This window comes from Mugil cephalus, chromosome 6 (assembly GCF_022458985.1).
Source record: "Mugil cephalus isolate CIBA_MC_2020 chromosome 6, CIBA_Mcephalus_1.1, whole genome shotgun sequence".
Lineage (NCBI taxonomy): Eukaryota > Metazoa > Chordata > Actinopteri > Mugiliformes > Mugilidae > Mugil > Mugil cephalus.
The window spans coordinates 143,252-287,430 of record NC_061775.1 but is presented as its reverse complement, the minus strand read 5'-3'; the positions used below and the strand labels follow the sequence as shown (position 1 = coordinate 287,430).

At 40.6% G+C, this 144,179-nt stretch overlaps 1 protein-coding gene across 5 annotated transcripts; it reads left to right on the top strand.

Moving 5' to 3' along the window:
- Positions 1-65,138: 65,138 nt before the first annotated feature.
- tsc22d2 (TSC22 domain family 2) lies at positions 65,139-127,950 on the top strand. Of its 5 annotated transcripts, XM_047586393.1 has the most exons (3): positions 65,143-67,384; positions 122,395-122,446; positions 125,728-127,950. In XM_047586393.1, exons 1-3 carry the CDS (start codon positions 65,847-65,849, stop codon positions 126,028-126,030), a joined length of 1,893 nt encoding a protein of 630 aa, XP_047442349.1. In that variant the 5' UTR covers positions 65,143-65,846; the 3' UTR covers positions 126,031-127,950. The 5 variants fall into 5 exon arrangements, with proteins under 5 accessions (XP_047442350.1, XP_047442351.1, XP_047442353.1 ...); XM_047586394.1 differs by lacking the exons at positions 122,395-122,446; positions 125,728-127,950 and adding an exon at positions 67,844-68,376 and having other exon boundaries at positions 65,139-67,384; XM_047586395.1 differs by lacking the exons at positions 122,395-122,446; positions 125,728-127,950 and adding an exon at positions 87,016-87,073 and having other exon boundaries at positions 65,140-67,384.
- The last annotated feature ends 16,229 nt before the right edge of the window (positions 127,951-144,179 follow it).

Below are 144,179 nucleotides of genomic sequence, written 5' to 3'. Positions count from 1 at the left end.
CATAAACATAACTTACCTGAGATGAAGTACTCAGCACAGAGTCTGAAGTGTTCTGTGGGAGTCCAGTGATTCCTTTTAATTGCAGCGACCCACCTCTGTCTTCTCTGATTATTTTTGGGGATATTGTAAAACGTAAGTCCTGTATTTTTAGCCTTAGCTATATGGCAGCCGACCGCACAGCGGATAGACGGCATATTGAGAGCGTACTTCCAGTATCTGACGGTCCTAAAGATGGCGCCGTTGAGACGGTGTGACGTCGCATGAAACCCATGAATAGAGTAAAACAGAGTTGCGACACGCTTTGATGTCGCCGCTAGGGCTGTCACGTGGTTCATGTAAGCCTCAATAGTTCCAAACAAACCGCAAGCTGTCATAGCGGCCATTGTTTTGTATGGGACACAGTGAGCTATTGCAGGGTAAATACACACAACACACACGTTTTTTAACCGTTTTTGCACTATTGTATGTATGTCAATTATGCTTTTGAGGTGTGAGGTTTACGATTGAAAGTACTGCATTGATAATAAACTTTTGGAGGGAAAAGTTCGTGTTAGCTTGGCTAGGTTACCTACTTGAGTAATTCTAACTTTACAAGGTTGGTTGTTTTGTATTTGCACTTAAATAAACAAGTTACCACTTGGAGACTTCAAGATGGAGCCATGTATCAGATCTATCAAACAACCACTAATTATGTTTGAATATGATCAGTCAGGATCTAACTCTACAAGCAATTATTCACACTTGAAATTTATGTTAGCACTGTTGGACTGGAATAAGTATGCCCGGTACAAAAGTTGTTAAACAAGAGTTTTATTAAAAAAAATATTGAAACAAGAACAATTGTGTGTGTGTGTGTGTGTACAAGAAAAAAAATGAATAGGAATAATAATAAATAATATATATTATTATTACATACACAATATATTATGATATTATTATTATTAATAATAATAAAGAATAATAACAGCAAACTACAACAAGAACAGCAGTGTGTGTTAACAAACAAAAACCATTAACAGACAAACAAAGTGGGGCAATGAAACCATAAACACACACAGACGGCTCTGGAAATGTGGGAAAGAATGTCCTCACAGTCACCTCACCCAAGACTGCCTGGAAAAGGGCTCCTGCATGTGTCTTGGGATGAGGCTTAAAGCTGCTGGCATAAATGGACAGATTGTAAAGGTGAAGGCAGGGTCACAAGACCTTGCTTTGTTTAAGGGTCCTCAATGAAAACTTCAAACCAATACACAAGCAAACAAGACCTTTTATGACAGTTCCATTCACACCCCTCTCATGCTTTTCACTTGTATCCTGTAAAAAAGTAAACAGGGTCAGGGAGAATGGCATCATATTAGTGGGTGGAGATAGACTGCTAGATAAACAGATAGACAAATTACCCCCCACCACCCCCTGATTGAAATTATTGCTTAGAGTGAAGCCTGTGATCTTTGATATTGCCATGTGCCCGTCAGTCAGGGGCCACTCATCCAGGAACAAGTGTGCCAGGGGTCAGTCAGGACAGGGCCAGTGTGGAGGACCTGCTGAAGGAATTAAAAAAGGAAAGAAATATGAGGATAAAAGCAGAGAGGGCTCTAGCACGACAAAAAAGAATCAATTTGGCACTTATTAGGAGAAACAACAATAGCCACCAGGGACCTGCCATGGCCCAGCGCCACATGGGAGACAGTCTAGCCAAGAGGAACACAGAACCCAGGTACCTGCCTGAACTGTCCACCATAGGGCCACAGACCGCCAGCCCACGACACATCCAGCCGTGCAAGACCAGGCCCCCCAAGCCATGCTAAGGGATTGTGATAAGTAAGGAGTGTCCCTATTTCTGTTCTTCCTCAGTCCGTGTTTAGGAAGTATAGCCCTGCACCACAACCCTGTGACCCTAGGTTAGGTAAGGTGCACTAAGATTTGGTGAAAGGAGGAGTTTGGGTTGAGGTCAAAAGACTGCAGCCAACCCTGACATAGGGGCCCAGACCCATCCTGGGCAGTCCCCCAAGGTGTGGTGCCTTAAAAGCTTGTGTAACCCAGGGGATAAATCCCATTATAGCCCATAGATCAGAACACCGTGAGATTTCAGGAAATGATATGTCTCGCGACGTCATGCAGTCATGTGTGGTCAATCGCGGGCGCTTAATATAGCGCTGTAATTCGGTCTGAGTAGGAGCAGTTGGGAGGTTGAATGAGAGAGAGCTGTAGGTTGGTTTGGACTAATTTTTGGCACTTTTGTTACTTGAATAATGATCAAAATTAAGTCCTTTGTATGTTAACTTGTTGGAGCCTTTTACCACGCCCAAACCCGCGAACGTTGAGTTGTGGGTAGTAAGCAGAGTACTGGTGAGTCAAATGTTTGTATATGCTAAGGTTAGCTTAGCTGACTCCATTCACGTTAATAGACGTGGCTTGCCTGCTTGGTTGACCTACAATATGCCTGGTTCTCTAAAATGAAACTTATGATAAGCTTGAAGGTATTTGTTGATTGTACATAGGGATTATTCCTGCTAAATCCACCTACTACCTTTCAACGGTGTGCCAGCTCCAGGATCGTCTGGAAGTAAGAGACATTGTTTTATTCAGTAAGCAGAAAGAGAAAACTGCAGAGAAAGAGACAGCTCTCAGCGTCGACAGTGACAGCGACAGCCAAGACGGAGTGGAAGTAATTAACACACGATACAGCAAGAATCCGTTTGTGTAAGACATAACAGTGACTTTTGGAGCTAACGTGGCAGATGGTGGGTGCTGCGACTACAGCTGGAGTCCAACTAACCCCTTCGTAACTGGCATGGACCTAACACAGGCCGCTAACGGAGCAGCGGTCCCCACGTTACCACTGCAACTGGACACGGGATGGCTGCTCACTCCATCACCATCAGGATCTACACACCCCTTCAACCAAGCAGCGGTGCAGCAGATGGGAGGCCTTGGTGAGTCTGCAGCGTCTGCAGGTGTCAGCCATACCCCTGCTACACCATTACCCTCCAGTTTCCCCCCACATCACCGACCAAATTATCAACCCCTTCACCCAAATGGACAGTGACTGTTTTGCCACTAGTACCCCTGTTCCCCATGGCCAAGCACCTTTTCACCCACCCAGACTGTGTCAAAAATCACCTCTCATGTGCCCTCACATGTAACGCCAAGCCATGCAGCGCAGGGCCAGACTTATGACCACATTTGCACAAGAACTAAACCTCACTGAACTGAAAAAAAAGGCACACATCAGCGCCTGTTCTCAGTTACTCCCTTGACAGCGGCAAATTCTTCCTGGATACTGATGGAAGCGACTGGGGAATAGGAGCTGTCCTTTCCCAGCTGCAAGGGGGAGAGAAGAGAGTTCTGACATATGGTAGAAGAAGGCTGTCGTCACAGAACAAAACTACTGCACTATCAGACGTGAGCTCCCGGCAGTAGTACAGTTCACCTCTCACTTCAGACAGTATCTACTAGGACTACCATTCACTGTACGAACTGACCACAGCAGCCTGCGCTGGCTGACCAGGCTAAGGGAGCCGAAGGGGTAGCTGGCTTGTTGGTTGGAGAAACTGGCGGAGTATGACTTCCAGGTGTTACACCATCCTGGGAGACACCACCAGAACGCTGATGCACTGTCCAGGAGGCCATGTAGAGCTTCATGGCCCAGCAGTGAACGGTGTCATGACAAGGGAGTGCAGTGCAGCCTAACAGACACCCCAGCTGTGGAGGCCCCCAGAGCAACCTCTAGTGGGGGTAGTTGACACCCACAAAAGTGATGACCACAGCCACACCTCGTCTCATCCCAGTGTCCATAGGGTAAGTGAATCTCCGCAGGCCGATCTGTTCAGTGGGTGGACCCATGAGCAGATGAGAGCTGCACAAATGACTGATCCAGACCAGGTACCTGTGTGAAGGTGGGTTGAGGAAGGGGTTGGGCGACCTGTTTGGACTAACATAGCACACTGTAGCCCTGCCACCAAAGTTTATCGGACATCTCGGAAAATACCTTATCAAAGAGATGGAACTCTAATGAGAAAGTTCTATGGCAGTGAAGGAAAAGTGTTCTATCCCCACATCTTGCTGCCCCAGGCTTATCGCACTGCTGTGATGGAGCAAATGCATAATGGTGGCCATTTTGGGGTGGAGAGGACCCTTGCATGCCTCCATTTCTGGTACAACATGAAAGACAACGCCACTTTGTGGTGCCGCACCTGCACCAAATGTGCTCGCCTAAAGAAAACTCCTCGAGCAGCCATGGGCTCAGTTTTTCCACAAATGTTATCATCAATGTGGAGATGCTCTCCGACGCTTCCTCTATGTCGTGAATTCTTATGTTCTCCCGTCTTGCTCGTCCCTCTTGATCCGTTAGTTTATCTTCTAGCTTAGCCTGTAGCTTCAGCAGCTCCCTAGTAGCCTCCTCCAGCCCCTGCACTCTCTCCTCTATCCGAAGTTCGCATTTTGACTTCATCAATTCTGGTGTTAGTTGTCTTAATGTCCTCTCGTATTTCTCCGAGAGTTTGCACGTTTTTTATGCCAAAACTCTCTCAGCTCGAGCAGTATCTTCCGCAGGCTAACCATATCCACATCCATCTGTAGTGTAGTGTGTAGTATACTGTTTGAGGATGGGAGGCAATGGCAGAGAGTGTACTTGGACAGGAGGCGATGGCGAAAAGTGGGCGTTGACGTTTGGTGGAGAGTGGACATCAGTCAGCTTGGAGGAGGAGGGCTGGCCATAATATACATCTGCATGGATAATTGTTCTAATGTCCTTTTTGTTTTGTTTTTTGCATGCCTGTATTTGGCCCAATAAAATTCACAGTGGCGCTGTAAAATCTTCTATCACTCCATCTGGCTAAGACTCTCTTTCTCCTGGCCTCAAGACATCCAACCGTCCAATGGGGCTGTCATTCGCATCCAGAATGAGACATGTTTTGAAGATTTTGGCAGTGTAGCCATCTTCATAGGTATATAATAATTTATATTTGATGTAATATAACAGTATATGACACAAAATAATGTGATTCATCTTTCAAAACACGTCAAAAAACTGTTGCAAAACTAGATATTTGGTTAGATTGCAAGAATTTACTCTTGATTTTAGAAAACATCAAATGGATATTTAATTGTTTTACGTTGTTTTTAATGTTTAATTACACACATTTTACATTTTAAAACAATGAAATTACCCATAAAGATGGCAAAGTAACATTGTAATATGAATAATAATGTTTAAAGTTACAGAAATGTGCTCTTATTAGTTGGTTTTAATGGCATTATTTTATTTAAAAAGGCTGTATATGACTATATTAGATGTAATATAACAGTATACAACAATAAGTTGATCTTTTCAAAACATGTCCAAAAAAAATAGACCAAGCTGAACAAGAACAGCTACAATTTCCCATTTTTTGTATTTTTATTCAACTGTATCAGGTAACCATTATTACAGCAAAATTCAAAAGTCAATTCAATTAAAATTACTGGTTCTGGAACAAAAAAAAACTATTGAATTCAACTGAACTGGTAATGGAAAAAAAACGTAAAAAAAAAAAAAAAAAGAAGAAGAAGAAAAAAAAATAGTTGAGTTACCAATTTACATACAAGGCATCCATAACCTGGTCAAGTCACCATACATCCACAACACTGATTAGAAACTTCGTCAAACCTCACTGGAAATGAATCCATACTCTATCCAGACAGTTGACGGGGTGTGGTATCCATACTTGAACTACTTGTTGACCGTGGTGAAGTTGCATTTTCTGAGCTATAACCACCTGAGAAGACAGAAAACATTAGCTGTTATAACAGTTTATGAGGCAGGACCAGGATAAAGGTGCAAGAAGATTCAGCCTTTTCCAACACCATAGCAGTCACACGAGTCCCGTTATAGATGACACGGTTGCTTTGGGACAGACAAGCTTGCGAGATCTCAACATAACACACTACAAAGGGGAGCAAAGAAAACACACACCAGACTGACTATACATGGGAACTAAATGAACAACATATTTTTGTTGGGGGAACTATTGGTACTGCTGGATACAAAAGTCATTTTTTTTTCTGTACATTGTGATAAAAATATCCTGTGTTCATCCCATAATCCCATCCCATCATTAGTCATTTGTCATTTGTCATTTGCTACCGAATCAGAATCTAGAGCAGATAGACCCAACTGATGATAATGATTTATAAGCACACTGTCCATTCACTGCTGCTGATTGTACTATATTACACTAAGTTACAGGTAGATTATGTTATTTTTCAGCCCATCTAACCCAAAAGAGTAATTGTGTGCAACAGATGCATGTACTCACCAGAGAGGGGCATCTCATCAGACTGTGTTACTGGACTTGTACTGGTACTGGCTCTGCTCAACTGTCGGTTGCTCTGACTGTCCAAGACATGTTGTTGGCCTTATTAAAGGACAGATAGTAGTAATATTTAAACATAGACATCACACAGTTCAATCTGGGTATATTAATACCTAACATAATTCAATCCTCAGTAGCCAATCGATATATTTTTAAATGGTTCCTTTCTCAATATAATGCAGTACACCACCACCATGAAATCAGTGAAGAACAAGGTGTGGTGTATAGTCATCACCTTTTTCAAAACATCAACAAAAATGTAGAGAAGATTCTTTGATATATAATTCATAGTAGAACTGCTGTATTGGACTGCATTGATTAGAACAGGTGGACCTAATAAGTAGATTTTTACGTTTAACTTTGTGAACTGACTGACACAGGCGGAGAGAAAGAGGTACAACATTTGTTTAGAGCTGCAACAATGAACAATAATTATTATTAACCCTCTTCTACATTTTCACTAGTTTTTTTGGACATTTACTGTGTCACTTGAAATGGCATGATTTCTGGCTAGGATAGGAAGCTGGATTTTATGGAACGTGTCAAAATGTCAAAGTCTTCTTTCCACGCAGACTGCTCCTACTCCTCCACTTGCAGGTGTCGCTAGTGAGACATTTTAAGTGGATTTTCTTCCAAATCCAAAAAAGCGTTGAATAAGGTCAGCTGGACTTGTAGAAATTCTACAAGTCCAGCTGACCTTATTCAACGCTTTTTTGGATTACCATGACCTGGATGACTGAGAACCTTCACAGACACATTTTCATCCAAAGAAGAGAGAACAAATGTTTTATAAATGATACTGCGATTTGGTAATGGTTTATTTCAACTAGTTACTCTTTTTTAAAACAAATAGTTTGATCTTCCTCTTTCCTCTCACAAATATAGTAGGAGCGACCTACTCTTCCTTTTTCAAGGTTTTTCAAATTTTAATTTTGGTGCAACACTAGTCAGTGGTCAACATGAAATTCAAAACAATACTGAAAAAATGTAAAGGATAAGCTAATGATCATCTTCTAGTTTTATTGAAGGGAAATCTGCTAACACAGTTTAGGGCGACTATTTCACAACCAATTGCATTTATTTTGATTTTGGCAAATTTCATGATTCATAATTTTTTTTTCTTTCTCTCTGCAGATAAGTGGTGAGAGTTGATTTCATGGCATAAACTGGTGGTTAAGAACTCCACTCCTTTCCACAGTAGGAGAAACCTTAGTCAAAGAAACCAATGTTGAGCAGCTACCAAGGTGCAGTGGTAAGGCACTCAGTACGAAAAGGTACTCTTTCTGTGTTTAAACCAAGGTGAGGCACTTGAATTCAGACAGATTGAGCTCATGCTTGTGATGCAGGACCAGCATGTATACTTTATTGTTACACCTCATGATGTGTCCTATGTGCCAGCATTTGCATTATATGAAGTGAAACAAGCATGAAATGATGGAAGCCTGAGCAGAAACTAGATTATTACCATTTGCCTGTGTACAAGCTTTGTGGGACAAGAGTAATTTCACTTAAGCATAGCATTGTTGACTCAGAGTCATCTGGAGTTTGAAAGATTAAAATCTGACAGTAACAGTATTTTTCATCCCTTCTAGTCCTCCTAGTCATGGATGCAGAGAGTCCGCTTCTGTCTTTCATCAAATCAGTGCCTAAACTGAGAGACCCTGAGCCTTTGCTGGAGCATCTGCAATGTTTAGGAGTTGAGGACCTGAGCTACCTGCAGGAAAGTGACCTCCTTTCTGTCCTCAGACCAGTTGAAGCCAGGAAACGTCTGTCACTGCTCAAAAAGACAAGTATGTGTTTCAGTTTGTACAGAATACACTTTCACATTAAAAAAATGTGCATAGTTAAAATCTACTTATTATGTCCACCTGTACTAATCAATACAGTTCAATACAGCAGTTCTACTATGAATTATACTTCAAAGAATCTTCTCTACACTTTTGTTGATGTTTTGAAAAAGGTGATGACTATACACTACACCTTGTTCATCATTGATTTCATAGTCTGGGTCTTAGTGGTAGTGTACTGCATTATATTGAGAAAGGACCAGTTTAAAATATATCAATGGCTACTGAGGATAGAATTATGTAAGGTAATAATATACCCACATTGAGCTATGTTATGTCTGTGTTTAAATATTACTACTATCTGTCCTTTAATAAGGCCAACAACATGTGTTGGACAGTCCTCCAAGCAGCCAGAGCAACCAACAGTTGAGCAGAGCCAGTACCAGTACAAGTCCTGTAACACAGTCTGATGAGATGCCCCTCTCTGGTGAGGAGTACATGCATCTGTTGCACACAATTACTCTTTTGGGTTAGATGGGCTGAAAAATAACATAATCTACCTGTAACCTACTGTAATATAGTACAATCAGCAGCAGTGAATGGACAGTGTGCTTATAAATCATTATCATCAGTTGGGTCTATCTGCTCTAGATTCTGATTCGGTAGCAAATGACACACAACTAATGATGGGATGGGATTATGGGATGAACACAGGATACTTTATCACAATGTACAGAAAAAAATGACTTTTGTATCCAGCAGTAGCAATAGTTCCCCCAACAACAATATGTTGTTCATTTAGTTCCCATGTGTAGTCAGTCTGGTGTGTATTTTCTTTGTAGTGTGTTATGTTGAGATCTTGCAAGCTTGTCTGTCCCAAAGCAACGGTGTCATGTATAGTGGGACTCGTGTGACTGCTGTGGTGTTGGAAAAGGAAAACTTCTTGCACCTTTATCCTGGTCCTGCCTCTTTAACTGTTATTAGCTGTTACTATTTAATAACCGCTAATGTTTTCTGTCTTCTCTTCAGGTGGTTACAGCTCAGAAACTGCAACTTCACTACGATCAACAAGTAGTTCAAGTATGGACACCACACCTCGTCAACTGTATAGAGCAGGGGTTGGCAACCTGCAGCTCCGGAGCCGCATGCAGCTCTTTCGTTCCTCTATTGCAGCTCTCTGCAGCGAGCGGTGCGGAGCAAGGATGCTGATCAAAGCTGTTCACTTTTTCACGCTAACTAACTGCCTCAGAATAGCGGCAACTAGTCATTCATCAGTGAACGAGCGAGAGTCACAACAACTGAATGACACTGAATGCCACACCACACTCATGGTTGTAACATCAACCAAAAAACACTGAACTCCCACAGTTCATTGCAGCTCATTTACTAGTTGCTGTTGAGTATTTAATTCAAATGTATTTTTATTTTAGTGCATTAGTGCATATAATTCTAAATTTGAATTGATGGTGATCTTTTAACATTAAAATAAAATGTATTTAATTTTTTGTTGCACAAAATATACGCCACAATTGCCGACGTGCGACACCCGCCGGCAGGTCCAGTCTGCTATTTATTGAACTTTTCGACCCCAGATAAATCCCCGTTATGTATGCATAATGCAATTTTGGTTTTCTCTGTAGCAGTTGTTTCATTTCATAAATGCAACACACTATGGGCCTAGCATAGAGGTGAAAACGATATATGCAGTGTTATCTTCATTTTAGATGTCAAAGGGGTTTTGTGGCTCCCAGTGTATTCTTTCCAAATGGCTCTTTGAGTGTTGAGGGTTGCCGACCCCTGGTATAGAGTATGGATTCATTTCCAGTGACGTTTCACCAAGTTTCTAATCAGTGTTGTGGATGTATGGTGACTTGTATGTAAATTGGTAACTCAACTATTTTTTTTTTATTTTTATTTTTTTTCTTTCATTACCAGTTCAGTTGAATTTTGTTTTGGTTTTGGTTTTGTTTCAGAACCAGTCATTTTAATTGAATAGATTTTTGAGTATTGCTGTAATAATGGTTACCTGCTACAGTTGAATAAAAATACGGAGAATGGGAAATTGTAGCTGTTCTTTTAGTTTTGCAACAGTTTTTTTGACGTGTTTTGAAAGATTAATCACATTATTTTGTGTCATATACTGTTGTATTACATCAAATATAAATTATTATACAATCTCTTCCCATAAAATAATGTAATTAAAACCGACTAATAACAGCACATTTCTGTAAATTTAAGCATTATTGTTCGTAATACATTTATTTACCATATTTCTAGGTGATTTAATTGTTTTAAAATGTGAAAATATTTCTAATTTAACGTTAAAACCAAGAAAAAAGAACAGAAATATCGTGTTTCCAAACGTGTTTTCACAGTTATGGTGATTTCATGTTATTTTACAATCTGTAGAATAAACAGTAAAATTCTGTTATGTTACTTTTTGTTTTTACCATGGGTCACAGTTAACATGTCATATTTACGACGTCTGTTTCATACATGTCAAGAAACAGATAACTTGCTGACACTAATGAGAAGGGTGATACTGAGATCTGGATTTCAGTAAAGAGGCCAGGTCTGGTTTGAGGGCAGTGGTTGAAATGCGTAAAATGTCATGCAAGTGGGAGTCACTTAGTCTTGACCTCAATCGGTTCTTGTTTAAGTTCATGACAGAGAATGTCTTCTCACACAAATATGCAGAGCCGAATAAGCTCAGCATTTTCTTCGCAAATGTTCGCATTTCTGGAAACCTGTCTTTATCCAGCTTGCAGTAAAAGTCAACAAGAGAAAGCTGCTGGTGAATTATACAGTGAAGTTTAATGGCGTTACCTCCTTCTTCGCTGACTTTATTGCAGATCAGTGTGGACAATCCACTTCGCTCACCAGCCATGGCAGGCGCACCATCGGTAATGATCCCAGAAACTTTACTCCATAGTAGTTTCACATCATCAACAGCTTCACAAACAGAAACGAATAAATCCGATCCTCTGGTTTGGCCTTTCATGCTTTGGAGGTCCAGCAGCTCCTCTGTTATGTTCATGTTGTTGTCAACTCCTCTTAAAAAAATCAGTAGCTGTGCAGTGTCAGATGCATCTGTGCTTTCATCGCAGGCTAATGAGAAATAATCAAAAGCCTCTCCCCTGTCCCCCAGTTGTCTCTGAATATCCGACGATATATCCTCAACTCTCCGTGCCACAGTGTTACATGCCAGGCAAACATTAGCAAATTCTTGCTTCTTCTCAGGGCAAATGTTCTCCACCATTTTCATAACACTGTACCTTCAGTAAAAGGTTTGCCATGTTTAGCTATTAACATGGCCACTTCGTAGCTTGCTTTGGTGATATTTTCTTTTGACTCACAGGCCTGCGTGAAGAATCGCTGTTGTGATGCCAGTGCAGCTTGGAGCTGCTTCACTTTTTCAGCACGGTCACTCCCTGTTAGCTTGTTGTATGTGTTAGCATGTTTAGTCTGGTAGTGTCTCTTTACGTTGAAATCCTTAAACAAGGCAACCGTCTCTTTACAAATTAGACAAACACAATTGCCTTGATTTTCAGTGAAGAAGTATTGTAATTCCCATCTCTCTTGAAAGTGGCGACCCCTGCAGTGGCCATGGCAGAAATGAGCGGAGAGGGGTTCGCGGCACGGATGCAGAGACTGATAGTATTAAAGTGGTGCTGCCACCATTTGGTGAAAGGAGGAATTACAGTTTCAAGTTTTATGATTTATTTATTCTGTTTGACAGTGCAGGCGGGCCATAAATAATACATTATAAGACCAAAGCTGCGGGCCGTATGAAATCTGACCGCGGGCCGTGATTGGCCCCCGGGCCGGACTTTGGACATGCCTGCCCTAACCGCTCCACTCTTCGAGTCCAACTCCCGTCACTACGAGCACAGGGTAAACGGCGCAGGACATCAGGGCGCCGCTTAGGGCTGGGCAACATATCGATATAAAAAATATATCGATATATTTTTTAATGATATATGGAATTGGACCATATCGCATATATCGATATACGTAGATCAAATTTGCGCTGTGATTCTTGCTCCGGGCAAGCTGCTGAGCCGAAGCTCTCTGCACTGCTCCCCGCGCCTTCTCTTGCACGCACAGAGCAACTACCCATTTTCTGAGTGGTATGCAGACACACATGACAAGTGTCCTGCACAGACCCGATAACTGCCGCCAAATCTCTTTTCTTCGGATGCAGAGCGCTGCATGATCGTTAAAAAAGTGTGAGGGATCGCTATACAAGCTGCATAAAAACACAGTTGCAGTCGCCGTTCGCCTATGCGCTTCCATTAATGATCATGTAACAACACACTTGATTTGTTTGATTGACAAACAATGAACAAAAATCTCTGCCCTTCAGAGACCAAAACTTGTTTTTGAGCTGAAGCCTCTACAATAAGTATATTGTGAGAAGGGGGGATTTGACGGCAGATATCAGGCTCTGTGCAGGACACAGTGATTTATTCTATATTAGCAGCCATTTGAAGGAGCGGGGGTTTGACCGGCACTCACATTCCGACCCGGGACTTTTACCGATGTGAAAGAGAGAGACAGACACAGAGAGAGAGGTTTAATAGGCTTAAAAAAAACAGCAGGTGATCTACTATCAAAAACAAAAAATAAGTCCGGTTACATGTAGTGTCACCCAGCGTGCGCTGGTATTTTGCGTGGCAAGGGGGTGTGAAAAGAGCGGGGGGCGCCTAATCAGTAACGTGCCTCTGTTATTAATCATTTACACATGCACAAAAACTCTTAAATAAAGAAAATGCCTACTCTAAATTATTTTCCCCCCGTTGCTTTTGCGCCCCCTCTAGTGCAGTACCCCAGTGCACCGCATATAGTGCATACCCACTTTTTGCGCCACTGGTGCGGAGGAAGAATTGATTGATAAAAGATAAAGTACTGGCTAAGTAATATGGAGATGGTTCATGTTACAAAGGATCAGATGAGCAACAAAATGACGTTATATGTAGGGTCAAAAAAATATATAGTTGTCAAAATGTTGATGATTTTCTCATATAAATATATTTATTTCAGAAAATGATTAGCCTATTTTACTTTAAGGGCTATTCTTATTTAAGATATATTTTTCATTTAAATGTGCACTTAAATTTGCTTAATGTGTACTTTATGGAGCTTTGATTTCAAAAAAGCCATTTAAGTGGTGCATGGTGGAGCTGGATGGTGTGTGCCTGCTGTTGGACAGTGAAGCTTCCAGATTTCTGCTCAATGAGTCCATGGTCCGGTGGCCCTTTCCCAGACTGACGATCATGGCGGGCACGGATGATCTGTATGGCTAGGGCCACATTAAAATTGGCATGGTGGGTACTGCCTCCTTCTCTGTATGCTACGGCTCCAGACATCTCCCTGCATTCACCTTTCAGGTGCCATTATGCCAACCTCCTTGAGTTGGGCCTGTTCTGTGCCCTGGGCTTCTCCGTCACAGACAATATGGGTGCCACCATATTAATGGTGGCCACACCCTGGCTGCACCACTGGCCTTCACTGTTCATGCGGCTGGGCTGCCTCACTGCCTTCAACCACCAGCTACTCGACCTAGCTGTGTCCCCTGTCATCCAAACTCTGCGCCGGCTGCCCCTCACCCTACGCAACGATGTCACGGCCGAGCTGCAGAAACTGCTGGACACTGGCATCATTGAACAAGTCTCCGCCTCTCCATGGATCTCCAACCTGGTGGATGGCAAAGGCAAAGACGGGTGGCTTGCGCCCCTGCATTGACCTTAGACAAGAGAACAAGGCAGTGATCCCCGACAAGTACCGACTGCCCACGACGGAGGAGCTCTCCGCCAAGTTCTACGGCTCAACGATCGATCTTAGGTGATTCCGAAAAATTTGCAGTGCTATGACTGTGCACATCTGTAGTTGATTTCATTGATTAACTGGCATGGAAGATATATAAAGGAGTCCAATTTACTTCCAACGAAGTTGAGAGATGGCAGATCTAGCCTTGCTGGAAGATATCGCTGCACGTGCATTCAGGAGAGAGCGCATCTTCAGGAGCCGTCAAAACATGTTTGACGAAAGTGAAGAATGACTTATGAGCCCTTTCCGACTGCCAAGGCATGTTTTGCTGGAGCTGTGCAATACCCTTGAGCCGCATCTCCATCACCCAACACTCTCACCCTGTACCTCCTCATGTACAAGTCCTGTCCACCTCGGTTTCCTGACTACAAGTACATTCCAGAGGGAAATAGCGGATTGGGCTGGGATTTCACAACCCACTCTGAGCTGTGTCATCCCGAAATTGTCAAATGACATCGCAAAACAAATGCCAATCTTCTTAACATTCTCTTATGATAAACAAAGCAAGAGTGAAGTGAAGGGAGGGGGGGGGGGGGGGGGGGGGGGGGGGGTTCTGATTTACTAACATAAGCACAGTGGTGAGAACAAAATTGGCCGGTACGTGTCGTGAATCCGATGGTGATTTTATGCAAGTACATTTTGTGGAGAGTTAGAACATATCAGTGAATGAGGCCCATTGAGACAATGGTGAAGGATTGCACAGCTTGCATCATCAGTGGTAAGACCGGCCCAGTCCCAGGCCCTTGCAGCCCCTATCATATGATTGGCTACTTTCCAAAGCTAAGAATACACTTCAATAAGATGACCATATCTAAACCACATTCTTGTCACACAGAAATATGATGATGCTGAACACCTAGGCAATGTCTCCTGTTACGACTAAGCCATCTGTGTCCAGTAAATCCTTCAAGCAGGGGATAATAATAACTTTGTGCACAACAAGGAAAACAAAATGCAAACCATTCTTTCTTTGTATGAATTAATGATCATTTGTATCTTCACTTCCACACACCAGCACTACAGAACAATTTACTGCATTATAGAGCGACACCACGTGCCACGACAGGCAGTTCTCCAGGCCTCCTGATGCTGAGACGTGAACTGCAGCTTCCCCTGGATCGTCTACACCCTCCGACGGAAGACACTCCATCAGTGATGCCCTCCCCCAGTGGCAGAGTAGCGGAGCAGCAACTATCCCAATACAAAAATCCCTACAGCCAATTCTGAATTGTCGGAAATACTAGAGAATACAGGTAATTTGAGTGTTAAATAACAACAAAAAGAGGGGTGGTGAATACAAATTTATTTTTGATGGACTTTATTTCAAAGAAAATTCCTTTCTCTCAAATAACTGCACTATATCCTTGATTTTGTATTTTGATGATTTTGAGATCTGTAATTCGCTTGGTACATCAAGGAAGAAACATAAGGTTTGTGCTGTGTATTGGACATCAGGGAATCTAACCCTTGGGTACCAGTCCTCTTTATCATCAATATATCAGAATCAGATCAGAATCAGAAAAAACTTTTTTTATCCCTGAAAAGCCGAAGAGCGGTACATAAAATAAGAGCAGGAGAATAAAAAGAATAAAAATTGCAAAATTGGAAAAAAACAGCATATTATGTACAATGACAGGCCTGCTGCCAGTAACAGGAGAGAGACGAATTGTGGAAAATAATATCAAGACCAATATCTAAAAAAAAAAACATAAAACAGCAGATTAAGTATGACAAATAAATAAATAAAGTGAGGCGTGGTTAAAAAATTAAAATTAAAAGTGATATTGTAGTTAAAGTGACATAGTAGTATTGCACAAGAGGACATGTAATATTGCACTTTAGTGTAACACAGGAGGACTTAAGTTATTGTAACCGTCGTAGAGTTCTTAGAGTTCAGGAGGAGAATAACATTTAGAACAAAGGTTGCTCTCCTCCTCTGGGTCTTACAGGCCAGACAGCAGAACCTGCGACCAGATGGCAGCAGCTCAAATGCCGGGAACAGAGCATGGGTTGAGTCCTTGAGAATTTGACGAGCCAGGCCACTAGCCTGCTGCTCGTACACAGTGCTTAGATGGCTAGCAGGGAATCCAATAATCTTAGAACACACCTTGACAATGTAATGCAGGCAGTTCCTATCCTGAACAGTTATGGAGTGATACCAGCAGCATATGGAGAAAGCTAAAACACTTTCAATGAATGTGTAATAGAATGTCAGCAAGATGTTCTTACTGACAGAAAAAGAGCTCTGGTCCTAGAGGATGTTGAGGATGAGGATACTCAAGGGTCCCTGCAAATTAGAGTGTTAAGGTGCTTAGGACAGATGAGATGGATTTTGTCACCCTGGATCCAGTGAACAGCACTCCAGATCAGATCATGGATACAGTAAGGACATGGGATCTCAAAAGGAAGTTCGAAGCACCGAACACACAGAACCAACCAAGGAGGGTGGATCACCGACCTACTCCCAGAGGTCCCCCAACCAACACACCCAGCAGCAGACCATCAGACCAGAGTCCACCAAGGGGACAGCCAAGCAACTAGAAGACTAGATATCTGTCTCCAGAGGAATACAAACTCTGGAGCAGAAGGATGCTCTCCGAGCAGCCCACCAGTTGAGGGCCAATGGAGGGAAGAAGGAGTAATGGACATGACAGCTCGAGTCACCCTGGATCATGCTTACCATGCCATAGAAGGGGGAGTGCATCCACCAGTTCGTCAGTACTCCATGAACCCGGGTGCAGTAGAAGAGATGGACCTCATTGTCAGGGAGTTACTGGCACAAGGGGTGATTAGACAAGAGCCTAATTCAATCAGCAACAGCCTGATTCAGGCAGTGAAGAAGCCAGAGTCATCAGGAGGGGAATGGCAACTAGTTATCAATTTCAAAGCTTTGAACAGAAGGACTGTCAACAAACGAGCGAGTCTCATCAACCCAAAGGAAACTCTGGAAACTGTGAGGTTGACGCCCTATAAATCCTGTATAGACTAATGGATTTTTCTCTCTTTGACTAGCCCGGGGGTTGCAAGGGAAGACAACTTTCACCCACAAAGGAAGATACTACGTGTGGGAGAGACTTCCACAGGGATACAAGACTGTTTTTCAATCTGCTGTTATGGATGTACTTGAAGGACCATCTACATCAATAACGTGTCTGATACAGAGGAGTAGCACCTAGACAGACTGCAGAAGATAGTGGAAACACTCACAGCAGCAGGGCTTAAACTGAACTTGAAAAAGTGCCAGTTTGAGAGAAAGCGAGTGGATTATTTGTGGTTCCAAGTGTTTGACAATTCAGGATTTTCTGAGGAACATAAGAAGATCGAGCAAAGTGAACCTCCATCATCACTGGATGAACTGCAAAAAGTATTTGGACTGTGCAACTATGTGAAAGACCATGTTCCTGGGTGTCAGAGGTACGCTCAACACCTGTCTGCCAAGATGAAAAAGCAAGATGAAACTTCAGGGTGGACTTGGACTGCAGCCAACTAGAGCAACTTGGAAATCCTGAGAAAGGTGATCCAGGGTGCTCTACGGCTCGAACCAAGGAGTCATGCAGCCAGGTTGGTTGCATAAATAAATTATGAAGATGACGGTGGAAGTGTGCAACGAGGGCAGTGGACTGGTCACATTATGGAGCTATACGCTTTCTTCTGTAGAAATAAAGTACTGCTGGAGGAAAAGTGGCCATGCTGGCAAGGTACTGGAGTGCCTTGGAGGATTTAGCCCAGGGGAAGAAGGTCCCGGTCATCACCCAGAGCCAGGTATACCGCTAATAATAACAGTCACTATTGTACACAAATGCTGAATGAGGATCTAACCATCTGAGAAGAAAATGGATACAAGACTGCCAAAGGAAAGAAGGTAGCACATGAGGACTTATTGAAGAGTATTGTAGAATTATGACTGAACCTGGACCTAGAGGTGTTGCATCCAGAAGGAGCTCACTGGAGAGGAAACAAAAAGTTGACCATTTCGTCCAGATGAAGAAAATTGTCATTGACATAGAACGCCTAAGGGTAAAACTGTCCCAAGAGACTGTGTGGAGGGGGTGATGCGGGCAGTGCATGACGCACTTGGCCTTTCTCGACACGCAGGATTGGATTCCAGAGAGATTTGGCATGTTTCCTTCAGCTTAATATATGTATCTATGACAGAAGTTTGTTTATCTTTTTCTCCTATTCTTCTTTTCACTATATATTCTCTGTTTCTACACAGCTGGCCTTTGGTAGATGGGTCTCTCCATATGAGCTGGGTTCTGCTCAAGGTTACTTCGTGTTAAAAGGGAGTTTTTCTTTGCTACTGTCAACTGGCTTGCTCTGGAGGTTGCAGGCCGGTTTTTGTGAAGCGTCTTGAGACAATTTGTATTGTTATTGGTGCTATATAAATAAAACTGAATTGAATTGAACGTTCTCAAAGACTGTGTAGAGTGTGGTTGGGCAACGCAGGTCGGAGAGAGAGTGGATCGGAGGATTTACTATAAAGAGCACCATTCCATTGGGGTCAGTTTGCATGGACGTGGCCGGGCCCATGACAATACCAGGTACATGAGGAAAGAAATTTCTGTTGGTACTAGTGGACTCTATGTCAGGATATGTTGCTGTAAAACCTGTGCGTCAAGCTAACGGCAGTAGTGTTCTCAGTGCTTTGGACCAGGCATGTACCTTGGAGAACCTAAAGAACTAAGAATGGACAATAGGATGCACTTCCATAATTCCAAGGTTGATCAGTGGTGCCAGGAGAATGGGGTAATGAGAGTGTATTCACCACCTAACACACCACAGTCCTATGGTGTGGTGGAATGGACCATTGTATAACCCAGGTTACTAGGCCCTTATTAGTTGTCCAATTCACCAGTTAATTGATTAGATCAATAAATTAATAAATTCATATTTTTTTGTGTGACAGATAAATAAATAAATAGGGTTTGATTTAAATAATCTTACATAAAATGAATAAATAGGACTTATGATTAAAATCATAAATATGTCAATAAATAGATTAAAAAGATCAATATACACAAATCGTTTATCAGCTTAAAACGAGTACTTTGTTTTATTTCAGGTGTGGCGAATGTGCCTTTCTCAAAGTGTACAAGATTCGGGGGCATGAGGAGTTCATGTGATAGTAACGTAGCTTAACCAATCAGACGCCATTAGGGTGTACGTGCAGTCGTGCTGTTTTTCCTTCTTCCTCTCTCTGTTGGACCTTCGTCGAGGTGGCTGCATGATAACCTTTCGCTGCAGATATTACACTCTTGAGTAATGGAGCCAGATATTCCAACGTCGGTGTGACTTTTATCATCGGCGCAGAGCGAAACTCCCCTTTTTTTGTGCAATAGCAAACCGTGTGTTTGTGACGGAAACGGAGTAGAACATGAGTTGTGTTTATTAGCATCCCTGACGCTAGCTCAAGCCATTAGCCACATGTACTTCACTAAATTGTATTTGTGAGATTACGCATTGCTGAACTCCTGTGTCCCTGTCTCTTAAAAAGCGTTAACTGGACTGATAAGAGCCTTGTATTCAGCTTTGTACCTGGAGTGTGTGTGTGTGTGTATGATGCATGAGCCTAAACTTTATTGATAAAAGTCCGGTAAATGGAGTTGAAATGTGCATCTGCTAATTTTAATATGGATGAACAAGGTAGTAAATTCATGTATACTGTGTTTAAAAAAACGTTTTATATTACGGTTTCTACTTGCATTACCTTCACTCCATGTGTTTTCTTTGAGAGTGAGTGGTGGGGAAAAAAAGAAAAGAGGTGAATGGAAAGAAATCTTCAGCTATATGCATTTTGTCTCATGTTAACACTGAGAAATGTGTTCAGTTATTTTAAGTAAAGACCTGTCCTCTAATATCTTATCATTTTATTTTCTATCTCTTATAATTTACTAACCACTGTGTCTTACTCTCTCCCCTCCGCTCCCCTCCCCCTCCATCATCTTGTGAGGGTCTCTGGTCTGGAGTGCTGAATATCTGACCTGTGGAGTTCTAAGCTACATCTGCTGCCGTGGCCTCATCAACCAGCCCAGTCTTCATGGTCTGGAGTGCTGTGTATCAGACCTGTGGAGCTCCATAAACTACATCTGTCCCAGTCATCATGGCCTCCTCCAGTTGTCCACTCCTACCTAGATGAACAATTCACCAACCTGCCCATAATTCCTGTTATACTCACAAACTGTCACAGATCATCAGCTATGTGTTATATTACTAGACCCTACATGTTTCCTTCCGCTTGATGTATGTATCTATGAAAGAAGTTTGTTTATCTTGTTTCTCCTGCTCTTCTTTTCTCTCTATCTTCTCTGTTTCTACCCGGCTGGCCTTCGGCAGATGGGTCCCTCCATATGAGCTTGGTTCTGCTCAAGGTTTCTTCCTGTTAAAAGGGAGTTTTTCCTTGCCACCGTCGCCCTCAGGCTTGCTCTGGACTTTGCAGGCTGGTTTTTGTGAAGCGTCTTGAGACGATTTGTATTGTTATTGGCGCTATATAAATAAAACTGAATTGAATTGAATTGAATTGAACTAGTTAAAATGATTGTTATGAAACAAACTTACAATGTGCATGAATAAATATGTTTGTTTACATGCATTTATTTACATTTAGAAGTATACTTTGTTTATATGAATGTTACAGTAACCCTCTTTTTGACTTCCGGATTCCTGGGTTGAGATCTGCATGAAGACTTCTTCTTCTTCTTCTTCTTCTGTTGGGATTCCTCCCATGCTGTATAGGTAGAAGGGAGCCTAGTAAGCAAGTGTGGATTAAAGCACAGAATCATTCAGCAGGAGCATCAGTGAAAACTAAATAAAACAAGACTGACATAGTGACTGGGATTTCAGACCGGAATACAGTCTAGTTGAGGAGCTAAAACCATGGCCAGTAGCATACCTTGCCTACCATCCTTTGTCAGACTGGCCGCTGTTAAGGGGGTGGTTACCATGAGACGCAGTACCACTTAGCTCTGGGAAGGCAGAGCTCTCAATATTGGACTATGCAAAGAAGGGAATTTCCACTGGAGAAAAGGAAATGCGGGTTGGAAACCCACCACTCTAGGTGTTCAATGGGAAGTTTCTGGAAACGTGTTACCTTCTTACCTTTGGCAGTGAAAGAGTGGATTATCAAGAGTGCACGTGCCAGTGGGATGGTGAGAGAGTATATCCTTGATGCGATTGTACATTGCAGCAGAGGAGTGGACGACTGCAATCTGTGGTGCAATTGGTATGGGAAGAAGGACAAGGGGGTAGCGGGAGTAATCTGTTTACCTCCCCTGACCCCGGCTTGCCAGAAATGGAGGGCCCCTCACCACCAGCGCCCACTGTGGGAGTCTGCTAAGTCTCTAAGTCCCCAGACCTGAGGATGCTGTGAAAAGAAAGGATTCAAAGGAGTTGGCCATACCACCCAACCCAAACCCCACCACGAGTGTACAGGAATCCCGATTGCCCAGGATACACCTCAGCTGCCAGGGACCTGAGAGGTTCGGGGGGAGATGGCGGAGATCCAGGGCTGGACTGGAAGAAGAACATGTGAGGATTAACTGGATGTGTGCGAGTTTACTGTCAGAGAATCAAGATAAGGACTCTGTGCTTCTCTATATGTCTTAGTATGTTTTTATTCGTGCTTTCACTGCTACTAGCGTTTGTGGACAGCCTTAATGGAGGCAAATAAGACTTCAACTCGATGAAAACTCTCTCAGCTTAGAGAACTGCGGCAGGCTTCCCTCACTGCCTACCATCCCGCTCACAGTCAATTATGAGCAAAGTGGACGAACTGGAAGCCTGGGATAAATGCAAACGAGGGATCAGTGAAACATGTCTCCTAGTGTTCAGTGAAATGTGGCTCTGTGACACCGACCGAGATGAGGAGTTGGCGATAAGCAGGTTTGGGAGCCCTCTTCGGCTTGACAGGTTGTCTGTGATCATGGGGAAGTGCCGAAGAGGAGGCGTATGCCCCTACATCAACCAAAGGTACTGTAAGACATGTGTTGTGTGAGAGAGGATATGCACACCCTATATCGAACTGTTGTCGGTCTCTCTTTGACTGTTTTATCTGCCTTAGGAATTTCAACAACTCTTCTTCACGATTGTTTACATTCACCCGAGAGCCAACATTGTCAAGGTGACAGCTTATTGGTGACGTCACTCACAGGCTTGACTCAATCTGTGCAGAGGCACCTAAATTTATTATTGGGGATTTGGCTCAGTAGGTAGAGCGGATTGTCCATGAACCGAAGGGTTAGCGGTTTGATCCCCCGAGTGTGCCGTATGCCGAAGTGCCCTTGAGCAAGACACTGAACCCCCAATTGCTCCCAGTGCAACTGGCGCTGGTGTGTGAATGTGTGTGTGCTTGTGTGAGTGAATGGGTGGATGTGTCTCCGACTGTAAAAGCGCTTTGAGTACCTTTGAGTAGGTAGAAAAGCGCTATATAAGAGCAAGACCATTTACCATTTAACCATTGTTCTTTGAAGAACAAGGGGTGGAAGGGCTGTAGCAGTGTATGCCTCCTTGACATTTTCATACAGCAGATCAAGAGTCTTATTCTCCCTTGTTGGTACGTCCACATATTGTACAAAGCCGGTGAGTGGTGAGGTCAACATGGTTAAAGTCCCCTGAGACCACAATGAATGCATCGGAGTGCTGAGTGTGTATCCTCACGATAGTCTCGTGGATGGCGTGACATGTGACTTCGCTCACAGCATGCAGTTGGATGTAAATAACAATGGCGAAGTTGTGTGAAAACTCCTTCGGTAAGTAAAACGGTCTCAGTCCAACTGCAAGCAATTCAATATCTGGACAGCATAGCTTCTCTTTCACTGTAACATGTCCTGGGTTGCGCCATCTATTATTTACAAGCAGAATGAGTCCCTCTACTTTGTTCTTTCCACTCATTGCCGCATCTCTGTCCCCTCATACAGTACTGAAGCAGGGTAGATCCGCATGTTGTTGTTCAGCCTGGTCTCTTTTAAACACATAAGGCTGGACGGTACAGCTGCTACGTCTTCACGAAGGCCTATAACTCATCACCTTTGTTAGTCAGTGAGTTTACATTTCCCATGAGGAGCGAAGACACAAAAGGCTCCTTTTCTCCTAGCCTTTAGCTTAGCACCCGCTCTGCATCCACGCTGAGTCTTCTGGAGCACACGGAGGTCCACCCTCATATACACAAACTTGTCCAGACATACTAATATTTACTGAAGAAGATAGTAAAGACAATTTACACCTACAGATATATAAATGCTATAAACAGACGCGTAACATGGAGTGTAAAACAGAGATACTTGGACATGTGGCCGCTGAGGTTGGACTTCTGTCTGTACTGTAATGGGCATGATTGCACCGTTGCAGAACTGTATGGAAAAACGATGCTGGAAGGTGTTGTGGAAGTACCCATGGAGATCCTGGAGAACATTGATAACAGAGCATTAGCCCTGTGGGCAGAAATTTGGGAGATCATTAAAAAGATTCTGCCACATGCCCTAATTGGAGTAGAAGTAGTGCTACTAGCGCCGCTTCTAGGAGGAATGATGAAGTTCGGAGTCAAGGGGCTCTGTAGAAGGGGGTGGAGAAAGGAGACTACACCTTTGACCAAGGACGAGCAGGAATTCCTCCTACTAGAGGGGTTCTGTTTGGCAAAACAGACTCATAATTGAACTTGTCTTCTGAACAAGGTGAACGAAGGGACAGCAAAAAAAACTAGAGATGACGACTTCTGATACAAGAAATTGGACAGAATTTACACCAACATCACCCATCTGGATTAAGAAGGTAGTAGAGACATGATAGAGTTTGTTGCATTGGAGGCCATATGGTTCATCTTCTGCTCAACGGGGCTCTGGACTGTGAATCAAGGGCTTAGAGTCCGAAGTTTGAAGTGATCGTATGAGTGCTGATCGTGAATGTATGGAGAGGTGAGACCAGTTACACCACTTCCTGATTCGTCCCTTTCCTCCTGGGCTGACTTAAGATTGACAATTCCAAAAGAGGAATTGTGAGGGTAATCATTTTAGTCATCTGTCTGGTAATGGATTTGGCTTCGCTGTGATCCAAAGTCTTGTTCTGGGTGAACTTGGGTTAAGAAGGATTGGTGGTTGTGGGTAGTGGGAGCAACCTAGCTCCAATTTGGGCACTCAAGTTGCTTCGTCTCTGCACTTGGGGATTTGGTTAGTGCCTCTAAGGATAGATCACCAACTTGCCCCTGATTATTCGTGTTTTATGGATATCTGTTCCCTCAACCGGCTCGGAAGGAGTCAGGCAACAACCCTCCTGGAGGCAAGAGAGCGAGGACAGATGATACCTGCCGATGGACTAGGGGAGTGGAACACATCTACGAGGATTTTCCACTAAAAATCGTCCAGTTGTTTTCCAATTTGGAAGATTGTCCTATGTTACCATGTATGGACAAGGAGGAGGAGTAGGTGGAGCAACCCGCTCATTAAGGGAGGTAACTAACTAAGTATAAGAGGAAGTTAATCAGTTCGAGCTTGGGGGACAACAATGCAAGAACCATGTAGCAGTAACCTCCACTTCAGCAATGATTATGGGAGTGAGTACAATTCCAGCATACATCCAGAACTGCTCTGAGACTTGGAAACTTTTCTGAGTATTCGAGTGCGTATGGCTTGCGTTCTGGTGCACTGGGGAGTGGTCCAAGAAGCGGCCCTTAAAGATTATACCCGTAATCATCAGCATTGTTAAGGCTTTGCTTGAGATCAGTGGCCGAGGAAGGATGTGAATCACTCTGTCTTGGTTCCTTATCCATCTGCTGGGGTGAACGATATTGACACCACCATGAAAGGAGTATGGCAAACGTTCAAAGGAGCTTAAGATTGAAGTAATGCCAAAATAACATCATTGTTATGTAATGACTGTGGTAATTTTAGAAGGCTGCCACGTGTGCTGCATGTGTCCTGTATTTTTCTTTTTTGTTTGAATCTCATAGACTGGGGCATAACAGTTATTTTGCTGAAATTTGACATCATTCAGTATTACACAGGGTGAGATGCTACAATGCCTTGTGCCAAGATCTGAGGCACATTTAGAAGCTTAGAAGTCCAGTCCAACAGAAAAACCGACCAGCAGGCTAGCGGTCAGCTACCAACTAGCATACATACAAGCCACAACATACCATACGGCTGCACCACTTAAGCAGCGTGGGACACCAAGCCTTCTCTTGATGAATTAATAATCTTTTGAAGTTTCTCCACCTTTGACAGAGGAACCTCATACACTGTCAGTGGTCACATTAGCCTGGGCAATAAACCAAACTGCAAATACCATAACCTTAACTTTCCTGGGAGCCCTGACCCGTCTTTGCTCGAAATGCCTTGAATCATTTCTACTTCAGTCCTTTGAACTGCGCTTTATCACTAAGACTCGCATCATACCACCTTCCCAAACTCTTCACTGACTTGTCTAGTAGTGTGAGAAAACCACCTCCTCATTTATATAAATCTGTTATATACTACCTTTCCTTTAACAGCTGTAATATTCCTAAATTTACTCTGCTTCACTTTCATTCTAGCCCACTGAAGGTTATCCAGCAGTCTGCTAGTACATGGAGCAGTTGACGTTGCACGTTCCACCTACCACCCATTTTGAGGCCCTAATAATCACCTCCATTGCCACTGTAAAAGCTAATGGAGAGATTGTACATCCTGCCATGATACCTACCTCCAGCTGCTGCCATGCTGTAATGTACTCTGCTGTGGTAAAGCAGAGGTGTTTATCTGAAAAATAGGCTTTGACAAGACCTTTGATACTACCTGGGATTCTAAAGAAATCAAAAGCTTCACAGAGCAGACTGTGTGATACTGATACAAATGTATTAACCAGGTCTACAAATATAACATGCAGGACTTTCTTCTCTTTGCTAACTGAATTTGGTACCAGATCATGCCGGTGTGCTCTAAGCATCCAGAAAACCCAGGGATTCCAGACGTATAAATCAATCCATTTTTCTCACTTTTTTAATGATCATGGCAATGCTCTGCATATGAGGAAAAGAGGAGATTTGGTGGCAGATATCAGGCACTGTGCAGGACAGTGATTAATTCTAATATCAGCAGCCTTTTGAAACAGCAGGGGTTTGACCTGTCCATTCTTCAGGTCATCAACAAACTGCAATTTTATAATAATGTACACAATGACATATGAAGGATGAATACAGACAATACAAAAAAAAATACAGCACACAAGCGAGGGGTCCAACCCGTAACTTTTGCCAATGTGAAAGTGCACCAAAAGCGAGTCGACCCGGGTCTGAAAATGCTGGGTCGACCCGGCATTTCGGGATTTTTGATGTGAAAGTGGTATAGGTCTATTGATCTCCTGGTGATGTCTAGACTACCTTTCTTTCTGGTTTCTTCCATATCTCAGTCGTGCCAAATCTTTCTTTACCATAATCGTAAGGTCTACAATTTTACTTACTCTCTGCCTTTCCTTTTAGCTCAATCTTCTCAATCTAAAAAAAGATTTACCAAATCAGGGTGAGAGGTGGGGGATGGCGCTCTCTCTCGCGAGACCGTGTGTACACGCAATATGGCGGTCTGCCGCTGGACACCTGCGATACACCTGAGCATACACAAACTTTTCATTTATTTCATCTTCTTTTCTTTTTTTTCATTTCTCACTCAACACACTGGATTACACCGCAGACCTGGAAAACCTCAAGGCATACATTGACCATTGTTATAACCGATTCTGCAACATGGGACGCTCTCAAAAAGCCAAAAAACCACGGACATCCGACTCACCAGCTTCACCTGTCTCTACTTCATCACCTTCATCACCAACACAACCGTGCTACACCGAGGTTAAAGACATGCTAATATCTATTGTCAATAAACTCATCGGAACAACAACAGATCAACACACTCGCACATGAAAATAAATCACTTCAACAAGCTGCAACAACGATGTCTTCCCAACTTTCCTCCGTCACCTCCCAACTCGCTACAGTCACCACAGACAATAAAATCATGAAAGAAACCATCCTGGACTTGCAGATGCACAGCATGAGGGACAAATTGATTTTTACTGGCAATCCAGAACCACACACAGACGAACCCGAAAAAAGAATCAAGGACTTCATGATCAAAACCCACTAAAAATCACAAAAATAATTAGAGCTCAAGTAGGACAAGTTAAATGTGCTAAGGGTTTAGGAGATGGAAACTTGGTAATTGGATGTAACGCAGAAACTCTAGTAAAAAAAGCTCAGAAAATGATGAGGGTGGGAAAAATTAAGTTTACAAAAACAGTGAAAGTTGGTGAGCAGAGGAATATTGGATGTAAGGGAGTGATAACAGGGGTTCCCCTTGGTAATCAGCATGAAAGGGCTAGTGGGAAACCTGAAAATGAGAAATAACAAAGTATTTATGCTGAAAGAATGACAAGAGGACCTGAGAAAAAAGTATCAGAGACAGTAGTGGTAGAGTTTGATGTTAAAAATATCCCAAGAGAACTTTATTGTGGATTTGTAAAGTATAATGTGAGAGAGTTTGTTCCAAAGCCAATGAGGTGCTTCAATTGTCAGTAATATGGACATATTGCTAAACGGTGCAAAGGCAAAAGTAGGTGCGCAAGGTGTGGAGGGGATCATGAATATGGGAAATGTGGGATGGGTGTGAAGCCAAAATGTTGTAACTGTGGAGGAGAGCATAGTGTAGCGTATTGGAGATGTGAGGCTATGAAGAGGTGACATTTACAGCAGGAGTTATAAATCTAATCTTTACAGCAGATGTTAAATCTAAAACAGAAAGAATACAGATTATAGTCAACGCAGCAGTTCATCATATGGATATGAGAGAGATAAGATGGGAAGAAGTAAAAGATGAGTTGAGTGTTCAGGCCAGTCAAGAATCATCATGTATTGGGTAGTATTAATAATAATGATAATCCTCCAGTGCAATGCAAGAAGCTTAATTGCTAATGGTCAGGAGTTTAAGCAATTCATATATAATCAACAGAAAAAAACAGACATACTGTGCATCCAGGAATCCTGGTCAAAACCAAACTTAGTCTTTATTACTAAAGGATACGTGTCGGTTAAAAGAGACAGGGAAGTAGGGACAGGAGGTGGATGCGTCACGTTTGTAAAAGAGGGCACTCCCTACAGGGTTATCAATATTGAAGTTGAGATGGAGAGTATTATAATAGAAATATGGATAGGAAAGAGGAAACTGGTGATAATAAACGTTTATAACCCAAGCAGAAAATTGGACATTAAGAAACTGGAAGCCTACCATTTGTAAGCAAGAGCAATGTGGTGTGGAGATTTTAATGCTCATAATACACTATGGGGGAGTGAGAAGAATGATTGTAATGGGGAGATAGTGGATGAGTTGTTAAATGGGCAGAATTTGGTTTGTGTGAATGATGGGAGAGGGACAAGAATAGATGTAAATACTGGAAAAGAGTCAGCTTTGGATCTGACAATAGTGACTAATGCAATTACATCTTTATGTGAATGGAGAGTGTGGCAAAAAGGGTCTATAGGAAGTGATCACTATCCTATATATAATAAAAAAATATATAGCAACAGTACAGTCCATGGAAAGAATAGGGGGAAGGGTTATCCTAGGAAAAGCTAATTGAGTAGAATTCACAAAGGAATGTGACAAAAATCTGGGGAAAAAAATATGGAAGTGGAAATGATGGAGAGGGAAATAAAGCAAGGGATCATATCAGCAGCAAACAGGTATATACCTAAAAGTACAGGCAGGAAAGAAAGCAAGGTAGTACCATGGTGGGATGAAAAGTGCAAGCAAGCAGTTAAAAGTAGAAACAAAGCATTTAAATTAGTTAAAAGATATCATAAGTTTCAACACCTGATTCAATATAAGCAAGCGCAAGCAGTAGTAAGGAAAACAATAAGACAAGCAAAAAGATGGTACTGGATGAAGTCCTTTGGATCGATTGGGAGTAATACTAAGATCGGAGAAGTATGGGGAATGTTGAAAAAAATGGGCGGAGATAGAAAGGACTGGAATTACCCAGGGAATGAAATAGCTGTAACCAATAAAGAAAAGGCAGAGTTAAAGGTTAAAACGTTTGTTGTGGTACACAGTAGAGGGCTGCATTGGGATTGGGTCCCGACTCAAATCTCGCAGGAGTGGCGGCTAAAAGAAAACACTGCGGGATCGGGACGTAGCCTAGCGATAGGATGTCAACAAATGATGTCGAAAGGAAGCTAAAAGAAGGTATTTACAGCACTAAGACATAGCAAGACAAGTCTGACATTTGGAGAAACTTCTCATTTGTCTGTGACAAAGATGGAAACGAACTGGACTTTGTTAGTTGTAACAAATGTCCAAAAATACTTACTCAGTCTACAACGGACACCTCTGGGTTGAGGTGACACACCTGCTCTATTCTCAAGGAAAACCCCATGAATCTCTTTATTAATAGCCTATAAAATTACGTGTTTTCTCCTGCGGGACGGGACAACACACAAAATCAAGGCATTTCTATTATTGTGCAGGCATAAATACTAACACAACACACGTTGCGGGTGGTAATGGTCAGAAATTCAGCGGCAGCGGGCGGGAGCGAGATGAAGAAAACAGTCCCGCGCAGAGCTCTAGTGCACAACTCAAATAATTTAACTGAGGAGGGAAAACAGGGTAGAGAGAAAACGAGGTAAGGATAGAATATGCTATACTATGATCAAAATAATATCATTATTCAATAAAGCATGGAAAGAGGGTAAAGTACCACGAAGCTGGAAGGAGGCAATAATTATCCCAATCAGGAAGCCTGGAAAAGATTCAATTAAACTAGTAAACTACAGACCCATAGCTCTGACGTCACATATATGGAAAATAATGGAGAGAATGATTAATGAGAGGCTCATGCACTATATAAAGAAGAGGGGACTGGTGACTAAATATCAAAGTGGATTCAGAAGAGGTAGGAGCACAATGGATCCAGTCTTGTGTTTAGAGGATGAAATCAGAAAAGCGCAGGTAAATAAAGAAACGGTGGCTGCAGTGTACTTTGATGTTGAAAAAGGTATGACCTGTTGTGGAGAGAGGGCTTGCTAATTAAGATGAATCAAATGGGAATTGAGGGAAATTTATATAACTGGGTTATGGATTTTCTGAGAGAAAGGGTCATTCAGGTTAAAATTGGGTCAGAAGTATCAGAAAGGCATATTGTAGAGAGTGGGGGAGTGTGATAAATCTGACACTATTTACAATAATGATAAATGATATATATGATAACATACCAGAGGGAATGGGAAGATCTTTGTTTGCAGATGATGGAGCACTATGGAAGAGGGGGAGGAATATAGATCATATATTTAAGAAGGTGCAGGAAGGGACAGACAAAGTGGAAAAATGGGGGTTAGAGTGGGAATTTAAATTTTCAGTGGAAAAAAGTAAAGTAATGTTCTTTTCAAAAATGAAAATCGGTGAAAATAAAAAGTTAAGATATAGAACTATGGGAAGAAATTAGAGAGAGTCAACAGTTTTTGATTCTTGGGAATGACTTTTGACTCCAGGTTAACATGGAGAGAACATGTAAAAGGTATAGTAGGAAAAAGTAAGGGAGTTTTGAATATTATCAGATGTTTGGCTGGATTAAAATGGGGGGCTGATTTTACGTCATTAAAATATATATATGTAGCATTAATTAGATCAAGAATAGAATATGGTTGTGTGGGATGTGGATCGGCAGCAAAGTCAGTTCTCTCACAGCTTGATGTTATTCACCTCGAGCACTAAGAACTTGTACAGGAGAAATGAAAATGGCTCCAGTCTGCTCCCTCCAGGTAGAATCAGGAGAAATGCCATTATGTCTTAGAAGGAAGCAGCTGGTGGCAAATTACTGAATAAACTTAAAAGGGCGCAATGAAGAGCATCTGGCAAAGAGAGTTCTGGAGATGTGTTGGGAAAAGGGGAATGATCAAAAATCAAGTTTGGGATGGGTCTGTGAGCGAATGACTGAACAGCTAAAAATACAACAAATAGAATTCAGCACAACAGTGTTGTGGTCAGCAATACCAGAATGGATGATGCATGAAACAAGTGTAGATATAGAGCTATGGAACATCAAAAGAGGAAATAAAACAGCAGATTTAGTGCAAGAAGTTTATAACTAACAGGAGCAACAGGTGCAGCAGTGGTGGTTCCCAGGTATCATTTCACGACATCAAAAAGAACATCAGATCATTTAAGTGTATATGCAGTGGAGATATGTGCAATACTACTAGCAATAGAATGGGTGGAGGACAGGAGGGACAGGAAGGTAGCAACATGTAGTGATTCAGTGTCAGCACTGTTAAGCATTAAAAACAGGAGAGCAGAAACACATCAGGAATTACTATATGAAATACTGTTAAAAACATCCAGACTAGTACATCAGGGGAGTTAAATAACGTTCATGTGGGTTCCAGCTCATTTATGAATGCAAGGAAATGAAAAAGCAGATAAAATCGCTATGGAGGCAGTAAAGAAGGAGGAGGTAGAAATGAAAGTAAAAGAAAAAAGAAAGAAAGGGAAACATTTATATAAATTACAAAGTGTAGTAGGAGAGGTGGGATATTGTGGAGAGTTACATGCTGTCATTAAGACATACTGCCAATCTGACATTCTACTATTCAGACATGTCACTATTCCGACATACGGACGTCGGACAAAGTTTCGTCCAGGCATTCCGACACGGTTTTAGTTTCCATAGGGAAACGTGCATACTTCCGAGTGTGTGTGTGTGTGTGTGTGTGTGCGCGTGTGTGTGTCTGTGTGTCTTTGTCTGTGTGTCTGTGTCTGTGTGTGTGTGTGTGTGTTCTTTTTTCATGTTTTAAGACATGTGTACAGATGTGATACAGTCAGTGGAAGCAATAAAGAATAAATAAACAAACACAAAGTCTCGTGACAGCTGTCATGGAGGTGTGTCGGATACAGATCCTGACAATGTCATTAGTGGGGTCGTGTTGATTTTCATTCCAAAAGCAAATTAATTATATTCAAATTGTTTATTGCACAAAAGAAGCGATAAACATAGACAAACAGAAGACAGAGAGATGCACACTTATCATTGATTAAAGATTTGATTTGAAGTTATTTTATAATAGCATACCGTATTTCCTCAAATAATAGCCGGTATTCAATTGTTTCCACGAACAAACAAAGGCCGGCCCCAAATACAAGCCGGGTCAAAAAAAAAAAAAAGAAAAACAAGGTAAAGCCGACCTCATCCTCTGCTTCAGAGAGGGATAGCCCACTGTCGGACCTGGGTCTCTGCTCCGTGCCTGGAGCCAGGTTGGGGCCGGAGCATGTATGTATTATAACAGTGTAACAACCTGTTACTGTTATGAGTTAAGGTGATGTTAATGTGTTAATTACATGTGTATGAGCAGGTAGGGGGCGGAGTGCGAACATGAGAGGAGGGTGTGTGTGCGCATGCATGTGTGAGCATGTGGGTGTCTGAGGAGGCTGCAAGCGGGAGCTGGAAAGATACAGAGGTCGGTTGAATGCTGTTTGGTGGTCACGGCCTACAGTGACCAGTTCCGTTTTATTAATAAACAAGTTTGAGCAATAACATTGTCTGCTGCTTATACGTCCTGCCAGGACGTTACAATAGATTCATGGACCAGAGACGGACTGCGGCACATGCTGGGAAAATGCTCTGATTGACGGGAGTGAAACGCTACGGCGCAACGGAGACAGACACCCAGGTCCGACAGCGCAGCACGTGAGGAGGATGAAGATGAGCTACTGAACGATGAGGAGAGATTTAGAAATAAAAGTCTTCCTCAGATAGACGCTTGCCTCCAATAAAGACCGTCGGCCGTAGCCTACGTCACACCGAGCTGTCAGATGCAGCCTGACTCCATCCATACTATGCCAGATGCACAAGCATAGATCTATGTATTATGTTAGATAAACATAAGTCAGACAAACTGAGTTTAAATTCAGATTCCGCACCCCACGCACCCCTAGTTCTGACGTCTATGGCTGTCTGTCATTAATGTCTGATCATAACCTAACAGTTTTAGAAAAGGCCAGGGAGGAGATCGCTCGTCAGTGGTGGTGATCGTAATGTTGTTATGAGATTCTGGCTTTTTGGCTAATGGAGCGGGCATCATGTCAGTTTCTGCATGTTAATTGTTATAATTAATGTTGCATATGATGCCAGCGTAAAGGCCCTCAAAACATTTGTCGGAATGATGGGACGTTTGATTGAAGGGTGGATGTGTTGCCAGTCTGACAATTTGGGCCTAATGTCGGAATTGCCGTTGCCACCTGTTGTGGAGGTAGCAGAGCAGAGCAAGTGATCATGAGCAGATTAAGAATAGGGCACAGTAGAAAGAATTGACGGAGGACCAGAATTGAGAAACACTGGTGTACAGGCAGGTGTGAAGGAGCGGTTGGCAGCATTAAGAAGGGTGGAGAACATTAGGAAAAATAGGATAAGGAAAGAGCAGGCTAGAGTAGCATTCTATAGTTATCCACGAAACAGGAAACCAACTAGCTTAAAGTATGATCATGAAAAACAAACGGGATCAGAATCATGACAGTGAATTTACACAAATCAAAAGTGTTCAAGTGATGTTTATATTAGCCATATCTGGAAAACAAAAAGTGAATTCATAAACCACTTTAAATCTTGCTAATTAATAGATCTATCTATAGATTAATAGATAATCTAAACAATATATTTTTCCTTAAAAATATATTGCTTAGATAGATTGCTTACCAATTTTCCTGGATTGTATAGACACCTGCCTGAGGTTTGACTATCTAAAATGCAAGTATGTTGTTTTGATATGAATGATGTGGTCACCTGTGATGTGTGCTTTGGTGTTTCTGTACAGCACCATCAAGAAGTCACTAGTTTGTCAGCCAAACTTTGTGTTGCTTTCCAATGATTTACGTTTTCAGTTTCTGTAGGTAGTACTGTTCTCTTTGTCTTTAACTGCTTGTTTCATCAAAAATTTATCTAAAACAACCTGAAAATGTGAATCGCAGCACAGTTTCCAGGGAAGATTTACTGTTTATCTGATGCTCAACAAAAGCAAAGTTTAAATGTTAAGTGTGGTTTATGCCTCTGCAGGACGTAGACAGTGTAACCTATACTTGTAGACTATGCTGGTGAGAGCAATTTATTTATTGATTTATTTTGTTCCCTCATCAATCCGGCCTGCTCTGAAAAAATGCCACTCAAACACTAATCAGCCCTTGTTCTTTTTTACCAGGCAGGTTAACTTCTGCTTAAACTTCCTCCTTCGCTTTTTACCCCTTGCTTCTTTGTCAGTGATAGCGACCAAAACTTTGGTCAAGTCATGCAAATGTTTCTACCTCCTCAGTTAACCTTTTCTTGATGTGTTTCATTGTCATTAAACGAAGGCAATCAATTTAAAAATTGCATCGATGGAGAAGCAGCTGGAAATACCAATATACTGCCAAGCTGACTAATCACAGTCCTTGCGGTCTGCATCGCCGCAAAGCATAGTTGCATTTTTGGGGAGGTGCATGTCAGGCTAAGACGTTAGGGTCTCCGTAGGGTCAAATGAATCTGTAATGTTTTAGTCATGTGAAGAACATTCTGAAGCTGTGCTTGGTTGTATATCTCTAAAAGGAAGTTAAGTTACCTTTAAAGCTAATACATCCACATTTTTTGTTTTATACCAACTTTCAAGCTATTCGAAGGTACATAAATTTCAAATTTTGCACAGTAACTTTTAAAGTTGAGTCTGCTACATTTTTATCTATGTAATTTAACATTCCGATGTTGAAAAAAAATTGAATGCGCCAAACTTGACACTTACACCTTTAACCTCCTACATCTTCACAAACATCACTGAACTCACTGGCACAGCTGGAAAAAAAATGGCACAGACTGCAATCATGTACTGTTGAATTTACTGAGCCCAGTGAAAAATGTGATCTTCTGATTTCTGTCAGTGACCTTTAGAGCAGCTCTTAAATGGATTTTCAACGAGATAGAAAACAAAAGATGTCAATTTTTGTGAGCAAAAATCCTGCAAACCAAAACTGTGGTGTCAATGCAGCATGCATTGCACAGCATTGCTTATGCATAAATGCCTCCAATCATTTGCATAAGGTGAAGAAGAAGGTGAGGCTGTTCTTGTTTTGTTTTGTTTTTTTGTTTGTTTTTTTTTTTTTTTGTCTCTATTGCCGCTGTACCCAGAAGCAGTGAGTCAACTTTTCAACCCCCTAGTTAGTCCTTTTACCACCACACCTACTCATATGGATATGTGTACACAGGTCATACATGGAACAGCTACAGTTAAACGTGACTGTGTGCCCACATGCCAACTACCACTCACAGCTACAAACATACACCTCTCACAACCACTGTGAAAGTCTTCATAAAAAACGGCTGTCATTTGCAATTCAAATGAAAAATAAAGAATAGAAGTGTATTTGTGTATGTTTGTTTGACAATGTAGATTTTCTTCTGCTGTGTGTTTTTTCATTTTTGTTTTTATGATGCCGGAAATATGAACCGACTTCTGAACTTTTTATTACAGTGAACTGCTAAAATACATACAGTATTTTCATATGAAGCAGTTATTTCTTTTCATTAATGAATCATCACACGTTTGTTAATATATTTTATCATAGTATTCTATTCACTAATATTCATGCCAGTGGTTGTTTCATATACGTAGTACATAAATAAATACAGAAAGGCGGCATATAGTCAGCATTTTAGCGGAGTATGGTATCTGCAGTGCTGTTTCACTGCTCAGTGATGACACCTTGTGGCCGCGACTGCTTTCGACAGCTTGGATTTATGAGCAGTAGAGACACAGAGAGGAGTCATGACTCAGATGGAGCTCTGCAGCCGCTGGTAAGAAACACTTGGCTAATCAGAACAAGAAAGCTCTAGGCAAGCGATATAAACTCTCAATGCCAGATTGTTTTATGACAGTTTTTTTTAACCATGGCTAGTCATTCAGTTTGTAAGATACACACATTTTCCCATGTGTATATGCAAATATCTAAGCTGCGTCTTTTATACTTTTGGAGACACAGCGCTTTTGAACAGATGACCATATCTCGAATATATACCTCTTACAGCTTCAGTATTAATATTGTATGAATCCATACAATCGTGTGAACATTTTAATAATATGTCAAAATACTCAGTTTGCAGTGCACACTATTAACATAGATTAAAAATTAATGATATTTAATCCTGATGAATCGTATTTCTCAATGTGGAAGTCAAACGGTTAATCTAACAAACTTCAGGAACTGACTTTCATTTAAAGTGGTGTCAATCAGTCTGTCTTCCTATACACACTGATCACACTGGAATAGCCCCAGTTTAAGTTAGGAGGAGTCATGGAGTCAGCTCTGCTCTACTTCTCTTAATGTCTGAAGGGGTCATAATATATTCGCACAGTGTGTAAGGCTCCTCTGTGCGTGTGGCTGCTTGTCAAGGTTCTGTTGCCCTATCTACCGGGTCCAACAGCTGCTGCCTGCACACAGCCTGTACAGGTAAGGGGTAGGTACAAATAGTGTACCCTAGGTTTTGCCCTCCCAACGACTGATTATATCTCGACAATGAACACATTGCGACTGACAGCCAAGGGTCCTCTTCGATTTAATGTTTGTTCCACACAAGTTCTGTCAAAACTGTGGCCGCTGTGACGAGAGAGAGAAGAGCATGCACTCAGATTTCCCGCAAAAATGGGAGCCAACTTTCACATACAGTATACAAGAATGGGAAAAGGTTCGAAAAGTGCTCGACGCACTCCTCGCTCAGCTGAGCCTGGAGTCCAAACCGTAGGACCTACAGGAGTCAGACCCACACCATCTGAAAGGCAACAAAAATCCCCACATTTTTATGCAGTTTTATTTCCATACCATGGCCACCAGAGAACTTCTAACACTTTTTTTGCGAAAATTGAAGAAAGTCTGAAGTTATCTGAAGTAATTTTTCTACTTCAAACATGGAAAGATTTCTCAGCCATGCTTTGTTGTCTCACTTTTTAAAATTCAAAACTGAAAACTCCACTCATACAAAATTTATTATGGAAATATACAACATATATGATGGACCTTGAACATATTTGAGCTTTTGTTTACTATGGGATACATGCCTCAACTTCTGAAAGAATCTGACATACAGTATAAACCAACTGACAGGCTAAAGCTATTCTAAAGGTAGACATGGCAAAATCAGCATGTCAGCATATACAGACATTACAAAGCACAGGAAATAGATACATTCATGCATGCAACTGGATAAAGGTTGCAACCCGTTCTTATTCCCAAGGCGTAATATACCGTTGATTTGTCACGCCCCTAGACGTCCGATACTGATGCAAAAGGTACCCTTCAAAGTCTGTATGAGACGCTCTGGGTTCTCAATTGATGCTTGCGGCGGTAAGAGACGCTTAGACCAGAGGGGGCAGCCCTCCATTCACTACAATAATAACCCATTTGCGGCGAAATATGACGCTGCGAGCTTCAATCTGATTGGAGAATCGAGGACAATGTGCCCGGAAGTGTTTTTCTCACTATTTTAAGCATGTCCTTTAATGAGATCGTCAACATTTCTCAACACAAACACATCCGAGTATCACTGCTAATTCAACAATAAAGTAGCTTCATATTGTGGCCATCACTTTTAATTTTTCCTTACTCGATTCTGAGAAATAAACTTTTATTCGGATGTTTTTGATATCGAAAAAAAGCCTACACTACCCATAATCCTCGATCACAGAAGATTTGTCATGCCCCTAGACATCTAATACTGACGCAAAGGGTATCCCTCCACGTCTGTATGAGACGTTCTCAGTTGAGGTTAATGTAAACCCACTCACGGCGGTAAGAGACGCTTAGAGCAGAGGCTGCAGCCCTCCATTCACTACGATAACTGACATGTGATGCTGCGAGCTTTAATCTGATTGGAGAATCGAGGACACTCTGCCCGGAAGTGTTTTTCTCAGTATTTTAAGGATTTATTCCAATGACAGAAAACGGAATGGAGAGACCCTCTTAAAAGAAGAAGAAGAAGAAATTGATTGATTGGTTGATTGATTGATTGATTGATTGATTGTAATGCAGGTATGTCAAAAATAGATGACTACTTTGAGAAAGTGACAAATGTTTTAGAAAGACAGATAAGCTTGATTCATTGTTTTTTTTTTCAGAAAAGCTTCATGATTTTGGAAGCAGTTTAAGACCTTTAAAAATGGCTGCTGTGTCCTTCAGCATGGTTGTTAGATAGAGTATAGTAACGACTACACGCAGCTACTGCAGCATTAGCTATTTAATCCACTAATGTGGATTAAATCTATTACAAACATTAAAGGAGTTGTATGTTGCAAAATAGCCAAACAGCCCAAACATTGTTATCATCAATGTTGTTATGCCATGTGGATTGCTTTCATTATGTGTTTGTTTGTGTCACTGAGTTCTGTCAAAATGTTTTTCCTTTTTAGTTTGAAAGATGAGTGATTCAGTGGATCTTGAGTTGAAGGAAGTTGGAGGATAATCTTTGCTTTAATCACGGACTGTATTTAATCATGGACTGCATTTTAAGTGTTGCATTTTTTTCTTGTTAATTGTTTAGAATGAGGCACAGGATGAACCTCAGCCAAGACCAGTGCACTGGAAAAAATGCAACAGACGGGAGATATTATTCCTCAAAGGCCGTCATCCAGCTGAAGTACTAGTGACTTGGCGCATGGTCAGTATTCATGCTCACAACTTTTATTCACCAAAGATTTTCAGTAAGTAAATATTCAATCTCTTTTTTTTCAGTGTCAACTGATCAGCATCAATATCCAGGTGAAGGACCTAATTGTGATGTTGCCAGTGTCGACCCAACAAAAGGTACTTTACCTAATTTGGTATGTTGTAATTTCATTTTTTAAGTTTAGGGTTTCTTTATTTCTTTATTTTTTCTCTTAGTGCTTCGTCAGGAGCTCAGTTGTTGGAGGATGGAGAAGAGGATGCAGCAGTGACTTGTGAGACGTCGTCTGAGTTGGCTGCTACTGACTGTGGGATCAGAAACACGGAGTCCTGCTAAAGTGGAAAGAGGCCAGGCCTTCTCTTATTGACAATATGTTGGCTACTCTGGATCCACAGAGTCTGTGATATTACAGTTCACAGACACTTTGTCCTGCACAACAGAGAGGCAGTAACAGGAGTCACACTATTTTGATAGTGTGACTAATCTTTGGAATGAGCCACTTATGTACATGTCATTACATCAAATGCTTTCCAAAACATACATTTGATTAATAACAATAAGTCAGTCTTGTAGTGTTTGCAGTCATTACTGTGCCAACTATAGGAAGTCGTTTGTCATAGCATTTACATCAGGTATGTGTAAAAATGGCCATAACAAGAACCACAATGTGGCATCCATCAAGGATGAAACCATTATCATGGTTTGTACAGATTTCTATATGACATTAAACTGGAAATTTTTGAAGGTTCTGTGGTACACATGAAAAATCATAGTAATCCTCATATATTTCTGTGTGCATAACGAAAATGCCAACCTCACTACAACAGTGTGAAGTTCATTGAACAAATGGACTGCATTCATACTGCTATTACATAAAAGGTATACTGTAACTATATTTTATAACCAACTATAAATGCATGGGCAGCATGCACAGGCTGTTCAGTCATTGAATCACAAAGCTTTGTCTATATTTTGAATATATTCAGAAATTGTCATTTTTGATGCTCCAGTTTCCAGTTATCTACCATTGTTTGTATGGCTGCATATTTTGGTTGTGCACCTGTTTGATCAAATAAAATAATTGTGAGCAAGGAAAGCGTGTGACCTTCATTGCCTTCATGCTGACCCTGAGCCAGTGGCAAAGAGACATTTTTTCTTTCTGCTGTGGTCTCAATCAAGACAAAATGCCACCTGATTTGACTGTTGTCATGCCATTGGAAGGGTGTAATCCTGATGCATTTAGCCCTTCTATTCTTGATCATCAAAGATAATCCTTTAAGACAGGGGGAGGGGTTAAAGAGTTTTTTAATGGTCATATTATGTAAATGGTAAATATGACCTGTGAAACATGAATTGGTTTATGGGGAAAATTAGCTCTGAAATGGTCCTAATTTATAAGTATGACTATGTATAAGACAAAAATTAATATCATGAATAAATTTGATCACTAAATATCCCCTAAGATATGTTTGATTTCATCCAGCTTGGCCCAGAAAGAGGTCTTTGGATGTACACCTGAGACAGCCATGGCTGAGAGCCAGATGAAAATTAAACTTTGTCGTAGGACAACAGTGATGACATCGTTTGAAAGGTCTTGACCTGAGGAGTAACATATGTCAGTATGGAGAATACGCATATACTTCTGATGCAGGTAAGATCTGCGCTATCCCTCAGACGGCTCCGTTTCTCTTCTTCTTCTTCTTCTTCTTCTATGCCCGGCTTTCTTGGACGTGTTTGTTCCGGGTTCACACGCCAGCGCAGCGGTGGTGGAGCATGCGCACACGCATTGTCCAATGAAAACTCTGATTCCAATCGCATTATCTGGGTGTCTCAATTGGACAATGAGAACTCCAATTTTAATCGGAGTAACGTGTTTACATGTTACTCAAGTTACATTCTACTGTTATAGTCTGATTATAACGCACTGACTGAGCTCACTCGCTACCTGTGGTTGTTGTTCTGTTAGCAAGGTAGAGTGTTAGTGTAACCAGTCTGCGTTGTGATGTGTCGAATGAAGGAAGGAGGGAAGGACTACTGTTCTCGATTCAGCCAGGAGGGGGAAATTTAATTTTGCATACAGCAATATGTTCGTTAGGACAGCACACTGCTTCTCGGTCTCACACATCTCTAGAGAATAGCAACCGCATGAGAACCTAGCTTAAACTCACGACGGTCACTCCGAGTGCTGCGCTGAAAACACTCACACTGCACACATACCACATACCCGAAAACAGAAAAACCATCACATAAAACCCGTATGGTTGAAACACAAAGAAAGCATACATTTTACACTCTTTAGAAATATTTTACACGAAAGCGCGTTCTAGCCCTACCTGCTCTCATCAGCCAACTTTGCAGACTGAGAGAAACAGGCGCCAAGTGTACAGGATGTTGCCGTGAAGCAGGGGCTGCCCTACCAAAATAAAACTAACAAAATAAAAGCTCCCATGTCTGAATATTAAAGAAAAATATGTATTAATACGTACAGTGATTTTTGGTGAAATTAAATAAAAAACAACCCATCGGTTACATCCTCCCCTCGTAGATTTCACCAAAATCCATACAATACCTCTGAATAAACCAAAATAAAACACTGGGACACCTAAACCATAATGTGAAAACCCGGCCAGGACTCACTGAAAGTTTCTCAGCTTTAACATTGGCCATATGAGCCACCTACTAACATAAGTCCAAAGAAAACATAAGGGTGATCAAGCCTTAGTACCTCTTAGATTAATATGATGCCTTATACACCATACAACTACCTGCCTTTATCAAACACATTACATATTAAATATTGCACTTGTCTCAGTGTCCCTTAAATCAATCTTCATAAATTAAAAAATAATAAAAACATGTCTGTCCCCTTAAAACAATGTGAGGAGTGACTGAGACTTTCTACTGACTGAACCTGCCAAGTCTCTGAAATGAAAAGGTTTCTGAACCATGGACTCAATGAGCCGGTTGACTCTCTTACTAACCCGACCCACCCGTGTCCTGACAACATTGTCCGTGTTTGTTATAGAATGCAACTGTGTGTCAGTATTGTGTCTCGGGTCTGTTGAATGTGACTTGGTCTCTGTGTTAGCGTGTGAGTCTTCTGGATGTGACTTGGTCTCTGTGTCTGGGTGTCCTGAAGACGCATCTGACAGGATTGGAGAATCTGAGTCAGGTTCTACTATCAAACTGTCTATGTCACTGTCTCTGGTAGAGTGGTGGATTTGGTTATCTTCAGATGGCTCATCAGAGTCCAGCTCTGGAGTCTCTTGACTTGACTGGTCTATTTCAGTCCATCCTTCACTCCTAGCCTTCTGGCTCTGAATGTCCTCTGATCCATTCATTATCCAATCACTTGTTCTGTCTCCTGTATCCTCCTCCTCCACGTCCTCAGATTCATTGTCACTCAGTCCTTCATTTGTCACCACAGGCAGGAAGCTGATGTCCAAAACCAAGTTGCGGTGTACTATTTTTGTGTTGCCTCCACTGTCCTCCAGTTTGTATGTGTGAGTTTGCAGATTTATGTCTTTAACTGTGTACACTGTTGCACTCCATTTGTCAGCTAGTTTTTTCCTCCCTCTGTCAGTCTTGTTTGCAATAAGTGCTTTGTCTTCTATGTTTAGGTGAGTGCCTTTTAGTTTTCTGTTGTAGCTCCTCACCTGTTTGTCTTGTTCTCTCACTGCATGTGTTTGTGCAACTCTGACTGCCTCGTGGAGATATGACATTAGGGTGTTGACATAGCTCGCGTAATCAACAACCACTGGATCCTGAAGCACTTGTTTGAACATCACATGCACCGGGAGCCTTGGGATACGGCCAAACATGAGCTGAAACGGCACATATCCGGTGGTCTCATGTACTGTTGCATTATATGCAAATGTCAAGGTTTGTATTTGACTCTGCATAGGATACCGTTTTGAACCCTGAGTCTCTCCCACTGTTTAACAAACACCATCGCTTTCCCGTCTAGTTTTGCTCTGTCACGTCTAGAGGGCCGCCTTTTGTGGATGACAAATGACATGATGCTTGAGATGGTGGGATCAAGCTCTTGACTGTGCTGCAGTTCCTCCAACGTAAACACAGGAAGGGCATCCTGCCCAGGTGGCAACAGGCCCTGGACTGACTGAATCAACTCCACCGCTCTTGTCTCACTAGCAGCCCCCCAAAGGTCATGTGTGTCTAACAAAGATTTAACAGCTCCAGCATCACAGTTAGACTTGAAAAGATCATGCTGAGACCTGGCAAAACCACAAGCTGTTCTTGTTACCAGGTGAGACTGGACCTTTAGTCGGAAGACATCCTGGATGCCATCCTAACTGATAGCTTCAGCTTCAGTGAGAAGGTGGCTGTAATGTTCAGTGATGAGCCTGTGACTGACTGTTTTTGTGAAGGGGTCTCTACTGAGAGCATCAGCGTCTGTGTTCTTGGTGCCAGGTATGTGTCTCAGATCAAAGGTGTAAGGGGCAAGCTTGGACACCCAGCGTTGTTCACAGGCGTCCAACTTCGGTTTTGTCATAATGTAAGTGAGAGGATTGTTGTCAGTCCATACTGTGAATGGATGCCCCCTCAACCAATGACTAAACTTCTCACACACGCTCCATTTCAAGGCTAGGAATTTCAGCCTATGGGCTGGATATTTCTTCTGAGAGCTGCTCAAAGTTTTACTGGCGAAAGCAATGGGGCGGGCTTTCACTTCACCAGCTGGAATTTGTGACAGTACAGCCCCCAGTCCGTCCAGTGAAGCATCGATGGATAGGATGAGAGGACGTGAGAAATCTCTGTGTGAGAGGACAACACAGTTCAAAAGGCTCTCTTTCAAGTCACACAGGGCCACATCACATTCATTTGTCCAATCAGAAGGTTTGAGTTTTCTGTAAGAGCCAGCGTTGGAGTGGAATCTGACTTTACCGCGTCTCTTCTGTCCAGCAGTGAGCGCAAGAAGTGGCTTGGCCAAAGAGGAACAATTGGGGATAAAATGTTGGTAATAAAAAAACATCCCTAAAAAAGATTTTATCCTCTGTACTGATGGTGTGCAGCCATCTTCCTCCATGAGATCCACTTTTGACATCTTGGAGATGACCTCAATTTTTGATGGATCCACCGCCACATCTATAATGTGGCCCAAGAACTTGACTGATGACCGCATTAAGTGGCATTTTTTGGGGCTCAGTTTGAGGTTGTGCAGCCTGAGCCGCTGGAACACAGTCTCCAATCTCTCCAAAGCTTCCTCTTCTGTTGAAGCAAAAACAAGTAAATCATCAAGGTAACACAACAAACTGCTGAAATTCAGATCCCCAAATATGCTCAGCATCATCCTCATGAATGAGGCAGGACTATTACAGAGACCCTGCGGTATTCTATTGTACTCGTACAGTCCCATGGGGGTCATGAATGCAGTGTATTTCTTGTCTTCCTCTGCCATGGGAATGTTGTAGAAATCTGACGTCAGGTCCATTGTGCTGAAATAGGTGTTTCCACCCAGGGCGGCCAGACAGTCTGATTGGTGTGGCAGTGGGTGTGCATCCTTGAGAGTTCTTGTGTTAAGCCACCTGAAGTCAGTGCAGAGTCTCAAATTGCCATCTTTTTTCCACACTAGAATGAGTGGGGATGCAAACTCACCCACTGATTTCCTTATCATCTCTTGTTCTTCCATTTCAGATAGAACCTGTCGCAGCTTCTGGTAGTGGGCTGGTGGTACTTGTCGATAAGGGAGGTGGAATGGTCTTTCGTCAGTGAGCCTTATGCGATGTACAAACCCTTTAGCCTCACCACAGTCCAGTGCACGTTTTGAAAAGATGTCATTGTACTTGATGAGCAGCTCAGCTAACTTTTCTTTTCCCTTGGGACCAGCGTGGCATTAATCAATATTAATTTCAGTGAGCCCAACTTGTTGTAGTCGCTGCTTAGGGTCCACTGTTTTGCCCTCATCATGTGTTTTCTCTTGTTTGACTTCTTCAGGTTGACTTGTGCCCTGGAAAACCTCAAAATCTTCTACAGCTAGACAGGGAGACACATCTGCCAGTTTACTGTTTCTCTTCAATGTGAGGGGTTTGTCTGACATGTTAGTGACTTTCATGGGAACCCACCTATCACCCCACAAAGATGTGATTACACGACCAATCATGATGTTACGGGGGAGGGACTTGGATGAGGTGGGCTCCACAATTACTGTGCTGCCTGGTGACATGGGCACATTATTTAGCAATTTACCCCAGACTAAGTGTTCTTGTCTCGCCAACAGGGTGACTGATTGCGGGAGTTTGACAGTCCCTATCTTGTCTGGAAGCTCTTCACCTCTCCACCGGGAAGAATTTGCCATGATGTCCAGGAACTGCTCACACTCAGGAAGAAGACTGCCACTAGAGACAAGACGCCAATAGTCACTGGTTACTTTCAGTTGATGCATAAGAAACTTGATGACATTTTTGCCGATGATTAAATCATCACGTTGGCCAGGCACAACAAGAACAGGCACAATGCAGGTCTCTCCATACAGTTTCATCTCAACCTCATACATACACTTGGGTTTTGTTAATGTTCCTCCACACCCCACCAGTACAACCTCTTGAGTTAAGACAGTAGGTTCTGAAAGCACATTTTCACTCAACATCTTCTGCTCTGCTTGTTCACTTAGTGTACAGGCCATGGAGCCTGAATATAACATCCCCTGCACCTGAAATGTGTTGTTTATTGTAACAGGGGTGTAGAACAGTTCATCATAAGGGCCCAGTCTTTGTATGCTTTGAACTATTACTTTGGCACCAACTGGTGCTGCTGCACATGCTTTTATGTAGTGCGTGCAACACCACTGTTGTGGGTTTCTCCTTCCTTACCTGCATATCCCCTCGCCAGATGCAGGTCTGCTAGTTTAAAGGCTGAGTGTTTTGTGCTAGAGGGGTACTCCGAGGTTGGTTAGACTGACGGTTGGGGCAGTTCTTCCTGATGTGATTAGGCTGAAAACATGCCAGGCATTGGCGTTTCTGCCTGCAGTGTACAAGGGTGGAGTGCTCTGCAGACTTACAGACACGGCAGGAGCTATGCTGGAACTGGTCAGAGGAGACTGGTTGGTGGGCAGCTTTACTCTTCTGTGAAAGTGCATTTTCAAAAAGGCTAACTAACACCTGGAGACATTTCTCATTACAAGGGGAATTTGATGATGCAGCGCTCTCATTCTGCAGAGGTGACTCTCCTGAATGACTGCTTTTCCCGGGATCATCAAGTGCTGGAAACCTGAACTGTCACTGGCTTAAAGTGCTTTGATTTGGAGAGAGTGTGTTCTTTCATTTCAAGTTGGTGGCAATCAATGTGCAACTCAAAACGTGTTAGCAAGTTAAAGTTTAACAGCCGGAGTCATCAAGATATAGCACTGGACTGGACTAGAGTTGTTCCGATTCCAATACCTATCATTAGCTTTGTTCGCTCTGTTGGCTCCGTCAGTGCAGCTACAGTCGAACTGGAGCTCATGAGCATTACTAAAAATAAGCATATACTGTGCATGTGTGTCTTTGATGTTAAAGTTTAGTGTTACTTTAGAGCCTCTTTTTGACAATCGGGAGTCATGTAAACATGACACACTGCTCGTGTTGTATGTCTACGCTCTGGCAGTGACGCGGTTTGGAGGGTCTTATATGCTGAACATTTTTTGAGTGTAAACTTTGTTATCTATTTGTTTATTTTGTCAAGTAACTGGACTTTCATTTCTTGTTACAGTTGTCCTATGAGATACAAATTTTGTGATTTCACCTACACAAACCAAGAGAGTCTCTTCAAGCACTATCTTCGGAGGCACTACTAAGCTCAGGATTGTTATTACAGTGCTTTTGAACTGTGTTGTGGTTTGGACTCTTTTAACATGTCCACACCAGTCTACATCTTTTTGTTTGTGTGCAGTCTACAGTACTTGCAGTACTGGTAGATACTAAGAGATTTCATCCTCCTGCATATTTACTGGAATGTTGTATTTAATGTTTAAATAAACATGTTTTACTGAACTAGTATTATTTGTATTTGCATCATATATGGTAGGCTCAATAGAACAGTTTTAGTTGCCATAACTTCTCATGTTTGACAGTATTCATAAGTACCAATCAGAGCGTGCGAGGTGCAGTGTAGCATTCCCGGCTGTATGATGGTTGTACTCTTTAAGTGATAGTTTATATTGCTTTATTTATGTATTTATTTATTTATGTTAACGTATTCAATACACATTAGAACTATGAAAGAGAACAAAACAAAAGTACAGTTACACTTCCTTATGGTAGTAAACTTATCATAGCCTTACGAGATCCTGCAATAAATCATTTTTATTGAAATATTATCCACCATTCACTCTATTGTCCAGTTCCTCCGGTGTTACTTCCATGTGTCACATCTCCTTCTTTTCATATTCCCTTCTCTCTTTCTCTTCTGCTACACCCCAGTCTTCAAAATCATCAAATTCACCAAATAGGTCAATGTTAACTATAAAATCACTAATTTTTTGTCAACTGTATTGTTGTTGTGATAAATAAACTGAAATAACGTATGTTCTGTGTTTCTGTTGCCACGATTACCAAAACGTTTGAGCCAGCGCAATGATTTAGAACTGTCATAAGGTAATGGACCGGAACATCTTTGTGCACGGTAACTAGCTTTAGCTCCCATAATCTAAACCAATAGGCTCGGCTAATGCTGACTGGTGCTCCCGCTAATCAAAGCATGTTCCTACTGATATATCAAAGAATCAACGGCATCTAAATTTGAGACAGTAAATAACAACAAATATTGCGGAAAAACCTTGTGCTATTGAATCATTCTTCCTTACTTTGGTCAGACACTTTTAACATTGCAGACGCGTTTTTTCACTGAAGGCAAAGTCTGGATGTTTTGGTTCAGCGAGACGCTTTCAAAATAAAAGCCTAAATTTAACATCTGTTATAATATAATACAAAAAATAGCAACATGTTCACAAATAAATAAAGGAACATGAAAACAATATTTTTATAAAATTATTATGCTCATATTAAAAGGTCATTTATATGCAGGACCATCCATGTGCAGGACAAGATGGCTAAAATTTGCCCGTATAGCTGCTGAGAGAAGCAGCACATTTGATCGAGCAAGCTCTGAGCAGAACTCCAGTGGCTCAGCCACAGCAGATACCTGCTGCTCCATCATGTACACCTGTAATTTCATGTTAGCCGGTGTACTACTAATCCATGACTCACGTTTGCTAATCGGCTAAGTATTGTTAGCTAGCAGTAACATATGCCAGTCCGACCGCCCAAAAGTTTGACTGCCCACTTCTCTGACTATCCATTAATTCGAGTTATTCCAGTGGGTTATAGTTAGGTTTGGGCTACCAGAGAAGCGAGAGAGTATTTCTTCTAAATTTGCTTTCACTCTGTCGTCAATATCTTGGTTGGGAAGTTTGGAAATAAGTCCAACAGCTTCAATAAATTCCTCAACTTTATTTGATACATGCTCTGGGTTGGCGGGCTCCGCTTCCACATCCTCTCTATCTCTAACCGACTCCCTCGAAAGGCCCTCCATGTCTTTCTCCAGGCATGCTACTTCAGACCAAAGCAATGGATCAGACTAGATCAGCGTTAGACCCGGGTTTTTCTCTCTAACGCTGAGATATCTGCCTGTTACATTCTGACTCGACGACCTGACAGACTGTATCATTGTGAAAGCTTCAGCTCAAAAACAAGTTTTGGTCTTCTCCTATAAAGATTGATCTATCTCTCTAGTCCAGGGCCCTTATGCGCTGCATATAGTGCATACCCACTTTTTGCGCCACTGCTGTCGTGGCCTCATCAGCCAGCCCAGTCTTCATGGCCTGAAGTGCTGTTGAGCTCCATAAACCACATCTGCCCCAGTCGTCATGGCTTGCAGTTGTCCACTCCTACCTAGATGAACAATTCACCAACCTGCCCATGGTTCCTGTTATACTCACAAACTGTCACATAAGAATCAGAATCAGAATCAGAAAAAAAAATTTTTATCCCCGAAGCGCAATTAGGAGGGCGAAGAGCAGGACATACTGCTGTAAAACAGCAGATAAGGTATGACAAATAAATAAATAGAATAAATAAAGTGAGGCGTGGTTAAAAAAAAGAAAAATTAAAGTGACATTGTAGTTGAAGTGTCAAAGTAGTATTGCACAAGAGGTAGTATTGCACATCAGCTATGTGTTATATTATTAGATTCTACGTGTTTCCTTCAGCTTGATATATGTACCTATGACAGAGGTTTGTTTATCTGTTTCTCCTGTAACTGAAATCTACAAAATCTAAACTTAACAACAAAACCTAAAAAATCTAAACTAAATAAATAAACATAATGTGAATGTTTTTTTTTTCAACTTTATTTCACATCACAATTTTTTCGTACATTTCAATTTGAAACATCAATTTTGGGGGGAGGAAAATTGCTTGCATTTTATGAAAACATTACAAGCTTAGAACACATCAATAAAATAAAATAAATACAGGGGTTCACTTTCAACAGTGCTTGATAAAAGATTGCATCCTAAAAGACAAGAAACCTTGACATTTTTCATACAATTCAGTTATAGACTGGTTATCTTCCGCTAATATCTTCAGTGATATTATATCATTTTTAATTTCATTTTTTATGTTGGGTTTGCTGTTCTTCCCTTTATTCTTTTGTGATATGATACTTTCCCATAATAAGAATTATGTTCACCATCCTGGATATCCCTTTTGGCAGACCATCCATATAAATCATCACTTGAAATTTGTTAAACAAAGGATTGTTAATCCCAACATTCAACCATCTTTCTAAAAACAGCACTGTGACTAAGCAAGAGAAGAATAATTGTTCAATTGTTTCATGTTCTGTCATACAGAAAACACATGGACTTACTTCAAAATTAAACCTTTTCCTTAGGGTTTCAGCAGCAGGATAAATATTGTTTATTAATTTGAACTGCATTTCTTTTACCTTGGGTAAAATTGGCCATTTAAGATAATTACAATAAGGCTTCTTTAGTGTCACTTCATTATCTGTTATCTTTATTTTAGTTGACTTTTTGATATCATGGAACAGTTTTTCTTTAAACACACTTCCAAGTACTTTGTCGTTACATTTTCTCCCATTTTTATATAAGGCAGTTTAACAGACACATTTGAGTTTGTGAGGATATTTTTAACAATGTATTTTAGGGGAAGTGGAATAGCTCTACTGATTTGATTAAATTCTCTATGGGAGCATTTTAAATTAAATTTTCCTACAAATGAATTACACTGCAATAAGTTGCCATTTTCATTCATTGAGTCAGTTATATACAGAACGTTTTTATCATACCATTCTTGTTTAAATAAAGTCTTCCTGTTAATTGATATGGTTCTATTATTCCACAAGGTGAAACTATGCGGTGTGAAGTTGTGAGTGAACATCATCAGCAGCATTTGTTTATGGAAGTCAGACAATTTCATTGGTAGTTTAGCTATTTCAAAGTCACACCAAAATTCTAATCCTCCAGCATTTTGGAAAAGATGTTTTGGTATGTGGAACCATATGGAATCAGGTTGTGCCAAATAAGCTTTTATCCAGTTCAACTTAAATAGACCAATCATGCATTCAAAATCACCAGCTTTTAACCCACCATGTTTATAGTCTTTAAGGTAGTGTGTCTTATTTTTCCATATGAAATTAAAGATGATGGAATTTACTTTTTTAATCATTTGGGGATGAACATAAAGAGACTGACAAGGATATACTAGTTTTGATAAACCTTGTGGTTTTTTCAATAATATTCTGCCAAGAATAGAGAGATCTCTCATAAGCCAATGGTTGAGAGATTTTTTTCATAGTATCTATTTTCCTTTCAATGTTTAGTTGTTCTCTCTTATTTTTATCTTTAGATATCACTAAACCTATAGGTAGCTCTGAAGCTCTTGAAAAGATTGACATTATGTCCAAGGCTTTTTTAATTAAAGACTTATTCTTTAGAAAGATTACTGTGTCATCTGCGAATTGACTTATTTGATATTCATAATCGAATATGTCAATTCCTTCAATTTGAGGGTGCTTTACAATTAGATATGCTGGCATTTGTGTACATAAATTAAATAATTTGGGCAAAATAGGACAACCTTGTCTAATTCCACATAAAATCTTAATTTTTGGTGTCATTCCCGGGTTGAGGGAGATGTGACTGTAAATATCATTATAAAACATGTTTATGATCTTGCAGAACCAAATCCAAGTTTTTTGAGCACTGTAAACATAAAATCATGTTCTACAGTGTCGAATGCTTAGAAAAGATCTATGAATAGACTTAGACTTGGACTTGGACTAACTTTATTGTCATTTTGTATACACAGGGTGTATACAGAACCAAATTCTGTTGCATACGGCTCACGACAATGTAATATAATTACAAATCTAATAAGATAAAAGTACAATATAAAGTGCAGCAGCAATAGGAATGTATCATAATGCAAGAAGAAGAAACTGTTTTAAAAAAAAACTGTTCAAAAACTGTTCAACAGTGCAAAATAACAGTGCAAAATGGCAGTAAAGTAGTATGTTCAGTTATGTACATGTGTGAAGCGGAGTCCAGCTAAGAGTTCAACAGTTCAACAATCTGATGGCAAGGGAGAAAAAGCTTTTGCAGAACTTGGTGGACCTGCACCGGATGCTGCGGAGCCTCTTTCCAGAGCAGGGAGAACAGTCCATGGTGGGGCTGTGAGGGGTCACTGACAATGTTACGGGCATGGGACATGCAGCGCTGTGATGTGATGTCCTGAATGGAGGGAAGAGGGGCCCCGATGATCCTCTCCACACGTTCTTCCAGTCGGAGGCGCTGCAGACTTCACACCACACAGAGAGGCAGCTGTTCAGAATGCTCTCTATGGTGCTTCTGTAGAGCGTCTTGAGGATGGGTGGGGGCTTGTCCACGTTCAGGATCAGGCTGTTGTCTCTGCACCAGCCCACCAGCTGCTCCACCTCCTCTCTGTACTCCAGGTCGTTGTTGTCTCTGATGAGGCCCACCACCGATGTAATTGGTAGCGAACCTGTGGACGCAGTCAATTAATGTTTGGTAGTCAATCATATCCAGAATCAGTCGAATACGGTTGTGAATATATTTTCCCTTTATAAAAGCTGATTGATATTCTTCTACATTTTTCCAATTACATGCTTTAAGTGATTTGCATAAACTAGAGCAAGTAGTTTATAATCATCACACAGTAAGGTTATTGGTCTTCAGTTGTCTAACATCAACAAATCTTTTTTGGGGTTTTGGTAATAAGGTTATCAAACCTGTTTTCATAATAGGGGACAAACATCCTTTCTACATACATTCCAAAAAAGCGTTATATAGTAACTTTTTGATATCCAAAAATGTTTGAGGAATTCAGACCATCAATCCCTGGTGATTTACCAATTTTCATTTGTTTTAATGCGTTTTCAATTTCTATTACAGTTAGGTCTTCTTCAAGTATATGTTTGTCTTCTACATCCAGTTTTTTATGTCCTCATCGATTTCTTAAAACAATATGTCACAACTTGATTTATTAATTTTGATTGGTATAAATTACAAAAAAGAGACAGATTTCATCCTGGACTAATTTTTTATCTTCAATTATAATATCATTTGTCATAAGCATACTTATTTTTTTCTTAGTCTTTGTTTTTCAAGTCCAAAGAAATATGTTGAACTTTTTTCACCCTTTCCATCCATCTAGATCTTGATCGAATATAAAGCTCCATTTGCCTTAGCATTATACATGTCATCTAATTGAGATTGCAATGACTTTAATTCGGTAATGTTGTCTAAGGATAGTTGTGAATTAGTTGTTAGTGAATTGATTTTATCAATTAGATCCTTTTCCTTTTGTTTCCTTATATGTGACAGTTGTGACCTGTGTCAATCACTATTTGTTTGGTCTTAAAGTTAAACAATGCCTCCAACAACACACGCAGACTCTACAACATAATTGACTTCTCCTCCAAGCACCATGTACAAACCATCATTACCACACTAGATGCAGAAAAGGCCTTTGACAGGGTTAACTGGTCATTTCTCATATCAACTAAATTTGGCTTTGGGGAATCATTTATTAACTGGATAAAAATTCTATATACAGCACCTTCAGCCACTGTTATCACCAATGGACTAACTTCATAACCTTTCACACTTCACAGGGGACTAGGCAAGGATGCCCACTCTCTCCCGTCCTGCAATATTCATTGAACCCTTAGCCACAGCCATACACTAAAATTCCAACATCAAGGGAATTCAGTCGCAGAACATACACCACAAAATCAGCCTTTATGCAGATGATATCTTACTTTTCTTACAAAACCCCCACACATCCCTTCAAGAGACAATTAAAACCATTGAATCATTTTCTAACATCTCCGAATACTCTCTTAACTGGCAAAAATCCACAGTTCTCCCACTATACAGCAACAGCGGGGGTATGGCAACCCAGACACTTCCCATTCCTATATGCACAAATCACATCACATATCTGGGTATTAACATTTTCCCCCAGGCTGTCAGAGTTGCTTAGTCTAAATTACACACTATTACTGACATCAGTATCCTCAAATTCTCAGCTGGATGAACTTACCACTTTCATTATTAGGCCGTATGGCACTGATTAAAATGACAATACTTCCTAAAATAACCTATCTATTCACAATGATTCCATCTCAGCCCAGTACATCATGGTTTAAATCATCGAATCAGATTCGATTCTAACAAAATTCTACTGGAAAAATAAAATGCCAAGAATCAAACTCACAACTTTACAGAAACCAAAAACACATGGAGGACTTACCGCACCAAACCTTTATAATTACTACATGGCAAACCAACTACAATACATCCTAAAATGGATCAACCTTCATCAGTCAGACAGCACTTGGTTAGACATAGAACAGGCAACTTGCAACAACATCACTATCTCAAATCTCCTATTCCTCAGCCAGACGATCAAACAACATCAGTGTTTTAGAATGTTAACAATTTCAGCAACTCTGACAGCCTGGTGAAAATTCCATAAAATCACAAACTCATCATTGGCACCTTCCAAATTACACCATTCTGGAACAATCCCGACCTCCTCTGTAATAAAAAAAAAACACTCCACCTTCCCATATGGTCACAAAAAGGCATAACACAATTAAAACACATAATCCATAACAACACACTGGTCCTGTTTACTCACTTGGTCCAGGAGTACAGCATCAGGAGCAACCAGTTTCTAGAATATCTTCAACTCAAATCATCAAATTAAGCAAAATACAATATCAAAACCATTAACTTAGATTCACCCCCACCAATTTTGAACCTGATTAACATTCACACAAAAAAGAAAGTTCTTTCAAGAATATATCAAATCTTTTTACAATCTGACACAACTCTATCCATACCTACATCAAAATGGGAAAAAGATCTGGCAATTGCTCCTGATGCTGACTTCTGGAACCACATCTGCAGAAACATTTACTCCATGTCTAGAAATGCAAATCTACAACTTATACAATATAAAATACTTCACAGGGTTCACTACACAGGACAGAAACTGGCAAAAATGGGATCCACATCAGAAATCTGCACAAACTGCATGCAAAATGAACCAGACACTTACCTTCACTCATTCTGGCACTGCACACCTGTCAAACAATTCTGGAGCGAGGTCGCCGAATCACTTTCTGTTTTCTTGGGTTACCATATCCCCCTGTCTCCCTCCCTCTGCTTACTTGGTGACACCTCTGCGTCAAACCTGACAAACCCAAACAATAAACTGGTGGCCTTAACCATCGCCAAGAAAACTATCCTCATGAACTGGAAGTCCAAACACAACATAAACGTAACTCACTGGAAAAATCTCTTATCCAACTACATCTCAATGGAAGACTTCAATCAACAGCTTGCAAAGCTCTATCTATTTGGTCACCACTCATTTTCTCTTCACATAACAGTCCCTCATGATGCCTGAGAGCCAATTCCACTAGAAGCATCAATGTCATTACATCAAGTGTCTGCATCTTACTACAAAACATACCTGTAGCTCCACAGTTACTGTACTATATTGTTTTATGTAGATAGTATCTTCACTAATTAATTATAGTATAGCAGTGTTCCTCTCCATTTTTTTCTTTCTTTTTTTCTCCTTCCACTGCCCCTCTCCAATAATTTCTTGCTGTTGTTATTGATAATGCTATTTCCATTATTATTGTTATTATCAATATCCCAATATCAAATGAGGGGGAGGAGGAATGACATATACTGTAAATATGATGGTTACTATTACTATGACTATATTTGCGACTTGCTAATATTAAGGCCTCGGGTCCCTGTGGGGCTGCACCCGGTGGACCTTCGCCTGGGGTCTCTTCGCCCTTCCCGGCCTCTGGCCCTTCCCCTTTCTGCCCGAGACGACTCACATGCAAACAGCAAACATGGCAACCTCCATCTTGTTTTTAATGCATCACACATGCCCTGCTTTTAATGCACTACATTCATTCACAAATACAAACATACAACAACAGCAACTACAAAAAACAAAAAAAAACAAAACACGAGCCCCGGTGGGAGGGAGGCGGGGGACAGGGGCTGGAGGGTGCGGGGACCCTCAGGCCCACTGGGTCAGCAGGGGCCCGAGACACCACAGTAAAATGAATAAAAATAGACTGAATAAACAGTCTAAACATTCTAAACAGAATGTATTATTGTATTAACTGCTAAACATACAAATTATGATATGATGCACACACATCGGCGTGCGCGTGCGTGCACACACACACACACACACACACACACACACACACACACACACAAATACACATTGTTCAGATATTTTTTGTTGTTCATATCTGTATTGTGTGTACTGTATTTAAAAAATAAATTAATTAATTTAAAAAAAAAAGTTAAACCATTCCCATTTACTTGTATTACTCATGTCTAACTTTTCAACCTCCAAGATAAGAAACTTCACCTGATCAGAAAATCACTTCCAAATATTTGTAGAATTCAGAAGTTGCTTGGATGTTAATACATTTAGACTAGTCATGCAGTGGTCTGTGAGTGGAGAGGCTGATATATTACAATCTGAAATATCATTATATAACTCACATGAGATCAGTCAGTAATCTAGTATTGAACATAGACCGTTTCTTGCAGAGTTATACCATGTATATTGAACTAATGTTGGATTCGATGTTCTCCAACAATCTATTACATTTGATGTTGTACATAAAGACAGTACAGTGTACACAGGTTGAGAATTCCTATCACTTTATCTGAAATATATGTTGTTTTCCATTAATTTATAAGTTGACTTAATGTTGCATACAAGTTTGTAATAATTGCTTGGTTGTTAAAACCATAAACACATATTAAAATGTAAGGTTTGTTGTTTATCTCCACTACCACCATTAACCAGTGGCCTTCAGTATCTTTTTTATGATCAATTATGCTGCCTGGTAATCTATTGAATAGTACCATGACTCCTGCTGAGTGTGAATGTTCCATGTGTTCCATGTGATGTTCCATAAGATCATCAGCTATATGCTATATTACTAGATCCTACATGTTTCCTTCAGTTTGATGTATGTATCTATGACAGAAGTTTGTTTATCTTGTTTCTCCTGTTCTTCTTTTCTCTCTATCTTCCCTGTTTCTACTTGACTGGCCTTTGGTAGATGGGTCCCTCCATATGAGCTGGGTTCTGCTCAAGGTTTCTTCCTGTTAAAAGGGAGTTTTTCCTTGCCACAGTCGCCCTCAGGCTCCTCTGGAGGTTGCAGACTGGTTTTTGTGAAGCGTCTTGAGACAATTTGTATTGTTATTGGCGCTATATAAATAAGATTGAATTGAACTGAATTTCATCTGGCTTCTTGCACTTTGGGCCACAGCTTAGCACGAGCCTCACGATAATCCTTTGAGAAGTCCCCCTTGAACTGAATGTTCATCTCTCTGCATACTCTCGCCTCTCTTGATCTCTTCCATACTTCATTTTGAACAGTTTGCAAGGCAAACTGGATGATTACAAGTCTGGGCATCTTGTTGGTAGCTGCATCGTTCTTCTTTCCCAGGTGGTGCACTGTGTCTACTGACTCAAATAGTTTCTCCACTGACAGCGGGATTATTCTTGTAAGGATGCCGATCACAGTCTCTCTTGTATTCTCTTTGTCTTTTTCTGGGAGGCCCATCAGTCGAAGATCCCACCTTCTCTTATATCTAGCGTGCTCGAAACAAATCTGCTTCAGTGAGGCATTTTCTTATTACAGCATAATTCATTTCTTCTTTCATTTTGCTTATGTCTTTTTTATTTTCTCTCACTGCTTGTGTGTTAGCTTCCATTCGACTTTGAAAGTTTTTCAGGCTGTCATCTTGTTCATCAAATCTCTTTATCAGAGCTTGAATTGCATTTAAGATGGTTTCATTTGTAATGTCATCCGGCTGGTTTCTCTCGTTTTGCTTCCTTGGTTTCATTTTTTTTTGTGATTTGGGCTGGGCAGTGGTGTGTGGCCATGAAGCATTTTCCGGTTTCTTCAAGTTCCTTTTCTTCACATGCCTCTCACAGGGCCATCAGGTCATAGTCGTGGTCTGGTAGCATTGGAGTGTTACTCGCTTTGCTAACGTTCAACGGCCATCTCTTTATATGTTGTAGAAAGAGCAAAAGTGGTCAGCCTCGAAAAAGACAAAAAACGATTTTAAAACTTTAATGACAGAGCCTGCAAAATGCTGCCGCTCATTCCGGCATCTTAAATTCTGGTGAATTTTGATTAGCACATATATGCTCTGGCTGCCTCGTGTCCTGCTAGCAAGCGCTAGTGCTAGCTACAGTAAGTAGCGCCTATCTTGTTAACAAGCTAGCAGCTACAGCCACAGTAGTCATGGTTGTTGTGAAATATATCTGAGACAAAGCAAGGAAAATACACAATTTTTTTGGCGATTTTAGATTTTTTTAAATTCTACTGCTGAAAATGTGCCTTGCAAGACCAAATGCATGGCCATTGCGAGGTAATAAAGGAAGCCTGGCTCAAGTTATACAGTTGGCGGAACCTTACTGGAATCCTCAGATTATGTGATGAAAATTATTATGTGATATGAAGCTGCAGTAATGGTTGAGTACTTTCATGTAACTCGTGTTTCCTATATTTGTTTCCTGGGATAGATGAAGTGAAAAATGTCAAGTCCCGTCCACCTGAGAATTGTTTTTGGTGGAGATGATGACAAATCCAAGGGTCTGACACCACATAAAAAATCTCCCACCTCTGATCATTTTTTATATTAAAAATCAACCGTTTTCAGTCATTTTGTTTTCCAAAAAAAGTTTATCTGATATACTTTTAGAGCAGTTGTTTATAGAGGACATTTATGTCCCTAAGGGCCTAAGAGGGTGTAAAATTGAAAAACTGAAACTAACAAAAACTAAAAATGCATCAAAATCACCTTTGTTAGTAATCTTTGATACATCCAAGGGTCTGATACCACGTAAAAAGTCTCCCACCTCCAGTAATTTTTTATATTGAAATCAGCCATTTTCTGTCATTTTTTTTTCAAAAATCCAGTGAACGCTTCATTAAATTGCCAATAAAGGTATTAAAAACCAAAGAGAAAATACAAAATTTAATATTTTTGAAAAGACCTAAGGATATCTGTAAGATCTGTGCAAAAAATATGAAAAAAATGTCTATCTGATTTATTTTTAGAGCGGTTGTTTATAGATGTCCCTAAGGTCCTAGGAGGGTAGTTTTTTGAAAGGGTACCAGAGGGTTAAACTATTAAATTATTATTCTGCTCCTCTCTTCACTTCTCTCTGCTTCTGTCCTCACTCCTCTCTTTGCTCCTTCTCTCTTCACTCCACCCTCTGCTCTTCTGGACACACAGAGCAGCTAATGAACGTAGCTAATGCTACTTAGCAGCTAAAAACATACTGTTAACGTTAGCTTGAGAAGCTGTAGCATTTATTAACTGACAAACTCAGACTTCCTGCTAATCTTTCTGTACGCTGCTGTATGAATATAAGGAAAACACTGAGATGGTTACAAACAATGTCTTAAATTGGAAATATTTAATATTCCTTCTTTTGCAGAGGGACAATTTTGAGCTGATGAGAGACTGTGTCATTAAAGGTCTGTGTGTCTACTTCAATGAGAACAGCATCACACTGGTCAAGGAATACTTGGTTAGTAATAACATTTTATTGTAAGCTTTCAGTATTTATTTTGCAAAGTTTTCTTTATTTTATAGTTTATTTCATTTCATATTTTTTCACCATTAGAACATCAACGCTGAAGAAGCTAAGAGAGAGGTTGCACAGACCACCATGGGGATTTATTTGATTCGCCCAGAATGTGCCGAGGAAGAGGACGAGCCAGAGGATGTTGGAGACAAAGAAGTCCATGAGGAGAGAAACAAAAAAGCAAAATAAAGATTTGCAAAAAAAATGGTGTCTGTATTTCTGTCATGTTTAAAGTTTCCTTAGCTAGTCGGTTTGGAAAAACTCATATGTTTACATGTAATGTTCTTAAAAGTTTTAAGGTGTTCAATTTTTTTGTTTGTTTCTACATTTGAATTTTTTAATTGTTTTATTGGGGAGTATTCTTTGGCCCCAATTTGGTGCTTATTGTTAATAAAGAAACTTTTTCATCTTGTTGCTTGTGTATGAGATGCTTGAATTATCAGGTTTATGTAAAACTTTGCTTTAACTTTATGTGTAATATTGAATAAACTCAAGGTTTATGTAAAAGTTCACTTAAAGTTTATATGTAGTAAGTAAATGTACACATTAAGGTTATGTAGACATATGCATTAATATTATTTAATTTATATTTTAAATGAAGAAAAACATTGCTTTTAATATGACCTTTTACGTTCAACTTATATAACAAAATTGCATGGAAAATTTACATGTAATTACATTACATAAAACCAACGTTTTTGGTTTAATTATTTTATTGAGTTCTGCTCAAGGTTTATTCCTGTTAAAAGGGAGTTTTCCTTGCCACTGTTGCCCTACGGCTTGCTCTGGAGGTTGGAGACTGTTTTTTGTAAAGCGCCTTGAGACAATTTGTATTGTTATTGGTGCTATATAAATAAAATTGAATTGAATTGAATTGAATTGAATTGAATTGAATTGAATTGAATTGAATTGAATTGAATTGATAATGCTCATGAGGATATGGTACCTCAGTGTTTTCCAACACTATTTTTTACGCAGAGTGGGTAGGAAGTATGCAAGACAAGATGAGACACCTGTATGAACAGGTAGCACCAACTTTCAAGACTTGAAACATCTTTTAGTTGTTAACTTTCACCATTTACCTTTGTACAATTTCAATTTATTCATATTCATTAGGGTGTAGTGTAATTTTAAAGTCTGTGATGTGCTAAAAAGAAGATGAATGAATAAGATGCATGCTGAATGACTTTGATGTCATGTTTGATTATAAGGTTATGATTGAATTACAATGATATGTCTGATCAGAATGTCATTAGCTTGATTACAACATTAAGTTTGATATGATGCCTTCACCAGACATATGCTACTAGAACACAAAGGGAGAGCACTGTAACCAAAAATGTATCTACTGTATTCCTCACAAGAGCACGTATCTATGTAGAAGATAGTTGCACTTATTACACTTGGTAAAATTTAGCTTGTTTGCAATAAACTTGATTGTTTTAAAGAAATTGAGCTAAAGAGTGGACTGGAAGATAAGGATGTAAAATGAACGGGAGTAACAGTGTAAAACTGGGAGCCTAGGGAAGTTCCAAAACTTCTGACGCAAATGCAGGTGTTTGAACCTGAGGAAAAAAAATAGAAAAGGGATTTGGAGTAGATCACGATGCTCCAGAGCTATGTGGCATACCTGGCATCCCAGGCCATGCGGCACATCTGGCATCCAATGCCACATGGCTCACTTCGCATCCCAGGCCATGTGGCACACTTGGCATCCCAGGCCATGTGGCTTATCAACAGTGATGAAGACAATTTCTAAGGGTATGACTGGTTAAAATAAGGGGCTGGTGAGGGTTTGCCCCATGTAGGGGATGGACAAGGGTGTGACTTGTGACATCCCAAAGGTATAAAGATGAGGACAGTAGCCCTCGCACCTCAGAGTGGGGTTGTGGTGACCATTTTTTGTCCTGTAATGCTGCTCTTCTTTTTTGCTGGCAATAAAGATCACTGTGGTGCCTTAGACCACTTAGACTCCTGATGATTTTTTGAGACTCCAAAGAGAAGTTATCTCCAGGGTGAACTGAACATCTTTCAAGGACTAAGTTTTACAAGGGTCTCCTATTTCGGAATAATTTGACACAACAAGGGACACGGGGCAATGCCCGAGTCACTGGCCTCTACAGCAGTATATATCAAAACGTGTGGTTTGATCGGGATCAGTATGCTATTACTTTTCTTTATGAAATATGAATTTTCGGGGAAAACTGCAGAAAATTTCCCATTGAAATTAATGGGACAGCCAGAAAAAAAGAAGCAAAAAAGAGAGTTTTTCAAAGGTGTTACGGTCTGCGCGGTCTTGCATTTATGTTGCGCTTTTCCAGATGCTCAAAGCGCTTACAATTGTATTGTGTGCATTATTCATTTGCTCAAAAAGTCATACCCTGGTGGTGAATGGAAACGTGGCGGCCAGTTTGCGCCTACAGCCTCCGCCCACCACCTACATCACTTACTTGCAATTGTACACCAGGGAGCATACGCCTGGGGGCAAGGTGGGTTAAGTTTCTTGCCTGAGGACACAACTAAGGGAACTAAGGACAGATTAGGGATAGGGCGAACCGCCAACCTTAACCTTTTGGTTACTGTACGACTGCTCTACCTTCTGAGCTACTGCTGCCTACTGACAAGTTACACTTTTCCATTTTGTGGGTTAACTGTGCTAAATGTGGATCAACTGTATTAAATGTATGCTAACTATGCTAACTGTAAGCTAACTGTGCTAAATGTGGGTTAAGTGTGCTAACTGTGGGTTAACTGTGCTAATTGTGCTAACCGTAGGCTAATTGTGCTAAATGTAGGCTAAGTGTGCTAATTCCCATGTTGACAGAGAAGGTACTGCCTGCAGTAGTCCCCCGTGGCCCTTTCAAAAATTTCCCAGAGGGAATTTTCTAGTTGGACTGCTCAATAATTTCAATAAAAAAATGGAAAAGTATAACTTGTCTTTTTGTATGAAGAGTGAATAGATGTTACTCAATCTGCTACATGTGACTAATCAATGATGTGTCTGGCTTAAGAGAAAACCAATGATCTTCAAAAATATGTCACACTGTAGCTCATTTGGACAGAGCTACACCTTTAAAAACATACTTATGATGGCAATTTAACTTTGTTTAACACTTTTACTAACAGTCAGACATGGGGAAATAAATGGCGTGGGTCAAGACTAACACGCCTAAGTGTATTTCTGTGGAAATAGAGCCCAGTAAATCTGAAACTATGCACAAGGGTCATGTGCATATTTCAGTATTTCAGTTTCAAGATGGTCACGTTGCCCTGAACCAACACATTGTGCCCTTTTCTCTGGGGAAACTTTTTTTTAGCAAGGGCTGAGTGCTGTTTGGGTCAACCTGTTTGTTGGCCATACACTCTCAGACCCCACAATGCTTTGCTAAAAGCCAGAGGTCTCTCAGGTTGAGCTGCTGGAAGTGACCACTGACCAGGCCCCAAAATACAGATGACACAACACCTGTCTTGTTATCGTGGTGGCACACTGAAAGTGGACCCAGCATGTTGGACTGTGATACACTGCAAGCACAGTCTAGTAGTCTTCGCCCTCAGACCAGAGTAAATAAACACAACCAGCTACACAAACACATTGACTGGAGCTGGGAAAGCCCATGCACAGCCTGCCACTAAAGGAAGGCATATAAGTAGAGAGGGCTTGTTGGAGCTAATGTTGCAATATTGCTTTTTACAAGGAGTTGTTTTTAGGTCCATTAAATGAGAAGTAAAAAGCAATGTTTGCTGATTAAAACATATAAAATGCTGAAACAAATTAAAGACTGCTGCTGTAAGGGCTGCAAATGAAAATCCAATTCAACCTACTACCTTTACAGTTATCCAGTTGTTTTTTAGACTTAGACAGGCTTTAATGATACACGAGGGTTTGTGCTACACGTCCATCAACTGTCATGATTGTCTGTCTGTATCATGTTTTGAGTTTCCTGTTTTATTTTGTTAAGTTTCTTGATTTCCTGTCTGTGTTTCGTCACGTGTACCTTGATTGCTTATTGGTTTCTCCCTGTGAGATTGCCCTGATTTGTCTCACCTCTCTCGTCATCCCTCTGCCTGTGTGTATTTATAGCCATGCCTTCCCTTTGTTCTCTGTCGCATCGTTGATGTTGTCCATGATTTTGCCATGCCATGTTTTTTTTTCTCCAAGCCACGTTCATATTCTAGTTTTGCTTTTTGCCTTTTTGCCATCATGCCACCACTGCAGCACCCTTTGTTGGTTTTCTGCTTATCATTAAATACCCCTTTCCCTGGTTCCCTGCCTCATCGCCTTTTTTTGCCTGCATTTGGTTCTCACCTCTCTTACCTCCTCACTTCGTGACACAAACTGAATACATGTTTGAATCTTAGTAGCAATCTTATTTCTACTCATGTGTTTACATAACTTAAAATGACATTTTATCAGTCTGCCTACCCCTGACAAATTTCAGCCGAATAATAATCTAATTGTGTAAGACTGCGTGGAATTGTTTTTGTCAGACAAGGCCTAGTGAGTTTGCACTTGGACATTATGTAATAGTAATAGTTAGTCAGTTGGAACAGGGGAATAATATAGCAAAGCTATTTAAACCTCTTCGTTTTTGATGCATGTAATGAACCTTCCTTTGAAAAATATGTTATGTTTCTAATCCACCCACAGTAAAGTGACATGAGGTTTGCTGTGTAAGGTCTGAAGTGTCCTGGTATTGCATTCAAAACTTGACAGCAATGAACACTGTAAATTGTAACTGTCAACTTTCTTTAAACAAAGAATAGCAGATGTTATTTTGAACACTGGTGGAAAGTTACTCACTCAATTAATTGATGTACTAGTATACAACTTTGAAATACTTGTACTTCACTTGAGCATCCAATTAATTCTGTAATGAGTTATTTTGATTATACACCGATCAGGCATAACAATACTGTGTAGGTCTCCCTTGTGCCTCCAAAACAGGTGTGACATTATCACATCAGATAATGGACATGGGCCTTTTGATGATGTCCTGGGGTGTCTGGCAACAGAGTGTTATTAGTGGGGGGCCTTGAGGGGAAAAGCCTCTGTGGATCAGACTTGCTCCAGTGCATCCCTCAGATACCAGATCAGTTTGGGATCTAGTGAATTAGGAAGCCAGGTCAACACCTTGACCTGATCTGCTCTAGGTGGATGGTACCATTTTAAGTAACATCTAGGTCCAAAAATTTCCAAAAGTTTCCGAGCAGAACACTGTATTGTCAGAAGTTGGTCAATGTTTTTCACTTCTCTTGTCAGTGGTCATAATGTTGTGCATGTCTTTTGTTTAATAGTGCCTCCCAGTTGCTGTTTTACTATTTTCATTTGAATAAAAAGACAAAGATTTCTGTCACAAATGTCTTCACTCCTTCTTATTTTGCTGCTGAGGCCAAATCTTTAAAGCATCAAGGTCAGACATAAAATCGATAAAAAAAAAAAAAAAAAAATGGATGGATAACATGCAAGTAGGAGATTACTTCTATACCAGAATAGTCATTTTAATGATAGAAACATATCTTTGTCTGTTTGTAAACAAATGAACACACTGATGTTTATTTAGCTATAAGAACAGTAAATAGTAAAAATGTTTGGACAAATGTCTGAAAATGTACATTTTTTGGCACTGCCGTCTTAACCACGATCACAGTCCATACCACTTGCACATTGGTCAACATTGTGACACATTACTTTTTCTTTGTCATGTGTCGTTCTTACATACAAAACATGTCTTCATATCTATAAAGTTTGATCAATTACAGTAAATTACAATTTACTGACGTGGTGGAGTCCATATCATTTAAACCTATGTGTCATTCATACCTTGAATGACACACCCTCACATATGGGCTGCTTAAGTCAAATTAGGGTGTGATTTGTGAAATCACCTACATGTGTTTGGAGTGCCACACAAGGCATAGGATATGTCACATGTCACAACCCTGACCCAGTGGGACCGGTTGGTCCAGATAAAGCTGTGTATTAGTGCGTGTGCAATGCAGTCTGTGCATAACCTACGTTGTAAAAGTGGAAGTTAAAACTCTACTTCACCCCAAAACTAACATTTGTCATCGGCTTCTTTACCTTTTTTCTCTCACTACCGGGTTTTGACGTTATCCGGAAGTGACGATGTCAAAACTATTTTTTTTTAGCCACGGAAAATTAATTTAGCAATTTTTAAATTCTTGTCATCCTTGACAAAACAGCCGGTAATGAAGTTAAATATTTCTGGTGCATCTGATAATTTAATTAAAATAAAAGAAACTAGTTTGACCTCCGTACCCATGATGCATTTCGCCCTTGCCATCTTGTCTAGTGGTTGGTTAGTAAAACGGCAGCCAGCTAGGAGTTAGCTGTCTGTTAGCTTACTGCCGCCGTGGTATAGTGGTTATCTGTCAGCTAGCTGCTAGTAGTAGCTGCCAAAGGTGAGCTGTCCACACGGCGAGAGTCTGACTTTGCCGATTTTGAGACGTCTGCCCTGTACGCGGCTGGATTATACATTGTCTTGAAATTTGTTTACATCATGATGTTGTACATGCTGTTACCGAGGTAAGAAAAACCAGCGAACACGCTAACTTGGCTAATTGGTGAGCCATACATAATTAGGAGAGAGGAACGGACTTAGAGACCGGGCCCACCTCAGGCGAAAGTACTGGTGGCAACTGGTGAACAAAAACTTTGACAAAGGTCTGTTCGCAACTCCGCCGGCGGGGCACAGCGAAGGCCGGGTGTTGGAGAGGCCGGAGGAGGAGACAGTCTTTCATCTCCGTGCTGTCAGCTGACAACGCGGGACATTTCGGAAGTTTCGCATGGTCCGGCCTTGGTTGTGACATTTCTGGACAAGAGAGAGAGAAAGTGGAGCAGGATGGAAATGTCCTGTCACGGTACGTGCCTGTATAACATCCTTAAACTGTGAATTACTTTGCAAGACATTAGAGCAGCACTTCGTTTCACCTGGGAGCTGACAGACTTGACTCAGATCGTTAACATGTCAAAAATGCCAGCAAAGAAAAAAAGTTGTTTCCAGATCACAAGTGTCACACAGGCTCAGGTGGCAGCCAACAACATCCCAGATGACACAGAGAGCTTGGAGGATCCGGACGAGTCCCGGACAGAGGACATGTCATCGGAAATATTTGACGTTTCTCGGGCAGATCTTGGATTGTGTGACAGGAGTTCATCCGATGAGGAAACCTTAAACAATGGAGACGAGTCCTCAGAGGTGCAGCCTCACATGGATCCTGTTAATGGAGGACTTCCTTATAAAGGTACAGGCAGTGACTGTGTCACCCCACATAACGCAGGAGGAAGGGTGTCCGTGCCTGCTACCGCTCATTCTTTTGTTCCAAGCCCAACTAGCAACGCAGTTCCTACTGCCATTGTATCTTCAAATGTGGCTTACACAGCTCCTGTGGGTACCAGTTGCAGTTCCCGTTTCAGGGTCATTAAACTTGACCATGGTACCGGAGAACCCTTCAGACGGGGAAGGTGGACATGCACTGAGTTCTATGACAAAGATTCAGATTCAAATGTCAGTCGGACTGTGGATAGCATAAAGCCAACTTCATCCATTGATCGTAGTCTTGACAGGGACAGTGGATTAGGGGCCACGAGCAATTGTCTCATTAGCAGCAGCACTTTTTCTGCACAGGCTTTGGAGAACATGGATAGTGGCTACCCTGTAGATAGTGGACACCCCTCCCACTCTTACCCCTCAGAGTCTCTGCAGCAAGGCTACAACTTGTCTCCTCAGATAGGGAGCGGAGCAAGTGCCTTCAAGCCCACAGGGTATACAACGTTATCATCACAGCTACCACAGGCTCAGGTTAATATGCAGCCTGTTGCTCCTCAGACCTTCCTCTCTAACAGCCTCAATGGTGTACACCAGGGTGCCATGCAACAGAAGTCTCCCATTATACCACCCACCACGCAGGCTCAGCCGTTTGCGTATTCTACTCATCCTGACTATCAGCTCCATTTCGGCTCAAACACTCAGAACCTTCCTATGACTTCCCTTGCTGCAGGGCCTCCAGCCTACCAGGTACCCTTACCTCTTCCCCCTGCTGGTCCAGGAGCACAGGGGCTGAGTGGAGAGGCAGCCATGGCCTTCCTTCCAGGAAGTGGACAACAGCAGCCAGTCAGCGAGACTCAGCCTTCAGGAGGGTTAGACATTGCTCCTGCACCTTCCGTCACCAATGCCACTTCCCACAGTGGTGGTCAGAATGTGCCTGCCACAGTGCCCAGTTCAACCAACCACCCTCCAGCTGTTCCAGGTCAGTTGCTTGGTACAGGAGGACATGTCCAGTTCCAGGGGGCTCATGGAGGAACTGCAACAGGCTTTTCTCTTGACTTTGTCAAGACTGATGATAGTAGGCAAAAGACTGATGCTCTACCTCAGCACACTGTCCGCATCCTGCCTGGGAAAGATGGTGTAAAGCCTCTGATCGGCGAAGGCCTCAACTTGCCAACACCTACTGTCAACAGCCTGTTTGGCATCAGTATTACCATGGATGTGGATGATGACAGGTAAGAGGACATAAAATATGGGATATTAATATTGTTTACTGTTATTCAAACTTTTAGCAATCAGTAAGGCAAAAATACAGAATACAAGATATATATATATATACACACACACATACATATTATTTGTTGTCTGAGATCATGAATCATGAGGGGAAGCAAAACTAAAGGGTCTCTACTGGAGCAGCAGTTAGTTGTTAAGTTAAAAACATGTCTAGTTGCACCTTTGCCTTGATACTATGCACACTTGTGTGTTCATACTCAACACACCTTTCCTTTTACCAGTGTCCAAATAAAACAGTTATAATTAAAAGTGTTTGGTTTCACTCAGAATAATAACACAAAACACAATTTTTTTGTTGTGTTATTTTTTGTGTTATGTGGATAAGAAGGAATGTGAGGATGGAAGGCAAATGTAAAGTGGTAGAGAATGGAGGAATTTTATGTCTTTGTCATTAATAGGCAACCTACAAAATGCTGGACTGGGATTTGTCTCTTTAGACACCTGCAGCCTCCTCCCTCAAGCTTCCATTCAGCCATAGAAAGTATTACTCTATGGGCTTCTTAAAAAGCCCTTGGATAACTTATAACACACAGCTCCCCAAATGTAAGCATTTGATCTTCATTATTTACTCTGTTTAGGAGAAGTAGTAGATTATTGTGACCAAAATTATAACTGTTATCATTATTATCACAGTATTGTTGAAATGTGCTCAAAATGTTCACAAATTTTATATATATATGTATATGTGTATATGTGTATATATATATAGACACACACACACTGAAATCATATAACTAAATTTATGCTGCACACCCACACTGTAAATAAATGAAAGGCAAATTTATTGTTATTATTATCTAACTGAGACACACACACATTAAGGTTACTCCTGTAAAAACAAAACACGTTTCAACTTTTCTTTTAGGATTTGTTTTTAACGCAGAAAGTTTTCTTCTCAAAATTTGCCGCATCTATGTTGGGCTTACTCTTTATTTGTTGTTTATTTTAAGGATCCCCATTTGAAGCATATTCGAATACTCATATTCGAAGCGAACCAGAACTACTGCAGTGGAAACAGACCAAACATGCACAAATAATTCGTACACAGCGGACACACGTGTTGCTCTGCTTCTGTATGTGTTATATCAATAATATGTAATTTTAAAGGACATTTTAAAACTGCAGTTTCCTTTATTACAAACTATAGGAAAGTTTGACTATGACATTCTCCACTATTCCCAAGTCCCTACATCATGTACTAACTAACTAACATGCAAGTTAACTAAGTTAACTTACCTTGCACTCGCTGTGTAGTGAGGGTGGTGTTCATGGAGATGGAAGTGTTACCTGTGCCGTGCAGGTGCCTTCCACCATGTTTTCAGAGCAAACTGCGTGTGCTCACCGGCGTCTGAGGGAGTTGAGTGCTGCTGCCGGCCGTATCACCGTGAATTATTATATACTAACGTCAAGGATTGTACCGCGGTTTGTCATGAAAATAAATAAAATAAAAAAAAAATACACACACACACATATATATATATATGAAAACTAAGCTATATATATGGTTAATAAACACAAAGAACCGCAAGAAAGAAGGAAAAATATATTTCTGTTCTAAGGTGAATCAAGCATCTCTGGAATTTCAAAGCTAACATACATGCTAAAATCAAATGTACCTTTAAGTTTAACCAAAAAAAAACCACCTTGGATATCATAATGTAGAGGGAACAAACTTGTCCCATATGCAAGATTTGCAAAAAAGCCCATGGCTAAAGATGGCAACACCATAAATTTATTCCACCACCTGAAGTACAACCACAAGCCAGGGTAAGACAACATCCAGCTAATAAGTCAGCAGAAAGCAGTCCCATCCTCTGGTCATCCTCAGACGTCCCTGATTTCTGGGGACAGTCCTCGTTTGGTGCTGACCCAACCAAAACGTACTGTGAAGGAATCACACCTTGGGGGCCATAATTAGGCGGCTTGTGGCCCGGGGCCTGCCTATTGAAGGCACACATGCACACATGGTAGAGATGGCTGACATGATGGCCTCTTTCTGTCCATGTTGCACTAACCTCGTTTTTCCACTTATGTTGTTTGACGTTTATTATCAGAGGTAGCATATTCATATTTCTGATCAATAGGGATGTGGCCCATCTATTGTATCTATGGCAGTATTATGGCAGTTGCAGTTATAGTTCTGATTGAAAAGGGATATGATACAAAAATATTCTGGCAAACCAGACAACTTCTTAGTTTTTAATTCCGTGCTTTCATTTAAACTTTGATTACTAAAGAACAATACTACTTAAAGTAATTCTGACTATTGTGATAGAAACTTAAGAAACTTGGCTTTCAAAAGAGACCAAGAGATGAGCTCCAAAATGTTCATGAATAGCTCTCATTTTACTTTGGGTATGTCCTAAATAGGTGTTTTTTGTAAAAAGGCTGAAATGATAAGAGGTTAATAGCTTACTGGTTAAACTTTCACATAATCATCGAACTTCATCTTCACTATATTAGGTGTAGTGTGACAAACATATCATTTAGAAATTCTGAACAAGTTCATATGATGGAAGACCTGTTTATTTTTATCTCTCTATCTCTTGTTTGACTCTGCATGGAAATATTTATTCTATTTATATTGTTACAGTACAGCACTTGACCCAAGCATGAAACTGGCCTAGAATATACAATATGTTTTAACCTTTTTTTCATTTCTGAAAACTTCATTATAGAAGGTTTCATAGTGACATTTTCTGTTTTCCCAAAAAAGTTTTCTAATCTCCAATATGCACCACACTTGCTACACTGCATCCTGGAGAATGCAACAGCTCTTTGAACAAATCTGTCAGCAAATGAATCACATAATTCCTGTACTAGTGGAATGTTTGAATCTTTCAAGTTCTCTAATGAATGTACAAGTACTACAAATCTCAACTTTAAACTACTTTAAGTTTATTCGTTGCTGCTAGTTGCTGTATTGTTTTTTTGCAACTTTTGCCTTTTATGAAAAACTTTATATATGCACATATATACACGTACATATTGAAATTTGGTAAACCTCAAACATTTGTGAGTGAGGTTGTGGGGCCTAGAAGCAAGTTGGCAGTCATATGCATAATTTTAACTATAATCAGTTGTTATTAAAATGCCTTGTTAACTCAACATTCTTGTAAATCTCTGTCAGGAGAGAGAGAGAAAAAAAACTTATTTCTAAGGACACACCCCAGTATGATGGGATGCAGGGTTTTTAAGCCTTTTCCTCTTGGCAATGGTGCATTGTTTTGCATACGAACTTGGTCTTGGGATTCTGTTCCAAGTATCATTGTTATGTTTTGAATTAGTGTGCTTCACAAAAGTGAAACAAAGCATTGTGGGGGTGGAGTTATGAGATGACAGTGATTTCCCCTCAGCTTGGATTGGTGGGTAGCCATGCTCAACATACTGCAGCTTTGACAAATAAAGTAATGAAGCTTCCCCTGGGATGAAGTGGCTCCAGTAGGAGCACCCTATGTACTCTCCCACCACTGTTTATGACACACTCTTGCTTTCGATTGGCTCTTCTCTGTCAGTTTGACCCTCCACTGCCCTCTCCTCTCAGCAAAACCATTGCTTACTTCTTTCTTTTGAGGCATTCCTTAGAGGCCGAGTCATTTTGGGAATCTCTTTAGATTTTAAAAGTGTGGGCTAAAAATGCAGGTTTACTTCAGATGAAGCCTCAGAAGTTGAGTTACTGAAAGATTAACTAACTGTAACTTTTGACACAGTCCGTAATATTGCAGCCATAGAATGTCTTGCATAGGCGGTGAGAAGGTAGATTGTATGGCCCTAGGTTAAGCACCTGCAAGACTTAAAGAAACAAAATGGTCCCACCTCATACGGTAGGGCTGGGTGCTATGACCAAAAATCTATATCATGGTATTTTTCAAAATTCTGACGGTATCATGGTATTTTTTGTCATGAACAATTACAAGTTCACAACATGTTCTAAGATGAAATACAGGGACATTTACAGCTTTGAGATAAAAAACAAACAAAAAAAAAAGAAAAAGAATTAAATGTTATCAAGATGAACTAAAGAAACAAAGACAATTATGTTTTCATTTTAGCATATTTATTCATATTTAAACCAGGGCTCTCAAGTTTTGAATTTAGTTTGGAGTGAGTTGAGTTTTTACTGGATGTGGGAGGAGGCTGTTTAAAGACAACCAACCATAATAATAATAATAATAATAATAATAATAAATTAAGTGATGACGTGATTACCAGATTCTTGAGTGCACATTTTCACGCATGTCTGTAATGTCAATAGCAACGCGACTGGCTACTGTAATAACTATCGCTGTAGTCTGTGCGCAGCGTTTGATTTTTCTCATTCACAAAACTTGTAGTCACCCTAAAAAACCCACAGAACTAGCAGGGTACCTTTTTTGGAACAAGTTCTTCCGTGTCTCCATGGTCTTCTTGTTCTACCGCAAAATATACTTCTTCACCACCAGACCGATCTCTGAAGGGCAGAGATTTTTGTTAATTTTTTTTTTTTTTTTTAAATCAAACTAATCAAATGTGTTGTTACACGATCGTTTATGGAATGATCTTTTGTGTTGAATTCTGCTGTCGATACCATTGGGCGATACCCACAACATGCAGGGAACATGAAATTTTCTGATAATACTGGCACTACACAAATAAAACACAACACAATTGTGGTCAAACACAATGCCAGTCTGAAACATAAAATATGCAGGGTCATGTGCTCTGAAAGTGCAGCTTCACTTCCAGTTGCATTTAGAAGACAACAGGTGCTACGTGCTTTTGAAACATAAGAGACAATTATTGTCTCCTGTGTTTAGTTTGTGTCAAAACGGTTGCACAATAAAACATGAATTTAAAACATTATAGTTTCTGAATTTATTATCAAAGTAGTTATCAGTAATAAAGTGAAAATCAGAGGAAATGTGAATATTTACTTTGCAAATCGATTTACTGTGTGCCCACTAAATTTTCTGCTTGCGCCCCTAAACTTTTAAGGTGAGGGTCACTGTGCCCCTAGTAAAAAAAATTTAGACTGGAGCTCTGTCTATTCATCATTTAACCTTAAGTCTGGGCCAAATGTTGGTGTTTCTTTCAGTTTGTTTCCTCATTGTCCCTTTTCCTGTTGACTATTTTCCTCAGTCTTAAGAAGACTGTTAAAGCTTTTATCGCTGATTTATGGATATTTACTTTGCAGTATGTTAGAAACATTTGCCCTTTGTGTGAATGTTATTTGTTAACTTGGACATTTATTAGTGTTGACTCCAGCAAGAGTTTTGGCCCAGTGTTGCTCATGAGCTTGAAACGGACAGCAAATTGTCACATGACTTTTGTTGGTTTGAGAATAATGAAAATTAGATCAAGAAATACCTTTATATTTATAAAACTCACCTCTATTGTTGGTCTATGTTGTAGCACCTCCTTCTATTTTTACGTCTTTGCATTTGTTAAAGTTTTGACACAAACGGGGAGGGAGTGAAGACAGACGGGCAGGGATGAGAGTGTCAAGTTTGTGATGAGTCACGTGTTTGTGTATTGGTTGTAGTTTGGTTGCCTCAGCCCCTGGAAACAAAGCAGAGATAGCTGACCTGCTTGAACTTCCAGGCGACATATTCCCAGAGGCCTGAATGACTGATTGTAGGCTCATCCACTGACTTGCCCTCCTGTCTCTCCCCATCAAATGCGACTGCTCTGTCTCTCCATAACATCTGCTAAATGACATCACTACTAATCTTTTCTGGTTTAATTAACAGGGAGAGCTGTACTTTTGTTAGAGGGCCCAGGTTATACTCGTGGAGCTATTACTGGTTTTCCACTAATTTGATAATTTTGCCAGCATCAATACAAACTTCAAACTTTATTTATATAGCATTTTTCATACTAAGAAGCATCCCAAAGTGCTTTACATAAATAAAAACATAATTACAACAAGAAACAAAATCAAGAAAACACCATCACATATGTACACATAGACACATAACAAACCCGCTCACACATACACACACGCACAGAGACTGCACATACACAGGCACACGCATGTCCACACTCACACCTATACACACACTAAACATTGTCAGCAAGACATGGGAGGACACCGAGGCTTGAGGCAAGGAATATGCTACCTTATGGTGTGTGTGTGGGGGAGGGGGTTATAAAAGTAGGTAAATGAAACATGTAAAAGTAAGCCACATAAAACCCAAATAAGATCCTAAAAATCCAAAGTGATAAAAAAAGACTCTTTTTAAAAGTACCAACAGTCTCTGCGGCCCTGAGGTTCTCCAGTAGGCTGTTCCACAGTCGGGGGTCATAATAACTGAATGCTGCCTCCCCGTGTGTCTTAGATTTAACTTGTGGTAATGTTAAAAGGCCACTGCCAGAAGACCTCAGGGTTTTTGAGGTGTGATACAGTAAAAGTAGGTCAGACAAATACGAAGGCCGAAGACTGTTAAGACATTTAAAAACTACTAAAAGAACCTTAAAATTATTCCTGAAGCACACAGGGAGCCAATGCAGCAATTTTAAAACTGGTGTAATGTGTTGCCGCTCTCTGGTCCTCGTCAGCACACGAGCAGCTGAATTTTGTAAAAGTTGTAAATTGTAAATGCTCTTTTTAGGAAGACCAGAGAGCAGAGCATTACAATAATCCAGACGACAGGAGATAAAAACATGCATCAGCACCTCCGTGCTAGACTGAGACAGAAACGGGCAGACTCTGGCTATATTCTTAAGATAGTAAAAACCTATCTTTGTAATATTTTTGATATGTGGAATAAAACTAAGCTCAGAGTCAAAAATCACACCGAGATTTTTTACAGATTGTGATATCTTAAAATCCTGTCATTTTGGTAAAAGTTTCTGTCTCTGGTGTTCAGGACCAATGACTGAAACCTCAGTTTTGTCCTGTTTGAGCTGTAGGAAATTCTCTGCCATCCATGACTTAATATCTAAAATACAGTCTAAAAGGGCATCAGTAGGCCCTGTGTCATCAGGTGACATGGCCTGATGGAAGTAGTTATGCCCCAGGGGAAGCATGTATGAGTTAAAGAGAGTTGGGCCAAGAATTGACCCCTTTGGGAACCCCACACTCAATCCCATGGGTTACTGATTAACAGGTATCCAGACTTACAAAGAAGCTTCTATCAGAGAGGTATGAGATGAACCAGTTAAGAGCAGTGCCAGAGAGGCCGACCAGGTGCCTCAGTCTGTTTGTTAAGATACGATGGTCTACTGTATTGAAGGCGGCGGTTAGATCCAGCAGAACCAAGACTGTGCGTTTATGGTTATCTAAATTACACCTGATGTCATTTAAAATCTTTAAAGGGCTGTCTCTGTACTGTGGTTCATCCTAAAACCAGATTGATGCTTCTCTAAGACGTTGCTTTTACTCAACAAATCATTTACCTGAATAAAAACTTTTTTTTTTCTAAAATGTTGCTTAAAATGGTAAGTTGGATACTGGCCGACAATTATTAAAATTGTTTGGGTCCAAATTGCTCTTCTTCTTAAAGGAGGCGGGGAAAACACCTGTCTGAAGGGAGCAATTCACCATATATAGCAGCTTTTCCTCAAAGAGTCCATAAAATGTTTTAAAAAAAACTTGGGTCTAAAATTTGGGTTTAAAAGGCAGGTTGGGTACTTGGGAGAAAACTCAACCAAGTGCCCTTGCATCAACCAGGGCAAAACTCTCCAGTGTTTTCTTGTGTAAAATCAATGACTCAGGTGCGTCAACAGTTAAAATCTGTTGAGGTAAAAAACTCGACCTAATTGATTTTACTTCTGAAGTGATCTGCAAAGTCCTCACAAAGGTCATTATTAGATATTTTGGAGGATCTGTTAAAATTTGTGTTTGTTATATGGTCTATTCTGAAGAAGAGGAATTTGGGGTTTTTGTGGTCTGTAATTAATTTATGGAAGTGGGAATTTCTTGCCTGTTTTCTGCATCTCCTCTCAGCACTCCTGCAGTGTCATTCCAAATGTTTAATTTCTCCGTTTCGCCACAGTGGTGCAGGTCTTATTTTTAAAGTTCTTCACCAGTGGAGCCACTGAGTCTAGCAGTAACTTCAGTTCAGACACAGCCAGATCCACTACGGAGGACACACCCACGGACAGGCCATAGGATATGACCTGGTCCAGGGTGTGCTCCCTGCCGTGGGTCGGCTGTGTCTGAGTAAAATCAAGGCAATGTAAAATGTTTAAAAGTTCTCTGGACATAGAGTCCGAAGAGAAATTAAAGTTATTAAAATTCTGTTAAATGATGTGTGGATGACTGATAACAGATCGCTTTATTTTCTTTCTCTGAAGCCAGTTGAGTTTCCTTGGCTCTTTGTTTGGGATCATTGTCTTGCTGAAATGTCCACCCTCGTTTCATCTTCCTCATTCTGGTAGATGCAAGCACATTTTTCTGAAAGAATATCTCGGTACATTTTTCCATTCATCCTCCTTTAAATTATATGAAGGTGTCCTCCAAACATGGTGTGTGTTATGGCATTCAAAGAGCTCAATTTTGCTCTCATCTGACTAGACTATGTTCTCCCAGTATTTTACAGGCTTGTCCAAATGTTGTGCAGCAAACTTTAAACGAGCTTCAACATGTTTTTTCTTCAGAAATGGAGCCTTGCCTGGTGAATGTGCATACAGGCCATGGCCATTGAGTGCATTGCTTATTGTTTTCTTTGAAACAATTGTACCTGCTAATTCCAGGCCTTTCTGAAGCTCTCCACAAGTGGTCCTTAGCTCTTTGACAACTCCTCTTTTCACTCCTGTTTAAAAGTTCTCTGGACATAGAGTCCGAAGAGAAATTAAAGTTATTAAAATTCTGTTATATGATGTGTGGATGACTGATAACAGATCTCAGATAAAAGAGGGGGAATAACAGGGTGGTCTGTAGACTGTGAAACAGGATAGGTGGGCTGCTAAAAACAAAGGCATGATACTCAAATGATGTATATCTGTTAAAAAGAGTTTCAGTTGAGAACATGTTTTCTTTTTGTAATTGATGCAGTCCCTCCTCCTCTTTTGCCCCCTCTGGTGGAAAATAAAAAGTTAAAATTTGATGGGGAAGCCTCAGTGAGAACAGCAGGTGCATTGGTGCCAAGTCATGTTTCTGTAAGAAGGCAGTCCAGGTTATTGTCCAATCATGAATGGTAAATGATTTGTGTGCTCATCATGTTGTTTTAGCAGAATGTTAAAAACACTATTTGGTCTAAAAACAATCCTGGGTTTAGTTTGTGTGTGTGCAATAATTGTTGGGATTGTGTGGACATTGTCTGGTGCTTCTGGGGACAGTAAGGAGGGGTTGTGTATAGTGTGCATGGATTGAGTGGGGGAAGGCGTGTCTGTGTAGGTAAGTTAGGAGGTGGAGTGGATGGTCAGGTCGATGTCAATAGATAAAAGCCATGAACCCTCCTGGTTTGGGTGGAGCCTGTTCTATTTAAAAAGGCTGGGCCTGTTTAAAAACCTAGTAAAACTGTCCACAAAGGGTATACTTTTAATCAGGCCATAGACCTTCAGCCAGGTGTGGAGCTGATGTACCCGGCTGGTGGTGACGTCACCATAACGAGGTGGGGGAAGCGGGCCAGAGATAATTAGCTGCTTCCCCGTATCAAGCAGATGGTCAATCAGTTTGATGAAGTCTTGTTTGAGGACCTCCCGCTGCTGAGGTCTCCTGATGCCAGCCTCAATGACCACCGAGGAGGCTACCGATGCAACCTCCTTCTCGCAGGCACCAGGATGGCAGAAGGTCCGACCGTGATGGACTGCCACGTGACGGACCATGGAGGTCCCAACCACCAGCACGGAGGGGGCCTGCTGCTCCTGAGTGCGGGCCTTTCGCTCCCTGGAAGTGCTGGGGGGAAGCAGGACGGAGCCGGACGGTGTCAGGACACTGCTGTTGGGGATGAGGACAAGTACTGCCAGACTCGGTGCGGTCCAGAGACATTAGGGGAGCGGGACCACACATCATTCGGAGATGCCCATTCCCAGAATTGGAAGCAGCCCCAGCCCGGGCAAGATGGAACAGGTGCACTCGGAGGTCTTTGAGGTCAGCAGTTTTCTTGTTTGCTTTCCTAAGCAGGATATCTGGGGGCAGGTGGCTGATATGTATTTAATACTTTGTACAAAAGTCTTTGTAGTTAATGCCAGCTTCAAGACTTCTCCTGTATGGAGAAACTAGTCGCATCCATTGCTCAGGTGTTATTTTGGCCCTTTCTTCCACACAAACAGTCTTTAAATCTTGAGGGTTCTGTGTGCCTCTTCTATGAACTCTTTTTAGTTCTTTCCATAGATTTTCAATTGGATTCAAGTCAGGTGATTGGCTGGGCCATTCTAGCAGCTTTATTTTCTTTCTCTGAAGCCAGTTGAGTTTCCTTGGCTCTTTGTTTGGGATCATTGTCTTGCTGAAATGTCCACCCTCGTTTCATCTTCCTCATTCTGGTAGATGCAAGCACATTTTTCTGAAAGAATATCTCGGTACATTTTTCCATTCATCCTCCTTTAAATTATATGAAGGTGTCCTCCAAACATGGTGTGTGTTATGGCATTCAAAGAGCTCAATTTTGCTCTCATCTGACTAGACTATGTTCTCCCAGTATTTTACAGGCTTGTCCAAATGTTGTGCAGCAAACTTTAAACGAGCTTCAACATGTTTTTTCTTCAGAAATGGAGCCTTGCCTGGTGAATGTGCATACAGGCCATGGCCATTGAGTGCATTGCTTATTGTTTTCTTTGAAACAATTGTACCTGCTAATTCCAGGCCTTTCTGAAGCTCTCCACAAGTGGTCCTTAGCTCTTTGACAACTCCTCTTTTCACTCCTCTGTCAGAAACCTTGCGAGGAGCACCTGGTTGTGGTCAGTTTATGGTCGAATGATGTTCTTTCTACTTCAGGATTATGGTCCTAACAGTGCTCACTAGAACATTCAAAAGTTTAGAAAACCTTCTGTAACCAATGCCATGTTTTGCAACAATAGGGTTGCAAAGATCATCATCAGATGTTCCTTGTGTGACACCTTGGTCAGTTATTCCAGCTGCTTTACCTTATTACACATAACTTAATTTCTGAACTTATTAGTTTTGGTTTCTTTTGGTTCTGTGTATGGATTGCTTGGGTTGTTGCCAACACCTGGTGAAAATTTCATGTCAATAGCACCTTTAGAAACATGTTTACTATGAAAAATTGTTTTTCTTATTTTACCCGCTGTAGCTGATTGGATTGAAAGATGACGCTTCCTCAATCTGGCTTGATATTGAGAAATGCTCATCCAATTGTCCTCTAAAAAATCTACTTTTTATTGATAAGCTGAAATGTATTAAAAAAGCAGCAACCCAGTTACAATTAATAATGTTAGAGCATAGAGGATCCCACGGCGCATGGAAAGCAGGTCAGGGTTCACGTACTTTTTGACCCTGATCGCTGATAACCCTGACTTTTTCCCAGAAACCTTGGACAGGGCTTTTAAACCTTGAACAGTTAAAGGAATATCTTCACTGGGTGGTCTTTTTGATGGCCTGTTCTTATGACTTTCAATCAAGTTATGGGATAATATGGCATATCAAGAAATTATCTTTTTTGTTTTTTCTAATCAGTGATTTTATTTTAACACAGATAGAGAATCGAGTACTTCTTTCTCAAGGCAATGCTTCCATTAAAACCTTTTATGTCCGTCTGAGGGATTGCAAGGTACTGCATAGAGCATATGTTGGTTAAAACCGTCTCTCCAAGTACAGAAAGGATGTCATTTTGCTTAAATGTAAGACGGTTGGTGATCTGACTCACTGTTTTGGTCCTGTGTAAAAATACAAAAATATTGGAGTGGTCTCAGGTGTGAAATGCAAAAGGATCTGAGGAAGGAGCTTGAACTAGACCCGGTTTCCCTTCTTCTAGGTCTTCCCAGTGACCGTGTAACTGATATATATGCAAAAGGTTCTGAGGAAGGAGCTTGAACTAGACCTGGTTTCCCCTCTTCTGGGTCTTCCCAGTGGCCGTGTAACTGATATCAGAATAAGCTGTATAATGTGATTACATTTGCTGCCAGGAAAAATATTCTTCAGCACTGGATCTCAGATAAGCACCCCTCAGTGGTGGGATGGCATTAATGTAAACAGTTCTGCTACACTGACAAGAGCATTTGTATAAATCTGTTTTAATTATTCTGTTTTTTTTTTTTTCCTCTTTCCCTCTTTAGCTCGCACTGTTTGTCTGGTCCTGTCTTCTGTATGTTTGTTTATAAAAAAATATATATATATTTTTTTTTAAAAACGTCACTGTTTTTGGACAAAGTTTGTATGTTTTCCATTCTTTAAGCAACGGTAGGGCACCAATCTCTATTCTTAGGTCTGTGCACCAAAACTATTTTTATATCTGGCGTCCCTGGTTGAGAAATGCGCAGGTTTTGAAATAACCTCATGTTCCTCCAATGCTTTGATGTCTGCTTTCAAATGATGTCCAATACTTCCTCTCTCAACTTCTTTCCCTTCTTCTCTTGGGTCAGACTTGTTTTGAGTGTTTCCCTTCATCACCATTGAACCACATTCTGCCCTGTCCTTGTTCAAATTGTTACACTGAGCAGAGTTTTACAAAGAACAGTTTGTTCACTCATTCAAAATGGTGGTGTAGAATTGCTGGCACTCAACTCATCAGTTAATCTGGTTAGGTCTGTAACAAGTGGTTAATCACAGTTTTTCAGTTTTTTCAATCAGTGTGACCATCCAAATAAAAAAAAAAAAACAAAAAAAAAAAAACACACAAATTCCAAAAAAATAACTTAAATATATTTAGGCCAGTGTGTAACTTTATTTATAACCAGTAATTCTTTCATAATGCTGTGTCCCGCTCTGCGGGTAGTGGGGTGAAATATTGGTGCAGTGGGTGGGTGATGTCTTGTGCTATGTTGTTTGCTAAATGGATGAGGGAATTTCTGTTTAGATCTGTGAGGTTGGGTGGAGGAGACCGATAATTTGAACAGCTATGTTTGTAATGCGTGTGAGTTTGGCCTGGTTGCTGACAGAAAGTATGGTGAAGAAACATGTGGAACAGTACAGAAGGATGAATTGAATGATTCTTTGATAGAGTAACAACAAAAGGTGAGGTGCAATGTGAAGTCCTTTGAGTTTGCGAATGGCTGACAGTCAGACAGGAGAAGATGCAGCAGGCAGGCCACAGCATCCTCGGTGCCCCTTGGAGGGGGTCCAGATGTGGGGTGACAAGTGGAAGAATGCTGTTCAGCAGCAGTCTTTCCAGGCATTTCATTACTATGGATGTTAAGGCTATGGTACGGTAGTGATTAGGTTCTGTGGGTCTGGGTTTTTTTGGTACTGGGAATGTGGTAGTAGTTTTCCATAGTGTGGATATTGTGACAGAAAAGTGAGTGCAGTATTGGAGAGAGTTCCATGGCACAGGTCTTAAGCACCCTGGCTGGGATGCCATCAGGCCCTGGAGCTTTCGCAGGCTTGCAGCAGTTCAGCCGGCGGCGTACCTCCTCTACTGTGAAAGGGGCCGCTTCTTCAGGGTGTGGTTGTGGGAGGACTCTCAACAAGACCTGACACTTGGATGAGAAGTCCTGGTTGTCATAACGGGTGCACAACGTGTTCAGATCTTTGGTGAAAGTTTCTGGATCACTGACTGTGCATGTGGATTTGGGTTCACACCCTGTCAGGATTTTCATCTTATGGAAAGCTTGCTTAGTGTTCATATTACTAAATTCTGTTTCAAGTTTGTTTTTGTAGTCTAGTTTGGCTCGAAAGACCTTGTTTCTTATGTTCCTGTTTATTGCCTTGAGACTGGCCCAGTCCTTGTGCCTAAAGGATTTGTGTTTTTCCTGCAGGCTCTGTTTAATTTGTACGGTAGTCCATGGTTTAGAGTTGGGATAAATCTTTACTGTTTTCGATGGAATTGTGGTGCCAATGCAGAATTTGATGTAATCTGTAATGACAGAAACCCTGCCATTCAGATCCCCATCAAAGATGTCCCAATCGGTGCAGGCCAGGGAACCTTGTAGTTGGGCAATGGCGTCCTCTGACCACTGAGGGGCGCTGTAGCTCTGTGGTTTATGACGTTTTAGTTCCTGTCTGTACCGCAGAAGTAAACAGATGATGTTGTGATCGGTGAGTCCAAGTGGTGGGAATGAACGGGCACGGAAAGCATCCGTGATATTCCCGTAACATAAGTCCAAGATATTTCCTCTTTTTGTTGGAATATCCACATATTGTTGGAGTGAAGGTAGTCTGCAGCTATTGAAGTCCCCCACAATGAACAGGGGGGCGCCGGGGTACTTGGCTAGCATGGCATTAGCATCCTCGTTGATGTTAGCGCTGGGGGCAACATAGACGCAGCTGATCACAACAGTGAGGAATTCACGGGGGAGATAGAAGGGACGGAGGGACAGGGTCACCAGCTCCAGGTTAGGTGCACACACTTTGCTGTGCACTTTGATGTTGTTGCACCACCTGTCATTGATTTAGAGACAGACCCCACCACCTCGCGTTTTCCCTGAGTGCCTCGTTCTGTCGGACCTGATGATGGTGAAATTATCCAGGGTCACCTCGGAGTCGGATACTGACTCCTCCAGCCAGGTCTTGGTAAGAGCAATGATGCAGATGTCCCTGAAGGTCCTTTCAAATCGGCACCTTAAATTAGGGGTCTTTGTTAAAAATTAAGGTCTTTGTCCTTGTGTGCATTTGCAAACTGTAATCTGTTTTTTTTTTATGTTTCTTTTGGAGTAATGGCTTCTTCCCGGGAGAGTGGCCTTTCAGCCCATGTGGGTACAGGACTCGTTTGACTGTTGATAATGACACATTCTTACCAGTTTCAGCGAGCATCTTCACAAGGTCTTTCGCTTTTATTCTTGGGTTGATATGAACATTTCGGACCATTGCACGTTCATCCCTGGGACACAGAACCTGTGTCCTTCCTGGGCGGTATGATGGCATTCCCATGCTGTTTATACTTGCGTATAATTGTTTGAACAGATGAACGTCGCACCTTCAGGCATCTGGAAATTGCACCCAAGGATGAACCAAACTTGTGCAAGTCCACACTTCTCTTCCTGATATCTTGGCTGATTTTTTTCTGATTTTCCCATGATGTTACACAAAGAAGCAGTGTGTTTCAGGTGTGCCAAAATACATCCACAGGTGTAACTCAAATGTTGTCAATAAACCAGAGGCTTCCAAGGACATGACATTATCATCTGGGCTTTCCCAAATGGTTTAAAGGCATAGTAATCTTAGTGTATGTAAACTTCTGACTTTGAAGAAAGTATAAAAATTGTCTAAAATAATCCTTTTCTTATTATTCTGGCATTTAGTAAATAGAAAGAGAGATGCCCCTGAGACAGTACAGCACATAGTACCAGTATATATGGAGAGGCACAACCAAGGGGCTGGGATAGCGTACAAGAACATCTGTACCTAGTACAATGGAATAGAAGTACCCAAGTCCCAATGGGCCACTGCGCAGAAGGTGGTCAAGAACAACAGGGCCAACGTTCTTTGGGACTTAAGCTTCCAGACTGACAGACAGGTCCCGGCTAACCAAGCAGACATAGTGGTGGTAGACAAAGAGCAGAAGTGGGTGGTGGTGATACATGTGGCGATACCAGCTGACCCCAACATCAGGAAGAAGGAACACGAAAAGACTGAAAAGTACCAAGGGTTGGAAGAGCAGCTAGAACAGATGTGGAAGGTTGAGGCGAGTGTTGAGGAGCACTTAGGGCAGTGACCCCCAGACTGGGAGAGTGGCTTAAACAGATCCCAGGAACAACACCTGAAGCCTATATGTATATGTGTGTATATATATATTTTTTTCTTCTGCTGTAAAGTTTACCTCAGGGCACACAGTATAATTGCCCACAAGACACACCCAGACTATGGTATGTAAAAGGAGTTGGTTTCTATCTGCTACTGCTTACCTCTCCCATGAGATTGATCATCTGCAGCTCCATGAGCTTTAGCAGTTATGCTGATAATACACAGAGAAACTTTTACCAAAACCACAAGCCATCAAAATCTGTTAAAAATCACAGCATGATTTTTGACTCTGAGCTTAGTTTTATTTCCCAAATCAAACCCATAACAAAGAGTTTTTCACCATCTTAAGAATATACAGCGGGGCAAAAAAGTATTTAGTCAGCCACCAATTGTGCAAGTTCTCCCGCTAAAAAATATGAGAGAGGCCTAATTTTCATCATAGGTATACCTCAACTATGAGACAGAATGGGGAATCCAGGACACCACATTGTAGGATTTTTAAAGAATTTATTTGCAAATTGTGGTGGAAAATAAGTATTTGGTCAATAACAAAAGTTCATATCAATACTTTATTATATACCCCTTGTTGGCAATGACAGAGGTCAAACGTTTTCTGTAAGTCTTCACATAGTTTTCACACACTGTTGCTAGTATTTTGGTCCATTCATCCATGCAGATCTCCCTAGAGCAGTGATGTTTTGGGGCTGTCACCGGGCATCACAGACTTTCAACTCCGTCCAAAGATTTTCTATGAGGTTGAGATCTGGAGACTGGCTAGGCCACTCCAGGACCTTGACATGCTTCTTACGAAGCCACTCCTTCATTGCCCGGGCGGTGTGTTTGGGATCATTGTCACGTTTCATCTTCAATGCCCTTGTTGATGGAAGGAGGTTTTTACTCAAAATCTCACGATACATGGTCCCATTCATTCTTATTTTACACGGATTAGTCATCCTGGTCCCTTTGCATAAAAACAGCCCCAAAGCATGATGTTTCCACCCACATGCTTCACAGTAGGTATGGTGTTCTTTGGATGCAACTCAGCATTCTTTCTCCTCCAAACACGACAAGTTGAGTTTTTACCAAAAAGTTTTATTTTGGTTTTATCTGACCATATGACATTCTCCCAATCATCTTCTGGATCATCCAAATGCTCTCTAGCAAACCAGAGGACGGGCCTGGACATGTACTGGTTTAAGCAGGGGGACACGTCTGGCACTGCAGGATATGAGTCCCTGGCGGCGTACTGTGTTACTGATGGTAACCTTTGTTACTTTGGTCCCTGCTCTCCGCAGGTCATTCACTAGGTTCCCCCGTGTGCTTCTGGGATTTTTGCTCACCGTTCTTGTGATCATTTTGACCCCACGGGGTGAGATCTTGCGTGAAGCCCCAGATCGAGGGAGATTATCAGTGGTCTTGTATGTCTTCCATTTTCTGATAATTGCTCCCACAGTTGATTTCTTCACACCAAGCTGCTTACCTATTGCAGATTCAGTCTTCCCAGCCTGGTGCATGTCCACAATTTTGTTTCTGGTGTCCTTTGACAGCTCTTTGGTCTTGGCCATAGTAGAGTTTGGAGTGTGACTGTTTGAGGTTGTGGACAGGTGTCTTTTATAATGATAACAAGTTCAAACAGGTGCCATTAATACAGGTAACGAGTGGAGGACAGAGGAGCCTTGTAAAGAAGAAGTTACAGGTCTGAGAGCCAGAAATCTTGCTTGTTTGTAGGTGACCAAATACATATTTTACAGAGGAATTTACCAATTAATTCATTAAAAATCCTACAATGTGATTTCCTGGACCCCCCCCCATTCTGTCTCTCATAGTTGAAGTGTACCTATGATGAAAATTACAGGCCTCTCTCATCTTTTTAAGTGGGAGAACTTGCACAATTGGTGGCTGTCTAAATACTTTTTTGCCCCACTGTAGCCAGAGTGCACCCATTTCTCTCTCAGGCTAACACAGAGGTTTTTGATGCATATCTCCTGCCATCTGGATCTGCTCTGCTGTCTGGTTTTACCAGAAAGACCATTTCTAATTACAACTATTACAAAATTCAGCCGCTCATGTGCTGATGAGGACCAGAAGGCAGGAGCACATTACACCAGTTTTAAAATCACTCCATTGGCTCCTTTTCACGTTTCAGGATCGATTTTAAGGTAAAGTGTCTTAACGGTCTTGGGCCATCTTACTTCCGTCCGACCCACTTTTAACATAAGAGGGGCGCTGTCCCTTAGGTCCTCTTTGCCTGGGTGGTTGGATGCTGCGCACGTAGGTGTGGGGTCCACCTCTCGGCCTGGGTCAGGGCGATATCTGTGGTGGCGCCCTTATGATCAAGGGGCTGGGACCCCCCTTGGCGTGGACTAGCCCCCTCAAAGGTTGTGTCCTCCTTTACTCAAGCCTCAGTGTCCCACCGTGTCTCGTTAACAACTTTTAGTGTGTATATGGGCATGAGTGTGGATGTGTACGTGTGCATGTGTCTGAATGTGTATGTTCAGGGTGGCTGGGAGTTCTTGATTTTGTTTCTTGTAATGTTTTATGTTTTTGTTTGTATGCTGCCCTTTGGGTTGTTTTTTTTAGGGAAAGTGCTATACAAATGAAGTTTGATTTGATATGCATAGTGATTTGAGTGCACAGGCAACTGGTTATCCATCAACTGTGGAGGCCTTGGATAAAAGACCTTGGAAAGTGTTGTACTGTCAAGTTGCACTTGAAGTAAGGCTTCTTGGTGTGTGGTAGTGTTAGGTTTGTGGATATGAATTATGAATATAAAGATATTTGTACTCCTCAAATGTGCAGAAATAAACATCCCATTCACATACTTACAATGCTGTGGCCTGAGAAGCTAGAGAACAAAGAATTATTTGGTAATAATTTAGTTTTACTTCATTAGTTTGTCCTTGCTGTTTTATGCCACATCTAGTCAGGCCACTGAGGCTTTACACTCAGTGACTTGCCAGTTCTTGCTGAGGTGTTTCAGTATAACTTGAATATTGCCAAGATCTGACTTGTGGTTTTGTTAACTGAAGTTTTAACAGTTGGGTCACAGATGTCTCAACAAATCATTCCTGTGCTCTGTAGTCTCCCTCAGGAGAGTGGGTGGGGTTGTGTTGTCAGTAGTGGTTAGCTGCATAGCAGGGCCTGAGTCTGGTAATGATGCAGGATTTGCGCCATGCAGAGGTTCACGTCCCTGTTTGTCACTGCGCATTCACCTCTCTCTCCTAGAGCTTCTAATCACTGCATTATGGAAAGTACTCCTCCAGTTGCTAGGTCCACGGACAGGTTGAGGACACTGTTTTTCCTTCAGGCCGTAAGACTCTGCAATGCCTATCTGTGAGAATATAACTGGATTTTGATCATTGCTGCCAATACAGTATCTTTTTTATGCATCATTATATATTTATATTATTATAAAACTTAAATATCTTAAGGCTATATCTGTTTCTATGTGTGATGAACCTATCTAATCTCATCTAATTTAATATACATTAGGCCTAGATAGGATTAAATAAAGATGAGTAGTCACATGTGTGGAAATCCTCATCAAAGTGTCAGTTCCAGGAAAATAGTCATGAAAAAATACCTCATCAAAACATTTTGTTTGCATTGTGTTTGGTACACAATGCAAACATTCTTGGGATTCTCAGGACTAGGGCTGCACGATTCTGGAAAAAATGTGAATTATGATTTTTAGGCTTAGAATTGAGATCACGATTCTTTGACAGTTTGTTTTTTTTTTTTTTTTTTTTTTTTTTTAACAAAATGTTTATTGCCACTACCACCTTTGCCATCCATTTAACTCTCTTTACCGTTGACTTCTCTCCCTCACCGTTTCCACACACTCAACTGCAGGTGGGCTTCCTCCACTGACAGAATCACATCAGCGGCAGTGCTGCCTTGAGAGGCGCTTGAAAAAATCCGGGGAGAAATGGGAGCATTTGTTTGTGATGCCACTTGTGAAATAAAATGCTTAAGAATTGTTGTGTTTTGAAATGAGATCATGTGTATGTGTGAATCGAGATCTTGATTTTTTTTTTAACGATTTATCGTACAGCCCTACTCAGGACCTTTGAATTGGACCCTCATCAAAGCTCCATGCTTATTTTATACTAGTATGTAGCACACATATTAGTTTCTGAATGAACAGTTTCTAATATGAGAAAACTGCTTTGCATTGAATGTTAAATCCCCTGTTAAGCACACATCATGAGACAAAAGAAGAGTATGTTTGATCTGATGTTTCTTTGATGTCAATATCGGTGTGTTGCAGTTTGACTATAGTACTGGCTAAGTATTAACCAAAAACACACTACACACTACAAAGACTGCAACCACTAACTAGAACATGCAGGTACAGAATGTTCCATACCAACACGTGCCAGCAGTCAGTCTTCATCATTTGAAAGGGAAAGAGCTGGGTAGCTAGGAAGAAGTTAAAAACTGTTGACCAGGACTGGCGTCTCCTGAATTCTGATGTTCAGTCCAGTCTTCAGCTTTTACATTTGTAATACTCATACTGCTGTAAAAATATTTGCGTATTTTAATACACAGATTAGATGAAGTTGAAAAACATCTTCTTGATTTTGTTGTTTGCTTACTTTTAGCTCTGTCATTTCTCATGAACAGCTGAGCTGAACAACCAGTCAGAATGATCTTAACGTCACCCTCCACCACCTCAACATGTTTTTTTTTTTGTTTGTTTGTTTGTTCTGTCTTTGCACAGCCATGGTCAGAAATGAAAATTAACACTTTTTACACTGTTTCAGTTAAATACCCTATACCCTACTCTATCCAGCTGTATAATGGCTCATCTTTTTGTAACAACTAAGCTATTATGATCAATTAATTTCCCTTAAAGCATTCACTCCAGTCATTTGCAGAATAGCATACTATCAGAAAGTCATTCATATAACCCAAAAGATGCAGGAATTGGGAATATAAGCCAGTGAAATTGGGTGTGCAAATTACCTACTAAAGTTTGCAAAAAAAAATAAAAAAACCTTCAACACTCAAAAAGCCATTTGAATCCGTTTCCCACAGAAAAGAAAACACTGGGAGCCACAAAACCCCTTTGACATCTAAAATGAGGATAACACTGCATATATCGTTTTAACCGCTATGCTAGGCCGATAGTGTGTTGCATTTATGAAATGAAAGAACTGCTACAAAGAAAACAAAATTGCATTTATGTTACATAACAGGTTGGCTTACCTGGGGTCGAAAAGTTCAATAAATAGCGGGCTGGGCCTGCCGGCGGGTGTCGCACATTGGCAGTTGTGATGTATTTTTTGAGCGACAAAAAATTAAATACATTGTTTGTTTTTTTAATGTTAAAAGATCATCATCAATTCAAATTTAGAATTACATTTAAAAAAACTAACACACTAAAATAAAAATACATTTGAATTAAATACTCAATAGCAACTAGTAAATGTGCTGCAATGCACTGTGGGAGTTCAGTGTTTTTTGGTTGTTTGATGTTACAACCATGAGTGTGGTGTGGCATTCAGTGTCATTCAGTTATTGTGTAACTCTTGCTCGTTCACTGATGAGTGACTAGTTGCCGCTATTCTGAGGCAGTTAGCATAAAAAAGTGAACGGCTTTCATCAGTGTCCTTGCTCCGCACCACTCGCCACAGAGAGCCACAACAGAGGAACGAAAGAGCCGGGGGTTCCCGACCCCTGGTCAAGTCTAACTCCGTTTACATGCATCTGAAAAAAAAAAAACTAAGATAAGGAGAACTCCCATATTAGTTACATGTGGTTAAGTTGTCCAGTTAGAGTCCGATTAAGGCAATAATAAGAGCACAGCAACAACTCATCCAAGAGGTCACAAAAGACCCCACAATATCATCCAAAGAACTGCAGGCCTCACTTGCCTCAGTTAAGATCAGTGTTCATTACTCCCCCATAAGAAAGGATATAAATGGCCTGGATGACAGACAGGGTTGGGAAGATTAATTTAAAAATGTACTCCAGTGAAATTACAAGGTACAGCATAGAGAATATATGTCATGACCTCAGTGTATTTATTATAGAACCATATAAATTCCCCTTTTTTACTCCAGGAAATGCTGTTTTAGTTGAACACAGACCGGAAGAACCTGTATTATTATTATTGTTATTATTTTTATTTTTATTTATTTTTTAACAAATCAGTTATCCATTGAATTAAAAAAAAATAAAACCACAGTAAATGACAGTGCAAAAGTAACAACAGGTCATCATAAATCAGACTAAGCTATAGGTTTAACAATAATTATTATTCTTATAATGAGGGGCGTCAAGTTCCGGGTTCAGGTCCAGCTCATGCCTTTCTGAGTGGAATTTGCATGTCCTCTGTGTGGTGACCTGGTGGTGGTAAACTACCTCAGTAGTCACAGCTGACGGAAACGTGACTGCTCCGACCACCACCAACATCACTCACACACAATCATACACCTTGGGGCAAGGTGGGTTAAGTGTCTCGCCCAAGGAGACAACGGACAGACTAGGGATAGGGCAGAATTGAACTGCCAATCTTTCAATTATTGGAATATTTTAAATTGATTCTAAGTGTGAGTGAGTGCAAATCGTTGTTTGTCTCTGTGTTAGCCCTGCAATAGACTGCGAGCTATTGCAGGGCTAAGGGGGTAGACTCCAGCAACCCCCTTGACCCTAGTGAGGATAAGCAGTAGTAGTAGTAGATGAGATGAGATTGTCATAATTGTACCCCTTTTACATAGAAAATCCCGGGTCGACCGGGTCAATTGCTGTTTTTTTTTTTCGCTCGACGTGCGAACCTGTTCTGTGCAAACTTATCACAAAACATTTGCCTGCGCTTCATCAGTTGAGGAAAATCCAAACCAATTCAATATAATGGAAGTGGAATATTTTTTAGTGACCAACTCCGTTCGGCTTTCAGCCATGGCTCTCCACGCGGCTAACTCTACACACATAAACAAGGAGGTGGGTAAGAAAGCGCGTCACTGCCCATAATTCGCTATGATTGATCGATCAGGTTGACGACGTAATACCTCTGGTGCAACGGTGCATCAACATAGATCTCATGTGCCCTCGATGATCCCATGATGTCTGCAGTTTGACAGATCGTCTTCACGTTATAATCGTTCACGACTTAATATCGTCATATCACCCACCCCTAGTTAAGATGAGAAACTGGTTATTATCTACATGGACTTATTAATTGTTGGGAGAGTTTTATTAAATGTCATTCTCAGCTTTGAAGACTTCATCCTAAACCCAACAAATTGAATGTTACAGATCGAGCTGCACTAACCTGTCATGGCTGTTCTTGTGTACTTTGAGTTTAATCAAATTAACTTCACAGGTAAGTTCAAATTAAAGTGTTTCCCGTGTCATAATAAAGCCTTCATCTGGTTGTATCTGTAAGCAATACAGGTTCATTTGCAATTACAATCAGCACAAGCCATTAAAGTTAAAGCGTACTCATCACAATCTGCTTATTAACAACAAGATATAGTAAAGGGTACTTACAGTCCCCTCCAAAAGTATTGGAACAGCAAGGCAAATTCTCTTGTTTTTCTTGTTCACTGAAGACATTTGGGTTTAAGATCAAAAGATGAGTATGAGACAAGAGTTCAGAATGTCAGCTTTTATTTCCTGGTATTTACATCTATGTTAAACAACTTGAGACATATCACCGTTTGTATTACACCACAGCATTTTTAGGTGAGCAAAAGTAATGGAACAAATAACCTTAAAGTAAATAACATTTAATATTTGGTGGCATAACCCTTGCTAGCAATGACTGCTTCAAGCCTGCAACCCATCAACATCACCAAACGGTTGCATTCTTCATTTGTGATACTATTCCAGGCTTTTACCGCAGCTTCTTTCAGTTCTTGTTTGTTTCGGGGGGTTTCTCCCTCCAGTCTCCTCTTCAGGAGGTGAAATGCATGCTCAATTGGTTAAGGTCAGGTGATTGACTTGGCCAAAACCATGTTCTCTAAAACCTTCCACTTTTTCCCCTTGATGAGGTCCTTTGTTTTGTTGGCAGTGTGCTATGGGTCATTGTCCTGCTGCATAATAAAATTCCTCCTGATTAGTTTGGATGCATTTCTCTGTAAATTGGCAAACAAAATGTTTCTGTACACTTCAGAATTCATTCTGCTGTTAACATCATCAGTTACATCATAAATAAATATTAATGAGCCTGTTCCAGTAGCGGCCATGCACGTCCAAGCCATGACATTACCTCCACCATGCTTCACAGATGAGCTTGTATGCTTTGGATCATAAGCAGATCCTTTCTCTCTCCACACTTTGGCCTTTCCATCACTTTGGTAGAGATCAATCTTGGTCTCATCAGTCCATAAGATTGTGTTCCAGAACTTTTGTGGTTCATCTCTGTACTTCTTTGCAAATTTCAATCTGGCCTTCCGATTCTTACTACTGTTGAGTGGTTTGCATCTTTTGGTATGGCCTCTATATTTCTGCTCTCAGAGTCTTCTTCAAATAGTGGATTGTGATACCTTCACCCCTGCACTGTGGAGGTCATTGGTGATGTAATATTACTGATGTTATGGGGTTTTTCTTCATAGCCCTCGCAATATTTCTGTCATCAACTACTGTTGTTTTTCTTGGCTGACCTGTCAGACGTCTGTTGCTCAGTACACCAGTAATTTCTTTCTTATTCAGGACATTCCAAATTGTTGTGCTTGCTATGTCCAGTGTTTGTCCAATGGCTTTGATTGATGTTCCTTCTTTTCTCAGCTTGAAAATGGCTTGCTTTTCTCCCATAGACACCTCTCTGGTCTTTATGTTGGTTTATCCTCCTTAACAAGAAATGCCCCAGACCAAAAAGTAGACTAGTCATGCAGGCAACACCCGGTCAACAAGAGGCACCTGTCAGTCACATGTTCCAATAGTTTTGCTCACTTGAAAAATGGGTGGGTCCAAACAAAGGCTGGTATGTCTCAAGTTGTTTAACACATCAAGATGTAAATACCAGGAAATAAAAGCTGACATTCTGAACTCTTGTCTCATACTCATCCTTTGATCTTAAACCCAAATGTCTTCAGCGAACAAGAAAAACAAGGGAATTTGCCTTGCTGTTCCAATACTTTGGGAGGGGACTGTATCCTAATTATGACTGCACTACATAAATCTCACTTTTGTGGTGAATAGTATTGGTGGATAAGACTGAAGATAAGACTGAACAGTAAGACTGAAGACTGAACTGTAATGTATGTAAACATTGGTAGTATTTTGTTATTTAGCTATATTTGATATCTGGGTTTGCTTACAGTACAGTAAATAATGCATAGATACTATATTGAAGGTTTTGTTTTATTAATGACAGACATTAGGTTGCATTATCAACAGATTGCTTATTATTATTTGAGCATGTAGTCACCAGTTTCAGGATTCAGTAGAAAGAAAATGCCTAACTAACTTTGAAGCTGAGGTGCAATTTTCAGTCAAATATTTGACGTTGAACATGTGGTTGACATGTCATGTCATGAGCTATGTGCTTCGTGGTATAAGTTCCCATTTCATGGTTGCGTCCAAGCACACAAGGACCCTTAGGCAGATCGGTAACACTTTCTATGAAGGTTGTATTTATAATGCCCTATGAATGCACTCATAATGTTTTATAAGGTGTCTATAAAGCATTATAATGGTCATTATTACCATCTATACATATTCACAAGTCCTTATAACCAACTTCATGATGCATTATGACAACTGGTTATGAATGATTATAATTTTAATCTGAATAGTGCATTATAAATATGTCAATATCTGCCTACTCACTTGTTAGTTTTATGATGCATCATAACTACTTCGCTTTGCTAAATGTGTAGAGTGATGCATAATGAGTTTTGACTTCGCCTATAGTGCTTTATATCTGTAGTTATAAGTATATGTAATAAAGTTGTAATAATATATACATCTCCCTACAGCACACTGTTATAAACAGCTATGCAATATCATAAGTGCTATTTGTCAGCGCTAAGTAAAGTGACAAGAATATGACACTATTATTAACAGATATAAGTTACTATGAGTAATTAAAAGGTGCAATAAACTAAGTCCTGAGTCTGGCATCTTTACCCCATATGCACAATGTTAATATCAAAGGTGTTATTTGTCAGCTTTAGGTAAATTAGTGCAAATGAGGTGTTGTGGATATAAGACTATTATAAACAAATATGAGGCGCAATGAAGTGAGAGCCTGGACAGTAAAGACAAAAGGAATGCATTTAGTTCACTTTATTTTCATTTAAACCAACACACATAATCAGAATGATTATCAATGCTCTGAGCACATTGCACAAACACATGAAACAGGTCACAAAAGAGCACGGCGTGGTCCTGGCGATGTGGCTCTTGAAAGTGCCTTTGGGTTGGTGAGGTGATTCAGGGTCAGAGGTCAGGGGATGGTTTGACAGCAACTACAAGAAGAACAGAGGCAAATCTTTAGTGCTCTAGTTGGGTTTGTTTTTAATGCAGGTTTGATTGAAAACACATAAGTAGATCACGTTTTTTTGTTTAAAGCAGCCTAATGAGACATTGTGTTACCGCATATCATGCAGGCAGCGCAGATTACCCGTAGGTGGCTTAAGCTAGCTACACGAAAGTTACCAGACACGGCTAGTTTTAACTCACAAGTTAGATCGTTTTCATATTCTTGCGTTTAATGATTGAAACCATTCGTAATCATTGCTTTATTACGTAAACGCTGTGCTTCATGTAAGCAATGTAAGGCATTAGCTCACAAAACATTAGCAGGACAGAGAGACAACCTACCTATCCTGGAGAGGACTCAGCGAAGAAAGGAAAGAAAAGTCGCTTTACGACTAGTACATACATTCAATGCTTTGCGACAGTGGGAGGAGCTGTGGACGGAGGTGGGTGGGTGGGGTCAGAGGTCAGGGGTCATGGACTAAGGAATGACATTTCTACAATAATAATAATATAAATAAAAACGATATTAAAATAATATCTGACGGCATTCAATAAATGCGGACATTTCTAGCGATCCTGTATAAGCGACCGATACAACAAATAACCATTAATTTTTTTTCGAATCTCAAAGTGCCGAATCCTGCAGCAAAATTGACGTTACATTAAAAACCGAAATAAGACCATTACAAATCTAGTCTAAATGAAATTAAATCAAACCTCTTCATTGCGCAGTGTCCCATTGACAGTCGTCCTCACGAAATAACTTCCAATTGAAATTCATCAGTTTGAAATTCGTTTCGAGCGGCATGAAAATTTGAGAAAAATCGGCAGGCACCAAACAATAGATTAATTTTCGTGACAGTTTCACATCCACTGTGACACCAGGTTGGCATTTAACCGCTTCTTTATACAGGATCGCTAGAAATGTCCGCATTTATTGAATGCCGTCAGATGTTATTTTAATATCGTTTTTATTTATATTATTATTATTGTAGAAATGTCATTCTTTAGTCCATGGCCCCTGACCCCTGACCCCACCCACCTCCCTCCTCAGCTCCTCCCACTGTCGTAAAGCATTGACCGCGGGTTTTCTGCTCTTTCTCCGCTGAGTCCTCTCCAGGACAGGTAGGTTGTCTCTCTGTCCTGCTAGTGTTTTGCGAGCTAATGCCTTACTTAGTTTACATGAAGCACATCGTTTACATATTAAAGCAATGATTTCGAATGGTTTCAATCATTAAACGCAAGAATATGAAAACGATCTAATTTGTGAGTTAAAACTAGCCGTGTCTGGTAACCTTTGTGTAGCTAGCTTAAGCCACCTACGGGTAATCTGCGCTGCCTGCATGATATGCGGTAACACAATGTCTCATTAGGCTGCTTTAAACAAAAAAACGTGATCTACTTATGTGTTTTCAATCAAACCTGCATTAAAAACAAACCCAACTAGAGCACTAAAGATTTGCCTCTGTTCTTCTTGTAGTTGCTGTCAAACCATCTCCTGACCTCTGACCCTGAATCACCTCACCAACCCAAAGGCACTTTTGAGAGCCACATCTCTAGGACCACGCCGTGCCACTTTTGTGGCCTGTTTCATGTGTTTGTGTAATGTGCTCAGAGCATTGATAATCATTCTGATTATGTGTGTTGGTTTAAATGAAAATAAAGTGATCTAAATGCATTCCTTTTGTCTTTACTGTCCAGGCTCTCATTTCATTGCGCCTCATATTTGTTTATAATAGTCTTATATCCACAACACCTCATTTGCACTAATTTACCTAAAGCTGACAAATAACACCTATGATGTTAACATTGTGCATATGGGGTAAAGATGCCAGACTCAGGACTTAGTTCATTGCACCTTTTAATTACTCATAGTAACTTATATCTGTTAATAATAGTGTCACATTCTTGTCACTTTACTTAGCGCTGACAAATAGCACTTATGATATTGCATAGCTGTTTATGACAGTGTGCTGTAGGGAGATGTATACATTATTATAACTTTATTACATATACTTATAACTACAGATATAAAGCACTATAGGCGAAGTCAAAACTCATTATGCATCACTATACACATTTAGCAAAGCAAAGTAGTTATGATGCATTATAAAACTAACAAGTGACTAGGCAGATATTGACATATTTATAATGCACTATTCAGATTAAAATTATAATCATTCATAACCAGTTGTCATAATGCATCATGAAGTTGGTTATGACGACTTGTGAATATGTATAGATGGTAATAATGACCATAATAATGCTTTATAGACACCTTATAAAACATTGTGAGTGCATTCATAGGGCATTATAAATACAACCTTCATAGAAAGTGTTACCGGCAGATCACAGGGCATCTACAATGAAATTAGTGCGATTTTAATTTAATAAGTGCCGTAATAAGCGAAATTGAGCAGAGCCAGTGGTGTTCTGTGGTTGAAGTGATCTCTGATCTAAATGATGCTTGTCATCTCATTTTAAAATGGCATGCCTTTGAAATAATTACTTTTCTATCACTCTGTTTTGCTGTATTTTGAAGTAGTATCAGAAGAGTCGCACTATAGTTGACTTTGTTTCCATGCAGTTAAACAGTCCATCTAGAGTGACCTAATTAGTCATCAAACAAAATGATGGGTCCCAACACTGAAGCACCACAGATTATTTTTGTTTCCAAAGGAAAGGTTACGTGAAACAATTGACCCATGTTAAGTTATTTGAGAGCACTGCTAACAAATAATAACTATGTCTGAATTTTTAATGCAGGAAATGTGATAAAAGGAGCAAAAACTGTATATCTTGGTAGTAAAGCTTTCTCTTTATTATTATTCTGAAGTAGCTATCTTAACTGACCTAAGCCAGGGAATGTTTATTAAGGTTACATGGGTTAAATTAGTTTAAATATATTTGACTAAGGTGTATGTAATCTAATTTCAACTGTTGATCACTCGCTGAATAATAATTTATGCTTGCAATTTTAAGAGCACTCCAGTGATTCTAAAAAGGTGCTGGCAGTAAGAGATTTAACTGAGACTAAAAAAATAAAAGAAGTACAATAGAAGGAACTGTTTTGTTAATTCAGAGAGAATGTGTATCAGGAACTGCACAGCAAGCATGATATTTTTCATATGACTATGTCCAGTTGAGCTTTTGATGTTTATGTCAAACAGTAGCAGTTGATCACGCAGTTGTTGCCAACTGTGCATTGGGTCTGACACAGCCCCATTGTTGCCAGACCCAACACTTCTGTTTGTTCCTTATCCAGCTCATGTTTGCCTCTGGCCTCTGTGACTAACAGAGCAGCTTTATTCAGAATGTTGCAACCATAGGGAGATTCCACTTCCTTTTGTCTTTCGTTGCTCTCCTGCAAGGTTGGACTTGTTGTAAGTGGTATTTTGTGCAAATTCGTGCTACACTGTGGGCATCGGAACATGCTTGCCTAATTACCTCGACAGTTCTACATCTTTTGCAAGTAGTGTTAGAAAATATTATAGTAGTAGTGTACAAGAAAGTGTACAAGGATGCTAAGAACTTTTATTAGCCTCCTGTGATATGTTTGTTTTTTAGATTAGTTTGTTGGACAAATCAGGTATTTGAAGATATGGATTATTTAAAAAATAAGTATGTCTGTTTTTAGTTTTTAACATTATATTACAAACTCTCAATCCTTTTGATCTTTCTTTGATCCCACTAGGTTACACTCTGCATTTGTAAATATTCCAGGAAAGCAATCTGTTGATCCGCTCAATGGATTTATTGTAAGGTAGTGATCAGTCCCAAGTGAAGCAGCAGTTCCCCTTCCCCCTTTTCCACATCAACTCTATGATTGCGGACAATAAAGAAAAGACAGATTCATATTTTGCCCGATCCGTGGTTGCTGGCTCAGCTACTGAGAGTTATTTGAGCCAGACCAGTGGCAACTTTTTATGACACAGAAACAAGCTTTTAAGGAGCAGGAGGAAGTTTGAACATGGGAAAGCTGCAGAGCAAACTTGGCCTTTTTTTTTTTTTTATCGGCTCATAAGCTTTTTGAAAAAAAATCCTCTTTTTTGTGGTTCTTCAATGACACCACATTTGTTATATCAAGGATTTCTCCTAATCATGCGCTTTCCTTCCCTCAGAGCAAATGAAAAACATGAATACAAACATGTTGTAATTGCTAACAGGCTAATGTATCCTCAGAGGGCCCAGCCCAGTTCTGTTGCATGGTCATTCTATTCACTCAGTGTGTTTACATGCACGTGAAAAAAGCAAATTATTGCCTCAATTGGACTATAACAGGAGAAGAAGATGGGTTTAAGACGAAGATGGTAAACAGAGTCGGTAAAATAACTGTCTGAGGGATAGCGCGCATCTTATCTGCACCAGAAATAGCGCGCACATTATGCATAAGTGTCTCATGTCTCAATGACAGTACTGTGTGGTGGTGCATTTTTGTCTTGTCACTTTATCTTTGGAAACTATGCTCGCTTTTGACCTTTTATTTATCCAGGAAAAGTAGTTTGCTGAGCACAAACAGCCCACAGACCAGCAGACGGCATGTCAGACGGCATGGTCACCTTGAAAATAGGCGTGGCAATTGGTGAAACTGGAAACGTTTTTTCTTTCCCCCTTAAAATTGCTTAAAACCACAAATCTCACTTTTCTAGCCTCAGTTCTGTTTTCTATTTTTATCATAATCTTTTAGCTATGCTCTACAGTGAGTATTGCGCTATAATAATTGAGGCCACAAGTTTTGCAAATGTATATTCAAGCCACAGTGATAAACTGCAGCTTAGGCATTTATTAGCCCCAGTGTGTATTTACAGAAGGGTGCCTCATGCCATTAGTCTGACCTAAACCCTTTACTTGAGAGAGCAACGAGGAGAAAGGAATAAGGCTTAATCCTATGATAAATGCTGTGCTGAATACAGAGCCTTGTTAATGCTGAGGTGCCAGGGTTTTTCTTTTGAACCCTGTTAGACATTCCAGTGGAGTCTGAATCCAGATTGATCCAAAAAACACGAAACACAAAAAGTTGGTTTTGACTATTGAATCAAATAATGCATATTGAAGATCTGCTTTTAATTTACTTGGGTTTAAGGCTGAAGGACCTCTCCTTTGGATCCTCCACTGTGTTTACATTGGTAGCTTGATGGATCAGGAGCTGCAGAGGGTGACTCAGCAGCCATTAAGAAACATGCTTCCCTGTCTGTATTTATTTTAACCCCAAGAAAGATTCAAATAATGATGCATTCCACAAACTGCTTAAATTCACAGTGATGGTCAAAGTTCATCCGCTTGTTATTCCTTCTTGTATGAAGCCTCTGAGGGACGTGGCTACTTCTCATGATCCCTGTAATCCGACGTATCCACAAAGACATCCGTAGACTTGTCCAGGCTGATTGACTTCCAGTGTGTCATATAGGCTTGATGAAGAGTTGCTTGCACACCAGTCAAGTGATTATTCAACAGGCGAGTGAGGGTGTGACCAGGGGGACAGTTCCTTTTGCTTGACTCCTGGTGTTAGACACAACTACACATAATTTCATGCTAGAAAAATCTAACTTCTCTAAGGTTTATCTTATTTTGTTTAGTCAACATGGACCACCCCTTATGTAGACGGTATGTATGTAGACGGAGAAGGATAGGCACAGTTATTCAAGATTCTTTCCTTTGTGACATTTAGAGTTCAAAATGCATTTTTTATGGGGATGGGGATTTATGCATCAGTAAATACTAGGATTGTTTGTGTAACTTATTTCTTCTTTGTTGATATTTGACTTTACGTATTTGATGACAGCTGGAACCATTACACATTTAAGTGTGCTGAATCTCTTCCTCTCCACGGATGCAGAGCAGCTCACGGATATCACGGTCTTGCACTGCCATGATCGATAAGAAAGTGTGTGATAATGCTATTCAAGCTGTATATAAGGGGCAGTTCACATCGAGATTCCTCTTGGGATTTCCCAAACATGACGTAGGGCTAATTCACCTATGCGTTTCCATTAACGATTGTGTAACAACACATTTGATTTGTTTGATTGAAAAAATGTACAAAGCTCTGCCCTTCACAGATTGGTCTCTTGTGGGAGTTGTGGAAATTTTCCTCTCTGCTGCTGGTGAATACGGAAATAGAGACTTCTGCCGGCCAACAATGATTTCATTTCTTTAGAGAAAGGTCAGTCCACACACAAGCGGTGATTGTAAAGGAAGACCCTGAGCTTCTGGCAAGGTCCACCTTTATGGGGGGGATGCCAGCTCTCAGGTAACACTTTCAGGGGTCTTCAAGGGGCCCTGTGATCAACTGGTGGGCCTACACAGGAACCAGTATAGTCTCCTTTGTTACATATGCAAATAGTATCGTACACTTGAACAGGAGCTAGCACAGTCACCATTGTTGCTCTCGACTTTACATGTGAAGTAAGATCGATGTCTGTTGTTTTCCCATATCTGTGCATTTACATATCTGTCCTGTGAGGTGATAGACACTCTGGTAGGTTCAACAGACACAGAAACAGTGGGTGTTGGGGAAGGAGAGGAGACAAAGAAGCTAAACTTCCATTACAGAGTAGACCAAACTTTGCTTTGTTTTTGAGGTGCTCGCAGCCGTAGACCTTCTACAATGACACAGTCTGACAGGCTGTCCAGTGACAAAATCAGAATGTAACAGGCAGATACATCAACGTCGTCATATAAATTAGTGGGTCGACACGGCACTCCTGATTGATCTTGCTCGATGGGTGAATATGAGGGGCTCACAGGTCCTTTGCACAAAACTCTCAAAAATACTGATTTCTTTGTCCTCAGAGTTGAGGAGCATAGCAAGGAGACCTCGAATGTTAATTTGAGAATCCTACTTTCAGGTCTTGGTATTTCAATGAGTTGATAAGGAGAAAATGATTTTCAAACAAAAGACAAAATGCTCTCTTGGTCTCAACTTTTTAAATGAGAGAATGTACATATGTTTGTGACAGCAATTGACTCTCCTTTTGTTTTAGACTGTGCCTGGGACACAAATCCAAAATCAAGATATCAGCGTAGAGAAAGAGATTGTGAATGGTGTTTTTAAATACTTTTAAATTTTTTAACACTATAGACCGAACTATGAATCAAGGGAAAGTATTAAACAGCTCAATTGCAGCATTGAACAGATTTCTTTCTGTCCAACAGATAAATTAGACCTTAAACAACAGTGTACCAAGTTGGTATAGGAAAAAGAAAAACACAGTAAAAAAGCTTAAATGACAGTCTATATGTCAGAGCATTTTTAGAAACAGCAATTTGTAGGATGTCTCATCAAGCATTTAGTTGATATCTGTTAAAGGCGGGGGGGCTAATTTACTCAGCTGCCTCCCCTCTAACGGGGACTGTTTGTTTGCTTTGGGACAGGGACGTGTGCTGGTGCATCTGTGTCCTAATGGAGAACATATTGGATTTTTCTGATCCTATAAATCACCATGAACTCAAGGAGACTCCACTTTTCTCCTGCATGTATCATGTCAGAGTCTGCCTCAAACATACTGACAGTAGGCAGTATAAGACTAAATTGCGGTTATAAGACTTAATAGTCACTGAAGAGCAGTGTGTTGTCCTGGCACAATGCAACCCGTGTTTGGAAGTGCTGGCCTTGAACAAAATGTGTGCTTTGCTTTGTTTTGCTTGGACATTGGGAAGCAATAACTTTCATGTCAGGTCTCCCATTCAGCCTGCATGTCTTTTCTCCTCTTTTTTTGTGTGTTATTGATAAAAGCACATTGCATCCAAAGCTCTTGGACATTCTTTCTTTTTTTTTGTTGTCCCAGATGTGTAAATGCTTAGTTCAAAGGGAAGAATGGTTTCTCATGGCATTGTTTATCACCATCAAGATAGGATAGGGAGTCACAAGTTGTTGGAGTTCAGTTCAGTTTCCCCGCTGTCATCGCAGAAACATAACCTGTAGTTAAAACATCAGTTGTTCAACAAGAATGCAAAAGGTTGAAAAAACAGTTGTCATTTTTAAAGTCCTGCTTTGCCTGGCATGTTTTGTTCTTTACATTGCCTCAGACAAAAGAGGAAGGCATTGAATTACAAATGTGAGCTCAGCATGACTGGTGTGACCAATAAAGACCAGTTTTGATATCCCTTCACACTTTAGCCATCTAGCTTTATGAACTTATCAATATTTTGTATAAAAAATTTGGATACGTTTGTGAAACTCACCTTGTTGCTGAGAAAAACAAATAAAACTGGAGAGGAGGAGGAGTAGGGAGGGAGAAGCTCAACCCCGCCTTCTTGTTTCTTACCTCACCATGATAGAGCGGCGTCTTGAGAAACGCACTCTCTTCCTAGTTAAACAAGAAGCATTTGTATTTTAACACAGTGTGTTAGAAATCTTTTGGAGCAACATGCACTGCAAAATGAGCTACAGTCAGCCTTGTTTGCTGGGAACTTCGCCCACATATTCAGGACGTTTGATGACTTACAGAGCGAAATGCGTCAGGTAAATTGACTTTTGTTGACGCCTCGCTGCTGCTTCTTAATCATGCTTGTGTGTTTGTTACACGTATTTTAAAACACCCTCATCTAGGAGCTCCTTAAACTCTATCTGCCTAATTTTTGGTATGCATTGCGTTCATCACTCTGATTGTGGCACAGCAGTTCTTTTTCTTTTCTTTTTTTTTTTTTCTTTCTCAGACGTATGACATGTGTTTTGCGTGTTTATACTAGGCTACGTGTGTCCTCCTCCGCCTTCTCCACTCTTAGCGCCCTCCGTGCACTCCAGCACACAGGATTTATAATCTTTAGGGAGCTCTATCTGATGTCATCGACCACAGTTTGGCCATGTACAATGTAAAGCAATTTGTGCCTCACAAATGTAATTTGGAAGTTAAGTTAACATGCAACCACTTTAAATAATGTTCTCATCTGAAGTTCGTCCAAACCCTGTTTGAGCATGAAAATGCATTTCTTTATGTTACACCTCTAAAACTCAAATAAATGAGTTAAAACAACTAAATAAGGTTGTAGAATGTATCTAATTATTTCATGTTAAGTAACATATTTTATATTTAATTTAAGCAGGTCATTTGTTACGTTCTACATTGTAACCGAATAAGTAAGCAGTAGTCAAAAAAGTGAGGCAATCATTTGCCACAATTTTTTTGAGTTCATAAACTCAAAAGTCAGGTAAGCAGAAATTAAATATTTGAGTTAGTGTTACATGTATTTTTTGTTTACATATAAATGTAATTACAGATTAATCCAACTCATATATAAAAACTAAACTAACTCAAAATATTTGTTCACCATATAATTAAAATTAATATATAGAACTAACTAATGTTGAATATAAAAACAGTTATTCAAGGTCAATAAACTCAAATTCTATGTTTTTATTTTTCAAAGATATTAATTAACCAAATGGAATAAGCTTAAGTACAAAAACACATACAAATATGTTTTATAAACTCAATATTTATTGGTCTTTTTTAAAATCTTTTAACTAACCAGACCCCAAAATAAAACGTACCCCAAAACTTAAAATATTTGTAAATACATTGAGTCCTTCTAACTTCTAACAACAAAAAAAACATGGTCAATGACTCTTCCTTTTTAGCACATACTGAAACATATATTACAACAGTAATATATTTGAAAGACAAAAAACAAAACAAAAACAGGACTATCTGGTTGTAAAACTGTAGGGCATCATTATAAAAAAAATCCACAGTACAAAGGTTTACATTAGCTTTAAACCTTGAACTTCAAGGTATAATGCTTTAAACATATTTAAACATATTTTCAGAACTGAATAAACAAGAAGTCCTCAGAGGGAAATAAGGTCCCAGCAACTAAACCACTAAAATCTAAACAAAGTTCAATACTATGAACTGTGTTTTCTTTTAAGGGCAGTTTATGTACCGTATTTTCCGGACTATAGAGCGCACTTCAATACAAGTCGCACCCACAAAGTTTTTTTTAAAAAATGGAAATATACATATATAAGTCACACCGGGCTATAAGCCGCTGATATCTACTGAACTGATTAGTTTAACTGAACATAACGGAACTGATCAGTTTCTGAACGGTGTCTGTAACATAAAAGTAAAAGTGCTGATCAAACAAAACAGAAAAGTTACTGATTGGTTTATTCATCCTCCTCCTGCGCACTGAAACCACTAAAGTCATCTTCTTCAGTGTCGGAGTTGAACAGCCTCAGAAGAGCTTCGTCACATACCTTTTCTGTGTCTGTGTCAGTGTTGCTCTCCGTGTCATTGTCATCCCAGGCTAAAGCTGGCTGAAAATGATGCTTTTCGCATGCGGACAGTTTTTGTGAAGGATTTAACGCGAAAAAAAAAAAAAGAAAAAATCCACAGAAAATCTGCATCTTTGCATAAGCCGCATGGGTCAAAGCGTGGGAAAAAAGTAGTGGCTTATAGTCCAGAAAATACGGTAGTTTTGGGGGGAATACAATACACAAAGAACCATTATAAATGTCTTTAATAGCTTATGCACTATATCTTCAACAATGATAAAATGTGTAATTACTTTAACAAATAGGCCTGTGGAGTAACTTGAACACATTTTAACAGTAGTCAACATGGACACTGTTTATATCATCAAGTGATTCTTGAGTGTCTGCAGCCTGGGTGACAATTTACAGTCATCCAGACCAAGTAAGACTTTCTGAATGAACTCAGATGCAGCGCAGAGATTAGGCCAAACATTACGAGGAATCCATCATCAAGTCTAGGGAGGCTGACCACCACATCACCTTCGAGGACAACAGAGATTTTCATTGGGTGGTAGTGGACTGGACTCAAGGTATTTTCGCTGATGGTTGTAAGGAGGGCCACCGTTGCATCTGCAACATCCGGCTCCTCTAAATCATCCTAAAAGAATGAAGAGTGATTATACGCATCAATTAATCATGTCTACTGAAACACAATGGGTTGTGGGAAGCAAATTATTTAGATTACAGTTAAATGTCGTAAAAAAATTCTGTGTACACAAGTCCGATGGACCTCTCTTCATTTTACTGCTTTGACACAGAGAAGGTGAGATGACTTGGAAGTGTGGTATTACAGGTCTATTGACTTATATGATATTGTCTGCAAAATCAGCACAGACATTACAGGTTTCAAAACATCTCTCAAAGATCTCACAAAATGTTGATGTTGATTAAACATAATCAAAATATTAATGTGTTGATAATACTGACAGGGCTTGATATTTTATTTGGGACTTACCACGCATGTTCTGTAAAATCCAGAGACATCCTCCCGCAGATACACAGGAAGGGCATTTAAGACAGTGGTACGCCTTGTGTATACATCATGTAATTCCTAAAACAAAAAATTGTGTAAAGAGAGAGAGAGAAACAGAGACAGAGAAAGAAGTGGATGAGAAACATAGACCGTAAATGACAGTGAATGAGCACCAACTTCAATAAAGTTGGTCAATCAGAGAAATAAAAAGTTATTTACATTACCGACCACTGTTCAGCACAAACAGACACACCCCCAGCAACCCCAGCCTGTTTTGCCACAGTGCCTTATCCTGTTGGAGTACGGACTAATCTGGTACACTGGACCTTTAAAATTTAAACCCCAACATTACACAAAGAATGAACCTGTGAAATGTTTATGCACTTTGAAAATGCCAGCCAAAGCATCTGCAATCTTTCCAGTTTTGGACGCCTTCTGTCAGAATAAGGTCATCAATTGTGGAGTGTGCCGATCAAGCTCTGCGTAGAATGTATTGGGCAGGTTCTGGTTCGTTATGCGTTGTAACTCTGCATATACTTACATTTAACAAAAGTAAAAAGACAGTACAGTAACATCAATTATTTATTTAAAGATTAGTCAAATTAAGCAAAACTACACATGACACACATTAGCAAAGGAAATACAGGTGAAAGAGATATTACCTCAGACTGCATCTGAAGATCAGGCCAGAGGTCCATTAGCTGTTTGACTGGTGGGCAGGACATCACTATGGTCTTTCGCTGCAAAGCAAACGTGGTCGGCATCATCTTACTAATGAGAGGTAGGTTTCTCTTGGTCTTCTTTACTTCTTCAACAATTACCTGCCTCAGATGTTCAAGACTTGAGGGATCCTCTCCTTGGGGAAAGTTGGGCAGAAAGTTGTCTTCTGCACACTTGGATTTTTTAATGTTGGAGTGGGAAGGTTCATTCTCTGGGTTTCTTTGGCTTCTTTTTTCAGCATTTACAGTGACCTCTTGACATCCAGCCCTTCTCATTAATTGCCCATTTGAACCCAATGCTGTTCTTCCACCCATTCAATCCAGTGGCAGATCCGGCTTCTTTTAAACAGGGATGTTTAGCCACAAGAGCCTCCGCTACCATTGCTATGTCTTTATCACTTGAGTAAGCCTTGAAACCATATATAGTAGATGCAAGTTTTCCTAAAATATCATGCTTTTGGTTTCTTGACCACTTAAGAGGTCTTCCAGTCTTCTCAAATTCAGTATTCCCTTGTCTAATTGTCAAATACAAATGTGGGAATTTGAAAAGAACCTTTAGGCCATCTGCTTAGACGTTCCGGGGATGACACATCTGACAGTGTTTCAGTAGATGCAACAGAACTAGAATCTTGTGTAAGTGAAATATGAACAATGGCTTTTTGTGGCAGCTCCTCAATGTCAACCAAAGAAGTAAGTTTTCCATTTAAGTCTGGATCTTCGTACTGCAATCTGAAGTCAGCATCCAATTCCAATTGTTCTTTTAAAATCTGAATCAGTGCATCAACAGAGGCTGGCTGAGAGCTGAGTTTTACTTTTCTTACACGGTCCATCTCAATGATGCGAAGGATCATGTTTTGTGAGGCTTCCGCTGCCATTGCGCTAATGAATGAAGAAACATTTCATAGAATAAAAGATTGAGTTTATTTGAAGGAGTGTGTAAAGAACTGTCACGACACTGTCATAACCAAGATATGACACTTGTCGTGAACATGAAGAATTCACTGCTAAATCGCCGCAGTACTGATATATATTTATTTATTTGATTTATTTTTCCAAAATATACCATTGCTGTTGAGATAAACAGTCTCTTCACATATGATAATTAGACCTGATTTGGCATTTTTGTGTTGTCTTAGTCAATTTCAAGTTGTTGGAACAAAGACATTCCATAACTAACCTAACACCAGCAACCTACAACAACATTCATAAAGACTCCATGTTCATGACAGGTGTTATGCCACGATGCACCTATTTGTTTATAAGCATATTGCTTTAAAACAGTGCAAATTCTGATTCAGTTACTTACCAGTGAGTGGCCTCAAGACTGTCTCACTTGAATGAACCTCTTTGGAGTCAAGAGGAGCACACCATCTACCTTGTATGCAGACAGTGGGACTGTATCATTGAACTCAGATTGCAGGTGGATGGACAGGCTTGTCTGTGTGGCTGACAGCTCATAGGATCGAAGATGTTCTACATACCAGGAGTCATAATCACAACAGAGAAAAGAAACATTGTGATTCACAAGGTAGATCTGCGCTAGTTTGCAAAATTTAGACAGTCCACCACTGACACCAACTGACACAAACGTTTCACTAGTATAGTCTATGCCATCAATGGTCACCTTTGTTGTGTGGTAGACTGTATCACTGGTTGTTTGTCCTCTTATGTGAGCCTGAGCTACTTCTGGTAGTGCTGAAACCAAAACAGAGTCAACCCTAGCTGTTTGTGTTCTTGGCCTGAAAAATGATGGTGCATGTAGATGATATGCCATCATGTGTTGGTGTCTGGTTGCCAGTGTCTTCAAAATATTATAAGTTATAAGTTATATTATAAGTTTTGAGCATCATGCACCACTCTCTTGAAAAAGCGATGTTTGGCCTCAAATCGCATGGTGCAAATATGCACTAGGGGCCCAAAGCACTTTACTAGGGTGGGATAATGCTCTACATAGTGATGTTTAGGACGAAGCCTAAGCTCAGGAAAAACCTTGTGCAGTGTCTGTCTGTGATCACTGATTTTTAACACAAAATAGTCTATGGTTTCAGTAAATGATGGACATAATCCTAATTCCACTACCTCTTTTAATTCCATCAAAACTGCCCATGCAGCATTGGCCTCTGGTACTTTACTGCCTACAAATAATGGAAGTAGTCTGAGTAGAGTGGCATTTTCATGCCCATTCCCTCCTATTGTTGTCATGTAAGTCATGAATGTCTTTTGAGTGGCCTGTGGCCTATTTACTTTATCAGTGCTGATATGGGAATGATGTGATCTTTTGGTTCAAATACCCCAAAGTGAAGTACTTCAGCCGAATCATCTCTTTAATGCAAAGAGCAAGTTCAGTGGGAACAATACCTTCCAAAAGATCATGTAGTATGTCTGGAGGAAAACCTGTTATGGGATGGGAGTACTCCAGTGCCTGATGCAACACACAGTCATGTTTCACACCAAATTCACTGCCATTTTCCAGGGATATTTTCCAGGGACTCTAAAAAGCCACCTAATCCATGAGCTGCCAGATTGTCAGCAGAAACACAAAAGATTGTTCCTTTCACATTCTGACCAACAGATTCAATAAAAACACCATCCTGTTCAAGAGTGTGAATATCACGCATCAATGGAGCAAGTACAGCTGCATATCCATATCTCTGCAGGTCTGTTACTTTAGCTAACATAGCTAGTTGTATAGTGTGCATTGCCGATTTATATTTTGGCGGCAGATTGGCCAGGACCCAGTATAAGCTGCAGAGTTTGTAAACTTTACATGATGTTCCAAGAGGGTTAGCAATTTCAAGCTCATCAATATATAGTTGGATTGCTAGGCTTAGATCTTCTGAAGAGAGTAATTCATTTTCACAGAAACACAGAAACTGTTGAATCATTTGAAGGATTGGAACATAATAATAGTGTATAATAATGGTATGGCCAGGCTGCTCTAAATAGTACTCTACTGGCATTACAAATGGATAGTTGTGCTCTATAAATGTCTTTCTGCGCTCACAGACAATGTCATTTCGAAAGTCCGTTGAAAGACTTCGTTGATGTATTCTACTTTTCTACTTTTATGGGAGTTGAACGAAGAGTACACATTTGTGCTTGTAGGAGCCGTACTGTTGCACTGGTGGATTATTCGCCTTTTGATTTGTTTGGTCTGGTTGCCACGGTGATGCACAGGGCTTGGGTCGCGTGAGCACTGGGGGATGATTGCCGTAGGTGATATAGGGAGCTGGTTCACCTGCACTGAGGAAGGAGAGAGGCGAGTGTTAGGTGTTTTGTGTAGTGTTTTTTTGCTTTGTTACATATTCGCCACCAGTGTACACCTTCACCATATTTCGGCATATGTAATCTGAAAGCCGCTGAAGTAGTTGCGAGTCATTTATTAAATGCTTAAACTCACCTGGACTCAGCGTGCTTACATGAACCAGCATCAGCGCGTCACACAAAATATACAGGACCTCACCTCATCCTCTCAATGACTTTTGAATGACAGGCAAGTCGTTACAGTGCTATAGTTACAACCTTTGTATGGACACACCACTGTTTCATGCTTTTTTAAGTTTGTCCTAATGTGACTGAGGAGTACAGAAAACAGTCAGAAAAAGGTTGCTGAAATGTGCATAAAGGGCATTTGAATATCACAGGGTTCTGACTCTGCCCTGCACTGCTGCTATGTTTTGGAGTATGATATCTTGACAAGTGAGTTCCTAGTGCACTAAGCGTCTGAAATGTGCACATGTAATCATCATGAAGCATGGTAGTGGGCTAACTCTTGAAAAGTGGCTGTGCTGCAGTCTATAATGTTTAAATAAACGTGTTCTGGTCGAGAAGTAAGCTGGGACTCGGACTCCAACACACAAGAATTTTTTTTAAAATTATTATTATTTTTAACTGGACACCTCAAATAGAAAATAAATATACTAACATTGAGTGAATGTTATTGAGTGTGAGAGTTGAGAAAGTTTTGACATGAGACACACTGATGTGCCGGGACCATAGATCCCTATGTTAAAAAGGCAGGAAAATTTCTGGAGGAAAGCAGTTTCTTTCCATCGGTCTGAAAGTCTCATTTCTTAATGTAAATCACATAACATATATACATTCAGGAAGACCTCAGGATACTCTCAGTGAAGCCGGTTCAAAGATAGGAACTACGGTTTGGCCACAAATCCTTTTTGTTCGAGGGGTACTTTCAGACATTTTTCTCTCTCTCTCAGTGGTGTCAAATGCATTGACCGTATATACTATGGATAAACCCACGTTGCTCCCTTTTGCAACCAGCCTCAAGTGGCCACTCGATGAACTGCAATTTTTGCAGTTCCGCATGGGCTTCATCTCAGAGCCGGAGGTTACCACTTGGTCAAATGTTGCAGGAGCTGCTACGGTTGCTTGCTCTGCTCTGATTGGTGGCCGCCACCTGGCCCTGGTAGCTCAACTACCAAAGCCTGACTGTGATTAATCATATTGAACTCTCTGTATAATAACAATGACTGTCAGTAATACAGTTTGAATATCGGCCATTTTAACTTTCTCTCTCACAGACACAGACACAGACAGACACACACGCAGTCAGCAAGTATTTCAAAATAAGAGTTCCTTCAAAATAAAAGTCTTTGTAAAACTAAAACTTATGATTAACAGAGACATGGGCACGACGGGGCCAGAGTAAAGCACACTCAAAAATTTCTTTAGAAATGTTCTAGTTTACTATTTGTTATGACACTTTTCAATCTGTAGCCTCACTTAAAGCAAATACTATATAATAAGGTTATGACATGTAGGTTATAGGTTATAACAAAAAACCATAACATTGCTTTTGTGCCCCATGTATTTCAGTTGGGTCAGAGTCAGCTAAACTTAGACTTTGCAGTAGCAGGAGCTACTCAATGATGCTTTTTTAATTTTATTTAATTTAATTGCAACAGAACAGGACAGTAGTTGCTATAATGTCATGAGTGTGTCTACTATACCTGCTCAATCTTCCTCCACTATTCCATGAGGGGTCACGAGAATCACTCCAGATCATTCCTTTGTTTGACATTTGTCCTGTTTGTTTAGAAAGTTATTTAGATATTTGTTTTATTTTTATATTTTTAGGCTGTTTATTTACTTTTTTTTGCGTATTTAACCCTATTTAAGTTTATGTTGTCCTCTTATATTTTCAATGCAGGTTCCATATCTTTAATTTTTTATGTTATTTTCTTGTAATTGATATATTTGTTTTTTGCACTAAACAGAACGAGGCCTATTTTAATTTTTAATTGTTAAAATGTGTTAATATGTTAAAATATACAATAGTGTTTGTTTATCATTTTGCTTTATATTTATTTTCCACTTTCATCATTTTTTGTATTATTTCAGTAGAATAAAGCATAGACAGTCACAAAGGCTGTACTTGGTTTATTTGAAAGGCTGTAAACACATCTCTTAGTGTTGGGTCTAATGGAGGAATAAAGTCAATCAGTGAGTTTACATACATGTGAAAAAAACGAATAATTGCCTAATCGGACTATACCAGGAGAACTTAAGTGCATGTAAACACTTTACTCCGATTAAAATGAGAGTTCTCATTATCCAGATAATGCGATTGAATTGGACTTTTCATTCGGATAATACGTGTGCGCATGCTCCACGACCGCTGCGCTGGCGTGTGACCCCAGAACAAAAACGTCCAAGAAAGCCAGTTTTAGAAGAAGAAGAGAAACGAAGCCATCTGAGGGATAGCGCGGATCTTACCTGCACCAGAAGTAGCGCGAACATTACGTACAAGATTAAAAAATTTACAAATATCCGTTTGGTTGTTGTTTGAAATGCCAGTCCGCCGCATGAACGACTCTAGTTTATTATATCACGTAATAGGTCAACCCGGAAATCGGGCCGTATTAACGTGGTATTAATGTGCTGAAAAGACACGTATCGCCACCTAGTGTGGAAGAACAGTTATTCGATTTTCTTTCGCTGCATGTAAAGTGCAGTGGGACAAGGATTGTAGCGAGAAAGTCTAATTTTGAGCATACCTCGATTAAGCTCTGCATGTAAACGCACTGAGTGAGTGAGGAGAGTGATCCGGTCAGTGAATACTACTGATCTACTGATTCGCATTGCGTCACTGACTCGAGTCAGTTCGCGAACGGATCACTTACTGATTCGTTCGCCAAATGAACCACCAGTACGCGAATGGATCAGTCAGCTACTGACTGACTCGATGAACGAATCAATTGAACGAATCATTTTAATGAACTGTTTCGAGTGATTCGGTACAGTAAAAAGAACGATGGTTCCCATCACTAATTCACGTCCACATATGCGCGCACACGTGAGCGTCCCTAACGGATGTATGTTCTCGCGCATAATTCAAAAGATTTCCGTTAACAGTTATTAACAGTTTCTGATTAGGTTTAATTTTTCACTCACAGCACTTGCAGTTACAACACAAATTACTTTAAGTGCTGGTGTGCATTTTAGTATAGCCCGTTTTTACAATTACACATTAGCTAAGGTTGATTTGTTAGCTTGCTAACATGACTCACATTGTCTGTGTATGAACACTTTCAAATTCCAAACAAATATATTAACACATTTCTTTTCATGTTTAATAATTACATAGAATCCAATGGCGAAACCTGACAGAAAATGCAGAAACTCGAACGACCTCCCTCTCTGTGGGTTTGCGTCTTTCACCTGGGGCGACGCAAGCAGTGCCACACGGTCAGCACAAGAAACGCATGCAAAAATTTCAAAAGAAAAGCGTGTGGACACTTCCAGTGCAAGCGAGTTTGTCTTGATTTATATTTAGTGTGGATGCCCAGAGGGCATTGATATTCATTAATATTTGATTTAATATATTTAATTAATTAGTCAACATTATAATATGAAAATGATTAATTCCTAACATGCAATATATTTATTTTTGCCAATCTATGAAATTTAGCAACATATACTGATTCAATAATTCTTCTAACAGTTTTTTTATTTACAAATGCTATTGATTTATTTGGTCAAAATAGGACATATATAATGTCAAAATTGAAAAGTTTTAAGTAACTAAGAAGTTATCCTTTTATTCAGTTGTTACATAATCTGTAGAAAAGTTCATATTAATCAAAAGATATCAGTTTAGTATACACAAAACAAGAAAAAAGTTACCGGCACTTAACATGTTCAAGTTAGTATAACTTCTTAACAAATTTTAAGTAAGCGTTACTAATTTGAGCATTCGGGTTTACGGTATATTAAGTCAAAGTGGGTGGCACTTTTAAGCGGTTTAATTGCTCTGTATTAATTTAAATTGCGATTTCTGATTAGGTTTAACAACATAAACTAGTCCTAAAAGTTTAAAAAGACTTGTTGAAGACTATCCGCACATTATGTTCCCTCTCATGCCTCTGATTCCTGTCAGAGCGCCGTCCATCGGCCTGATTTTGCACTGGAAAAGGGAGAACAGAGGCAGGAGAGCTTAAGGAAAACAAAACAAACAAACAACAGCAAAAAAACAAAAACAAACAAACAAACAAAAAAAAACATTTAGCTATTGAGGCGAACAAAAGACCACATTTGATTGTTTTTATCCATGAAATTTCACCCCAAGAGGAAAAAAAAGGTCATACTCAACATACAAGAAGACAAAAGACATTGATTTTGAAATGAACTAGAGAGAAAACTCAAATAGCTGAACAACTCTATTGCAAATAACCCATCAGAAGCTATACACAATGAACTTAGGTTAATTTCCAATTTGACAAAATACTTAACAAAAACATTTATTTATAATAGAAATATTAAGACATAATGAATTCAAATATAGCAATACAAATGGGAAATACCTGGCAAATCAACTAAAACGTAACAAATAAAAATCCATAATATCCTTAATGAGGATTCAGCAGGGAGACCAATGTTCTCTGCCCAAGACATCGACGACACTTTTCAGTCATTTTATAGTGAACTATATTCTTGTGATCATGAACCAGATGTATCAAAAATTGATAATTTTTTAGACAGTCTCAACCTCCCCAAAATAACAGTTCATCATAATATGGACAAACCACCCACACAAGATTATTACTTAAAGGCACTCAACCAAAGGCCAAACAATAAAGCGCCTGGTCTGGACGGCCTTCCTGCTGAATTCTTCAAACTATTCTGGGACACTATTTCACCACTATTCAAGAAAGTGTGCCAATAAATCAAACATATTTCCAAAAGACAACGAATACTACTCTCCTCTCATTACTACCAAAACCAGACAAAGACATGACTCAGTGTTCCATCACTAATCAACACAGACATTAAAATAACAAGTAAAGCCTTGACTATGCAAGCTAATTAATTTGAGAAATTGTTTGATTAGCAATTTAACCATTCAATTCACTTTCAAACTCTAAATTGCAAAATTTACATCCTAACATTTAATATTACTTAATATTATTATTTTACTATTTTTAAGTCCTTTGTTTGCAGTAAGGACACATTCTCCAGATGGAGAGTAAATCTTCATAAATTTATTCTCCATCTTTCCGACAACTGACTTGAATGAAAAAACGCCGTCTGAGACGGCTGAGATGGCTTCAGGAAAACTCGGAAATTCTATATTCCAAGATTCAGGATCGCTGTATTGATCCCCGCAGGCAAATTGTTTTGTCCAAGACTCTCAAGATAACAGAGAACATAAATGTGACTAGACATAGACATAAAAATATGAATCAAGGAAAAAAAATAGAATAAGATAAAAATAAAATAATCTTAAAAATAGTGTAAGAATGAGTTAGTGAAGTTACAAAAAAATATATATACTGAAAATATACAGTCCAGTGTACAGTCATAGACATGAGATATATAGACATTTTTAAGTGTCTCAGTGTTTGTTAAATAAAGAGTCTATAAAGTGTCTTGTATGTAGATCCGTGTAATCACCCAAGCCATTAACCATTAAACACTGCTAACAGTTAGAGCTGTGCATTCTGATGGCTGTGGGGATGAATGAATGACCTCCTGAAGCACTCTGTCCTACAGCTCAGTGACAGGAGCCTTTGGCTGCGGCTGCTTTTCTGTCCAGCCAGGGTGGGGTGAAGGGGTGAAGGGGGTGAATGGTGTCACAGTCCAGGATGCTCTGTACCTTCCTCATGTAGCACCTTTCAGTGACAGTCCCCACAGACTCCACACTCCTCCCCAGAACCAAACCAGCCCTATGAATTAACTTGTCCAGACGCCGCCCGTTCTTTTCTGTCAGGCTGCCACCCCAACAGACGACAGCATACAGCACAGCACTCTCAACAACAGACTTATAAAACATATACAGCATTTCACTACACACATCAAGCAATTTTAGCGTGTGCAGAAAGTGGAGCCGACGCTGTCCCTTTTTGAGCAAGGCATCACAGTTCTTTGACCAGTCCAGTTTGTCATCGAGGTGGAGGTGGAGGTGAACTCAGAAATTTCAGACTTTCGATATCATAACGTTCACGTTACAGGAGAAAAATCACCACTGATTGTCACTGTTTGCTGAACATTAGCAGCTATTTGTAATTTTGGAAGCAGTAATTTTTGAGTTTGAGAACACAGAGCTCTTTTTCTCCAAGTTGTCTTGAATGCAGCTGCAGCTGGATCTCAACCATGCTTTCCAGGACTCACCCCCAATCTACTTCTGATTGGCTAGTGGTGTTCCTTTGTGGGTGAAAACTGCATTGCTCTCATTCCATTGGTAGGCGAACTCAGTTGACTGCTTGAACCTGACAATATCCCGCATCAACATTTTTGATTAAATAATTAAAAAAATTAAATTATCTTTTTTAACTGCATGTTGTTCATGTAGCAAGACACACACAATAATGTTTAAAACTGGTGACTGGTGAAACAGATGAAAAATGATGGTGAGCTCAGATCAGACAAGTTTTGGGGCACGCCCTGTGATCTCTGGCGCTGCCCTTGGAGGAGTACTGACCCCAGGTTGGGAACCACTGATCTAGAGACACTTAATTTTCATTTTCTTGCCAACCAGTTACAATATATTTATAAATGGATTAAGCAAACAATACAGTCTGGCTCATGGACAGAACTAGAACAAGCACAATGGACACCAGTCCTAGTATCCAACCTCCCATTTCTCAACACAAGTTTAAAACGACACAGTGCATTCAATAACGCAGATATCTCGACAACTCTCACAGCCTGGTGGAAAATCAATAAGCTCTTCAAATCCATGTTAACCCCCTGCAAATATACCCCTATTTGGAATAACCCAAACTTTACACAGAAAAATTCACCTCTACACTTCGTCACCTGGAAAGAAAAAGGGATCACACACCTACACCATATCTTCCATAACGATAAATTAATCTCATTGGAAAATCTCATTCACACCCATGGCATTGGGACTGTCCAGTATCTACAGTATTTCCAATTAAAAACACACACATACAAAATAAAAAAAATATAAAAAATACTATCCAAACTATTACTAAACCAAGACACGACCATATCGCATCCCACACCAAATAGGAAAATTACCTACTGGTCAGTCAAAAAACGCAAACAGCTAATACAGTACAAAGTCATCCACAGAACCCACCTCACCATACATGTAATTAATTCATAGCCACAGACAATTGCTTATTATGTATGTGAAACACAACTACTATCATGCCATGAGGCTCTGTCCCCCAGTACAAACCTTCTGGGAGGGGTTCTTTAAAAACAATGATGCAGCCTTCCATTATCCCCCATCCTCTGTTTACTTGGAGATTATTGTTATTATTATTATTGTTAGTTCATTGAATTGGGACAATGCACATTAATCAACACTGATCGGGGTCATCAGGGTAAATGCACTAGACTTAGCACAAATCTTCAATTTCAGCAGTGATGGGAATAATGGTGTTAAAATAAACGGCGTTACTAACGGCGTTATTTTTTCAGTAACGGGGTAATCTAACAAATTACTGTTTCCATCGTTGTAACGCTGTTTCCGTTACTGACAATAAAATGGGGCGCATTGCGAACTAAAGCTGTCTGTTATCATTCGACTTGGTTCTCTGCCACTGGAGCTTTTCTTTTGTTGAGGAGATGAGGGAGGGGCGAAACAACCGGCGCGACCCGGGTTTTTCTCTCTAACGCAGATATGTCTGCCTGTTGCATTCTGACTCGACTGCCTGACGGACTGTATCATTGTAGAAGCTTCAGCTCAAGAACAAGTTTTGGTCTACTCCCATAAAGACTGATCTCTCAAGGGTAGAGATTTTTGTTCCTTTTTTCAAACAAATCAAATATACACGACTGTTAATGGAAGCGCATAGGTGAACAGCGACTGTATTTATATACAGCTTGTATAGCGATCTCCCACTTTTTTAACTATCTTGGCAGCACTCTGCATCCGAGAAAAGGGGGGATTTGACGGCAGTTATCGGGCTCTGTGCAGGGCACAGTGATTTACTCTAATATCAGCAGCCTTTCAATAGAGTGGGGGTTTGACGGGTCCATTCTTCAGGTCATCAACAATTGTAACTTTATCTGCAATTTACGCGATGACATATGAGGGAGGAAAAAACAGGCACTCAGCTCTCACAGCAGGAGGTCCGACCCGGGACTTTTGCCAATGTGAAAGCACCAAAGGCCAGTAGACTTGGGATTTTTGATGTGAAAGTGGTATATATCTACCAGTTGGGGTCTGAGGTGCAATACATTTTAAAAGTTCTGTGTAAGTGTCTATGCAATTCTATTTCATGCAGCTGGCTTGTGAAACCTACTAAGAAAAAAACTTTAAAAAAGAAGAGTAACGCCGTAGTTACTTTCTCTGGTAACTAGTTACTTTTATAATGGAGTAATTCAGTTACCAGCTCAGTTACTTTTTGGGAGAAGTAACTAGTAACTATAACTAATTACTTTTTAAAAATATCATGCCCAACAATGAATTACAGCCATAGTTCCACCGCAGGTACACAACACAGACAAAGAAGACTTTAAAACAACAATCATACAATAGACAATTACAGAACCAGACAGTGTCAAAACAAACCAGTATCGAAGACAGTATCGAAACAGACAAATTTATGACAAAACATTTGAATCACAATTATAAAAAACATTAATGGACCCAGAGAGTATGCATCAGATTAAGAAAACTATTTAGGCTATGTGAGTACATGTCTGATTTATTTTTAACCAGTGCTTGAGATTTCTTCTTTTTTTAAAAAAAGACAGATCGATGTTTGTGGATCGTAGGAAAATAAATCGATACATTGATGTAGTGGATGAATCATTACACCCCTCCTCTAGATGAATTCATTCGGTGGTAGGGGGGCAAGAGCGTTTAAAACTTTGCAGATTAACATTTGGGCAAACTTTAGGTAGGTCATTTACACAGAGACTGAATAGAATCGGTCCAAGAATGGAACCTTGGGGTACACCATTTGAGCAGCTGAGATGAGGTGACATTGAGTTTCCAGTCTGCACAGTCTGTTTTCTATTTTACCGATACGATCTCATCCAGCAGAGTACACTATCAGTAAAGTTGAAGAGGTGGTTTAATGACTCAAAAGCTGTTTTCGAGTCCAAGCAAACAGCTCCTAGATAGATAACCTCCCTGATGTAGAAAACATTTGATGTTCTCATGAAAATAAGAAATTGCTGTCTCGGTTGAGGGGTATTTACGAAATCCAAAGTGCATTGGATGGAGTGAGTTATGCCCATTATGTCTGTGAATGTTCTCAGATGACTGAATTTTTTTAATAAATATACTGTATATATTGGGCATTTTCAGCCTTTAATTGAAAGCACAGTGACAGATAGACCGACAGATCATTGGCTTTCAGGTGTTGAGCAGAGTGTCAGTGAGGCGCATGAAATCATCTTTGAGCTCTTCTGACTGCTCTTTTTTTATGTCATTTACACCTGCCTCAAGATCTCACAGTAATCAACCCAGCACCCAATAATACCAGACCAATACTAATAGCCATAACCGATGCCAAAAACCACGCTCAGGAACTGGAAAACAAGACACAAACATAGCACATCACACTGGTTAAACATCCTCACAGAATACATTTTTTTTCTTTTTTTTCCAAACTTTCTTTTTTGGTTTTTGTATAGAACAAACAGGATTCCAGACGAGGTTAATAGATCCCGTACTCTCTTACCCATCCCAACCCAAGTCTGCCCACTCACCCATCCTGAACGATAACCATTCAATCGACTCACTCTCATGACAGACATGTACAAAAGACAAATTAGAAACAAGGACAATATACACAGTATTGTGGTAAGGCTGCACAAACCAAAATTAACCCAAAATTTAAAGAGAGATAAATAAATGTAAGCGGTAATGTGCTAAACAATAAGGTAAGGTAAGATATATGCAGTGTAATGGCATAACAAGCGTCTCTACACATGAAGCACCAATAGGAGCAAAAGTAACGTTGATAGAAAAGTAGGCCTCACAGGCCTTAAGAAGGAACATAAACCTTACAGTAAAAGTTAGGATCAAGTAGTGAAATTTGTGCCTCCACGAATATTTACTGTTATTAGCTTCCAAATAAAATCAATATGAACAAACCTGGACATGGAATACAACTGGAGTATATTACACTGTATAAAGATGTTCAGATGAGAGGGGGTTAACTGTACGAAAACATTCAGCCCTTAGGAACAACGGGTTACCTGCTGCTTGTTAAGTATTCATGCCATTAGCTTGATAGCGAAATGACAAATAGCCAGTAAACCAGGTACCGGTACTGTCTGACCGAATACCATTTAGCTGTTTACACTGGAGAATTATTCTTAAGCCCTTGCAACCGACAAAAGTAGAACCTCTTCCCTGTTGTCCGTGGTGACATACAGCTTTGCCGGGTAGCGGAAAGTGGGTTTCAATCCGTGGGTAATGGGCTTCTCGATATGTAGCCCATTGCGCCATCACCCCGAGGGTAAAGTCCTTGAAGATGGCCCCAGGTTTCCCCCGATACTGTAGCTTGGACCTCCTCCTGCGGGCTTCACGGAGAACCTTTTCCTTAGTCTGGTAGTCATGGAACCGGATAATGACAGACCGCAGGCTCTCGCCTTGTTTAAGGTTTCAGGGTCAGGGACTTGTGTGCTCGATCAAGCATGGGTGGCATCTGTAGTACTTCTGCGCACAGAAGTTGGGGCAGTAGTGCAGAGAAGAATTCGGTTGATCATGGGCCTTCAATCGACTCAGAAACTCCTATAATATGGACATTACTGTGGCGGCTACAAGCCTCCAGGTCAGCTGTTTTGACCTTTAGCTTCTCGATAACTGCAGTTAGCTCAGCATACGTTGCTTCAATGCTAAACAGGCGTCCATCCACCAGGTCCGCATTAGTCTCCAGAGAGGCCGTGACTGGACACAGTGGCTTGGACAAAGTCTATTTTGGCCTCCAGCGCTGAGAAGGATATCTTAAACTCCATTGCTAGCTTGGCTCGGCTTTCTAAGAGGCTCATTAGGCCATGTTAAGCTAATTAGCAGCTGCATTGTTGGAGGGCATAGAGTCTTTTTTGTTTTGTTTTGCATGTTTGCTTGCCATTTTCCGAGGTCGTCCCGAGGTGCTGTGGTCTCACCGCGTTGATGCTTTGGGAAGTAAGCGGAGAGGGAGGTTGGAAAAGTAAAAAGTAAAAATTCAAGAAGAGCATGGGAGAGCGGCAGTGAAGCGTTTACTCCATGTTCACCAGGACCCGAGGGCCCACAGAATACATTTCTATAGAAAAACTCAGCCACTCTCCAAGAACTCTAAAAGAAACTCATTACTTTAAAGCAATCTGTCAGCCCATGTCCTCAGTCTGACTAGCATTGTCTTAAAAATGCCATTCTTATTATCATTTATTTACTTTTTAATCAATAATTTATTAGTCTTTTTTTCTATTCTACATAAGATTTTGCCTCTAAACCACACACACGTCACTCACCCACACAGGATCACATGAACACTTGGAACTGATACCCCCACTCCTATCTCATTTGTGTTTTATTACAGTGTAGTTCAAGCTTTTTTAGTTGTATTACTACCTTTTTAATTTTTTTTTAAATTTTATATATTTTTCTGTTTTGTTCCTGTTCCCTGTTGTTGTCTCCCATTGTTTAAAAAATCCTTGTTATTTCTTGTTTGTATTATTCGTATTGCTCTTTACTCCTTTGTACAAAAAATGCCCCAAGGTTTTTACGTGAGAAGTTGGGAAGGAAGCCTCACAGGTTGTGTTTGACCAGATTTGGCAGAGTTACAGTCCCCTCCAACAGTATTGGAACACCAAGGCAAATTCCCTTGTTTTGTTGTTCACTGAAGACATTTGGGTTTAAGATCAAAAGATGAGTATGAGACAAGAGTTCAGAATGTCAGCTTTTATTTCCTTGTATTTTCATCTAGATGTAAGGATATATATCACTGTTTGTATTACACCACAGCATTTTTAGGTGAGCAAAAGTAATGGAACAAATAACCTTAAAGTAAATAACATTTAATATTTGGTGGCATAACCCTTGCTAGCAATGACTGCCTCAAGCCTGCAACCCATCAACATCACCAAACTGTTGCATTCTTCATTTGTGATACTATTCCAGGCTTTTACCGCAGCTTCTTTCAGTTCTTGTTTGTTTCGGGGGGTTTCTCCCTCCAGTCTCCTCTTCAGGAGGTGAAATGCATGCTCAATTGGGTTAAGGTCAGTTGATTTACTTGGCCAGTCTAAAACCTTCCACTTTTTCCCCCTTGATGAAGTCCTTTGTTTTGTTGGCATTGTGTTTTTTGTCATTGTCCTGCTGCATGATAAAATTCCTCCCGATTAGTTTGGATGCATTTCTCCATAAACTGACAGACAAAATGTTTCTGTACACTTCGTAATTCATCCTGCTGTTACCATCACCAGTTACATCATAAATAAATATTAATGAGCCTGTTCCAGAAGCAGCCATGCATGTCCAAGCCATGACATTACCTCCACCATGCTTCACAGATGAGCTTTGATGCTTCGGATCATAAGCAGTTAATTTCTCTCTCCACACTTTGGCCTTTCTATCACTTTGGTAGAGATTAATCTTGGTCTCATTAGTCCATAAGTTTGTGTTCCAGAACTTTTGTGGCTCATCTCTGTACTTCTTTGCAAATTTCAATCTGGCCTTCCGATTGTTACTAGTGATGAGTGGTTTGCATCATTTGGTATGGCCTATATATTTCTGCTCTCGGAATCTTCTTCAAATAATGGATTGTGATACCTTCTCCCCTACACTATGGAGGTCATTGGTGATGTAACTTACTGATGTTATGGGGTTTTTCTTCACAGCCCTCGCAATATTTCTGTCATCAACCACTGTTATTTGCCTTGGCCAATCTGTGTGACGTCTGTTGCTCAGTACACCAGTAGTTTCTTTCTTATTGAGGACATTCCAAATTGTTGTGCTTGCTGTGTCCAATGTTTGTTCAATGGCTCTGATTGATTTTCCTTCTTTTCTCACCTTGAAAATGGTTTGCTTTTCTCCCATAGACACCCATCTGGTCTTCATGTTGGTTTATCCTCTTTAACCTGAAATGCATACATTATAGGTTTCAACCCAGGCCAAAAAGTAGACTAGTCATGCAGAGCTATTTAATGTTTGAACAATCAACCTGGGTGGTATGTCCCGAGTTGTTTAACAAGATGTAAATACCAGGAAACAAAAGCTGACATTCTGAATTCTTCTCATACTCATCTTTTGATCTTAAACCCAAATGTCTTCAGTGAACAACTAAAACAAGGGAATTTGCCTTGCTGTTCCAATACTATTGAAGGGGACTGTAAGGTGAATGTTGATATAAACCTAATGAATGGATATGTGAAATGGATATCTTTATTGTGACTCAAATTCTTTCTCTCCACAGTGCATCCGGTGCAAGCATGGTTGCCATTGATAACAAGATTGAGCAGGCAATGGTGAGTTTTCTCCTAGCCTGCACAATGATTTGTTCCATAAAGCCTTTTTCACAGTTTTTCCCGCCTCCTCATTCTTTATTGATGCATAATGAAAAGCGAGATGCCAAGACAATATCAAATGAAATTTACAACGTCAGAATCAGCAGAAACAAAAGTAAGAGGGGACGCTATACCCCCAATCTGATCTATCCACCCACCCACAAGTGCCCCCCCAAACCCCCCCCAAAAAAGAAAAAAAAGAAAGAAAAAAATATAAATATTACATGAGCAAATATAAACAAGCTGAAGAAAAGAAAAAAAAACAGACACAACAGCAATACAAGAATAAACAAATAATAATAAAAATAACAATAAAGGTAGTAGAGCCTGCCATAGAACCTTAATTAATCAGCTGATCACCAGGGTTTACACATCCACATTTTAGACTACATTATTTGGAGACTACATTGCAGTATTGCATTGTCAGTATGTTAGTACACACACACATAAAAAAAAAACAAAAAACACACGCATCTATATGCCTGTACACACCGAAACATGGATAGTAGAAGTAAGTAAATAGCACAGCAACGCTGTCAATCTGGTGGAGTTGCTGACAACCTGTGGAAGTACTTCAGAAAACATTGCCACCTTGTGCAAAATAAATCTTTTGACCCTCTAAGGATGAACTTCATTTTCTCCAGCTGGAAGAAAGACATAGTATCAATTAGCCACATAGAATGTGTAGGTCGGGTGGAAGACTTCCATCATAGAAGTATCCTTCTAGCCAAAAGCAGTAGAAAAGCAATCATTTCACGCAAAATGGCATTACAAGAAAGTGGGACTATAGACACACTGAACATGGCTGAAATAGTTTGAAAAATAGCTGACTAAAACCTTCTAAGATTAAAACAGGACCAAAACATATACAGTACTGGTCAAAAGTTTTAGAACAGCATGCAGTATCCTCCCAGCCAGCATGTTCATGTGGGGCCCAAGGGTTAAATTTGGGCTGCAGATAAGGGTCCCATGTGGGTTTGTCCGCAGCTTCCATGTTGACGCCACCAGTGATTGCCCATATGGGCCTCAAGTAGGTTCTGACCGGGTTTCAGGTGGGGCCCAACTTGCTGAGTTGTACAGGACCAAGGTAGACCTTATATCTTTGCCCACATGGGCACTAAGGGGGATCAGACTGGACCTTAAATGGGGCCCATGTATGGCACCCATGTACCTCAAACCACATGGGACCTGCAAAATTTATCCAGTTCAACCCCATGCCCGCTCAGTACCCACATAGCCCATATTTCACCCTTGTGGGCCCCACATGGACATGCTGGCTGGGCTCTGGTATAGTTGGTCAGGGCTTCATCCTTCAGCAAGATAATGACCCAAAACTCTAGACCAAGCTCTACCAGAACTACCTCAGGATAAAAACAAGATGGAAAGCTTGAAAACAAGGAGTGGACCATGTCTCCATGGCCCAGTCTCTAGACTTTAACCCCATGGAGCTGGTTTGTGATGAACTGGACAGTAGAGTGAAAGCAAAGCTCCCTACAAGTGACACACATTTCTGGGAACTTCTGCAACAAAATTGGAAAGAACTCCAAAGATGGTTACTTTGATGAGTTGAAAATGTAAGATAGATTTTGGGATATTATTGACTCCATGATTATTATTATTATTTTTAACTTCAATTGTTTATTTGGTCTACGTTTTCATTAAAATGAGACATTAAACTGAGAAATATTGATGAGTTCTAAAACTTTTGATCAGCAGTGTATGAAAGAGTAGCGTAGCCAGTGGAACAACAAGGGCACAGTGGGCTAACACTGGGGTATAATTTTGCCAGGCGAGCATTACACAAGTAGGCTCTATGTGTTAGTTTAAGCTGGATCAGACTCAAGCGTGCACAGGAGGAAGAATGGTTGATCCAGTACAAGACTTCAGACCAGACCAGCGTTAACAGCCGTTAGATTTGCGTAACCGTCCAAACAACAACCTATAAAATCACAAATTGGCATATTTAGACAAAATCAGCGGCAACTACCAACAGATCCACCCAATAAACTCCTCTCTCATTCTTACCTGTGTAATGCGTGAGATCTGGTTTGTACTGTAAACCAGTTGGTACACTTCTACATGAAAATGAATGAGGAATCTTCTCCAATCGCTCCACTTTGCCACATCCAAGATGGCGGCGACGTTGATGTACAATTCAAGGCTCAATGCAGCCTAGGTATCTATGTCCATGGTAGAGATGACCAAAGCTAACAGATTACTTGTAAAGGGCTGATTGCATGTTATTGAATGCAGCACACTGCCGGGCCAAACTTGCGCTGATGTCCCTGAAAGATCAGCTCCTCACACCATCTCGCCAGAGCCCAGAGCCCTTGTCATGGTAGTAGTGGAAACAGACGATAAGAGCTCTTGGTTTAGATGAAGGTCTCCCACTATCGGCAACAGCTCTCTCCAGCCTGTGTGTGTGATCCAAGGCAGGAGGGTGGGGGAACGCGTCTGGGCCTAACAGCTCTTGGAAAAGCAAGGACATGAACTGGACTGGGTCAGAGCCCTTCAGCTACTCCGGGATCCCGACCACTCTTAAGTTCAACCTCCGTGAACGATTTTCCAGGTTATCCAGTTTGGTGGACAAAGAGTAATTTTTCATCACCAGCTCCTGATAGGCAGACTCCAAATTGGTGACTTTATTGCTGTACATGGACAAGGTGGACTCAACTGACTTGATTGTGTTGGCGGGAAACTAGTGAGTGCGAGTCACTCACTAGTTTTTTAATGCAGTGTTGAGAAGAGAGGTAACTGACAATGTGAGATCTGACAATAGAATAGGGCAGAGGTTTTCCAAGTCGTCAGGCAGTTTTTTGAAGTTAACTTCAACAGCGCCGTCCTCAGTTTGGCTGCGGTGTTTTTCCTTGTTTTCATGCCTTTACTCATGCCTCACGCTGATACGCCTATTGTTGGCTTGCAAGTGGCAATGAGAAAAAAAAATAAAAGTACAGGGCAAATAGAATGTAAAGTTTTGTCAACGGTGTGGGAGAGCTACAAATCCGCTACCTTCTCCTACCCCATGCGGTCACTGTTTACACTGACACAGCCTTGATGATTTGCAAAATTAAAAAGGTGTTTTAAGTATCCCTTTGGCAGTGAGATGAGAATGTTGCAAATCCAAAAAAAAAAAAAAAAACATGTTGGCAATCTATTGTGATGTCCCTTGTCTTTGTCTAAGAATGGAATCTGTTCTTCTTGAGTGTTGTTTTGTGTGCTAATTTAAGTTTCCTCTTTTTCAGGACTTGGTGAAAAGCCACCTGATGTATGCTGTTCGTGAGGAAGTGGAGGTGCTGAAGGAACAGATCAAAGAGCTGTATGAGAGGAACTCTGTGCTGGAGCGTGAGAATGCCCTGCTGAAGTCCCTGGCCAACTCGGAGCAGCTCAACCAGCTGGTCTGTCAGCTCAGCCAGGGCAGCAGCACACCTCCACCGCTGCAGCACCAACACCACCAGCACCCACTTATCGCAACCAACACACCTTCTCTAATTCACCAAGAGGCGAGTCAGAGTGTCCCCCATCAGCCCAACATCACCTCAGCGTGATAACCCCTTCTCCTTTAAACACACAAACACAATTCTCACACGGATAGGAATGGAAGATCCTGTAAAGACAACAACTACTACTGCCCCATAACCCCCTATGGCTGAAGCAAAAACAGCTTAGCTCTGTATGCTCCATATGAGGACAAATTAATAAAAGTGACATCTTTGTTTGCCATTAACCCCTATAAAGTCTTATTCTGGCCCTTTGTTCTGAGGCATGAGAGATAAAAATATGTGTAGGAGGGTCTGTTGTGTATGAAGAAAACTGCATGCTGTGCAGGAGATGGAGTCCAAAGGGCGCACAGAGAGCTCAATTTGTTGGGGGACTGTGAAAGACAGAGATGTAACCCTGTGAGGGGGACCAGTGTGGTGGTGAAGAGTCCTTTGAAAATCTACAGCATGGACTGTCCTCCCAGGATCCTCACCTCACATCACTCCAGGGCTGGAGGAGGCCAGAGTGCAGAGGGAAAGAAGTGGGGGATACAGGCTTCATCCTCCCTGAGCAAGGGAAGGACAACGGCGGGCATCTCAGCTTGATTGGAGCAAGTAGAGAGCCCCAGCTTGATGTTATATGCTGCATCAAAGAGCTTGCGGTGTTTTCTCAGAGCCACCATACATTGACATGAATCATAATAAATTTTCATTAGTTCAGTTTTAATATTTGCATTTATTTATTTCAGGGCTGCTATTTTCATAATGTAAATGAACAACTTCATGGAAATACTGATTAAATACAAAAAAGAAACTAGTCTCTATTGGTATTCTGGTATTTTAGAATCTGTCAGGTATTATTAAATTTAGTAGTCTCGCAACAAGTAGATCTCAAGCAGGCAATAAGTTCCTCAATAGACATTTTTTTTCTTCACATGAAATAGTGCTAACACTAAAGCTGAGCTTACGTTAGGTGAAAATCCAGGTTGAATGTATATTTTGTAACATGTAAAGTATTAAAAGTAGTTTGTACAGAAGACCGCCTGTTAAAATATGAAATATGAAATATTTGGATAAAGAAAACTATTAATGTACTTTTTTTGTCTGGAGTTTCTTTGTCACAACTAGAAAAATAGAATCTGGGGGTATGAAAAGCTGTGAAAATTGTTTGACCTACTTATAACCAAAGACACAAAGCTGTGTAATTCCCTTTCTATTTTAAATGCACACTTATGTTTTTTTTCCTACTCTCTCCTCTGTATTTTTAATTTTTTTGTTTTGCATGTTCTGCATGATCTATAGTCAAACCACCTTCATACCTCATGTTTTTAATCTTATTTTGCTGGCAGTCTGTGAATAATTGTGGGAGGATTTATAAATAAGAAAGGGAACAATTAGCCGAGAGGGTGGAAAAGGTAGTTGATGGTGACGATAACAAAAATGTAATGGCATCGCATGAAGGTATCAGCCTTTAGTTTGAAAAAGGGCCATTATTCTTGACATTACATATAAAAGGTTCTGTTGCTGCCTCAGATGAATGGAGCTTTTCACTTGTACCAACCATTTGCGACAGAAACTATTAAACATTTCACACAGGCTGGATTGTGTTATGCGCATGTAACGGGATGTCCCTTCTGTGTTTTTGTGCCTCCTGTGCTGACGCTTGCTGTCGTCAGTCAATCCAGTTTCTTTGTCTGTGGCTTTGAATTAAACCAGATTGTTTGGTAATTGTACAATCAGTCATCTTTTTTTTTCTTTTTTTTGACATTTCTTCTTCTTTAGTCGTTTTATTATTTTTTCTTACAAATGGGCTTCATACTTATTTTTCTTCCTGTTTTTCTTTGATTTGAAGGAGATGTCATGTACATGCCAAATGTACCAGATGAAAGTGATCACTGAGCCTTTGGAGAAAGTATCTTAATGCCCTTGTAATGTGCTGTTCAGACGTTTTTAGTTTTCAGTCAAAAATAAATTACTGTTTTAATACGAGTGTTCTCGTGTCTGTTTTTTATTTTGTGACAAATGATGCCATTTTTGTCATTTTGTAAACAATGAAATTGCAGAACAAGAACTACAGAACATTTGCAGTTTGTCACATCAGTAATCATTTTTATAGTACTCTAAATTACACATCTGCGGGCAGCGAACTGTATCTCATTTCATTTCGTTTTTCTTCCAATTAGTTTCCCTGAAACTGAGGACGGACAGACAGACGATTTGGGTCAGGTCTGAGGATGCTCGCCTTCACCTACCATGTGCGCAAGGGCTGTAGCATGCCCTTTGACTGTGGTGGTTCTTTGGGCTTGATATCCATGTGCGCCCCACACTGAGATGGTGCTTCTTGGGGGCTGGGTCTCCTGACCCAACTCTGGGCCCTGGTAATGGTCTCACCCATATTTAGGGAATGTACACATGCATGTGTGGTGTCACCTGCCAGGTTGTGCTGGGTCACACCAAGAACCATTGATGAGTCCCACCTAATGAGAGCTGGACTGCTCTTTCACTCTATCACTATGTGCCCTACCGCAGACTTTGCTCCCCTTTGGGACACCCTTACCCTCCTAGACTCTCTGATCTCTCCAGAGATCTACACAGTCCCCTTGGGGACTCTTTCAATCCTGAGCGAGGTGACTTGGAAAGCACAGGATCCAACACTCCACCAGTTCCTACCAGCACCACACACCTCTGTGAGGTCCTCCTCTGTCCATCCTTCCACATTTTTTAAATGTTTTAAATTCAGTATGTGTGAGGTCTCACTTGCTTTTGTACAACATATTAATATTTTCTGTGTCTTGTTTCTCCTCTGATGTGTGCCCAAAAGCTTTGACACTCTGTCCATCACAGTATTATGTGCCTCTTTGATTCTCTATAAAATATGTGATCTACAGTGATCTTCTTCAGGCCCAGAGGGCCCCAGCCAGAGAGCTATGTTTGTTAAGTCCCTGTTCAAACTAATGAAATCTGTCTGTAGTTGGGAGGGGAACAGAAGAGGCTGCAGAGTATTGTTGATACACTGCAGAGACTTGACTGTCCTGTGATCTATAATTGGCAGTTATGAAATTATGTTTGTCCCACTGTTAGATTTCCCTCACAAATATTCACCATCAATAGTCATTATGGTAATGCGCAGGTCTGAAAATACCAAAGAAATAATTGTTATTAACAAAATTTCTTTTCATCTTAATTTGATAACTGTAGTATTACCAAGTCACTGAGAAGTTTGGTTCCAAAACAAAGAGCCTGCCAGAAAACAAGCCTATCTAAATGTCAACTTAACTGAGTCAGAGCGCAGTCGTCTTCCTGAAAACAAATCCTGGTATTCTCAACGTTTCTCTTGCTTTTAGGCCTATTGAATGTTTTGTGCTTCATTAAATGCTTTATGTCTTAAAAATTACAAATTGATATTTAACAGAAAATGAGAAATGAGACTGAATGTTTCAGTGGTCAGAAGGGTGTTGTACTTATCTGACCTTCACTGTAGAAACCACCAGCTTCCTTTGAATACTATTTTCTATGTTTCCAGGTGCCACCATGTGAAACCAATCTCCCTTATAGTTTTACAAAGTTACATGTAATCAGATCATTTAGGCCAAATGAAAGTTGGAATGATCCAATTTTACTTCAGTTTCTGGGCTGACTTTTGAACGGCCTTTGAGTTTTATTTACCTTTTCTTTTCCTTTCGTTTTTAATAACCAAAACACATTCCAGAAAGCTGAGACACTTTTTTTTCTTTTTTTCTTCTTCTTTTTTTTTTTTTTAATTTTCTTTAATTCATCCTTTATGCTCAGCGAATGCTTTTCTGAATGTATCACGAACTCCTCTTCATTTGTGCTGGACATGCTACATGTTCTAGCACCAGTTTTTTTGCTGAACACAAAAGCATAAATTACAAAGGAAACACAAGGCTCCAACTGATACAATTATGCAATCTAAGACAGTGGATAAACCAGGCTTTGTGCAACTGTGACGAATCTTCATATTCATATATTTTCCACACTCCTTTTGTGTTCATGCAGCAGCATGTTCCAGCTCTGAGTCACTGCAGCTTAGGCGAGCATTGTGGTAAGAATGGGGAATGTTTTCAACGTCACTGTTAACGCACGCATAAAGTTCAATGAATGAAGGGGGGAAAGATTAAATCAACATCTAGCCCTCCTTATAATTTTAAACTTGTTCTGATTTACTGATAAAATCGTTGGCATTCGAGATAAAATTTAAAGGATCCTTCCAGCTGTCAAAGGTGTAAGTACAGTGGCATTAGAAACCTCTGTAGGACTTAGTCAATTTTTGGATTCTTTCTTTCTAATTGATCTTCCAGAGCTCACTTCAGTCATTACAGCATCTAAGCCATCAACTTGTCTTCTAGACCCCATCCCGACTTAATTGCTCAAGGAGGTTTTTCCATTAATAAATACCTCTATATTAAATCAGATAGTCTTATCTTTATTAACAGGATATGTGCCCCAGTCTTTTAAAACTGCTGTAATTAAACCATTACTTAAAAAACCCACTCTTGACCCAGATGTTTTAGCCAACTATAGGCCAATTTCCAACCTTCCTTTTATTTCTAAAGTTTTAGAAAGGGTTGTTGCCAATCAGTTAGTTGATCATTTAAACAGGAATGGTTTGTTTGAAGAGTTTCAGTCAGGTTTTAGAGCTTATCATAGTATAGAAACGGCTCTGGTTAAAGTTACCAATGATCTCCTCATGGCTTCAGACGATGGACTTGTCTCTATACTTGTCCTGATGGATCTCAGTGCTGCATTTGACACTATTGATCACAGTATTCTACTACAGAGTGATTTGATCAAGATTACAGTACCTGCATTCACTGGTTTGAATCATATCTGTCAGACAGATTCCAGTTTGTCCATGTAAACTACAATTCTTCTATAAATACACCAAAGTAAGCTTTCCTCAGGGTTCTGTGCTAGGACCAATATTAATCACATTATACATGCTTCAAACCTCCATTGTTACGCAGATAATACCCAGCTATATTTATCCATGAAACCAGATGAAAATAATCAGCTGATTAAACTCCAAGCATGCCTTAAAGACATAAAGGCTTGGATGACCTGTAAAAACTCATCAAAACATATGAGCTGGGTTCTGTTCAAGGTTTCTTCCTGTTAAAAGGTAGTTTTTCCTTGCCACTGTCGCCCTCGGGCTTGCTCTGGAGGTTGCAGGCAGGTTTTTGTAAAGCATCTTGAGACAATTTGTATTGTTATTGGCGCTATATAAATTAAAACTGAAATTGAATGTGTTCTTACACTTGACACACTTTTTAACTACATGACAGGCGTAACGACATATATTCAATATGTCTGTGTCTATTGTACAATCCTTGGAAGCAGCTAATAAAGGTTACTTTTATAGTACTATTTCTAGTTTCTGATACTTTCAACTCTTTCTACTACAAAACATCAGAGAAGAAGACTTTTTATGTACACATTCTATCATTGTATTATTAAGGCATTTAAATAGAAATGTCAAATACTTATGCAAACATCATATCCAAAAAATAAAAATAGCACCTTTGATACAGCACAGAGGAAGCACAGAGAAAGAGTCTTATTCAATCCCATGAGTGATCTGTGCCTTGCATAACAAACCACTTTGCACGTGTGTGTATGTGTGTTAGCAATACACACACGTTAGCAATTATTGCAGATGATACAATATTTACTGTAACTTAGGGCGGCTCTCTCTTGACTCACCACTGCCATCAAGTGATACAACAAATTCATATTGGCTTGTGTCTGCATAGCCATCATGTGGGATGTAAGGTGGTGGTGCAGCTTTCCTCAGATTTTGCTCTGCTGGCAACAGAGAAAGACATGACAGACCTTCTTTTGCCTGTTGCATTTTATCTACACCTCTTTTAATATTTTGGGAAAAATTCGAGACACTAGATGCATGCGATCCAATTGCTTAGGTCTGTCACGGTGCAAGATGAAAGGCTGTTTAAATGGTTCCTAAAAAGAGCAATAAAATTTAAATTTTAGACTTCTAAATGACAGTTCTAAATGATTGTGCTGGCTCAAACGCTTTGGTAACCGTGGCAACAGAAACACAAAACATACGTTATTTCACAGTTTATTTATCACAACGGCAATACAGTTGACAAAAAATGAGTGATTTCTATAGTTAACTTTAACTTATTTGGTGAATTTGATAATGATGCAGCAGAAGAGAAAGAGAGAAGAGAATATGAAAAGAAGAAGGAGATGCGATACAAGGAGGTGACACCGGAGGAACTGGAGCAGTGATCATCACCTGGCGGCCCACTGAACCGTCGAATCCCAGCAGGGACTGCCTAAGGAGAGGTGGAAGAAATTAAAAAGGTTATGTTTGAGTCTCCTAGATCTTCTGTGCAGCAGCGAGCAAGTGGGAGACGTGCCTGCAGAATCTGCCAAGACAACAACACAGTGGAACAATGCAACCATTGCTTCAAATTCGGACCAAGTGTCATCTGTCTCTGGGATGCAGGTCTGCAAGGACAAACACTGAAAAACCAGGACATGTAAATACGCCAGTTAACACTCTGCCATCCCAACCCCGAAAAAGACAATCAAAATGAATGGTATGACATGTACAAGTTAGTCACTGACAGAATTCAACATTTAGAAGCAAAAATGGCAGCTGAAGCACAGGACATTGCTTTCCAAAAAAAAATGAAGCAGTTGGTGTCAATCTCATTTCCCCAAAACAAAGAGCACAGTTACTCAGCCTGGTTGGGATTAAGTACATCATCACTTGCTTTTACATGTTTTATTTGAACCCTGTCTACCTGCTCTATTGCCAAAGGGCATACAATGGAAGAAGGGGTAGTGTGTCTGCAGAGAGGGGGCTGGTCACGAGTCAATATTCCAGACACAAACAGCACTACACATGACATCCTGTTACCCCCAAGAACAATACTGGGACAAACACAGTGGGTTAAGACCATCTACCCCATAGACACAAAGCCGGTTGAAGTCCATCAGACAGAGGCAGAGATCCCAGGAGGCAGGACAGACAGCAGCACCCAAAACAGGAGGTGGGGAAAAGACACAAAGATGTGACAGTCTTGAACATAAGTAGGACCCACCTGTTCTCCTTAGTCACCTTCCCCTGCCACAACAGCAGCAGGTCAAACAGCTTCTGAGAGAGGAATGTGGAACTTTTGCTCGTGAACACTATGATGTGGGCACAATCCCCTCGCTGCAGCTCAAGATTCGTCTCAGTGACCCCACCTCTGTAAGACGCACATATATATCAGTACCTAAGCCCCTTCAAAAAGAAGTCAAAGAGTACTTAGAGTACTTGTTAAACAGAAGCTGGATAACAAAGTCTAAGTCTCCATACTCCAGTCCCATCCCATCGGGCGGCTATGGCTCTGTAGGTAGAGCGTTGTCCATGAACCGAAGGATTAGTGGTTCAGTCCCCCAAGTGTGCCATATGCCAAAGTGAGCAAGACACTGAAGTCAAAGACGGTATGTGAATGTGTGTGTGCTTGTGTGAGTGAATGGGTGGATATGACTGTAAAAGTGCTTTGAGTGCCTTTGAGTAGGTAGGAAAGCGCTATATAAGAGCAAGACCATTTACCATCATTTGTGTGCGGAAAAAGGACAGAAGTCTCCATCTGTGCATCGACTATAGAGAGTTAAATAAAAAGTCCATCCCTTATATACCCTGCATACAAGACATGCTTAAGAGGTAGTTCTTCAGTTCTGGACCAAGGAAAAGCCTATCACCAGTGTTTCCTTGAAGAGTCAAGCCGTCACTGCATTCATCACACCCTGGGGTCTGTATGAGTGGATGAGAATCGGGTTATCATCGGGTTCGGGTTATCATCGGCACCAGCAGAGTTTCAGAGATCAATGGAAGAATGCTTGACAGGCCTCAGGGATGAAATATGCTTGCCTTACCTGGATAACAACTTAGTCCACTCTCAGACATTTGAAGATCACCTGAATGAATTGAGGAGTGTGCTGCGCAGTTATCAATGCCACTGACCCCCAGAAAATGTAAAATATTCAAAAATAAAGTGAGGTTTTTGGGGAGGCTGGTCACCCAAGATGGTAACACTATGGATCCGGCAGACATTGCTCCAGTGCAGGCCCTGAAGCAGCGGACACCGACCACAATAGGGGAGTTAAGGAAGCTGCTGGGATTTATATCACATTATCGCAGTTACATTCCAAACTTCTCACGCATTGCAAAGCCTCTCTATGACCTTCTCTCCTCAGATAAACCAGACGAGACAGGAATAGGCAACCAGGTGGACGCCAATTGCCATCCTCTCATCGGATTACATGGTCAGCAGAACATCAGGAGGTACCCTGCCAGCTGGGAGACTTTTGCTCTCAGCCACCAGTGTTAGGATATCCTGACTTTCGACACCCATTCACCTTACACTGTGATGCCTCACAAGAGGGGTTGGGGGCAGTGCTTTATCAGCGACAGCAGAAAAAAGTTAGTTGTGGTTGCATATGGGTCCAGGACTTTGACAGCTCCAGAGAAAAATTACCATCTTCATTCTGGAAAGCTGGAATTCCTAGCTATGAAGTGGGCCATATGTGAGAGGTTCAGAGATGATCTCTTTTATTCACCACCATTCACAGTTTATACAGATAACGATCCCCTCAGGTATGTGCTCACTACAGCCAAGCTAAACGCAACCACCCACAGATGGATAGCTGAGCTTGCTGATTTCCAGTTCTCCATCAAGTACCGCCCTGGTAGAGTCAATGGGGATGCTGATGGTCTTTCGCGCATACCTATGGATATGGAACAGTACATGTCAACATGCACATATGTTGTACAGCCTGATGTGATGAACAGTGTTACTCAGGCTGTGATGGTTTCACAAGAAGGTGAGCCCTGGCTCTGCCCAGTGGCCATTGCTACAGCTTTGGAAGAGGAAAGCAATGAGGTGATGTCAGTGGGGGAGATCCCTAAAACAGTGCTGAGAGAAGCTCGAAAAGAGGATCCTGTGATTGGAGCGGTGTTCAAATATGTGACATCAAAGCAGTGGCCAAAGCGTGGAAAATGCCCCCAAAATCACAAAATAACAGCTTTTGGTAAGGGAGAGACAAAATCTGATGGACTGTTGTACAGAGAGACAGCTAGCTGTTCACAACTACTCCTGCCTCAAAAGTACCATCAGCTGGTTTACAAAGAACTCATGTAGAGATGGGCCATCTTGGAGTAAAGAGAATGGTAAACCTCATCAGAGACCGCTTTTACTGACCTCACATGCAAAAAGATGTTGAGCATTACATCACATGAGTCTGCAGTTGTCTGAAAAACAAGCGTTCAAACCGACCAACCAGAGCTCCACTCACAAATATAATCACAACATATCCTTTCGAGTTGGTTTCTAATGATTTCTTGCACCTGGAAAAATCAAAGGGATGAATATATCCTGGTTGTGATGGATCACTTTACACAGTTTGCCCAGGCTTATCCCTGCCGCAATAAAGCAGCTAAAACAGCAGCTGAGAAGATATATGGAGATTTTGTGCTAAGGTTTGGGTTTTCCACAAGACTCCACCATGACCAGGGAAAGGAATTTGAAAATAAGCTGTTTGCCAAGCAAGAGGAGTTCAGTGGATTGAGAGGGTCCAGGACTACGCTGTACCAGCCGCAGGGGAATGGCCAGGTGGAAAGGTTCAACAGGCACCCTTTTTAAAAAAAGAAAGAAGTCCTCTTTTGGCTCTTTTCTCCGGGAAGGATTGTTTTATTGTGTTCCCTCTTCACTTTAAATGGGCTCCTAATATCCCTGTTTCAGCTGTGTCTGAATCACACATTCTGTCTGCTCACACGCTCTGGCCATCTGAGAGGTATGGCATGCTATGTCCCAGTCTTCAGTGCAAGTGACCATTCAAGTAAGAACCTGGTTACGACACCAGAACTTAATTACAGCCTTGAACAGCCTACTTCAACTGACAGTCGACTTAAGTTATCACGATTAGGTTTCCATCTACCTGCTGCTTCAGCTCGCTCTGCAGATCTCACTCAAAACAATAAAAACACCAAGATACCTTATCGATACAAATATAAACCCCGTGACCTCTTTTGTCTTTCCCTGTTTCTGTAAATTCTTTTATTTCTTTCCCTGCTGGTCACCTTTTTTTTCTTTTATTATACTCAGTACTCTTTTATTCTTCTCTTTTACTTCTTATACGACTATTCCGTACATATTCTGTGTTTTATTGTAACTAACAATACTACTGTTGAATCATACTCTCACAGCCACGAAATGTCTCGTAAGAGATGCAGAAATTTGGTTAAGAGGTTTCCTGCTCACCTTTTACTTAGTTGCGGCCGCTGACTGTAAGAGTAGCTCCTCCAGTGTGACTACATCCCTTTCCTGGTATCCCGGGCGAGCCCCCAATTTGTTGAAGGAGGATATTTTCCTCTCCTTCAGCCCAGGATCTTTATATCGTATGGAAAAGATAGTCCATCTATGCACAAACCACACGTCAATTTCTCACGTTTAGGATATTTATTTGGTACACAGAGAATAGGTATTGATTACAGCGCTGAGGCTTCGGTCAGTCCACCTTAGGGGTAGAAAAAAACCGAATCCCCACTTCAGGGATGTACAGTGACCTTAATCTACCTAGACCCCGCCCGTAAGACAATGGGGAGGAATACTGCCTCTCGTGTGTCAGTGAGTTTCTATGTGTAGCCAATTAGCTTTATCTGGTTTCCAGCATGTAAGATATCAGGGTGTGATGTGTCCTAGTCTGTGAGCAAGCTGTAGCAAAGCGGAAGACAACTCCTCTTATGGTGAGATAGCGTAAGTAACATTCTTCCTGATTCTTCTCAGTGTTATACACAGGCTGAAGGCTTTATTAACCCCTAAAAACCCAACAGTTCCTCAGGGTTCTGTGCTAGGACCAATATTATTCACATTATACATGCTTCCCTTAGGCAATATTATTAGAAAGCACAGCATAAACTTCCATTGCTATGCAGAGGATACCCAGCTATATTTATCCATGAAACCAGATGAAACTAATCAGCTGGTGGCATGGTTTGTCTGTCTTTTATTTTGTGAATCATGTTTTAGAGTTTTTTGTTTTATTTTGCCAAGTTTCTTAGTTTCCTGTCTGTCGTGTCACCTTGTGGTTTTGTCATGTCTGTCCATGTCATGTTGTGTTTCCTGTTTTATATTTTGTTGTGGATTTCCTGTCTTGTGCCTCCTTGTCTCTTGATTGTTTATTGGTCTCACCTGTGTTGATTGTCCTCATGCATCTCACCTGTGTCTTGTCATCCCTCAGCCCTCATGTGTCTATATAGCCCTGCCCTTCCCTTTATTCCTTGTTGTGTTGTTAATGTTTCCATGCCATGTTTGATGTCTCCACACCAAGTTCCATGTTTTTCCATGCCATGTCCATGATTCCTTTTTAATTTTTGTGTTTCCGTTATCTTGCCGTATGCAGTGTCTTTGGTTAATTATTAAATAATGAATAATGAATTCCCTGCCTGCCTCATCTATAGTCCTGCATCTGGGTCCTCACCACTTCAACACTTCACCTCTACAACCCCGACAGCTGGTTACTCCAAGCATGCCTTTGGAGGCTTGGATGACCTGTAATTTTCTACTTTTAAACTCAGACAAAACAGAAGTCATTGTATTTCGGCTCTAAACATGTCAGAGATTCATTATCTAATCACCTGGTTTCATTGGATGGCATTACCTTGGCCTCCAGTACTACTGTGAAAAAAAAAACCTTGGTGTTATATTTGACCAGGATATGTCCTTTAATTCTCACATAAAGCAGGTGACCAGGAGAGATTTTTTTCGTAATATGGCCATTTTATGCTATATAAATAAAATTGAATTGAATTGAATATCCATTAATGTTGCTTCTAAGGTAATGATGGAGTGGCTGAACACAAAACCTTAAATTGATTTGTAATGTGAGATCTAACATGTGATCCATTGTCTTTGGAGAAACTGAATATGATTGAAGTATGTAGTGTGTTAGTTATGTAGTACAAATGGCTAGTTAACCTTAATGTCAAGTGTGATAAGTGTTTAAATATATTTTAGATTCCTAAAAGGAACATGAATCCTTGAACAAAAATGCAAAATAACCTGATGTGACCTGTTGAATTTCAAGTGGACAAGAAAGCCAACAGCGGTGAAACCTGCCTTGCACTATAGAAACACTATCAATACATACTATTGGGTTAGCACAGGCTTCACAGTTGTATAAAGATATCTGAGCAAATTTGCATTTATGTATTTACTAATACTTGTGCAACAACAGGCAGATGAAATAATTCCAAGGAAGCTGAAGCACACATTGTTGGCAGCTCGTTGGTGCAGGAACAATGCCTTCAAGGGAACAGTCACTCTCCCAGAAGTGACAAATTTAGATAGTGAGGACCAGCTTCAAACAATGAGAGACCTTGACAGTGAGGAGGAGGAGGAGGATGGTGAGGATGTCACACCAGCACAACAAATGTTTATGTTTCGCTTCCAATACAAAACTGATTTTGAAGTGTTTTGTCAAGAATTCATTGACAAGGGGTATAAGGTGGACACCTACTTCGAAGACCATGGTGGCTGAGGTGTTCTGCAAGCATACTGTGTAAATATTTTATATCCCATTCTCTTTTTGTAACCATTTATCCTAAATATGGTGGCAGGTCTGGACCTTATCAGAGCTAATGTGTAAATATGAAAAGACAAATAAAATAAATGTATACATTAACGGTGGATCATAATTGTCCCGTATCCATGATGTGGTTTTGAGCAACAAAACAAAACAGAGGCAAGGTGCGCAACCTGAATGCCATGGAGGCGTCCCGATATGCCGCGTTTGTCCGCATATAAATATATCTATATAAGAATAAATCAATGTAAGCTTGACCAAATGCGAGGAGAGTGACAGTCTGTCAACAGAGTGGCTCAGGTGTCACAAGTAGTCACATTTCCACGAGTATGTAGGGAATCTGACATTTATTATTTAGGATTTCTTTAATGAAACAGGAGTTGGTTGTCATTACTGCTAATGTCTGTCGTAACCATAATAACAATATTAAAAGATAATAATAGGTGCAGAATTACATATTACAGTTTGATATGGTCGGCAGCCGGCCACCCACCATGCAGTCATCATGGTCATTTTTTTCCACCTGCTAATCTACTGTTTCACAATCCAGTACGATAGGTGGCAGCAGTGCATCTTTAAGTTGGATGCCAGCAGCCCGTCTGTGCCCTCCAATTCAGAATCAGAATTTATTTGTCATTGTGCAGCAGTACAACAAAATTAAAGCTAAAACCTTAAAGTGCCATCACATAAAAGACAGACAAACAATACGCAATAACAATAACCAGTGCAGACATCAGTTACTCAATGTTAAGAATATAAAAAGATAAATGAAATCTTTCAATGCAGCCTCTGTAGAAGGTCTCCAGCAGCTTGCTCTCCATGTTGTTCCTCCTGAGCACCCTCAGGAAGTGGATCCGCTGCTAGGTCTTCTTGACCACTGCGATGGTGTTTGAAGACCAGGAGAGGTCATCAGAGATGACAGTGTCCAGGCGTCCACACAGGCGTCGTTAATGTACAAGGGGGTGAGATCAGTCCTTTTCTTCCAGTAATCGATGACTATTTTTTTGTTTTGTAATGTTTAGCTCCAGGTTGTTTATTGAGCTCCAAGCTGTCAGATCCAGGACCTCCTTTCTGTAATTTGTTTCCTCACCACCCTAGATCAAGCCCACCACAGTAGTGTCGTCGGCAAATTTAATGATGATGTTACCTGGGTGGGCAGGGGTGCAGTCGTGTGTGTAGAGTGAAAAGAGGAGGGGGCTACAGCCCTGTGGAGAGCCAGTGCTGAGTGTGCGGGAGGAGGAAAAGAAGGAGTCGAGTTTCACTGTCAGGAAGTCTTTTATCCAGGAACAGGTGAGTGGGGGGAGGCCTAAGTGTGTCAGCTTGGTGATCAGGATTTCAGGAACGATGGTGTTAAATGCCAACCTATGATCCACAAAGAGCATCCTCACATGTCCCCTACTGCTCCAGGTGGGGTAGTGGAGCATGAAGAGCGGTGGCTATGGCTTCTTTGGTGGTTCTGTTTGCCCTGTAGTCGTACTGATGTGGGTCGAGGCTGGGGGGGAGGTGGGCTTTGATGTGATGTTGGACCAGCCTCTCAAGGTATTTTGTGATGACTGGTGTGAGGACTACTGGGCGGTAGAGTCCTGGAGGCTTCTTATAGAGGTTTTCTTTGGGACATGGTGGTGGTGGATGATTTGAGGCAGGATGGGACCACGGCTTGTGGCAGGGATAGGTTGAAGATGGAGGTGAAGACATGTGAGAGCTCACCGGCACAAGCCTTGAACACCTTCCCTGGCACTCCATCAGGGCCAGCAGCTTTTCTGGGATGGACTGCACTGATCACCCGTCTCTCTTCATGCTGTTCGACGATGAAATGAGGGGGAGTGGGTGCTGGTGCAGGTGATGGAGGAGTGGCTGTGTGCTGGGTTGCCTCAAATCAAACAAAGAAGGTGTTCAGCTCCTCTGCTAGCGACATGTCTGAGCTTCCAGGTGTTGCTACATGACCTCTGTAGTTGGTGATACTCTGTATGCCCTGCCACACCTGCCGTGGGTTATTGTCTGAGAAGTGGTTCTCAATCTTCTTCTTGTGAGCCACTGTAGCCTCCCTTATTCCTCTCTTCAGGTCAGCCCGGGCAGCACTGTAGAGCTCTCTGTCCCCTAATCTGAAAGCAGAGTGTCGGGCCCGAAGGAGCATACGGACATGGCCGGTCATCCAGGGTTTGTTATTGAGGAAGCCCAATAACACTGCCATTGATGGATCCCTGATCAAGGTTTTGGTCAGGGATCCATCAAGGGCAGTATTATTGGGGATGAATGTACAGCACACTTGTCCAAACATGCAACAGACACCTCCCTTTTCAGTCAGGATCAGAGCAATAGCAAGTCTATTCTGGTGTGCTGTAATAGACCCATCTCTTGTATAGTTTGCCAATCTCTAGATATTATAATGTAAATAATTTATTCCATCCACATATTTGTTTGGGGTGATCCAGAGGAATAAGGATCCCCACCCGGCTGCAATCTGATCAGCTAATTTATACTTATCTGGTACCCCGTTCATAATAAAGCTCAAACCCTCATACTTCTGTATACATTGATCTTGGTGAGTTTCTCTTCTTGTTCGAATTTTAGGTCCCCCTGTTGGAATAATTATTTTGTGGGGGATACTTACAGCATCCTTTTCCTTAATCTGTGATCTCTCCTTTACATTCAGCCATAATAACGGTGTGATCACTATCAGACTTACCACTGCCAAACAGGCCATTATAAGCCATGAGCTGTAGGTCAACATTTCATTCTCCCTCCGTCTCTTTGCCTATGTCCCTTTTTGTCCATATACCCGTTCTGTATCTTGGGTCAAGTCACATGGATACGGCAGGTATGTTGGTGATGCCCGCCTCTGTCCTACTTCACTCTCTGATTCTGATTCTTTCTGTAATGGTATGTTTGGGACACGGTGTTCTCTCAACTGTTTTGAAGTCCGTGTTCTAATCTTTCCAATGCCTCAATTTGTTTTGCGGTGTTCTCTCCCAACTGTTTCAGGACCTTTGTTAGTTGTTCAGTATCATGTGGTTTTGTTGTTTGTTCTTCCAGGTATCTTATCACGTCCTTGTCATCCACTTTCTTAACCCCCATGCTCTTTCTCCCTCACTCCCTCCTGTGTCTCCATACTCTGACCTTGACTCCACTTCACTGGCTTTAACGGTTAATTTGGCCATTTCATCTTTTAATTCATTCAACGTACTTTTCATTTCTTTTAACTGCTCCTCTCTTACCTCTTCTTTATATGCTTGGTCAACAGCCTCCCCCGGCGTGGGTTTTAAATTCACATGTAAGCCTATCAGCCTGCCTTTGGTTACAATCATTTGTGGCATCTGTACAAACAAATTATTTGGGCTATACTGTTCATTAGAGTTCTCCTGCCCTGCTCTCTCCAACATAGTCCTAGCGCCAACAAACAAATTATTTTTATTATTTTTTAATTTTTTATTTTTTTTTTATGTTGGTGCATTAGCCTGTGCTTCCCGTGGTATAGATGGAAGTGGTATCTCACCAATTGTTGTGGCGGTTGTCCTTGTTAGGCCGTCCTTATCTTGCTGCTTTTCTCCGGTCTGGACTGCTTGCACTGGAATGTTATTGTGGCTAGAAAAGCAACTGCTAAAATGCATGCTTGTAAATTTTATATGATCTTCAATCTTTACCTTTTCTTTCCTTTCTTTCCCTTTGATAACCTTCCGGATTTTTCAAATTGTGTCATCAGTTGAATCAATTGTTTTTGTTGGGTTTTTATATTTTAGAGAGTTCCCGTATAGAGTGGTTGTCGGTGGGGGGGGCCCCCTAAGCCACCGAACAGACCATCTGTTGTTACGTCTCTGCACCATTTTTCAAAATCTTTAAGCCCTCTTTTTGCTCTCTTCCCCGGAAAGGATCGTTTTATTCTGTCCCTCCTTTCCTTTAAGTGGGCTCCTAATGTCCCTGGTTCTGTTGTCTCTGAATCACACATACTGTGTACTCGTTCACACGATCTGGCCAGCTGAGAGGTATGGCACGCTATGTTCCAGGTTCTGAGCCCAAGTGACCGTTCACATAAGGACCCGGTCACGACACCAGAACTTATTTAGACCCTTGAACAGCCTATTTCAACAGACAGTGGACTTATGTTATCACCGTTAGTTTTCCGTCCACCCGCTGCTTCGGCATGCTCTGCAGATCTCACTCACAACAGTAAAAACACCTTATTAATACCTACATGAACCTCATAGCCTCTTTTTATCTTTCTCTATTTCTGCTATTTTATAATGATTTCTTATTTTTATTGTATTACCTCAGAGGGTGTCTTTTACATTCAGACAATCAGACAATATTGGGCCTGAATTGTCTGATCGAGAGACCTCTAAACTCTTCTCTTGTATTACTCAGACATTTGGAGTGGCAGCTTTTATTCTCTGAATACGTAGGCGATCTACAAGCCTAAATACTCAGACAAAGGGGGCCTTCTAAACCCTAAACTCCTAGTCTCATCTTCTCAGACACTCAGAGTGGCAGCTTTTATTCTCTGAATACCCAGGCGATCCACTGCCTAAATATTCAGACAAAGGGGGCCTTCTTAACCCTAAACTCCTAGTCTGTTCTACTTGAGCGTTCGGAGTGGCCGCTTTTATTCTTTGAATACCCAGGGGATCCACATGCCTAAGTCTTCAAACAAAGGGAGCCTTCTAAACCCTAAACTCCTAGTCTCATCTACTCAGACACTCAGAGTGGCAGCTTTTATTCTCTGAATACCCAGGCGATCCACTGCCTAAATATTCAGACAAAAGGGGCCTTCTAAACCCTAAACTCCTAGTCTGTTCTACTTGAGCGTTCGGAGTGGCCGCTTTTACTCTTTGAATACCCAGGGGATCCACATGCCTAAGTCTTCAAACAAAGGGAGCCTTCTAAACCCTAAACTCCTAGTCTCATCTACTCAGACACTCAGAGTGGCAGCTTTTATTCTCTGAATACCTAGGTGGTCTACAAGCCTAAATCTTCAGACAAAGGGGGCCTTCTAAACCCTAAACTCTTAGTCTGTTCTACTCAGACACTCGGAGTGGCAGCTTTTATTCTCTGAATACCTAGGCGATCTAGTAGCCTAAATATTCAGACAAAGGGGGCCTTCTAAACCCTAAACTCCTAGTCTGATCTACTCAGGCATTCAGAGTGGCAGCTTTTATTCTCTGAATACCCAGGCGATTTACATGCCTAACTATTCAGACAAAGGGGGCCTTCTAAACCCTAAACTCCTAGACTGCTGGATTTTGGGGGCTGATCAGACCCTTCCGGCCTTTAATCTGTGCTAGTCGGCCCTTTTTCTTCTCTTCTCTATTCTTCTTTTCACTTCTCTTACACTCGGAGGGCAGCTTTTACATACAGACAATCAGGCAATATCAGGCCTGACTATCTGGACGAGGGGGCCTTCGAAACCCTTACTCTGGCCTTTTATACAACTAATCTGTACGTATTCTCTGTGTTTTATTCTTACAAACAGTACTACTGTTGAATCATACTCTCACAGCCACGAAATGTCTCATAAGAAATGCAGAAATTTAGTTAAGAGGTTTTCTGCTCACCTTTTACTTAGTTGTGGCCGCTGACTGTAAGAGATGCTCCTCCAGTGTAAC

Bases quoted from the DNA above. Each gene is read 5' to 3' on its own strand.
- tsc22d2 (XM_047586393.1), top strand. From the start codon at position 65,847: ATGTCAAAAATGCCAGCAAAGAAAAAAAGTTGTTTCCAGATCACAAGT. The intron at 67,385-122,394 runs GTAAGAGGACAT...TTCTCTCCACAG, and splicing joins ATGGATGTGGATGATGACAG to TGCATCCGGTGCAAGCATGG. The intron at 122,447-125,727 runs GTGAGTTTTCTC...CCTCTTTTTCAG, and splicing joins ACAAGATTGAGCAGGCAATG to GACTTGGTGAAAAGCCACCT.